Here is a 144,179-nt window from a genome sequence, read left to right on the forward strand (position 1 = left end):
AATTTCACCTCTAATTCCCAATACAGAATTCATCATTACTTCCTGTATAAGATTCCAATTTACACAAATATCATAAAAATTACCACGTACTGTAACCTGCATAGTTATGTTGCCTTAGTAATCAGTACGCCCCTTAGCCTCAGATTTATGTGTGGATAAGCTCTGAGTTTGCTCCACCATTCAATAAATGTTGAATGAAAAACTTCTATAAGATGTATTCCTTGTACCTTTGTTCTAAGAATTATCTCCAAAATTCTTAGCAGTTTTTTTTTTGGGGGGGGGTGGGAGGGGAGAAAGAAAGAAAGAGAGAGAGAAAAGCCATTAACTTTTGGAAGTAGACCTGTCCTTGCCACTTACAAGCTCTGTGCCATATACAAGCTTTTATAACATTGCTAAGCTTATGGGTTCTTTTTTTTTTTTTTGATGTATGAATGAGAGAGTTCATTGCTTCATGTGTGATAAATATTTAGAATAAGGCTGACCCCAACAGTAAGCTCCATAAGTGGCATCTATTACCATTATCTACAAAACTTAACACATTACACAGAGCGTCAAGTGATCTAAAGGATGCCTTCCAATTTTCAGTCTGAATTTTTGCATAAAATCTATTATTTTTTTAAATTTACAAAGTTGCAAACCTGACTAAAAAAAGAAAAACAAGCAAAACTTAGTATGGTTAACAGATTGTTTTATTATTTTCTACAGCATTTAAAAAGTAGAATATATTATAATACTTTGTTAAAAATAAATCTTTAAGCAGCTTTTGAAGGTTACTGGAAAACACAATTTCCATGTAAAAGCAATATTTTTCAAACTAAAATCAGTTTGTATTGTTTATACAATTTAGAGTAGCAAGCTATGATTTGTTAAGAATCTGAGCAATGTACATATTCTTGCATTTCCAAGAAATAAAAAACTAACAAGCACCAGAAGTCACCAAGTTAACACTGATTCCTCTCTGGTCCCACTGTGTGATGGAGAGTAAGAGGAAAAACAACAAAAAATTACATTTACTTAAGGTATCCTCCAAAGGCATTTTGATAAAGTTATTAATTTTCTGAAGAGCAGAAATAGATTATAATAGTTAAGGCTCAAGATTATGCATTCATAATAAAATACAATTATCAATATGTAAATGACATTGAGTGTCATACAACATATTTAAAGCTTGACATTTCTTTTTGAATCCTTTTATGAGTTTGTAGGCACATTGAAATCAGTTTTCACATGAATGGAGTAACTGTCAGTCATTTACATGGATGTGAATGACTATGCTATCATGAGTAAGTCAAAAAACAATTATTTGTGACCAACTTTAAAAAATATTTTCAATAGTAAACACTAATGGTTAGGATTTTAAAGTTTCTCAAATATAAAACACTTTATAGAATATGAAATAAACCCCAAAAAGACTTGAAAAGAAATGAGCAGTTAGAAAGTAATCTGCATACACTAATGTTATAAAAAAAAGTTACACTTTTGTCTTCTAACTCAGATCTCATAGTTTAAATGTTCATTTTCTTTCTTTACATTATGAATACATGAAGTACAGAGAAAAGTACTTTGAAGTGGCTACAGTTTCCAATTAAGGGCCAAGACACTGAAAATCCCTAGACAAACTGGTGTTTTTCAGTCTTTCTAATTTGTGTTATAACATGAATTTGCCAGTTCTTACAGTGTTGAATTATGTTCTGTCAATGTTGCATTATGGGTAAATGATAAACATATATCGGTTTCACAGTAAGCCAAAATTTGAATCTACTAACATTTTTCTATTATTTTAAAAATGTGTACTTTTCAAAACAGTATTAATGTGAAGAAAATGAGGAAAGTACAGGCCATAACTATAGCTTCCTTGATGCTTCTTGTTCTATGAATCCACCTTGTTGAAGATGTGGAGCCCAAGAACAGTATAGCAACATTAGCTCTCACAAACAGAAAAAGAAAAAAAAAAAGAAAAGAAACAAATAAAAAAATAGGGCTTCAACCATTCGTTCACAAATGTAATTTTAATCAGCCCACAGATCTCTGTGTTTAAATGCCAAGGCACTTTCTAAAGAACTGCATTCTCTGTCCCTCATTTGTGTTGGCATTAGTGTAGACAAGTTTATGACTTGTGGCCTGTAGCATTTCTCTATTTCATGTTAAGAAGGTACTCATTTATTTGTAACTAAGTCTTAATGGTGATGACTTGAAACCCTTTAATTAGACATATACAAGGAAGTTTTTTTTGCACTCCCCTCCTCCACAACAGGCACACACCAGAGAAGCACTGTCAAATGGAAAATTTAATCAACTTTAACTAACTGAAACAATATTAAAGCCTTGTCTTTCCTGATAGATTGGTTAGTCTAAACATACAGGGGTGAAAAAGTGAATTTGGCAAGAAGAATTGTGAATACAAGCTTAACGTACATGAGTTGTTAACAATTGATCATTATCTCTACTCTCTGATCTTTGCTTTGATTTCTTAAACATTTAACATTTAGAAGATATATGAAGAAAGGAAAAGTGATAGCAGGGATTAGATCTGGCTTTGAATAGTTGACTTTTCCTTAGCTTTTTCAAAGTAGATACCTTCACTAGAAGCCTCAACATTACTGTCACCATCAATTTTATGAACATCTGATGGATTTTTGTCATTTTGCCTCAAGCGATAGCTTTTATAAGCACGCTGAATGATGGTTGCTGAGACTGCCTCTTGTTTTCGTTTCAGAGTAGTTGCAATTGGTTCATATGTGATTTTAAAAGGATTGGCTAACATAAACCCTGACTCTATCTCTGAAAGGACTTTCTCCATCTTCACGTCTTTTCCCATAACTCTTTTTGTGAGAGCAAGTAAGATGTCAAGGCAATGAATTCTGTCTCCAACAGCCATGGGAAGATCCATAGCAATGAGTTGGCCCTTGTTTGGTTTTGCCATGCAAAGAGGAGGATCAAGAGCAGCTGCGAGATCTGACAGCTTGCTAGAGTCTATGTACTGGGTACTGTCAGGATCAAACCTCTTCCATACCTGAAAGAATTTCCTAAAATCAACTTCGCTCAAGGTCCTGGCTTTTTTCTTAGAGGCAATACTTAAAAACTCCATGATCACTACAATATACATATTAACAATGATCAGCCATGATATGAGGATGTAACTGACGAAATAGAAAATCCCAACAGAAGGGTTGCCACAATCTCCTCTAACCTGTGTCCCAGGGTTAATTTTATCAGGATCACAATCAGACCATTTACTGTTGAAAATTGCATTGAGCATCCCATCCCAACCAGCAAATATTGTAACTTGAAAAAGACAGAGCATACTGCTACCAAAGGTTTCAAAGTTGAACATGTCATCAATTCCAGCTTCTTTTTTAACATAAGCAAAGTTGTACATTCCAAAGATGGCATAGATGAACATGACTAGGAAGATGAGAAGACCAATGTTCAACAATGCTGGGAGGGACAGCATCAAAGGAAGGATTAGATTACGGAACACCTGTGGTCCTTGCCCAAGACGCAGAATGTGAATGACTCGAGAGAGAAGTATCAGTTGCACAAGTGAAGGAGGCACAACGTAGTATCCTATTGTCAGAGGCACCATTAGTCCTTTGTTTGGGAAAAGAAAAAAGAGATAAGAAAATTGCCTAAATACAATTGTATTTATAGGAATGTAAATTATTTTGCACTTAATTTTTCTATATTTTCCTAATCCTTTATTAATCACTCCCTTTTAGCAGCGCATTGAAAGTTTGGACTAGCTAAATACTAACTGATCAGGGCATCTAGCAAAAGTTAGAAGAGAATTCTCTGCACTATCATTTAAGAGGATTATATAACAAGTACTTCTGAAATCATAGATGACTTGAATCTATAATTTAGGATGGTAGTCACAATTATTTTCTGATTGCTGTTGAATTAAAAAATTTACTTCAAACTATATTGACTGCTTTACAAAAGTATCATACAAATATACAAAGGTATATTATATGATTGCTAATTTCAAAGATTTTATAATTTAGTAAATAATGATAGATATTTTTAATGTGTATATATGGATATATAAATGTATATAAAATATATAATGCAAGGTAGAAAGACTTAACTTATAAATATAATTACAAACATGTCTGATGTTCAGTCACTACTATAGATTATAATTTACCATAATTTATTTGCTTCACAAATAGTATTTGAGTGCCAGAAGCTTTAAACATGAATTAAATAAATGTTTCTTTAGAACTTAAGGATGGTTCTTCTGGAGTTGGGAAGGTGGTATAAGGGAGAATCCCGTGAAGCATCTAAACAAGACCATAATTTACTGACAGAGAGTATCATGCTTCACATGTCTACTAAACTTAGTCACTGCTAAGATGACATTCTTCATAGCATTCTATTCTATCCCTACCCTCCATACTGCTTTAGTGAATCTTCCACTCTAACCAAATTTCCCATTTCTCCTTAATCTTCTAAATGCTCTCATTATTTAAGAGGTATCCTCATTTAATGGTAAACAAATTCTCAACATGCTTACCACTAAATTTTTAAACTCTTTTTCTTATCTAAAATCTGACTGTACCTGATGACATTATTTCCTGTGCAATATTTTGACACCCAGGCAGCTCATTCTCCCCTACTTTATGTTTCTCAGGGAAGAAAGATGGAGAAAGTATCTATTTTCCCAGTAAGAAATAGAGAATAGGAATCATATCATGCTATTAGTTCCCATTATTTTTATTAAAAGATAAATTTCTGACACTTTGTGGATCATTCTACTCAGCTATACTACTTCCTACTATTCCTCGTCTCTGTGATCCACTCTTTCCTCCTCACTTAAATTCATTAGAGGCTTCAATAATCAGCTTATTTTCTCTCGTTTGACCTCAACATTTATCATCAACAACCTGTTCAAAAGCCAGCCTTTTTGTCTTTGACCTTTTTAATTTTAATAATTTTATTATTTTAATAGTTACAGTCCACATTCTTGACCCAGGATACTGGGGCTTTAAATTCAAACAACTTTCTCTCTGGCTGCCATTTTTTCCCTGCTTTCATCTCCCTGAGTAAGTAATTCTCACTTTAGCTATATAATTCCCCTGTGTTCTTCCTATCATGTACTTTTCTACTAAGCTTCTTCTTTGCTTTATTTTTTTTCTTTTCATTCTTTTTAAGAAGTTTGATTTCCCAAGTTTTTTTTATTTTTCCTCAGTAGTCAGTGGCATTACTTTACTTATCAACCAAATGAGTGAATTTTCTTGAAGCACATTCAGGCAGATGGTTTCTCTACATTTTCCAGTACTAAATCCATAGAATAGTGCTTCACACAATAAACTCTTAAATACTGACCTTACTTTTGTGGAACTTACATCATGGTATGCATGGTATGCAGCAAACAAAAGAAGTTTCTTTCTGCTTAATATTTTTGCCTTATCTGATTTCTTATCTCTGCCTTATCTGATTGTTTCTATTTAAATTTCACTAGTTATTCAATGCTTTTTCTGACCTCCATTTACTGGGTAGGGATCCCTCCTCTGCTTCCTTTATCTTCTCCTAATAGCATAATATTAAAATGTATTGTCAGTTACTTGTAGTCTTTAATGATTATATACTATGTGACCACAGGAGTAATGCTTCTCTTGTTTACTTCTGTATTCTTTGCATACAGCACAATATCCATTTACAAAGAGGATAATTAAATCTATTTGTTAAATAAGAATGAGATTACTAAAATAAAAGAGAAGTAGTGACAAATTCATAAAACTTAAAATTCTAGTGTTGAAATTTTGTAAACAGTTTTTGAACCGTAGAGAAAAAAGGAATAATAGTGAGCTTGAAAGTTGCATCATTCTAAGACATAAAGATTCTTCTAATGTCAACCTTGAGTATGTTACATGCTAAATGGATAATCAAGCATTTATCAGTGGTTTGTGACATAAAGTCTAAGCTATTAGTTCAGGAAATATATTTTTAACATTTTATATCTTTCAGGTATGTGCACACACATATATGGATGCAAAAATGAGGGCATTCTTGTTGAAAATAAAAAAGTCCCCACTTGTTTGCCCCTTAAGAGACTATACTTTGAGAAACTATAATAGTTTGACTCTTAAATGCTATTACCAATGAAAATATGACCAAACAAAATATTACCTGTAATGGAGAAAATTACCACCATAAAATCAAAAATGTTCCATATAATGGTAAAATAGTAACAACGGAATGAGATGAGCTTCAGTATACATTCGCCACTATACAGTGTAACAAAAATTAATTCAAACCAGAAGACTGCAATGTCCATTTGGAGACTTTGTTCATCACTTTGTATCATAATGGTTATTTCTTGGAAACAGATAAGAACCATGATGATGACATTAAAAACTGGATGTGTTACCAAATCAAAAATGAAGCCTTGGAACTTGTTCTGTGGGTAAAGAAAATAATTGTAATAGTTTTATTAAAAGGTATATATTAGCACACATAGTCTTACTCTTATTTATTTATTTATTTTGGTGTTGCGGATCAAACCTGGCATATGCTAAGCAAGTGCTCTACCACTCAGCTAAAAAGTCAACCCATACATTCAATCTTTAGATTCTACAAGCTTCCTCCCAAAATAGGTGAATAAGTAAGGCTCTAAGCTTTTAACAAACTATAAATACAATATATAGTCAAGACAATACACGAAAAAAATGATCATTTGTCAATGAACATATTTTTATAATTTTTTTATAAATGTTATCAAAAACATTTGTTAAAACTTTCATTTATTAAAGAGAATAAAGAAAGGAAACTTTTTTTGAAGATTCAAAAAAATTTAGATGTTTTCTTACTTTTGGGCGAGGTACTGGTATTGGAGCATCTTCGTACATCAGCCTCTTCAGTGCACGGTATTGTTTTTTCTGTTTCACTGTTATAAAAATATTTGAGCCTCCCTGGTACAAATTAAAGAAGAAAAACATTAAAATCATGTTTAACACAAATAGTTCCTTATATTAATATGTATTTTAGAAAAGGTGGCAATTATTGACTTAATTCTTTACAAAAATCTTGTTTGAAGATGTTTGACTTTCTATACAAAAATCCATATCAGATACAAGTGCTATTCGCTGGTAGTGGGTTATATTCAGCAATCTTTTGGAACACTTTCCTATGTGTAATCAACCCTGTTTTCACTTATCAGTCTTCCAAAGTATTCCTCTTTTTAGAGAGGGACAAATGAGAAATGGGATATCTGGAAAGGTTTAGTAGGGAGAATTTAACTCAATGGGTAAAGACAAAGTTTAAACAAATAGAGATACACAAAATTGGTCAAATGTGTATGTTTCTATCCATACACTCTCTATTTTATAAACATTACTGGGAGACTTTTTCTTATTATTCCAAAATTACCTTGTGCTAAAATCTTCATAGCACTTTCTAGAACTGATGAATTTTTGTTTCTAGTACTAATTCTAGTATGCCATATAAAATATATCAAGTGGATGTTACATTAATCTAGCAATTAGAAATTGTTAAAGTCTTAAATCAGAATCTGGTCAGTTAAAACTGACAGGGGGACTGGCAGAGTGGCCCAAGTGGTAGAGCACCTGCCCAGCCAGTGTGAGACCCTCAGTTCAACCCACACTACTGAAAAAAACAAACAAACAAACAGAAAACTCTCACAAGGATCACTAACATGAAGCTTAAAGCAAGGAGCAAATCTTAGTATGTTATCCTAGTGGATTGAAGGCCTTAGTAAGGTGAAGCATGCAATCAAAACCATGTTTGGTCACTGAGCTCTCTGCGAAGCGCTGATTAGAGGAGTCCAAGAATGCTGTATTAGACTTTGCACATGGCTCCAGCCTGATAACATTATTGTAAATGGAATTTCAAAGTTTTTCTTTCTTTTGATTTTTTGGTAAGTCTTTCCTATTCTTGATAGAAAATAGAAAATAGGTCACTGGTAGGCCGCCTAATTGAACTTAGATGCCTTTTGAAGCCTTTACATTTGTGGAAGCTTTAAAGGAGTACTTCTACAGAATGGCACCAAACAGTGGTTGTTTAATTCTGTTTCTGAATTCTCTATCATTGATTCAAGCACTCCCGTTGAGGTCATTCAACTAGGATTTACGACTTTTTTCTATTTCTAGCAGAAAGAGTTACTCTAACTTAGAAATATGCCCATGCTGCCTATGACTGTGAAGAATTCAAAAATATTAGAGTAAAAGAGTATTTTGGGGTTGGGGGCAGGCATAGTGTCATACATATATACTGTCAGCACTTGGGAGGCCAAGGCAGGAGGAGCCTGAATTTGGGGCTAGCCTAGCCTATATAGTGAGACCCTGTCTTATAAAAAAGAAGGAAAGAGAAAAAAATAGAAAGGAAGGAAAGAAGGAAGAATTTTTGAAATCTTCATATACTGATTAGACACACCACAATATTATTCATTTATTTCTCAACATATCATTATTTATAAAACACACATACAGAAACATGAGTAATTTATAACTCACCTGAGCATATTTTGAATATTGAAAGCAAGGCAAGGTAACATTTTAGCGATGTTTCACAATGTGCTAGAGCATCAGTCATTATTTTATTAGATAAGTACCAAATAAAAATTAAGTTAGGCTAAATTTAAAGCCAGTTACTTGAAGCTGGGCATTTTAAGAAATGTGTCTGATTTTTAATGATATTTATTTATGAACAAAGAATATTTATACTTATCTTTACTTTGTGCTTGTTGAAATTAGCAATAATAGCACCAATCAGCATACTTAGAGGGAGAAATAATCCAAAGATAATAAAGCTGAGAAAGTAAAAATACACGTAGCGGTTGTTTTCCAAAGAGGGCTGCATATTTACCTAAAATTGAATTTAAAAATAAAAACAACATTGATATCAACTTTAAATAAATGTTTTATAAAACAATTTATGATTAGAAAATCCAATAATGCTATGTGAAGTAATGCTTTCTCTTTGCTCATTGATGAAAGAATGTCATTGCTTTATTTGGATTTTTAAAATCTCTTTCATTGATTTAATTATTGCTGCAGATGTGCTCATTTTCAAATAAGTCTTTTGGGCTTCAATCACTGTACATATTCTTAGAAAGATTTCATTGTCCATGAAATACTCAGTCTGAAATGTATTTAATCTTTATAAATTATTGCTTGTGTCCTGCACAAGTTGGAAAAATGACTCTTCTTGGACATTAACAATGCCTTTAGATTATATTGTACTTACACCAACGGAATCAATTGCTGAGTTCATAATAGAGATCCATCCATTAAATGTTGCCTGTGATAAATAAAAAGTAAAGTTCAATTGTTAATACAGTATAACATTTCTTACTGAGGCTTGCCACCCTACAAATATAGTATATAATTGAGGAATTCAACATTTTCATTGCTAGATTATCTATTAATTCTGTTACTTTATTTATGCCTAATAACAAAATATTTAAGGTAGTTTAAATAGAAAAAGAGAAAATAGGAGAATAGGTAGGTAAATGGTAAATAAATACACTGTCAAGGATCACAGTTCGTTGTAGCTCTTATGTCTGTGCTTTACTACATGATAAATAAGAGAGGAATGGCCAACTTCTTCAATCTACAAGATACTGTATCAAAAGTAGTAATTCCTCAAAGCAGTATTAAATGGAATAAAAATAGAAGTAACCCAAGTTGGGCCAAAAAACTGTAGTCTTATTATCTGAGCCTACCATAGTATATCCCATCACATCCCATTCTGTAACCAAACATACTAGTCATCCACATTCTGTCCTTTGTATTCAACCTAAATACAATGAACATAGAATTGATTTGTAAAAAGGTGAAAAAGTGTACTTACTACTTGAAGCAGAGAAAGGAAGCCATTTCCAACATTATCAAAGTTCATTTTTGCATTCTCCCATGGCATGGTTTCATTAGACAAAAGGTTTTCACATTCACTCTTATTCATAACTTCAAATACAGGAAACCTTTCTCCACTTGTTGGGTCGATGCATCCATAGAAAGTGCCAGCAAATAAGTGTACTCCGATGATGCTAAAAACCAGCCAGATCATAAGGCAGACCAGAAACACATTCAAGGTGGGCAAAGTCGTTTGTATCAATGCTCTCACAACCACCTGGCATATAAAAATATGTATATGCAAACTTTAGATAAGAAATATGAAACTATTTTAATTCCTGATCAAATTGAAAATTTTGATTTAACATTATACTGGAATGAAACAAAAAGGTCATACCTAAAGATTTAATAGTCCATGTGCAAGTACTGGATTAACTAAGTAGCAACTCGGTTTCAATAAAAATATGCATTAAAAGTCATGATATTTTCAAATTATTTATAGTAAAACATCATTAAGAGGCAACAGAGCCAAACAGTAAAAGTACCAGAATAAATCCTTATTTCACTGATTTAACATAAGCTTACTGAGTTTTTATAGGGGCAGAAATGGTCACAGTATAGGTACTTAAATTGTGTGCATATATGAAGATACTTAAAACTGTGTGTATGTATGACATTATCTAGAATGTATATAAAATAAGTGAAAATGGGCAGAGAACTGTCTTAAGGACTACAACCTTCCCTCCCCCAGCCATTACTAAATACTTATATTTTGCTTATACTTTATTATTTATATGTCATAGTTTTCTGTCCTTGATATTTTGACTCTAATTAGGCTTTTAATCACTTATATTTGAAACAAAGACATGCTTTTTGTTGATACTCTGCAGTTATTCTGAAAGATTCACTAATGCTTTTGCTGTAAAAAATACTGAATCCATCAGAAAAATCTACTTATTTGAGGACAAAAGCAGTGGATATGATTGACACAAGTATTTGTGTAGTAAAGAGCATCTATGACTTATTAGATACATAAAAGACTAATTTTTTAAGCATGTAACTCAACGATAAACAGTTTGTGTGGGAAAAATTTAACTACAGAACTTTCAGAGTAGATCTGACCTTGATCTAACCATGGTTATTATTTTTGTGATCTTATTACCTCATTGACATTCTAATGAGTATATGGCATTGAATGTTGTAGTGCTTACTTTCTGACAAAAGAGATGTTTTCTGTATAAAATCTTTTTCTGCTTTTCTCTAAGTCGTGGGTGGACAACTTCTTTTTGTAGCACTTTTTTCACCTATCAAAACTAATTAGGGAAATATTTTACCATCATCTCATAATTTATTAAAATGAAGCTTTTAAAATTTATTTTCACTTGAGTTGTGTGCATGTGTGTATGTGTGTATGTATGTGCTGAGGCCATTGTTGTGGTCTTAGAATATGAAGATTCACTATCACTAAACTGTATCCTTGCTGGAAATTTGGCTGTTTTGTCATTTAATCTTCACTCTTAGAGAACTCTTCAGTGACTTTCTCTTTCTCAACTTGTTTGTTTGAGTTTGTTTTGGTTTAAAAGCACTCTGTGATACTTAATGAAATCAGTTTTTTCAGTTAAGATATAAATTAAAATTGCTATTTTACATTTTTTTGTTTTAGATGTCTAATAATTAGAATTTTGCTATATTTGCAACATAATCAGAATATTTCTTTCCCAACCTCAGTAAATCAAATGCATTTGGGAAATAGATTGATCTGGAAAGTCCTGTGATAATGAGATATGCATAGATTCATATGAATTACAAAATATTACCAATCATAAAATTACTACATATATTGAAATAGAATTAATGTGCTTATTTAACGATACTTAAATATGATGTAAAGGTATTACTACAAAAATATTAAAATTTCTGAATTTTTTAATGCATGTATTTTAAGTAATTTATATTTCTTTTTGGATTTATAGTAATCACTCAAGTTTTGAGGTTAAAACTCCCTTTTTCATCAAGTGAAATTTTAAGTGTATGATTTCTTAAAAATAACAGCTTAATGTAATATATAAATTGTAAGCTACAAAAATAATACAGCTTAAAAATGAATAATTTTCTTATATGATCCTGCCATAGCATTGAATATGTGATATTAGGCAATAGCAATCAAATTAGACAGACTGATGTTAAATAATCTACATAAATTATAAACACAACTATATGATTTTGAAACGAAAAGTGTAATTGGATTTTTTCCCTCCATTTCTGCCTAACCAATCACTGTATGTTGACATAATTCTACTACTTGCGGTGATAATTGACTCCATTTGTTAAATTACGTTGAGTCATATGAGTTTTCCATTATACCTTCAAAAGACAATATTGGCCATTTGATATGGTTGAATGTATTCGTTTTCTGCACATTTGTCAGAAAAGGCTTTAAAATAGGAGTGAGGGAGAAAGGAAAATTAAGAATTAATAGTGTATGACACTTATTTATGCTCACCTAATTTTCAACAAAGGTGCTCAAAACATATGATGGAGAAAAGACAGCCTCTTCAACAAACGTTGCTGGGAAAACTGTTTGCCTGCAGAAAACTAAAACTAGATCCATGCCCATCACCCTGTATTAGTACCAACTCAAAGTGGATTAAGGACCTTAACATCAGACCTGAAACCTTGAAGCTAGTATAGGAAAGAGCAGGGACTATATTGGAAGCAGCAGGCATAGTCAAGGACTTCCTCACTAGAACACAGGCAGCTCAGCAACTAAGAGAAAGGATCATCAAATAGGACTACATGAAATTAAAAAACTTCTGCACAACAAAAGAAATGGTCTTTAAGTTGAAGAGGCCACCCACAGAATGGGAGAAAATCTTTGCTAGCTATACATCAGAAAAGGGACTGATAACCAGAATATACAGGGAACTCAAAAAACTAAACTCCCAAAAAAATCAATGACCCAATAAAGAGATGGGCAACTAAACTAAAGGAAGGATTTCTTCAAAGGAAGAAGTCCAAATGGCTAAAAACCACATCCCTGGCCATAAAAGAAATACAAATGTTGACGAGGATGCAGAGAAAAAGGAACCCTCATACACCGCTGGTGGGAATGTAAGGTAGTATAATCACTTTGGAAAACAATATGGAGGCTTCTTTAAAAACTAGAAATAGATCTGCCATATGATCTAGCATTCCCACTCCTAGGGACATAACTGAGAAGTGTGACTCAGGTTACTACAAAGGCATTTGCACACCCATGTTTATTGCAGCACTATTCACAATAGCCAAGTTATGGAAACAGCCAAGATGTCCCACTACTGACGAATGGATTAAGAAAATGTGGTATTTAAACACAATGGAATTTTATTCAGCCACAAAGAAGAATGAAATTTTGTCATTCACAAGTAAATGGATGGAACTGGAGAACATCATCTTAAGTGACTTTAGTCAGGCTCCTATGGGTCGCACTAAGGGGAGACAGTGCAGGAGAGATAGGGCAAGAGAAGGAAACCAAAAATTTTAATGTGGTTTGAATGAGCTCACTGAATAGGAATAAATACAGTAATCTTAAACTGGCAGAGGCCACTATGGGAAGAGGACTAGGGAGTAGTGAAGAGGTCTGGTAGAGATGAACCAATGTAGGTTGTATACATATATGCATGGAAACAGCACAAGGAATCTCCCTATATAGCTACCTTTATCTCAAACTAGCAAAAATGTCATGTTTTTCTTGTTATCTTTTATGTTTTCTTCTTCTACAAAATTGGAGAACAAGAGGCAGAAAAGGTTCTGCCTGGAGGAGGTGGGGGGGGGCGTTTCAAATAATGTACACACATGTAAGTAAATGCAAAACTGATACCTGTAAAGACTGTTCCTGGAATTGGGGTAGGGGAAATGAAAGAGAGCAGTGGAGGGGGGAAGAGAATTCAAATGTGATATATTTGATACATTGTAAGAACTTTTGCAAATATTCCAATGAGCCCCCACCCAGCACAACAATAATAAAAAATGTGTGAGATGTATGATGTTTTAATATAAGTAAAATTATTTTAAAATTTAAACTTTTCTTTCATTCAGTAAGTACTTAGTTTGTATATGTTCTTATACTTTAAAATGTTAATTAATTAAAGCTTCATTTTCTGATAGTTACATTTTTTGGGGGATACAAGTTACATTTTTTAAATGGAGATATTATCAATATTCATATATATCTATGTGGGTTAAAAAGATACCATTTTTGAAACTATATGTTGTCTCTCAATTAAGTTTTGTTCTGCTTATTTTTATTAGTTTTCATGTTCCATGAGCAATAAATACCTAAAATTGTAAAAAGCATAACCACCATACCTTTCCCCTCTTTTTATGAATTAGAATAAAAGGTTTTAGTCATATTGATAATGCTAAAGACATAGGTGAGAGTAACAAAACTTGTTAATTTGTAGAAATTTAGCAATCACAAATAAAAACTGAGACATTAGAAGTTTTTATCTTACCTTTATTCTTTCAAATTGAGATAGAACTCTAAGGGCCCGAAGGAATTTAATGGAAGTAAGTGGTTTTAGTTCTTCCTGAGTTTTTCCTATTAAGCTAAGACAAAACACCTACACATATTTAAAAAAAGAGTTAATATAACCATAATAATTGAAATAGTATGTAAAATGAACTTGATATTTATTATTATATGTTGCAGTCAATAAACTACTGATAAATCTTTGAAACATTTTAATGTATATTTAAAAATATCTTAGCAATGACAACAGAATATTATAAGAAAATCATTTTGTATTAAAATCATTTAAAAATTAAAATAAAATATTTTCAGGATAATGAAGAACTGTTATTGAAATAAAAATATATTTTAAATGTTTTGTGATCAATAATTGATATTTAAATCTTTTTAAATTTGAAATTAGATTAAGAATCAGTTTCATGATTAATTGCAATACCATAATGATAAGCAAAATATTCATTAAAGCAAGATTTGGAATATATTTATGCATTCACTTATATACAATTACAATTAGAAAATATACAGAATAGAGTTCAGAAGTCAGGCACCAAGAAGGATATGAATATCGTTAAATCAAAAGTATAAATTATAGAAAGTATAAAAATACATTGAAGTGACTTTTTTGGTAACAAAGTAGCAGTAAAGTTTATTAGGAAAGGAATTTAGTGTAATAAGATAAAAGTGGGAAAAAAGGAGAAACATTTCTTTTTCCCCATGCAGGAAATGGGAGTAGACATTCTTTGAAGTGATTTTTAAAGTAAATATATATATATGTATATATATCTATAAATATGTATATATATATAATTTAGGATTAATAAATACTAATTTTGATTAAGTAAGTTTGATGGAGTGCTGATTAACTTTTATTGTATCTTCATATTTTCTATATCTTCAAGTCAACATAGATGAACATGCTTTGCTTTTTTCTTCTATACTAAAGAGATGGACTTGAAGAGGGCTTTAAGGTGTGGAAGTCATTTATATAAGCATAGGGCATAGAGGGATGTGGACAAATAAAATGACTAGGACACGGGGAGGTGAGATTTAGCTATAGTGTGGTTTGACTGGTGTAGAAGGTTAATTTAGAAGACAGAGGTCTACTGTTGCAGGTCATTAATTACAGATTGAAGAGTGTTTTCCATCATTGTTTGTAGACTAGGTAGGTATTTGTTCATTCAACAAAAATTATTACTACTTACTATGTGAAAGGAATTGTTCAAGGCAGAGGGTTAGATAAGGGAGGGAAGCAAACTGTGAAAAAAAATCTGTTCTTATAGAATTTATCTTTTATTGAGAGAAGGCAAATAGCAAGCAAAACAAATGAATTAAGTGGATAATATTAGTAAGTGCTATAGTAATGAATAAATATAACCAAGGGAGTATTAGAGTGGCTGCAATTTTAAATAGCCAGTTTTTTACTTTAAAGGTTTCATTTCACCCCATGACATAAAAGCCAGCAAAATTCCAGGTGGAATAATAAGTGCAAAGACACTAGGATGGCTAGGTTGAGGAGATTCAAGAAGTCAGCTAGTAGATCAATGTATGAACTGGAAACACAGAAGGGAAGAAGCAAGAGACAAGATCAAATCATGTTGAGACTTATTGGTCTTTAATTATAAAGACTGTAACTTCTGCTCTGACTGAAATGGGGTATTTATTACAGGGTTCCAAGAGGAAAAGCAACATGAACTGACACCTTTTCTACAATGGTCACTCTAGTTGTTACATGGAGAATAAATGAAGATGTAAAGTGGCAGGAGCAGAGACACCAACTTAGAATAAATTGTAGTTTTCAAAACAAGAATTTATGATACTTGGAAACTGGTGAAAGTTATGTATGACATAACTTATTTATGACATAATAGTCATAAGTTATGTATGAATTGTGAATAGATTATTTAAATTTTAAGTTAATAGAATTGAAAAGTTTTAAGTTGTTAAATTTTTCAAGATATCGTGCTACAAGCTATTCTGTTACTAGTGGGTTCATAATTGACTTTTTGCACTAATCCAGGAGTGTAGCTTTGAGACATTTTAGAATGATACAATATAGACAGCTGTGAAACATTACAGATGAAGAATACTAGGATGTTGGTGACTAAAAATGTAAGAGAGAGGGAAAAAGGAGATACAAGTCATGAAGGGGTAAGAGTAAAGGTGACAGTAAATTAAAAGTAAATAGCTTTCAAGGTTTTTCTTTAAAATACGTACAATAACAACCATGAAATCCAGCTTGTACCAGCCATTGGAAAAATAAGCTTTAAAACCATATGCCATCCACTTTAGAAGCATTTCCAGAATAAAGATGTAAGTGAAGATCATGTCAGCATATTCTAACAAGATTTTAATAGTCTTTCGTTGATCAATGTATATATCTTCAAAAGCCTGTCAATAAAAAGTTTAAGGATTACCATACATGTAATTTCTAAAAACTCTAACATAGAAGGGAGTTAAATGCCATCTCAAATTAGAAAATATATATAACTAAAGGTAAAGAATGATATTTCATAATTTTGAAGAAGTCAATCTCACATAAATCTATATTCACAAAATAATATGTAATGAAAATATATTTTTAAAAAATAGAATTAAAAGATTTAAAAAATTTTGAGTCATAGTAGAATAATCTTATGTATTCTTTTTAAATTTTAACACAGCTTTTATTTAGTTTGATTACAGCATGAATTTTAGTTTTAAAAGAATGGTTTAAACCACAACAAAGGGTTTTTTTGTTTTGTTTTGTTTTTTGGCAGTACTAGGGCTTGAACTCAGGGCCTCATCCTTGCTAGGCAGGTGCTTTACCACTAGAGCCACTTCACCAACCTTTCATGCATTCTCTCTATAACTAATAACACAACAGACAAGAAAATTTCACTACACTAGAAAAGATATAGCATATAGACCCAAAAGAAATAAGATGGCATTATTACACCCAACACATCATATGACATAGACTTTTAAAACACATATTGAATACTGTAGATATTGTCATTGATTCTGGAGTTGTTCAGCAATATCACCTTCACTGACAGAATCTACCCATTCTACAGCAACTATGCATGTTGCCTCATAACACTGAAACTCTCTAGAGAATTGTTTCTGCCAAACAAAGGAAGTAGTATTTCCACTCCTGGAGGGACATTCTTAAAATGATATCTGACCAACAGAGTGATACAAACTGTTCACTCTAGGTGGATATCTGTGGTGTATTCTGGACTCCAGAGTTGCCCTGTAAGATCAAACTGAATCCAGTCCTGTTTCAGGACCATGAAGAAGCTTTCAATGAGGGAGCAGTCTTAACAAAAACCTCTTTAAAATCTACTTTCAACTCCCTCCTTGGATGCCAGTGGTATAAGTAGCGTCAAGTCTCTTCATAAAGTAATAGGGGAATTATTGACATTGTTAAGGAAGAAAAGGGAGTATACTCCAGAAGACCTTGTACATAGTTAGGTAGTAATATGTACTGGAAAAAAGTGCAAGAGTATGCCTAGGTATAAATCCTAAATAGGATGTTCCTTACCTTCCTATCACTGTTATAATAGATTATTTAAAAATTTGGTGTCTAAGAGCAAAAGAAATGCAAACTGTTGTAATTCCTGAAGTCAAATGTCTGCAATAAGTTTCACTGGTCTAAAGTCAAAGTGTATGGTGAGCTAATTCTTTTATAAGGAAGAAAGAAGAGGAGAGATTCCATTTCCTTTTACAGCTTTTAATGGCTGCCTACATTCCTTAGCTTGTGTCATCCTTCTCCATCTTCAAACTACCCCACTCCAACTTCTGCTTCCACCCTCACATCATCTTTTCTTGACTTGACTCCTGCATGTCTTTTGTAAGGATCATTGGGATTACTTGAGGTCCACTTGGAGAGCAAATAATAATCTCCTCATGTCAAGATCCTTCACTTAATCCTTCACTTAATTACATCCGCAATGACCTTTTTGCCATATAAGTTAGTACACACAAGTTCTGAGTACTATGGCTTGGACATATTTAGGGAACTTTATTCAGTCTACCACCAGCTAGATCAAAAGAGATTGAGAATAAAGTTGGGTAAGAGGGCAAGTATGTTGCAATGAAAGCACTCTCCAGTGCCTTTGGAATTAATGTCATGTTTGTCCAATATGTTGATGACATCATGCAAATCAGACCTTATCAACAAGAAATGAGAAGTTCTTTAGATGTTATGGAATGACATGCACTTTCTATCGATGTGAAAGAAGGATAAGGTTTGATGGTTCTCAGTCTGAAGGCAAAATTTCACATTGGACAATACTGATACAACCCATTTATTGGGTGACACCAATGACTTTTATTTTTTGGTAAGGCCTGGTGCAAGAAAATGTTCTAAAATAGGAGCCTACATTTCAATTAGCCTTCTTATTTGGACCATATGAAGATATCATGATACTGAAAGAATCTGTGATGGAGAAAGAAACTGTAGGCCATCTGGCAAGCCCACTTGGGTTATTTGTACTTTCCATTCCCTCATCTATAGGAAAAGTAGATTTAGATAGAGGTTTTTTTTTTTTCCTAGCACATTGGGGCATTGGGCATTATGAGACATAATCTTCTAAATTAGAGTTAAGATGCTGTCTGGTCAATTTTAGATTTCTCTAATAATAAAAGAACTGCCAGGCTAAGCAGGTATCATTGACCCTGATCACCCTGAGGAAGAGGTGTGATGTAACAAAATAGAAGGAGGAAAAAATACACAAGTAAATAATGGTTGAATCTATTTTTATGAAATTCAAAAATGGACAAAACTGATCTATGGTAGTTTAAGTCCACATACTGGAAATAATTGTGAGGGAACAGAGTACAGATTTGGAATTCTGGTAATGTTCTGCTTATAAATCCTAGTGACAGCAATACAGGTGCATTCACTTTGTGAATATCATACATGCTGGACATCCATAATGTGTAAAGAATACAGTGTACAGTATGCATGATAAATGCCAATCTAAAATTTACTTTAAAAGCACCCACAGTGCAAAGTCTGTTTCCCAACCATGACTTCATCTACTCTGTGCTAGGTCTCTGATCTTTAAACAAATGCCAACAAATTCACTGCACATTTAGTTATTTTTTCCTTGCCTATGTAAAATGCATCCATAGACTTTATTTATTTATTTTTATTTTTTTTAATTTTATTTTTTTCTTTTATTTTTTATTATTCATATGTGCATACAAGGCTTGGTTCATTTCTCCCCACTGCCCCCACCCCCTCCCTTACCACCCACTCCACCCCCTCCCTCTCCCCCCCACCCCCTCAATACCCAGCAGAAACTATTTTGCCCTTATTTCTAATTTTGTTGTAGAGAGAGTATAAGCAATAACAGGAAGGGACAAGGGTTTTTGCTGGTTGAGATAAGGATAGCTATACAGGGTATTGACTCACATTGATTTCCTGTGCGTGGGTGTTACCTTCTAGGTTAATTCTTTTTGATCTAACCTTTTCTCTAGTACCTGTTCCCCTTTTCCTATTGGCCTCAGTTGCTTTTAAGGTATCTGCTTTAGTTTCTCTGCGTTAAGGGCAACAAATGCTAGCTAATTTTTTAGGTGTCTTACCTATCCTCACCCCTCCCTTGTGTGCTCTCGCTTTTATCATGTGCTCATAGTCTAATCCCATTGTTGTGTTTGCCCTTGATCTAATGTCCACATATGAGGGAGAACATACGATTTTTGGTCTTTTGAGCCAGGCTAACCTCACTCAGAATGATGTTCTCCAATTCCATCCATTTACTAGCGAATGATAACATTTCATTCTTCTTCATGGCTGCATAAAATTCCATTGTGTATAGATACCACATTTTCTTAATCCATTCGTCAGTGGTGGGGCATCTTGGCTGTTTCCATAACTTGGCTATTGTGAATAGTGCCGCAATAAACATGGAGGTGCAGGTGCCTCTGGAGTAACCTATGTCACAGTCTTTTGGGTATATCCCCAAGAGTGGTATTGCTGGATCAAATGGTAGATCGATGCCATAGACTTTATAGTAGACCTTTTTGTTTCACTTCCCCATATCTTGGAATATTTAGCTGTTATATTGTAAAAGAAATTGCACAATATTCCACTGGGAGATTTTATTTAAGCAATTTCCTATCATGGACTCTTCCCCTGACTCAACCTTTGTTATTAGAAAACATTTTTCAGTGAGCAGTCTTGTAAATGCAGATAGTACTTGTGCAGATATTTGTAGGATAACGTCCCATAATTAAGATTGTTGAATTGAAAGGTAATTACATTTGTAGCTCAAAGGCCCTTATAAAGACATATAATATTTCCCTTTCCTTGTAGAATAGTTTCCTAGAGTACAAGCATAATACAACAATTTTGGATATTCAAATTATTAAGTTGTTTCATAAATAAAAATTCATTAAAATTAGAAGGATTGAGTATTTATTTTCATACCCTTTTCCCATTGTAATTCATACATTTTAAATTGTTATTTATTTAATTTTGATACTTAAATTTAATATTAAATATAATAGCAAGTGAATCATGCATAAGCAGATTTTCTAGGAAATTATAACATAAGGTTTCCAAAACTAAATCACAGAATCTAGTGTTATATTAAGTATTCTTAGAAAAATAATCTGGCAAGGTGACTTTCTGAATTAGCAGAATTATAATATATTTGTTCCCATAAAAGTATAATAAACCTGATAGCTCACTTACCAGAGTGCCTGTGCTAAGCAGAGTGACGAGACCAATGAAACACCGAAACCAATTGTTTTCTACTATCTTGCAGCAGGTTTTCCTTATGTTTTGCCAGATTTTTCCTTTCTGAGATTCTCTACTGATTTTACCAGGTGAAGATCTCTGTCCAAAACCTGTCAGAATGTAACTGTTAAGAATAAAAATCTAGAAAACTCATGAAAAATAAACATCTCAAACTATAATATATGCCTTAGCAACTACTTATTTAGTGATTCTAACTTAGGTGGTCCCTGATTTGTAAACATTTGATTTTTTACTCTGCTGTAGTTACTGTAATAACTGAGGAGAAAAAGAGAATCTTAACTTGTGGTTTGAAAGGAGTAGGAAGAAAGAAGCTGCAAAAAGCAGAGATGACTAAGAACATCCCTCCACCCTGCAGAACTATCTGAGAATACAATAAATCCCTCATTCTCACTAAAAAAACTACACACATGTGCAATTCTGAATTTTAACATAATGTCTCAAAAGTCACTCTCTACAGGTTCACTTGGCATAAGAAGCATTCCAATTTGAAAACATAAACACTTATAAGACATTAAGATTTATATATTAAGTCAATTAAATTGCTTTGATTCTAGCTCTTAGGTGGCATGAAAATGGGAATTTGCCTGAGACAATTAAGGAGATAGCCTGGATTATGGAGCACTGTTGGACAATTAGATGTTTATGTGGATGTACTCTGTCTTCCTGTCAAGAGTTAGCAAAAAGAAAATATGAAGCTTGATGAGGCAGCAGTTAAAGGTAAGAAAACAAAGAAGGGGATGCACATGGAGTTTAAAGTCAAAATATTTGAGGATCCAAGATGGCAACTAGGGCACAGAAGCAGACAGTGTGAGTTCTGTAAATAAACAATCTTGCTGAGACACTGGAGAGACACTTGGTGGAAATAAACCACTAAGAAGAATCAAAACTTTGGCACTCTGAACACCTAGCCCATACAAAGCTTCTGCATGGCATGTTACACAGAAAACAGGAGGGCTCCCGCACTGCCAGACACCAACTCCAAACCTGTTTGGGAGACATTTGGCAGACCAACAGATGAGCACCAAGCATCACATGGTATTCCCCCAGCCACCCTTGGGATAAACCAGCAGAGCCCACTGGGCACACTGACCCCATGCCCTGCAAAAAAAACAAAAACAAAAACAAAAAAACTGAACAATAAACAAGGAACTAAAAACACACAGCAGAGGGGGTGGAGTGCTATGAGCACACCAGAGAAGGGGGGAAGAGCAAGAGAAGCTGATCTCCAGGCAAACTTTCAGTAAACAAATGACTGGAAAGGCAGAAGGGCAGACAGCAGGCAGGTGATAAGTGCTGCCTGAAATAGGGCAAGTAGCAGTTCACAAAGCTCATCTCCTGAGCCAGTGAGCAACATCCAAAGTCAAATGACACTGCAAAGTTGAAAAACAATCAGCAAACCATCAACACATGCTGACAGCAGGAGGCTGGCTAATGGCTCACAGACCTTGCCCCAGACAAAGGGGATAAGACAAAGAAACAGTCCCCAGTAAACCAACACAGAGAAAACCCAACTGCAAAGCAGGACAGCTGGTGAGCTACAAAATTGATCTCTGGAACCTGAGTGAGGGGGTGCTGAGTAAGCAGCTGCCACTGAAATACAAAAGAAAAACTGGCGAGACTCCCCAGCCACCTGGCGAAACTAAGACAGAGCTTCTGCCTAAATATTCACACTAGGACTGGATGCTGAAGGAGTAACACCAGAACTACTAAGACCAAAATTCTATTGTTCCTGAACCTGGATTTTTTTGTATGTTTGTTTATTTGTTTGTTTTGTCTCTTGTTTTTTTGTGCTTGTTTGTTCATCTCTCCCCATTGATTTCTTTGATTTTTTTTTGTTTGTTTTGTTAGTTTTACAATTGTGAGTTAGCTAATACTAAATTGCACCCAGATCAAGGACAGAAATAGCATATATACACTAAGCTAAAAACCCAATACACCCACAAAACAAAATTAAACCAAGGGAAAGAAAACAGGTGACTGAAACCACCAACAGCCTATCAAGAACATAGTTACACAGTACTAAGTGGAGCGATGGGAAAACGAAAAAGGAGTGGAAACCATTCTCCCCCCAAAAATAATTTAATACAAGATCCAGAGGGAAATGAAGAAAATGGACACCCAGTTCCTGACTCCAACAAAACAAAGATAAACAATGTCAAGGAACCATATGATGCCCAGAAGAACACTCCCAAAGAAGAAATCCTGCAAGTAATCACTGAGAACTTTATGGAGATGTTACTAGACATGGCCAACAAAAATGTACAAGATGCACTCAAGAAATTCCAAGACACCCAAAAAAATAAAAAGGAATATGAAAAGACACAGAAACAAATAAACAAACTCATAGGAGCCCTAAATAAACACCAAAGTGAAACAGAGAACACTGTAATTAGAGAGATAATTGAATTAAAAATGAAAATTGACAATATTAAAGAGGAAGTGACCCATCAGATGGAAAGATCAGAAAAAAGAATGAAACAAAAATACAAAACACAATGGAAGGCCAGACTAGAACAAGTGGAAGACAGAATCTCAGAACTTGAAGATAAAATGGAAATTAAAGGAAAAAACCAAAGAGCTATTAGTCAAACAACTCAAGACCTGTGAAAGGAATATGCAAGAACTCACTGACTCCATCAAAAGACCAAACCTGAGAATTATGAGCATTGAAGAAGGAGAAGAGGTGCAAGCAAAAGGAATTTGTAATATATTCAACAAAATAATATCAGAAAATTTCCCAAATCTAGAGAGAACTATGCCCATTCAGTACAGGAAACTTCCAGGATACCAAACAGACTTGACCAAAATAGAACTACCCCACGACATATTATCATTAAAACAACAAGCACAGAGAATAGAGAAAGAATATTGAAGGCTGTAGGAGAGAAAAAAACCAAATAAGATACAAAGATAAACTTATTAAAATTACAGTGCATTTCTCAATGGAAAACTTAAAAGCAAGAAGGGCATGGAGTGAGGTATTCTGGGCACTGAATGAAAATAACTTCAACCCTAGGATACTCTATGAGGCAAAATTATCATTCAAAATAGATGGAGCAATAAAAGTCTTCCATGATAAGGAGAAACTAAAACAATATATGACAACCAAGCCACCACCACAAAAGATTTTCCAAGGAATTCTGCACACAGAAAATGAAAGCAATCAAAACCATGAGAGGACAGGCAGTACCAAACCACAGGAGAAGAAAAGAGAAGGAATCAGAGTAACATTGATTCAGTGGCACACAATCAAACCCTCAGACAACAAAAACAACTGAATGACAAGAATCACAACATACATATCAATACTAACACTGAATGTTAACACACTTAACTCTCCCATCAAAAGATGCTGTGGGCAAACTAGATCAAAAACACCAACTGGTGTTGGTGAGGGTGTGGGGAAAAAGGAACCCTTATACACTGCTGGTGGGAATGCAAGCTAGTGAAACTACTCTGGAAGACAATATGGAGGCTTCTTAAAAATCTAAACATAGATCTGTCATATAATCCAGCAATCCCAGTCCTAGGGATATACCCAAAGGAATGCGACTCAGGTTACTCCAGAGGCACCTGCACACCCATGTTTATTGCAGTGCTATTCACAATAGCCAAGTTATGGAAACAGCCAAGATGTCTCACTAATGATGAATGGATTAAGAAATGTGGTATTTATACACAATGGAATTTTACTCAGCCATGAAGAAGAGCAAAATCTTATCATTCGAAAGTAAATGGATGGAACTGGAGAACATCATTCTGAGAGAGGTTAGCCAGGCTCAGAAGACCAAAAATTATATGTTCTCCTTCCTATGAGGACTTTGAATCTAGGGCAAATGCAGCAGTGTTGTTGGACTTGGGTCACATGCTAAGGGGAGAGCACATATGGGAGGAATGGGGATAGATAGAAAACCCAAAACTTGTAAGTGTTTGATGTCCCCACTGCAGAGGAGCTAATGCAGTAACTTTAAAATGACAGAGGTCAATATAGGAAGGTGATTGGGAAGTAGTGAAGAGGTCAGGTAGAGATGGATCAATTCAGGTTGTAATATACTTGTGGAAGCAATGCTAGAAATCTCTCTGTATAGCTATCCTTATCTCAACTAGTAAAACCACTATGTCTTTCTTGTTATTGCTTATGTCTACTCTTCAACAAAATTGGAGAAAAGGGCAAAACAGGTTCTGTCTGAAAGTGAGGGGGGTGGGGGGGGAAGGAGGGAGCAGGGGCAGGGGGTGAAATGACCCAAACAATATATGCATACACGAATAAATGAATAAAAAGTAATGAGAGGTGAGGGAGCTACTAATATTAGCAGTAATAGTAAGTACCTATATGTGTGCAATCTTCTATGGCTTTCAATGTTTTAGTTGCTACTATTTCACCTTAATTTTCATAAGAACACTGTGAGGAAGACAGGATAGGTACAGTTCAAAATTTAGCCCAAATTTAGTTCTCTGTGTGTTTGTGTCTATTCTACTCCAGAAAGAGTTACAGTCAAATATCTCCATTTGGATGATTTCTGAATCTAATTTCAACTCTTTATCAATGACTGTGGTTAAGAGAATGATTTATCACAGGTAGACAGTAGAAAGTTGATCACTTGTTTATTAATTTATACAAAAAACAGTTTTCTGTATCTTATTTTTGCCAAAAAACTAAAATTTCTAGACTCCTTCAAGTTCTGGAGGAAGCAAATTCTACATTTGAGAAAATCACTCTGATATCCCAAGAACTTTGAAAGACTGGCCCCTCAGAAGGCAGCCCAGAATGGAAAGGGCTATGTAGCAATCATGACACAAACAGTCCTGCCACTTAGACCCCAGGACACACAGATGCTATGGGTTCACCAGCATCTGTGGTGGAAAAATACACCTTGTAGATTTTATGGCACCAGTATGAAAATCACAATGAGGAATCCTTGGATTCTAGAACATAAGCCTACCAACAGCAGTGGAAAATTAGAGACCTTCAAAATACACAGCTTTTGGCATACGGCTAGATATGGCTTAGATCTGAAATATGCCCCCAAAAGCTCATGTGTTAAAGGCAGTTGTTCAAAGGTGGAAACTTTTTGGAGGTGATTGGGTCATGAGGATCCTGACCTCATGAATGGATTAACCCATTTATGGATTCAGAGCTTAATTGGCTATTGCGAGGTGGTTGAAACTTTAGGAGGTTGAGCCTTGTTGGAGGAAGCAGGGCACCAGGCGTGTGCCCTTGGAAGGTATATTTTGTCCCTCACCCTTTCTTCTCTCCCTCTCTCTGCTTTCTGACTACCACGAAATAAGCAGTTTTACTCCAGCCATGTGCTGCCCACCCTGATGTCCTGGTTCACCACAGGGCCAGGAACAATGAAGCTAAGTGACCATGGACTGAAACCTCTGAAATTATGAACAAAAAGAAGTCTTTCTTATTTAAGTTGATTGTCTCAGCAACAGAAAGATGGGGTCCTTGGCCACAGAGCATCAAGTAACTGCTATCAGTACTTCCCAGTGAGGTGGACTCTGTCCAGACTCAGGACCAGCTGTAGCAGCAGGAGCTGCCACATGACCTTTCTCTTGAAAATTTTCATCCAGAAAAGAAGCCCATCAAAATGCTGATGGAACAGCTTCCAGAACTTTTACAGGGTTAGAGCAGCACAAGCAGTAAACTTTAATAGCAATTTTAGTGTGCCACCAGATCAACCCTTCATTTCAGACCAGAAGCACTCATTCCCCAGCTACCAGGAGGGGAAGTTCCCTCTAGATACTGCCCTCAGCTAAGGGAAGCCATCTCTCCCAATGTCATGCTCCCTTCACAGGGCAATTTGCATGCAATGACTATCAATACAGGGCTATAAAGGATCATTGCCCTTGGCCTACGGCCAATTTAGCTCCAGAGTTCCTATGGGCCACTCTATTGAGATAAAAAGTTCAAATATTCCATGTGAAAAAAAAAGTCAAAATATTTAATTTCAGAATATCTCTTATAGTCAAATTATACATATTTAATTTAAAAAGGACAAAATTTCTCCTTTGTCTTACACAATATATATCCTTGAGTTGAACCTGCTGAGAAGTCTTATTTTGAAGGTATAGAAATTTGATCACTTAGCAGTGATATTTTAATGACTTTTTGTTGATTTCAAATGCCCAAACCTGTAGTCATTTGTTAATCTTGTTAGGAAACCATTCAAATTATATGTCACTGTCACTGAGAGGTTATATATTATATATTTAGACTGTCAGACACCTGGAGCTGTATTCTGTACTTTTATTAATATTCATGCAAAATATATAAGTATGTCACCATTATGGTTTATTTTTCTATTGAAGTTATAGAATGTTTTAATACTAATTATTTTTAATATTAACTTCAATTCATGAGTTCTAAAAACATTTTACTCTAACATGTATCTGTAATACATGTTATATAATATATATTATAATATATTATGGATCATATACATATATATATATTCCAGTGCTGATTGAACTATACTATTTTGTATTTCTATGCCTAGATCATGATCAATTGTACTTTTCACAGTTACATAGTCACTAGTATAAAACTAAGTAAGAGCATTATATATATTACTTGATATTATTTATAGCATGAAAAATGCCTTCTGGAATCAACAATATCAATAAAATTCCACTGACATACCAATAGTTCTTTTCTGCATTAACTATATTAATCAATATCTCTGTAACACAAGTCAATGAACTATGAAGATAATGATATTAGTGACATTACTGTTGAGTGCTGTCTTTTTTGAACAGTACACAGCTGCACCCACACATATTCACATACACACACTAATAAATCTTTTTAACAACCTAATGATGTTTATCATTTTACAGATTGGGAAACAGAGTGAAAGTAAGTAAATAGCAGACTGCAAATTTATCTCAAGATTTTTGAGAAATTACTGCATTAGATTGTCTAAGAAACGGGCCCTTTTTCTCTTTCCTATCTTTTCCCAATGGTGACTTTCTTCCTGGCATCTACTATGTGCCTACCAGAATATAGGTATGCACACCCCACACACATGTTACTATGCATGCGACCCTTTGCAAAATTAGTAAACTCTTTAAGATTAAAAGTAAATCCAAAAGCATTATTTCGGTTAAGAGAAATTTAGTCTAATTTCAATAAAATTACCAGTTTTTCTCTTACCACTTTTAATATATCTTGACTTTTCATGTTCATAGACCATTTCTTCTTCTTCGGAGAGAGCAATATCAACTGTACTGCATTCAGATGAACTGGATGGTTTTATTTTCTAAAAAATATAGTCCCACAAAAAAAGTTGTATTAAAGTTTAATTTGCTCAATATCTAGGTTTATTTCATTTACAGAAATAATATTATCAAGTTTAAAAGACTTTAAGCCACTTCAATAATTGATATTGAAATGCATTGGTATAGGTTGAAGTTTTCAAAAAAATATTTTGAAATTAATTTAAATAAAAATAATTTTAGATTAAAATTGACATTTCATTATTAACGCTTTGCTCATAAAAGATATATAGGCTATCTCTTATTTATGAAAGGATTTGGGTTACACAGTTTCATAAGGCTATTCACAAGGGTCCCATGCATGGTACCATCTGACAAACCAGTACAGATCTGGGGGAAAGATGTTGCTGGAGAATTCAACTAGATGAGTTGTGGCAGAATGTCATTCTTTAATGCTAAGGATGAGTAGTTGATGATGGAATCAGGTTTTATTATAAAATCCAGTGCATACATTCTCGTGTTTGTCATCATTGGATGGTATGGCTGTGAATGTCATGAAGTGAATTGAAGGAAAGGAACAAGAACTAGGGCCCAGGACAGACCTTAGACAGTGACATGAACTATGTGGAAAAAGCAAGAATACAGAGATGAATGTTCTTTCTCACTCTGCTCTTGATTGAAGTTCAAGTTGACTAAGCCAAGGTGGTCATTGCTTTGTGAATGTGGTAATAATTCAAAGGATATAATTCATCTTTAATTAAAAATTTCAAATAATGCTTCATTTTACCTTATTTGAAAATGAATATGCAACATAATCTTTACAAATAAATCAAAATCCAAATTCTGAGTCACATATTTGGTAAATTATTTTATGTTTCGAAAAGGTGACCATGATATACATATTAAACATTATAAAAAAGTTACCAAACCTGATGTAAAGTTTCTTGATTTTATAGTATTATTTTATAATGTGTACATATATGTGCATATATGTAATAAGAGGCTGAGAGTGTAAATACGAAAAACAGTAAGTGTTGTATCTCTGAATTAAATCACTTGTAGTTTTTATGTTTCATTCTTTGTCCTTCTTAGATCAACACTTTAAATATTCATGGAGTAGTGAATCCAAAAAATGTCTGATGAATTAAATTAAGTGTAATTAAGCATATAAATAAACAAATAAATATTCTGTTAGTAGTTAACCAATCAAAAGACCAAATAAACATGCAGCATAAAGGAAAACTTCTGAAATTTCAGCACTTACAGTTATTTTATGTTACATCTTCCCTATGCATTTTTGTACTCCAGACTATCTAATGATATTGTCAAGAAGTTTCCAAGAATGTCCCAACATGATGGTCTGTGGTAAATAGCATTTTTCCCCAATATACTAGTCAAATTCTTCAGTAAAGACATAAATATGATGGATAGGAATTTCCCATTTTCTTATAATGGTTTTAATTAAAAGTTAATAAACCAGAGAATATTGGGGATGTTAAGGACTGAAACTCAGATGTCTTCAATAGGTGCTGGGAGTATTCTGAATAATTAAAACTCAATGTCATTACAAGTTCAATTTGAGAAGTTATTGTAGACACCACATGACAAATCAGAACAGGTCTGGGGAAAAAGGCAGTGCCAGAGAAATTGGAGAACTGGGGGTATCCTCTGTCCCTCCCTGAGCCTTTGGCTGATCTGAGATGATTCCCCAGTGTGTCCAAAGCCAGAAGCCCATAGTATAGACGTGCTTTCTGAAGCTATGGCTTCTTATAGAGCTACACCTTCTACTAAGTCATTGTTTTGTTTGCAAATGGAGACAGTAAGACTTTTCCAGTAGAATGTCTATTTTAGAATCTAAGCAACCAACAATATCTATCTTTTTAAAAATGTGACCCTGTCTTTTGTTTTTAATCCAGGGGTTTATAGAGCTTTCAACTATTCACAATTCTAACTATTGGTTTTTCTTTATTCTTTTATTGCAACTTAATTTGACATTCTAGAATTTTAGAAAGGAAGAAAGAATCTTTGCCCTGTTCTAACCCACACTCACATTTTGAAGAGGATAAAGCCAGGAAAGTGAGTGATCTTTCCTATCACATACATTGATTTTACAAACTCAAGTGTCTTCAGGATGTTATCCATTGCCCCAAACTGCCTGCTTATTAATTTATAGAATTTCAAAATTATGTCACTTAACATTTCTTAAGTGCTTACTATATAGTAGGCATTGTTCTTTGTAGTATTGAACTCTTCTTCTTACTCCTTTGATCCTCCCTAAGAAAAGCAACTTGATTCTCACTTACAAAAAAAGAAACAAAAACTTAGAAAATTTAAGTAATTTGACCATGACCATAAAATCAGGAGCTAGGAGCGGTGGAGCTAGATTGAATGAGTCATCTGACTCAAACTTCAGTATTCATTTAGTTCCTTATCAAGAAAACCATAAATCAACACTAAGCAATCAGAATGATAAACATCTTACCTCTTTGCTTTCTCTACCGCCTGACTTGCTGTGAATCTCCTTGTTGTTTAGATTTTCTATATAAGATTCTCCAGAAGCAATTGGTATGGTTTCTGAGACACTAGGACTGGGCATAAGTGATTGATTTTCATTTTCAGTCAGTGGGGTTTTCTCTGTGTCATTGCTTTTTTCCTTATCCTGGAGGAGATCTTGGGTGTTGCTCAGTTCAGAAAGAGTATGGTCAGAAATATTTTCTGTAATATATGTATCATTTGCACAGTCCATTGTTTCCTTTGGTAGATTTTGCTTTTTACATGATCCTTTAAGAAGCACATAGTTTATTCCTTTTTTAATCCTTAGCATTGCACGCTGGATATTTTTGTTTTCATTGTTCTTTTCAGTTGTTACATCCTTGTATGAGCTAAATGAACTCACCAATGCCACAAACAAATAAAGTATCTAAATGAAAAAGTAAAATGAGATTAAGTGTACCTTACTTTTTGTTTTATTTTAAAATTTAAAAATCCTCTAAAAAAACTGGCATTAGATTTGAAAACTAAGCATAAGAACTGCAATGCTCTTCAGTTCTTGTTCAGCTACAACATGTAGGGTTGTGTACTAATAGTTTGTTTTAAGCCAACAATGTCCTATGTAGCATATATTTCTCTTTTAGACATGAAAAATTCAAGTCTTTTGGATATCAAATATCAAAGAGACAAATATTAGACTAAATTATGTCTGATTCCAAAAACTTATTTTATCATTGAACCAGACTATTTTACTCAAGGTGAGAAAATAAATTGCACTTCAAGTAGCTGTCTACACTTCAGCCCTATCCTTGGAAGACTTGCAAGGATTCTGCAAATCAATGAGGAATGCTGGTGTGGGAACTATCCATGGTTCTGAAGACCACATCTTCTACTTCTTGAGTCATGTAGATTAATTTATTTTCTGTTGTGATAAATTTGGTCAAATAAGAAGCAGATGAATGATGAAGGAACCATTCCTAATAACTTTCTTTTAAACACATGAATAGCATATATTTTAGCCAATAATATCACTGAGAAATATGATCAAGGTTGTTCAGTTTGCAGACTCAGATTTTAATCTTGTTTGTAATTGTAGGATAGAGATATTTTTAGAATATATTACTGCAGATTTATAATTGTTATTCTATAACAACAACACTGGAGGATCTTCACCTTTCTTTAGACATTTGAAGTTTTGAAATTTTGATTTATTTTGTTTGACATTACTATAATTTTTTACATTTTATTTTTATTTTATACATATTATTTTCAAAGGGAAAAGCTGAAATTACATGCATTAGAATTAATTATATATATATATAAGCTTGCATATTTAAGCTTACATATATGTGTATATATATATGTAATATATATATATTCTGTATATATATGTAATAAACATTTTCCACCATATGTTTCTGATTTTTTTCACATATTGAGATCTATATTTAAAAATAACTGTGCTGGCTGTATTAATGTACAATAAAACATGGATGTTAACTGGTGTCTTGCACCTATAATCCTAGCTACTTGGGAGACTGAGATCATGAGGATTGTGGTTCTAGGCCACCCAAAGTAAAACCTTAGTGAGACCACATCTCAATCAATAGCTGCACACTGTAGTGGTATTGTCATCCTAATGATTACAGGAAGCAAAAAATAAAAGTATTGTGGTCCAGGCCAGCCTTGGCAAAAAGCCAGATCCTACCTGTAAAATAACCATGGCTCAAGCAGAAGAGCACCTGCCTAGCAAGTGCTGAAGCCTTGAGTTCAATCCCAAGTACTGCCCTCCCCTCTGACCAATATATATTGTTGCACATTTTTCCTCCTTTGTTTAAGTATTATGCACAGTACAAAGTAAGGAAACGGTGTTAGGGCAGAGTATCATGATTGTAGGCTTCATATGAGCAGGAATCATGCTTTCTTTTAATTAGATAACCACCATGGTGTTAGGAAAAATAGCTAATAAATGAATATTTGTGGAAAAACTAATTATAGAATATATAAAAGAATATATTTTCTGCTGGGATTTCGACAAGGAAAGTGTATGCTCTTCTAATTATGTTTTTATAAGATTTCTTATACATTAGACATACATATACACACATATATACATCCATAAAGAGTGAGAATGTTAAAAGGTTGAAATGAATTTAATCTTAAAAGTTCATCTGCCATATGATCCAACAATACAACTCCTAGGGATTAACCCAAAGGAATGCAACTCAGGTTATTACAAAGGCACCAGCACACCCATGTCTATTGCAGCACTATTCACAATAGCCAAGCTATGGAAACTACCAAGATGCTCTGCTGCTGACAAATGGATTAAGAAAATATGGTATTTATACACAATTAAATTTTATTCAGCCAAAAAGAAGAGTGAAATTTTGTCATTCACAAGTAAATGGATGGAACTGGAGAACATCATCTTAAGCAAAGTTTGCCAGGCTCAGAAGGCTAAATATCACATGTTCTCCCTCATAGGTGGATTATAGACCTAAAACAAATGCAGTAATATTATTGTACATGGGTCACATGCTAAGGGGAGAACAGGCATGAGAGAAATAGGGAAAGGGAAGGAAAGTTAAAACTTGAATGTGGTTGATGTACTCACTGTATAGGAGTGAATATAGTAACCTTAAACTGGCAGAGGCAACTATGGGAAGGGGAATAGGGAGTAGTGAAGAGGTCTGGTAGAGAAGAACCAATGTGGGTTGCAATACACATGTGCATGGAAGCAACACTAGGAATCTCTCTGTATAGCTATCTTTACCTCAAACTAGCAAAAATGCTGTGGTTTTCCTATTATCCTTTATGTTTTCTTTTCAACAAAATCTGAGACAAGAGGATGGAATAAGTTCTGCCTGGAACTGGGGGTGTGGTGGGGGGGATAGGGAGGTGAGGTGTGGTGGCCCAAACAATGTATATGCATGTGAGTAAATATAAAAACAATAAAATTTTAAAAAAGAAAGTTAAAAGAAGTTCAAAATGCACTAGAACTGTGGCATAAGTAGAGAACTTTATAACACTGCAAACTCCAAATTCTTTGTTCAGATATTATAAATTAAAATTAACTTCATCCTTGAGGATTAAAAAGGAAAAAAGGAGGCTTGTAAATGTCCAAGGTTATGAAGGATTGATTATATCTTCTAATTTTCTAATTTGAACACTAATTTTAAAAAAGAGAAGAAGCACAGATATTATAGGCTAAAGTAGCATTCTTCTACTCAAATTGTTGTAACTAGATTCAAAGGAAGGTCTTATTGTTTTTGTCATGAGATAAGAGGCAACAATAATGGCTATAAAACAAAATGTTTAAAAAGTTCTCCTGAAAACTTTGCTCTTTTCCTTCTCAAAGGTAGCCACACACACATATCAAAATCAAGTATAAAAGAGAAAGAAAATTCAAAACCTAGTTCAGTAATGTCTCATTGAGTGAAAATTGAGCTCCCATATAAAAATCAAGTATGAAAGAGAAAGAAAATTCAAAACCTAGTTCAGTAATGTCTTTCTGATTTGGAATCAAGAAATGAACATGTATTGGAATATGACATATATTGAGATATTTTTATTTTAATATTGTTTTAATTATTTCTTAACACATTTAATTTGATATATATGATATATAGAGAGAACCATATACATATTTGTTACCAAAAATTTTAAAGCAATTTAATTAATTTTATATTGTTTTCTGTTCTTTCCTTTTCAAATTTCTATCCTTTTTTTTGTTGTTGTTGTTGGTTTATGCAATAAGAACCATTTACTATAATTCTCTGGGTGGCAAATATCTAAATTATAGGTATACTTGGAAAAAATTGTGTCTGCAAGGAAATAAAACTTCTAAACCATACTAAATAATTAACAAAAATCTGTAGATCTGAGATTGAAATTTTCTACAATATAAAAAAATGAAATCAAACATTTATGAATTATTTATAGGGCATTAGGTGATTTCATTTAATTATAAGGACACTACAAAGCATGTGCTATTGTTATACTTATACTTCCATTAAGATTAGACAGAGTTAAAGACAGCACAAAGTACTTAATTAGAAGCTGATAGAATCATAATTTGAACCTATGTTTATTTGTATCTGAACTTTGTGCTTTATCCATAACTCAACATGACATAGAGCTATTTAAAAACACTTTAAATGTTGCTTTTGAATATGATTTTTAAAAGACTTCCTTCCACTTGAAGTTCAGAATCATTGCTGGAATTGTATTAGGGAAATAAGACAAAATTAAATAAAATAATGCAGAACACCTTCCTTTTATACCAATACACATTGGAGGTATAGAAGGTTAAAGAAACAACATCCTCATAACTTCTCCACTTCCATTTTTTTCCTCTTGTACTTACACCAGTCTTATTATTATAGTATCCCCCAGAAGGATGACTACTGACAGGAATAAAGTTTTAAGGATTTATAGACACAAGAAATACCATGCCAAACAATTGGAAATGGAAGTTCATGACTTGAAGTTTCCAATTAATTGTCACAAAAACTATAGAGTGGAAATCGTGTATTTTCCTCAGCATTTCTACTTCTTTGCTTTTGAGCTATGTTACTTCCCTCAAAAGCCAAAGCCCTTCCTTTTAGAGACTGAGATCCATATGTCATTTGAGAAATCACCCTTTTTCTCATTAATACTTTTATAATTTGATGTTTTCTAGCTGCAAGGGAGGGGTCTGAATGGTTTAACATAATAAATGTATTCCACACCCTGCACAAGAGACATTACTTCAGAAATAAGCATACAAATGAAATAATAGGAACAGTTTCCTATGGCTTCTAGAAGACAAATTATTCTATTTATTTGACATAAAATGAAAATATGAGGCCTTGAACTGCAGGAAACCATGTTGATAAAATAGAGTATAACAGCCAGGAGGGAATATAGAGAAGTAAAAACTGAGATGTACAAAGACTTTAATGATTCCAGTTGAACTTCTGCACCATAACCCAACTGGAGCAAAATCAATAGCTGATGGTTTTAGTTATGCATATTGATATATTAGCTCATTTGTTTAGCCACTTCGAATAAGTGATTTGTTTCACTGCAAGTTGAAAGCATACTAACAGCTATGAAAGTCAGAGGATATTAAAGTGCTTTTACATATTGGCCATTGTTCTAGACTTTATGATTTGGAGAAGAATCAGTGTCCCTTCCCTCATGGAACTAACAGTTTAATGAGGAAGATGGATAATTACATGAACAAATCAGCACAAAGCCAATGTGGGAACTGTAAAGCAGTATGATTCCCAAGATGAAATTAAAGCAATGAGGTAGAGCAGAGATGAGATCAAGTCTAACCTGTAGGTGTTTTTTTTTTTTTCATCTGGGGAAATACATTTGATCTTTATGACACATGAATAAAAAGAAAATATTAAGTCTTTTTTCCCATGACAATCATTTCCTTTTATAAACTACACCTTTTCCTGAGAAGCAGCAAAAACTCCTTATGAAATTCATGTAACACCAGATTATTAGGAAAGCTAAAAGTGAAAGCTTTCTCTCTCAGATAATGCATTACAGTTTTATAGACCAGTGTTTTATAATCTCTGCCACACTATTCAGTCAGATGAGAATTTAAAAAAATATTCTGATGACCAAGTCATGTTCGCATATCTGTAAAATCAGACTCTCTGGAAGTAGATCCAAGACATTAACGTATCATTAATAATTCCAATTCCCCAGGTAATTTCAGTGTGCAGGAAGTTTGACACCCAGTGTTATATTTAAGTGCTTCTTAAAACTTAATGGATACACAAATCACCTGGGAATACTGTTAGAATATAAAATATGCTTCCATATGTCTGAGATGGGGTCAGAAAGTCTGCGTTTCTAACCATCTACCACACGATACCATGCTACTTTGAGGTTATACACTAGGGCTATTCAGTGGAAATATGGTGATGTGATGGAAGACACACATGCAATTATAATGAAAGTATAAGTAAGTGTAAACAAAACAGCTGAAGTTAATTTTACTGATGTATTTTATTTAGCTAAGTGAACTTGAATAGAAGTATTATTATTTTAAATGCATTCAATATAATTCAAGGACATAACTTATGTTATATTCTAGATTAAGGTTCAAATCCAGTGCATATTTCATATTTACTGTACATCTCAAATCAGGCCACCCATATTTCACCTGGTAATAGCCACTTTCAGCTAGTGGTCACCATATTGACAGCCCAATAGAATACTGGATACCATGAATTCCCAACTTAAGAAAACCATTTCATCATATAGTTTTTTTTTTTCAAGAAAAAGTAAAAGCATGGAATACTTACCAATAAATTTCCAGTTAAAATGATCATCATGTAAAAAGAAATGCACAAGGATTGGCTTGATACCTCCATGCAGTCCCATAAGGTCTCTATCCACTCTCCACAGACAATTCGGAACACATTCAGGAAGGAGTGGAAGAAGTCGTTCATGTGCCAGCGTGGGAGTAGACAATCTTTGTCTATGTGGCAGACACAATCTTTGTAACTCTTACCAAATAGCTTTGTGCCAAACACAGCAGAAAAGAAAATGAACGTGAACAGCAGCAGGACCAGGTTTTTCAGGACCACCAATGATTTAATAAGATTCAGTATTAGAATCTCAAATGTTGGCCAATATTTCCCCAGCTTGAAAATTCGCAGCTAATAAAGCAATGTAAAAACAGTAAGAAAGACATAATTAAAAATCTGGTTAGTGTTTAAAAAAACATACATTCAAAATTTTTGATTATACACATACATACATAGACTTTAAAGTAATTTTGCTTTAACCATTGTTAGTACTAACTACTGAATATTTATTTTATAAGCATTCTTAATGCATCTCAAAATTCTATGAATTTGTATGCTAAATCTATACATATCTTTTTGTATGGATATTTTTGTAAATGTCCATTGAATATTATAATTACTACAGCCATATTTTTTAGTATTTGGGAGGATAAGTATCTATTCTTTGTCTTTGCTTTTCACAATGCATTGGATATTTTCCTACAGTATGATCTACAAAAAGCATTGAAAAACTTTTTTTCGAACTGAATTCACTAAAGATCCTTCTGAGTATTTGCATTTATCACAGACCAAATACAACATTCCAGGTCTATTCTAAATATTCCTTTCTTTTCACTAGATTTTTACTTGTACCTAATTACCTTAATAAAAAATATAGCACAGAATTACCTGAATATATTTTGATCACTATACCACAGTGGACATATAGTTACCTAAGACCCATACATAATTATTTTTTTGGTAGAAGTGGAATGTGCACTCAGGGCTTTGTGCTTGTTAGGCAGGTGTTCTACCACTTGAGCCACACTTTCAGAACATTTTATGCATTAGCTGTTTTTCAAGTAGAGTGTCAAGTTTTAGCCCAGGGATGGCTTCAGAGCATGATCCTATGGTTTCGTCTTCCACAACAGCCATTATGTGTCACCACACCTGACTTACTGAGATGAGGCCTCACTAACTTCTTTGCCCTGGCTAGTCTCAAACTGTGATCTTCCCAATCTCTGTCTCACAAGTACCTGGGATTATAGGTGTGAGCATCCCATACCTTGCCCCCATACATAATTTTAATATGCACTGTAGCTTCCCAGTGTTTTCTAGTATATATCTGGCTTTCTGGGCTCAAGACTTTACATTGATCCAAGTAAAATTTGATCATGTTAGATTCAGTTGTAGTCTTTAAAATATTTTGATATTATCTTTTAGCACATTTTCTGCTTTTAGCACATTTTCTGCTTTTGCCATTTTGTTTCATCCATAAATTTGGTGACTACATCCAGTATATATTTCTCTTCTTCACAAGAACAGTCCATGGCTGAAGATTTAAGACGAGGTTCTGAGGAAGCTGCACTCTAGAAACTAATCTGGATTCCTGCTACATTCTTCCAATCTGTCACCAGAATCTGATGATATATTGCTATTAAATGCTTAAGAGTTCATAAATACCATTCGAATATCTTTATGTCTTTGCTTAATTTTCTGATTCACATAACTTCCCTGACCTTATAGACCTGATAATATTCATAATAACTTTCTTCTGACTTTACTGCTTTTTTAAAATAAAAATTTCTACTCTATATTTAGAAATATTTACTTGATTTCAGTGTCCTAGTCACCACTGGCATTCCACTCCAGGGACCCTTTATTATCCTGCTTTTTCGAAAACGTATTCAGTTACCTTAGCCATGGTTTTTATAACTGCATATCAAATTTTCTGCATATTTGGCCTAATTTACTTTAATGTTTTGCTCAAATAACAGCATTGGAAATTGCTTACTCTCTCACTAAGTTCTTTATATATGAATTAATTTATCTAGTGGTGCTAATGTTCCAAGGCAACCACTTTATTTTCTAATTGTCCCATTTTATGTCTGAGGAAAATGAGAGAAACTTTAACAAAATAAAAATTAGATCTTGGGATTCTACTTACCATCCTGAATGATCGCAAAAGAGCCATTCCTTTAATATTTGCTAGATAAAGTTCTGCTAAACCAAGGAATACAATTGCACTATCAAAAATGTTCCATCCTACTTTGAAATACCCATATGGATGCATGGCAACTATTTTAAAAATCATTTCTGCTGTAAAAATTCCAATAAACACCTAAAAAAAACCCAAAACACATGGGTAAGAGTGATTCCAATAGCTATATCAGAAACTTCTTACACAGAAACTTTAACATAGAGTGTAAACTATTCCCTGTTGCATTCTTCACAGCTTTTCTTTCAAGATCTGGTTGCTTTTGAAGTCTGTATTACGACGACAGATTCATACATTTTATTTAAAACCTAGTGTAAGACATGTATACATGGAATCTGATTATTTTAAGTATTGAGGGGGGGAGCGGGAGGGGGTGGAGTGGGTGGTAAGGGAGGGGGTGGGGGCAGGGGGGAGAAATAAACCAAGCCTTGTATGCACATATGAATAATAAAAGAAAAATGAAAAAAAAAATAAAATAAAATAAAAGGGACCATTCTTAAAGAAAAGAATATTTGAGATTAAAACTATTTCCATTTTGACTAGGTCCTTCTGACATTATGGAGTATACATTAAAGTATTCAATTTTTAACCCATAACACAATAAAAAGTACATATGTAATCTAGGAAAAAACCCTAGGGTAAACTTAAGGAAACTTTTAGAAAAACTGTAATGGTAGAAATAACTAAGTTACTATTTTAATATCTAATAAACATATAATTTGAAACTGATAGCAGTTTCATTTGTATTTTCAAGCAACTAAATAACAAAAAATGTAAAGAAACTGAAACAATATACATTTATTTAAATGTGACTTGTTTTTAAACTCACTGAAGTCTTGTCTTTTGCATTATTATGTGAGAAAAGATAAATGAATGTCAAAAACACTTTGTCAGTGATAAGCTTGAAGTAATTTGTATGCATATATGAAAATGTCATAATGAAGCCAATTAAAATTTTTGTACAAAGGGAAACAAAAAATAGCAATAGATGGGGTGAACATGATCAAAATACGTTCTACATACGATAAGCTCCAATCTAGACAGAACAGACAGGCCAAGTACTGCTGCAGTCAGAACACAGAATTCAGAATTCAGGGGTCCCTGCTGTGGTCCCACCTCTGCCCTGCTCTTATGTATGAGCAATGCTACCAGACAGTGTGTATTTGGGAAGGAAGAAGCAGTAAATAATTTCCACTTAATTTCACTGACAAGCAGTTGGATAGGATCCAAAATTTTAAAAAGAGAATTTTAAACAAGAAGTGTAAAAATGGTAATATTTACAAGCTATGGTAGAGCATGAACACAAACCATTGTCCAATAATAATGCACTAATGCATATTGCAACATACTTAAATTATAAAATAAAACAATGGCAAAAATAATGGGAATATTTTCCCATAAGGAAAAGTTGACACTGAAAATTTTTTAAATGTACAATGAGTCTCTTACCAAGTTTCCAATGCTGAGAAGACTGCTGGTCTTCTTGCTCATTGGATAATGTTCCAAGGCCAAAAAAAGTATGTTTAAAATTATACATATCATAATAAAAAGATCAGCAAAGGGATCCGTTGTAATTCTATGGAAAAACTCTTTCAATTTTAACCAGCAAGGACAGCAATTCCAAATCAAAAGACTTCTAGTAAATTTATGCCAACATAATGGACATTTCTTCCTGGATTTTTTAAGTTCTGAAAGGAAAGAGAAAAAGTTAAACATCAGAAAGTGGGTGGGTGGGGAGAGGGACGGGCGGGAGGCAGCGGGGAGAAAGGGCCCAAACATTGTATGCACATATGAATAAGTGAATTTAAAAAAGATTTATCCCTAGATTTTCTTGTTTAATAATTATTTGGAAAAAAAAGGAAAGTTGTTTCAGTTCTAAATAACAGAAATTTTTGACATTTTCATGCAAAGGGAAGTATGAAACTAGACTTCTGCTTTGGAATTAGCAAACAAATATTCTATACTAATAAAAAGCAGAGTAAAGTTAATTTCCTCAATTTTGTTTATACTTGCTGAGTTAGACAAATGAATATTAGGTGAGCTATATATCAGAAGAAAAACAAAAATATCGCTCAAGAAAACCAATACAGAATATAGATGAGAACATTATGATTTTTAATTTCTAGATTTATGTGCCTCACAAAATAATGTTTTTCAATATTGTCCTTGATGAAAATTACTGGTCATGTTTTTAAAAAAGAGAAACAAATCTAGGAAGTGTCTTGAGACCCTTATAGAGGGGCAACACAGGGGTTAGGAGAAAGGACCTTTGTGCAATCAACAATCCAGATACAAATTTGTTTCCACCAGAACTGAAGTACTTAAGCTCCTGTGTGAACCAGAAGCTTCACTGATAACACAGTCAATTTACACACATTTTGTCTGTATGTATGATACATGGTGAAAATATACAAGAGCCACGGGAGATCACTTTTTACTGGAATAGGCATGTTGCTCATGTGGAGATGACTAGGACTATTCAGGATTTGTGGAGGAGACTCACAACTGAGCTCATGGCATATCCACGGGAGGGAGCTACAGAACTCTCACAGTGTACACTATAGTTAATTTTATGCTGTTGTGACAACACTGCATCTTTACAATTATTTACATTTCTCTCAATTGCAAATGGCACTACATAAGGTCTATGTTTTTATGCATATGTTTTGACAAGGTAAAGTTTTTATAATTGTATATGCTTCATGGCAATGAATAGATTACTATGTACATATGTTTTATGTATTCACAAAATACCTATTTTTTTCAATATATATAGGCTATACTATTCACCTCCATACTTTTTCAAATTGTCACAAATTTTCCAGTAAGTCTGCATAGAGTTGAACACACGGTTCAAAATTATTAATTCAAGAGTCAGCTGAATAGTTCAATTTCTATTTTTAGTCACAAGCTACATACTATAATGTTTTTAATGATAAAGAAAATTCCTTGATACTTTCCAATATTTAAAGCACTTGCTTTAGAAATTTTTATGTATTGTACATCCTAATATTCTCAATTTATTTCTTAAATTTAGATTATTCCTAAGATTGTGAAGAAATTCTAGGATATCTTTATGAATGATTCTTATGAATAACACCTTCCATAGTGAATATCTAAATATTATTTTTACTTTACTTTTTTTATCTCTAAGAGTAGTCTCTTCCAATACATCCAACGAGGTGTTCATGGAAGTTGGTGATCGTTTCTTCATTTCTATTTGTGTGGTTTTGGTCTGAAAAGAAATTTAATGAGTTTAATATTGGCATTTCTCCTGTATAAGACCAAGACTATCATGATAAGAAGGAATATCACTTCTATAAAAATGTTGGTTCTTACCTCCAAAAGCCTGCCTATGTTTCATCATTTGCTACTTACTTTCTACACTTTGGCAGTATTAAAGTAATTTAGGATTATCTGGAAAACAATGCTATAACTTGTATCCAATCAAGTTTTATACTGTGAGCTCAATTATAAAAGGAGCAAAGACCAGTGAATGATATTAGTAGTGTAGGACTATTCTGAAATGTCCACTAGGCAAACAGTGAATAATATTTTCCCAGCACCTTAATTTTTTTGCTTAAGTATATATTAACTTTATGACTGAAATTCTCTTGATAAAATAAAATAATCTGGATTTGTAATGATGAAGTAGTCTTGGAGCACATCAGTCAACGGAATGGATTTAAAAGTGTTTCCTTGGATACAACATTTATGATACCAAATGAATAGGACAGGCACAATTCCATAAAGAAATTATTTCTTTCTGTTTCTCTTGTCCCTTAAGTAAGGCTCTTATTCTCTCTGTTTTTCTCATCTTTTTAACCAGATTATGAAGAATTCTTGCATTGAAAATGTACTAAAAGTTCTAGCCTTTGACGTAGATATCTCAAGTTCTGTACATTCATGATAATCACAAGGACAGCCAACATGCTTCTAGCAATTGTGTGCAAAATTATATTCATAGTTGGACTCTAAGGACATGACAATGGGTGGATGATATGGCATGGTACTGACTCCTAAGTGTTTTACATTGGACACACACAAAGAATATTTGTATGTTTGTGAACTTTGGGTAAATAGTTAAGACTACCCTTCAGTGGTGCTATCCTGGGAGCTACTGCTGCCTTAGCACTGACAGAGTTAGTGTTTGAGGCAGATCAGTAACTCTGGTCTGCCATCACATCTGGTTGGCAATATCTGCTCTGGTTATATGAACTGGCATAGCAGATGTCAGGGAAATTACCATATTCATCTCACTGTGTAATGGATGGAATAAAATTGTTTTATCATTGGGCTACCAGTGAGTTCTACCCAATGTGGAAAAATCAGATGGCAGTCAGTATTGATAAAACTTGCTTTGGTAAATCCTTTATGAGATTAAATATGAGAATTCATGAGGATATATTGTGATTTGCACATAGTTGAAACAGAATTAACTTTATAGACTGTTTGCTGCTGTGATTATTTAAATTAGGTAAAATACAGTCAAAGATTTAAGAATTTTAGGTTGATGGACTTATCTACATTGGGACAATTATATGTGTTTGCTTTCTTTTGTTTCCTATAATTAGCCAGTAGATCTTTATATTTATTATATTATATTAATTAAATTTGATAAGGTACAAATATAGGAATTTCAAATATCCTGTTTAATATTCTAGCTAGCTCTACATTTGCTTCTTTTACGACTAAAACTTAATTTTCTCATATGAGATTTTGGGATGATTCCTATACCTCAAAGGGTGCTACAGGGACAATGTGAAATTTATATATAGCTATATATATATATATATATTTACACATATATACACACACATATATATGTATATACATACATACATATAACATTTAGTACTGGATCTGGCCCATAGCAAATAAAACACAAATGTCACATAACTATTATTATATTGTTATGAAATAATTTTCATCTAAATTGTGAATTTACTCAAAGAATTTTTCTATCAAAATCTAGTATTCTTAGTGGAGACTGAAGAGTGTAAGAGTTTGAGAAAAAGTGATCATTAATATGATGTATTATACTGGTATATTTCGATGACTTTATTAATATTTCTTTATGGCACCTTTTCAGATGTTTAATGTATTCTAAGCACTACAAAGTGTTTTACATGTGTTTATTTCATTTGAACTTCACAAAAATCTATCATACAGATATAGTAATTATATTCATTTTACAGATAAGGATGCTGAAGTTTATCAAAGTTAACAGACTTGGCAAATATCATACATTAACCAAGTGGCTACAGTGGACTAAAATCTATATTTATCTGATTGCCACATGTGCTTTTAGCCAACATGATCTACACTTTTTTATAATGTGAGAATTTGGAGTATTATACCACTTCCCTGCAATTTCAGTGTTGGAATTAGACTCTGACCAATTTTTAATCAGATTGTTACAGAGATAGCCTTAGTATGTTCCACTTTAAATTCTTCCCATGTTTTCTTATGTACAATGAAAAAAAAAAAGAAGAGGAATTTGTGAAATAGTTTTTGCTCCCATTTCCCAGAAAACTCTGCATGACAAAATGTTCTAGGATTCTTTTAAGAAAAGAAATTCCCCACAGTTGAAAGATTTTAATTAAACCAGGAAGGCTTTATGTGATCCAAATTAGCAAAGTGAAAGAAGATACTGGGAAATATCCAAGTTCTTTCATAATCAGAGCTAACAGAGCATTTCTTCTTGAGATAAGAGAAGTACTGTTATACTCTTGGATACATTTGTGTGTAGTCACAACCCCTTGAGATTCTGAAATGCCACTTCAAAACAAATTACACATTCAACGTAACATTCAGACCCTAATCATTCAATCTGAAGGACCCTGAACTCACTTATAGAGACAGAAAGCTTTTGTCATTTGTTTTCTTGTAACTTACTCATGAGTGATAATAGCCTCTTGTTATACATGTTTTCTTCATACACTCTATAATTGCTTCTTGTTCAATGGTATGCATGTTACTGATAGAAGTATCTACCAAGTCATTGGATATGATCCCACACCCTGTAATTCAAGTCCCATTTTTTGGTGCAATGACTTTCTACAGCTTCTTCACTGATGTTGACTTAGGGGAGTTAACCTTTACCCTGTTTTTTGACTCAGAAAGTGCCTTTGGTATTAATGAACCTCTCAGCCAGTCTTCCTACATATTCCGTGTATGTCGGTGTATGTTGGCCCTTTTCTTCCATCTCTTTTTATCCTGTTTATATGTAAGGATTCCCAGGTATGGCTCCTCTCTTAACTCACTTCTATCTTTCTCAATTTAGACTCTTTCCTCATCTATCAGAAAAATAGTTCAAGGAAGAGATGTGAGATTGCCTGCAAAACATAAGAAAGTACTTCTGGTTGCTACTCTCAGTGCTGTTATTCCTCTTAGCACACTGCCAGCACAATTTTAAAAATGGTTTTTCTAACTTTAATGTTACTTCTGTTAGTAATTTCAGATTCACAGACTGAAAGTTTTTATATGAGGTTGATAACCTGAAAAATATTCAAATACAATATTGAGGCAATTAAAAATCACAGTAAATCACAGCGATCAGTTTTTAATAAACATGGATTTAATTATTCCATGAAGAAATTGATTTTCTACATCAGATGAACTAGAAAGTAATGCAAGGCATCATTACTATACAGTTGCATACATTTTCCAAATCTGATGTGCTATCTGAAGCAAGATGGAATTAACAACTCATGCCTGTGTTAGGAGAAATCAAGTTTTAGAGACATAGCATACCCATGTTTATCAGCTTTATCAATGCAACCTTTGGAAAAAATTGTACCTATTGAATATGTAAACACATTGGTCACTATATTAAGAAACAGGCAACATATAGCAAAATGGAGTCCAGTTACTGAAATGAGTCTTGGACTGACCATGTACTACACACAAATAGAACCATCTATCAGATGCTTATCCTCCAACACCTGAGAAGACATCTCCAACGCAATTAGCTAAAAATCGTGAACTATTATATATTATACCTCAGCTCCTTCAATGCCTTCTTCATGTTCTTTTATGGTCTGTTGAGATTTTGTTTCAGTCATCTTAGTTTTTTTGGCAATTGTCTGCTTTTCTTTTTCAAAGGCCATAGTAAGTATTCCTAGGAATAAACTTGCCATATAAAAGGCAAACCAAAAACTGGCCACAACAAAAAATATCATGTGGATCTTTCCAGAAGCATAAAGGATCTAAGGAGAGGTAGAACACAGAAAAAAGAAAAAATGCAATTTTGTTATGAAAATAATTTGGTAATAAGTGGAATATAATAAAGACAGTTTAAGTGCTGGCAATACCTGAATAAATAAATGAAAATTTCTTCAACTTTAGACATATATGTAAGGCATAAATATATGCTAAACACCCAAGAAACAAAAATAGTAACTTAATTAGTTTGCTATAGCATTTGACTTTTATGCCTTCATTAGCAGAACAAACACTCTGAAGAAATAATCGTCTCTTAATAAGAAGCTACACAGTCTCGATATGGAAAAATCATTTACTTTTCAGAACAATCTTTGAATATGGGAAGTTCATTCAAGTCAGAGAATACTGTGTTTCTCTGATCACTAATTTTCAGAATTATGATTCCAACAAACTTTAAAGTCAAGTCTACACAAGAAGAATGGGCAAGTATATTTCAAAGCCTCTCAGTATACCTAATTTGGTGAAAGACCTTTAGATAAATCATATGAAAAAGTTATTTTGCTTGTATATGCACATATTTCTAAGTAGAAAATCACATAGGGAAAACATTGTTCACTGATCTGTCTTCACCCATTAAAGATATATGAGCAAAATTCAAAGAAATAAGTGAGAATTGCCTTGATTTTAAGCATCTATTTGAATTAAGAGAAGCATATTACCTATAGAAAATATTGCATGAGTGAATGAAGTTAAAAATGACTACAGAATAATAGGAAGTTCCAACAGTTAACCAGAAATAATTTTTACTAAGTTAAAATATATTTGTCTTTAAAGGTATTTTTAATAACACCTATTATACCAGTGACTTAGGTATTTAGGATTTGGTTAAATATTTTTACCACTGAGCTAAAGCTGTTTACAGTAATATAGTCAGCAGTCAGGATAGGCATTAAAGAGTGACCTGCAGGCCATTTACATTAATAAGCATTTATTATCTCAACCTGCATAACACATCTAGGTGGTATTTAATGCTATTTTCAATATACATAAGAAAAAGAAAAATCACATAGGTAAAGTCACACCCAAAGATCTTACACCTAGGAGGGAAAGCTCTTTCTACTATGCAATGCCAGTAGAGGGTAAAAGTGCATACATATTCATTTTTTGTTTGATTGTTGATTTGAGACAAGGTCTTGATATCCATCCCAGGCTGCCTTTCACCTTGCAATCCTCCTGCCTCAGCCACCTAAGTACTGGGATTACAAGTATAAGAATATATTCTTGTTAGCACAGAAACTATACAAATTCTGGTTTTTATCTTGATGAAATGAGGGATAATTATAGACCTTATTTCACTGAGATTTTATGATTATAAAATGGAAAAATGTACATGAAGATCTCAAGGTATACAATGAACGTTAGCAATACTGTAAACATGACTGTGTTCTATGACTGTTGGAGATGTTTTGTTTATTTGTTCACCCATGGTGTATCAAGGAATATTTGGATCAAATAAATATTAATGAGTGATTTGAAGACAATATTTTCCAAAACGTGAGCTGTATTGCTTGAGAATTGCCTAGCATAATCAGTTGAGTTTAGGGAAATGCTCAGAGTGAAATCCAGTTCAAATAAAAACTTAGAGAACAGAAATGAAGAAGATCTTGAATTGAATCCAACACCAGAACACTCCCAGATTTGTTTTCCATTTCACTGGTAGAGAGAAAGGATTATTTTTAAATCATTGAACATTTCTATGTGCTAGATGATGAGAACAGAAATATAAAATAAGAGAAAATACATCTTAGGTAGTTTATCTCCTATGGGGGAAATATTGAAAACGAGCAAATAAAAAAACACTTTCACTGAAAGCTTTAGAGTGTGCTGTAGGATTATAGCATAGAATGTTCCCAACTCTGAAAGGAGCTGGTGAAAAACTCAAAGAGAACTTTTGACCTTGAGGTCCGCTGAAAGGAAACTTTAATTTAGGCAGAGGATACAAAAATATATGGAAACAAGAAATTATGAGAAAAGCACACTTGGGAAACAGCAAGTCTTATACTCAAAGCAGAGAGTACACATTGGAATATGGTAAAAAAATAAATCTAGAGAAGTATGCAAGGACTAGATCTTAAAGGGCATTATGTGTCATGCATATAGACTTTGAACTTCATTCCATACAAAGCTGGAAACCATGAAGTATTTTTAGGAGGATAAAATAGCAGATTATATTAGAAATAAGAAGCTGTTGGTGTTGTGGAAGAACACTGAAAATTGTTTAAAAATTAAGAAATAGCAATTTAAATACTAAAATAATAAAAACATAGTTTACATAAAGAAATATATCACTTGTGATCACAAATACAAATGTACTACATGCTTGTTTGACCTATTTGATTTCCATTTAATAATATATTTGCAATTAGTATCTGTGCCTAAAATATATTATATTATGTTCTTATTCTTAATGACTTATATGAATACTCCTTCCAATTTATCTAGTTAATCAAAGTAAGTATAGTGTGCACATGCATTTTAAAGAGAATATTCTCTTATTGTGGAAGAATACAACTTAGCTTAACAAGGGATAATAGTGACACATAAACAAAGAAGAGAATGCTCTCCTTCAACTGTACATACCTGGGGAATTTTGAGTAATTTATTTTTATCTAATATTTTTGAACTAACCATCCTGCTTTGACTATAACATTGTATCTTCTGTGGGGGATAGAACTTCTCCCTGAAGAAAAACTGAATCTCCATTTTAGTGAGTATTATACATTTCTAAGAAACTATCATAGATATAATTAATTATGAAAGAAGACTCTCAGAACTTGGATTTTTAAACCTTTTATCATAACTGGAACATTACTTAATTATTAAAAGGGATGAGAAGATATAGAAGAATCACAAAACAGGACATCATACATGTTCAATGAATAATCATTTAATATGTGGTGATCTCATTCTTTTTTTCAAAATGTCTTGACTAAAGAATTAGCCTAGAAATGCTTTTTAGTTATATAAAATGTGGAACTATCACAAGCTATGGACTAAGAAACTGAGCTCTAACAGTTAAACATTTTATAAATTTGGGGCAGTTACTCAATCTACTATATGAATCTTAGTGTCTCATATTAAAAAAAACAGGTCTACAAATGGCCTTCAACTTAAGATGGGGTTTTGTCACCATGAGATTATCATTATAAGTTGAAAATATTATGAATTGAGAATGCATTTAGTACACCTAACTTACCAAGCATTGTAGCTTAGCAACACAGAGTATACTGGGAGTATTGGTTATTTCCCCTCCTGATTGTGTGCCTGGTGAGAGCTACAACTGCCGTTGCCCAGTATGAAGAGAAAGTGTCTTACTGCCTACTGATAGCCAGGAGAAAGATCAAAACTCAAAATGTTAAGTGTAATTTCTATTGAATTCATATCACTTTGGTACCACTTGCAAACTGAAAAATCTTAGGTGGAACCATTTTTAAGTCAGGGAGAGTCTGCAGATTGATCTTAAAGAATTGCTGTAAAGATTAAGTAATTTATCATCACAACCTTGGCATGGCAGCCAATGTGTAGTTTGACATTCAATGATTATAATTCTCTTTTTTCTGTCTTCAACTTCTTCCCCACATAAAAATTTAATAATTTGTATTACATTTGATTACTGTCTTAGAAGGGAGGGCAAGGATGGCAGTTCAGTTCAGTGCAGATTCTCTCTGTTCTTACCTGGTGATAAAGTGCTTCAGGGTAGTCCTGGGTCATTAATCGAAATAGGGCAAAGAAAGACCAGCCAAAGTTGTCAAAATTTGTGAATCCACGATCAGGGTTTATGCCCTCTTTTGCACACACATATCCTTCAGGACATTGACTAAAGAAGACCAGGAAAAGAAAAACTTTAAGCATTTGGTCAATTCCTAATACAGAATGTCTGTTCATGCATAATAAAGGTCTTCTCTTTGCAGAGGGTAATTGGGTATTCTTTCCAGAAATTTGTGTTCAAAACTTTGCAAAGTGAGACAGATTTTAAGTCCATACACCTGATCAGTATTAATTATGCTAAAATAAAAAAAGGCTCTCAAAAAATTGTCTTTGCAAAGCCTCTTTTGGCATTACTTATTTATTTTAATTGAAGGAATTATATGTATTTATTATGTACAACATGTTTAGAAATATGTATACATTTTGGAATGACTAAATTGAGCTAATTAATATGTACATATCTTTTTGTGGTAAAAACACTTAAAAAATCTATCATTCTTAGCATTTTTCAAGAATGCAGTATATTGCTATTAACTATCATTTCACTATTCAAAATCAAATCGGAGGGTTTGGAAATGCAGTTCAATGGTAGTAGTGTTTGACTAGTATGAGTGAGGGCCTGAAGTGGGAAATATTTGACTGTCATCACAAAAGTTGAAAATAGTCATGTGAGAAAAGAATATCGATAAAAATAAAACTACAAGGTTAAGGATTTAATTTTCAAATGATCTTACCTCAAACCTCTAGATCCCATTATTTAAGGGTGAGAAAACATCACTTCAATAATTGATAAGCAGTACTTGCACTTGAGGAGAAAGACTCAATTAAATATTTATGTCTTTTCCTTTAAGGGAGTCCTAATTTTTTTTTATCTACTTAGGGGTTTGAGTGATGCGGTGGATTATTACATAGTGGCCTAATAAATCATGCTCTCCTCTACTCAAGCCTCTGAGAGTAGTTCCCTCCCCTGTTATTTTGGGTTCAGTCATGTCGTGAATTTTAGACATTTGTTAATGGAAGCACAGTTTTAAAAAGCACTTGTGCAGTAAAGCTTTAAATTGCTGAGCTGCAGAATTTGATGAAGTGAATTTTTGCTCTTTTTTAAGCCATTAACTTTTGGGGTAGTTTTCCATACTGTGAAGAATGACAGGTTTAGGCGAAACATTGCATGACCTTTCTTCTTGCCTTGAAATATATCATTGTGCACTGAAGATTTATAACTAGATACCTTCAAAATACATTTCTGGTCATATTTGAGTTAGGGATATACATAAAAAGATTGAGCTGAAGTGAGATGTTACAGATCCAATGAGATGGACTTACATGTTGGATCTGAGAATAGAATGGAAGGCCAGTAGAAGATGGGGAAAATCATTTGTGCTAAGTAAATGATAAAATGTCTAAATCACCTGAATTGAGCTAAACTATACAACTTATGGTCCTTCTCCCTATATGCCTTTTAATAATCTAGACAGAGTCTAAGAAAGAACTGAGCCTAGGGATGGATGTCAAGTCATCCCAATTAAGCAAAGCAACACATGGCAATTACATCCATTTCACACTACTGAGAAGTACCCTATTTCTACTTTTTAATTTGCTCCATCTGAAACTACAGGATAATAAAACCTGAAAGCTTTGTTATCTCAATAAATAATTATAAATACTGTTTCTAAGAAAATCAATTTTATTAATATAAATTATAGCCATGAAAGATATACAAAATGAAAATAAGTGAAAAAAAATTATGTTCTCTCTTCTTTAAAAGTTTACAACCAAAGAATGGATTTATATTCTTTCTTGGTAATTCTCACACTGAAAAAACGAAGATCAAATCACTGTTAAAGTCTTACCTCTGCACTTTACTAATTTCTTAACCTTGATTAAATCATTTTATTAATCTATAATTTGCTTTTCTGTAAAATTTTATCAATGCTTTTGGCAAATGATTAGGTTAGAGAATGGGACCTCATGAATGTGATTAATGACATTACAGAAAAGTCCCAAGAAAGCCCCTTCTCTCACGTGTGCAGCAAAAAAACACCAACTATGAGCCAAAAGGCAGACCAAACCAAAAACAAATTTGCTGGTACCTGAATCTGAACTTTTCAGCGTCCCAGACTGTGTGAAATAAATTTTTGCTTTTTAAAAGCCACAGAGTCTACGGAATTTTGTTTCATACCTCCCAAACAAAGACTGCTTGGCATTATTTGACGATAAAATGAGATAATGTGATCAACTGGGACCAGCAGCAAAAGTAATAATGATTCAATGAGTACTATCGATGGATGATACTGACTTGGTAGGTGGAAACAACACCACTTACCCAGCATCTGTTCTGTTACCACAAAGAAGAGCATCTCTGTCGCCTTCCAAGTAGTAAAAGTTTTCTGTTTCTGAAAACAGGAAAGAAAAAATGTTCTATATTTAGCCTTGAATTAGTGATGGGAAATCCATTAAGAATATAAACATTACTCTCTGCATCTGAGAATAAAGAAGCAAAACTTGGCCTTTTTTACCGATCATCTGATGTACATTCCAAAAGGCCTTTGCAAATCCAGATGATTCACTGCCTTCAAATTGACAAGGCTCAACACAGAAAGAGAAAAATCCTTTTTTAAACTAAAGTGCAGGAAAAATGAACAAAACAGCCAGGTAAGACTAGACATCTCAAGGAAAAATTCCCAAGACTTAATTGTTTGAAAGTGGAGGACCACCTTCCAAGGTATATTCCTAAAGATCAATCCAAACAAGAAGGCTAGATTCCTTTGTCTCTAGGTTTAATTTACAGTCTCTCCCTAACTCTAAGCTGAGTCTTCTCCATTGAGCATTTAATGACATCTATTTGATCTGGTGTCACCTAATTTCAACCATAGCCCTTGGTAAGATAAGTCATAGTCCACAAAATTTATCCAGATATCCTAATATGCTGACAATAAAAATGTAATCAAAATGAACATTTATAGATACAGGAAATGTGGTTGGGAACATGCTTGTTTTTAAGTCATAAATGGTTAAGAACCATTCATCAAATTTTTCAATGGGAATCAAAAAACAAATGAAATTTGACATTAGTAGCATTGTAACATTCCAAGTGTTCTTCAGCATGCAAAGACTATGACATGGCAATTAGGGTAAAGATGTTTTACAAATATAATATTTTTCATTTTTCATTTGAGGAAATTTAAATTAATATAGTTGGATGACTTGTAGAGTGGTAATATTTTTAAATGATTTAAAAATAACCAGCAGCAATACTGAATATTTTTAAAGTAATAAACATATCTTTCTTTCACCATCAAAGAAACCAATGAAGTATGACATAGACAATACTAAGTTAAACATTTCACATAGCATGTACTAATAATTTTGTATTATATCATAATATTATGCAATAAACCAAAGAGTAAAAATTTTTAAGATTTCTTTTAGCACTTCAAAAAACCAAAGAGTAAAATTTGTTAAGGTTTGTTTTAGAAGTAATTAAATGCAAAATATAAGTAAAATTAATGTTAGAGAGGCTATATAAGACTTATCAATATATTATTTTTGTCAGCTGAAAAATAGGATTTTGTTTTTCTTAAATATTGTCAGAAAATATCCTTTAATTTTAGTGAGAGAGGAAAATCCAATAAGTTCTTGTCGCGCAGTGACAAGGGACAGGTTTTAATTGCAGAAAGAGCTTGTGTAGATTTCCAGTTTTACCATCTAGTAGTTATAACTCCTGGAACAGTACTTAATTTGTCAGTATTCCCATGTGAGTGTATGCAATAGGGTAGGGGTTACTCTGCCTCTTATGAATAAGTATGATGAAGACATGAGATTAGACATGTGAACCACTTGTGCATATGTGATGTATAAGCAATGCTTATTTTACATTACTATTTTATGATTAAAATTTTTATTATTAACTGAAATCCAACAACAGTAAGACTTTCTATAGTCAAGGCATTTTTACTTTTAAGGTGATCTGTAAAGCTTTAATGAGTAAGGTTAAGATTATATTTTAAATAAACAACTTTATTGAAGAAAGATGCTATTATAAGGATAATACTTTAAGCTCTCTCTGATGAAACTGAAAATAAGACTTGTAATTTTTTAAATGGCAACTTTTTCAGAATTTAGATTTTTCCTAATTCTGAAAATTGTTAACTTTGCTGATCTTAATTAAAAAACACTAAATTAAACTAGTACTTGAGCATGGTTCTAGCTAAAGTTTGCTGTGAAGCTGAGTGTTCATTTCTGTGAGACCGCTCTGCCTTTAGGAGGTTTTCATTTTCAACATAGATGGCAAGTGATTCTTACCTCGAACATAATATGGGTTTCCAGTTCTGTTGTGCTGAGTTTCATTTTCATGTTCCTGGGGCCATCGCAAACATTTGTGCTTCAAGTTTCCCATGAAAAGTCCCATCCCAATTGCAGAAAATATGCTCAGAGAAAATACGGTTAAGGTAATGGCACCAAAAAGCTTCTTCACGCAATGGATCAGGGTCTCTACAAGGGAGTTCAAACCTGGAAAGAGAAAGGTGTGTTTTTGATAAAATAGAAATCTTAGCAAACCAGCCTTTGCAGCAAAACTCTCCCATGGGTAAATGCATACTTCATTGAAATCAGCAGATCTGTGTTTTATAATCTAATTCTTGTCATCTAGTCTATCAAATAAAGTAAATAAAAGTCAAAATTTGAGGTTTCTTAAATTTATTGTTGCTAATTTGTAACACCCAGAGAAATAATTCAGACCCAGTGTTTAAAATTAGGTTTTTGTTTGTTTCTCTTTACTATATAAAGAAAAGTTTTTCTGTATTGGATATTGCTAGTCATAGCAACCACCAGTGTTGACACACACAAGCACAATGTGCAGATATAAATCAAAATGGGTTGAAAAGGTATAATAACAAGAAATAATTTGAAATTGCAGTATTCTGTACTTTTTTTAATTATAAGAATTCAATTTTTGAAGCTATATAAATAGAACTTGTGACAAAATTTTAATGATTAATAATGAGAATGATACAACTATGATATAGGTAAAGTGTATTTATATCACAATTCTTACTAATTGAGAAATCAAGCTTATAGCTGGTTTTATTTAAAGATATTCCTTTTTCTAATTATTAAGTATACATGATAAATTCTGAAAATACAAAAAACAAAAACCAAAAATACTTCTTGGTTGTACTTCTTGGTACAACATTGGTACTTCTTGGTACAATACTTCCTTATTGTACTTTTTCTTAGTTGAAGCTGGTACTATTATTTTGATATAAAAACTTCCCTTCCTTCCTCTCCCCTTTTTTCCTTTCTTCATTCATTCCTCCTTCTCTTTTTCCCTTGATCTCTTCTTACTTGTTGGTCTATCCAGCTTAATGATGTATAAGAAAATACAGTTGCTATCTGAGCTGATATTAAGCAGGTTATTGACATTTCTGTCTCTGTTTTATTAACTTTAAAATGAGGATAATACCTATTTCGTTTGTTATCATTGGAGTTGAAAAATCTATTCTTTTTTTTTTTTACTTATTTTTTAAAGAAAGGGTTTCACTATGTTGTTAAGTTGGTCTCAAATTTCTGGACTTATGCAATCTGCCTGTCCCTTGCCTCCCCAGAAGCTGGACTACAAAGTGCATGGCACATAATTTGGCAATCATCTTATTTTTTGATATCTGTATTTCCCATAAAATTTACTATATTTTTCTCTAATGTTTTAGATAAAATATTGCTTCTTTGAGCACTTATGTCAAATTTTAGATACTATTTTGAACCAACATGTAAATCTCTACATAAAAATATAAGACTGAGGGCTGGGTTATATTTTAGTGAAGTGTGCTTGCCTGGCATGCCCAAGATCCTGGGCTCCATTCTCAGAATCACAAAAATTAGAAATGGAAAATAGAAAACTGTATTTACACTAGCTGCACCATATAAGATAAGTACATAACCATTTTTACTTACTCACGTTTCTCTCTTCCCACTTTTCAGTTTTTACTACTATACTTTAGGACTTTTGACTTAGTTATAATTGTTAAATTATAATGTTTTTCATAACATTCAATCTATCATGATTTATTAGACTAAAGGAACATTCAAATCTTTTACAAGGGCTTTGTTTTTTAATTTTTATTTTATTCATATGTGCATACAATGTTTGGGTCCTTTCTCCCCCCTTCCTCCCACTCCCTCCATTACTCCTGCCCTGCTCCCTCCCTTACTTCCCCTTACAAGGGCTTTTCTGAAAGATTAAATCCATGCAAACTGAGAGAGGACTCAGATGAAATGCCTGACTTAAAGGGGAAGGGGCTCCTAACTATAACAGGGTGTTATCATTTGGGAATATAGGTGGACCAAGGCTGACTGATCCATTAATTCATCTGAGTTCATTTAGATTTTAATGAAAATGACCACAATTTTATAATGTCAGCATCTGTTTCAAAGTTTTCTCAGAGAACGTGTCTCTAGTTAGGAATAATCTATTAGTGTCTACATGGTAACCACTGATTTATGATAAGTGCATTTGCTGCACAACCCACTAATAGCAACTTAGTATTTATTTCCTGTTGCAGTGGTTCCAGAGTTCATTGTGATCAGTTTCGAGATTAAATCTTTGTGATACTGGACATTTTAATTCTCATATTTTTCCAGAAATTATTCAGGAAAGATAAATGTGTAAAAGTTCAGAACTTTTACATGAATGAGAATATTTTCTGTTGACTTCAAATATGAATGACAGACAGGCATAGAACTGCAATGTTATGACCTCTCCATCCACACTCCACTGAAGCTCTGAAATTCCACTGCCTCCTGATGGGTGATATCAAGAGGTCTAAGGATCACCTTTCTACAGTGTCTGTTTCTCTGCTTTCTTGTTCATAGGGTTTTCATAGTACTTTCATTCTCTAACACTCTAAATTTATAAAATTTTATAAGATCTCTACATGTATCCGTTGCTATTATTTTTCTAGTGAGTCCTTTCCATTTGTAAGGGTTTCCTCCAGTTAAGAAAATTAAACATTCCAATGCATTTAAAAATAATTTGTCATTGATATTTATTCTGGCCTCTTTTGCAGGATAGCTAATTATCCATAAAATGGAACTTGGTTTTCTCTCCACCAATCCACTTCATTTTCAATTAATACAGAATTTCTCTAGTCTTTGTTTACAAAGTGGTTTAGTTTGATGCACTGATAACACTACCATTTGATATTCACCTAAGATATTGCAATTTATATTACTTTCCATCTTAAACTTACTTGTATTTGTCTATTTTAGTATTTAGTTTTCATCTTCTGCATACTTTTGGGACTACAAAATACATAATTTTTTTTGCTTGCTCTTATCCTAATGCACATCTGTTTAAAAAACAGTAGTACTTTCACTCTTTTATATAATATACTTCTCTTTCTAAACTGTAAAAATATTTTCATATTATAGTCCATATTGCTGGTATGTGTCTTGTTCATTCTCCCTTGAAATAAAGAGCAAGAGGTCTCTACCAGACTGCTCCCAAACCCTAGTGGGTGTATCTGCTTATATTAACTTATATTAATGGAGTGTCTTTTATAAGCTTTACCTCTGATCTTAACATGAAGATTAAAGAGATGCAATTTTATGTCTTCAAAGTTTCAGAAAGTGGAAAAGGAATGGAACTTTGGATATTCTTATCAGAGTGATTCTGCTTTGATACTTTACTAAATTTGGTGAAGCTACCATGCCACAAACCATTTACATCAAGCACATTTATTGAGATGTAATTCAGAAATGCTATAATTCATTTTCTTAATGTATAAAATTCATTGTCTTAAAAATATTCACAGGGAGTTTGGATCCAAGATGGCGACTAGAGGGAGGAAGCAGATAGTGTGAGCACCGTAGAGCAAAAATCTTGGTGAGATGCTGGAGCCACATTTGGCAGGAAAAACCACCAAGAAGAGGCAAAACTATGACACCCCAAACCCCCAGACCTCACAAAGTTTTTCCATGCCACATTACAGTGAGAAATCAGGAGAGATCATGTGCCACCAGATGCCGGCTCCTAACCTGCCTGGGAGATGCAGACCAATAGGTGAGACAACGACCGAGCTACTACTCAAATACCTACACCAGGACTGGATGCTGAAGGAGTAACATCAGAACTACTAAGACTGAAACTTCATTGCACCTGACCTGAGATTTTTTTTCACTCTTCTTTTTTTCTCTTTCTCTCTAAATCCTTGTTTAGTTCACTGTTGATTAGTATACCATCTCTCCCTGTTAATTTGTCTCTTTATTTTTTTTCTTTTTTCTTTTCTTTCTTTGCCTTCTTTTTCCTCTTACTCTTCCATTTTAGATTTCATTACTTTTACTATTGTAAGCTAGCTAATACTAAATTACACACAGCACAGGGAAAGTAACAGCACCAAGAGAAATGATGGGAAGATGGAAAAAGAATGGAAACCATTCTCCCCCAATAATAAATTAGTACAGGAACCAGAGGGAAATGAAGAAAATGGATACCCAGATACAGACTCCAACAAAACAAAGAGAAACTATACCAAGGAACCCAAAGAAGCCCACAAGAAAATTCTGAAAGAAGAAATCCTGCAAGTAATCAATGAGAATTTCATAGAGATGACACTAGACATGGTCAACCAACATGTATAGGAGACACTGAAGAAATTCCAAGACAACAACAAAAAAAGAATATGAGAAAGCACAAGAACAAATAAAAGAAACCATAGAAACCCTAAATAAACACCAAAGTGAAATAAAGAATACCATATATCTAGAGATAAGTGAATAAAGGATGAAAATTGATAATATTAAAGAGGAAGTGACCCATGACATGGAAAAACCTCAGAAAAAAGAATGAAACAGAAATGCAAAACAAAATGGAAGGCCTCTCCAGCATACTAGAACAAGCAGGAGACAGAATCTCAGAACTTGAAGATGAAATGATAATAAAAGGAAAAACTGAGGAACTACTAATCAGCCAACTCAAGACCTGTGAAAGGAATATGCGAGAACTCACCAACTCCATCAAAAGACCAAACCTGAGAATCATGGGTATTGAAGAAGGAGTAGAGGTGCAAGCAAAAGGAATTTGTAATATATTCAACAAAATAATAACAGAAAATTTCCCAAATCTAGAGAAAGTTATGCCCGTTCAGGTACAGGAAGCATCCAGGACACCAAACAGACTTGATGAAAATAGAACTACCCCACAACATATTATCATTAAAACAACAAACACAGAGAACAAAGAATATTGAAGGCTGTAAGAGAGAAAAAACAAATAACATACAAAGGTAAACCCATCAAAATCACAGCAGATTTCTCAATGGAAACCTTAAAAGCAAGAAGAGCATGGAGTGAGGTCTTCCAGGCACTGAATGAAAATAACTTCAACCTTGGATACTCTACCTAGCAAAATTATCTTTCAAAATAGATGGAACAATAAAAGTCTTCCATGATAAGCAGAAACTAAAACAATATATGACCACCAAGCTACCACTTCAAAAGATTCTTCAAGGAATTCTGCACACAGAAAGTGAAAGCAAACAAAACCATGAAAGGGCAGGCAGTACCAAACCACAGGAGAAGAAAAGGCAAGACAGTAGAGAGTAACATTGATTCAGCGGCACACAATCAAACCCTTAAACAACAAAGACAAGTAAATGACAGGAATCACCACATACCTATCAATACTAACACTGAATGTTAATGGTCTTAATTTCCCCATCAAGAGACACTGCTTGACAAACTGGATTAAAAAGGAAGATCCAACAATCTGTTGCTTATAGGAGACCCATCTCATTGACAGACACAAGCACAGGCTTAGGGTGAAAAGCTGGAAGAAGATTTACCAAGCCAATGGTCCTGAAAACAGGCAGGAGTAGCAATACTTATCTCAGACAAAGAGACTTCAAACCTACATTGATCAAAAGAGATAAAGAAGGACACTCCATACTAATAAAAGGGGAAATACACCAAAAGGAAATAACAATTATCAACTTACACGGACCTAACGTCAATGCACCCAATTTCATTAAACATACTCTGAATGACATAATAACATATATAAACTCCAAAACAGTAGTAGTGGGAGACTTTAATATCCCCTATCACCAATAGATAGGTCATCCAAACAAAAAATCAATAAAGAAATCCTAGATCTAAATCATACCATAGATCAAATGGACCTAGCCGATGTCCACAGAATATCTCATCCAACTTCTGCACAATATACATTCTTCTTGGCAGCCCACAGAACCTTCTCCAAAATTGATCATATCTTATAACATAAAGCAAGCCTCAGCAAATATAAGAAAATAGAAATAATACCATTATTCTTTCTGATCACTAGAACTCAACAAAAAAAATATGCAAACAGTTGGAAGCTGAACAACACATTGCTCAATGATCAATGGATCATTGTTGAAATAAAGGAGGAAATTAAAACATTTCTGGAAGTTAATGAAAATGAAAACACAACCTACCGGAACCTAAGGGACACAGCAAAAGCAGTCCTGAGAGGAAAGTTTATAGCCATGAGTGCATATATTAAAAGGACAGAAAGATCTCAAATCAATGACATAATGCTGCATCTCAAACTCCTAGAAAAACAAGAACAAGCAAATACCAAAACAAACAGAAGGAGAGAAATAATAAAAATAAGAGCTGAAATCAATAAAATAGAAACACAAAAAAGCATACAAAGAATTAATGAAACAAAAAGTTGGTTTTTTGAAAAAATAAACAAGATTGACAGACCACTGGCAAACCTGACTAAAATGAGGAGAGAAAAAACCAAATCAATAAAATCAGACATGCAAAAGGGGAGATAACAACAAACACCATGGAAATGCTGGAAATCATCAGAGACTACTTTGAGAACCTATATTCTAATAAATTTGAAAATCTTAAAGAAGTGGACAGATTTATAGGTACTTATGACCATCCAAAATTGAACCAAGAGGACATCAATCATCTGAATAGATCTATAACACAAAATGAAATTGAAGCAGCAATAAAGAGTCTCCCCCAAAAAAAGTTCAGGACCTGACAGATTCTCTGCTGAATTCTATCAGACCTTTAAAAAAGAACTAATAACAACTTTCCTTAAACTGTTCCATGAAATAGAAAGGGAAGGAGAACTGCCTAATACATTGTATGAAGCCAGTATTACACTCATCCCAAAACCAGGCAAAGACACCTCCAAAAAGGAGAACTATAGGCCAATCTCTTTAATAAACATCAATGCAAAAACCCTTAATAAAATAATGGCAAACTGAATCCAACAACATATCAGAAAGATCATTCACCATACCAAGTCGGCTTCATCCCTAGAATACAGGGGTAGTTCAACATACTCAAGCCAATAAATGTAATACAGCACATTAATAGAAGCAAAGAAAAAAAACAATTGATCATCTCAATGGGTGCAGAAAAAGCCTTTGATAAGATCCAACACCTTTTCATGATAAAAGCTCTAAGAAAACTAGGAATAGAAGGAAAGTAGCTCAACATTATAAAAACTATATATGACAAACCTACAGCCAGCATTATACTTAACAGAGAAAAACTGAAACCATTCCCTCTAAAATCAGGAACTAGACAAGGATGCCCACTATCTCCACTCCTATTCAACATAGTACTGGAATTCTTAGTCAGAGAAATTAGGCAAGAAGAATAAATAAAAAAGAATACAAATAGGTAAAGAAACTGTCAAAATATCCCTATTTGCAGACAATATGATCTTATACCTTAAAGACCCAAAAAACTCTATCCAAAAACTCCTAGACACCATTAACAGCTACAGCAGGATATTAAATCAACTTACAAAAATCATTAGCTTTTCTATACACTAATAATGAAGAAATTGAGAAAGAATATATGAAAACAATTCCACTTACAATAGCCTCAAAAAAAATCAAATACCTAGGAGTAAACTTAAGAAAGGATGTGAATGACCTCTACAAGGAAAACTACAAACCCCTGAAGAAAGAGATCAAGGAAGACTACAGAAGATGGAAAGATCTCTCATGCTCATGGATTGGTAGAACCAACATAGTAAGAATGGCTATACTACCAAAAGATATCTACATGTTTAATGCAATTCCCATCAAAATCCCAATGATATTCATCAAAGACATTGAAAAATCTACCCCAAAATTCATTTGGAAACACAAGAGAGCGTGAATAGCCAAGGCAATACTCAGCAAAAAGAGCAATGCTGGAGGTATCACAATACCCGACTTCAAACTATATTACAAAACAATAGCAATAAAAACAGCAGGGTACTGGCACAAAAACAGACATGAAGATCAGCGGAACAGAATAGAGGACCGGGATATGAATCCACACAGCTATACCCACCTTATTTTTGACAAAGGCGCTAAAAATATACGATGGAGAAAAGACAGCCTCTTCAACAAATGTTGTTGGGAAAAGTGGTTAACCATCTGCAAAAAACTGAAACTAGATCCATGTTTATTACGCTGTACTAGTATCAACTCAAAATGGATCAAGGACCTTAATATCAGACCCCAAACTCTAAAGTTGATGCAGGAAAGAGTAGGAAACACTTTGGAAGCAATAGGTATAGCCAAGGGCTTCCTCAATAGAATCCCAGTAGCTCAGCAACTAAGAGAAAGGATGGACAAATGGGACTGCATTAAATTTAAAAGCTTCAGCACAACAAAAGAAATGGTCTCTAAAATGAAAAGCCCACCCACAGAGTGGGAGAAAATATTTGCCAGCTGTACATCAGACAAAGGACTGATAACCAGAATATATAGGGAATTCAAAAAACTAAACTCTTCCAAAGTTAATGAACCAATAAAGAAATGGGCAACTGAACTAAACAGAACGTTTTCAAAAGAAGCAATTCAAAGGGCTAAAAGATACATGAAAAAATGCTCACCATCTCTAACCATAAAGGAAATGCAAATCAAAACCACACTAAGATTCCACCTCACCCCCATTAAAATAGCCTTCAATAGAAACACCACCAACAACAGGTGTTGGTGAGGATGTGGAGAAAAAGGAACCCTTGTACACTGCTGGTAGGAATGCAAACTAATAAAATTTGGAGACTTCTTAAAAATCTAAACATAGATCTGCCATATGATCCAGTAATCCCACTCCTGGGGATATACCCAAAGAAATGTGACACAGGTTACTCCAGAGGCACCTGCACACCCATGTTTATTGCAGCACTATTCACAATAGCCAAGTTATGGAAATAACCAAGATGCCCCACTAATGATGAATGGATTAAGAAAATGTGGTATTTATACACAATGGAATTCTATTCAGCCATGAAGAAGAACGAAATTTTATCATTCACAAGTAAATGGATGGAACTGGAGACATCATTCTGAGCGAGGTTAGCCAGGCTCAAAAGACCAAAAATTGTATGTCCTCCCTCATATACGGACTTTAGATGTAGGGCAAATACAGCAGTGTGATTGGACTTTGGTCACAAGATAAGGTGAGAGCACACATGGGAGGTAGGCGGATAGGTAAGAAACCCAAAAAACATGATAGTATTTGATGTCCTCAATGCATAGGAACTAATGCAGAAACTTTAAAGTGAAAGAGGCCAATAGGAGAAGGGGATCAGGAACTAGAGAAAAGGTCAATTTGAGAAGAATCAACTTAGAATGTTACACATTTGTACATGCAAGCAATGCTAGGAATCTCCCTGTAGAGCTATGCTTATCTCAACTAGCAAAACTGCTTTGTCTTTTTTCTTATTATTTATATTCTCTCTTCAACAAAATTAGAGATAAGGGCAGAACAGTTTCTGCCTGGAAGTGAGGCGGTAGGGGGGTAGAGGGAGGGAGTGAGGGGTAGAGGGAGGGGGCAGAAGATAGGTGGGAGAAATGGCCCAAACATTGTATGCACTTATGAATAAATGAAAAAAAAATTCACAGGTTATGAATCTTCAATCTGTTTGTTGTACTCAGTCTGGAGTCCAAGTACACGATTGTCTTATTCCCATCATTCTTCATAGTATCCCATGTCATGAAAGTTGCCTATAGACCTCATCTTCGGTATCATTACACTCATCCTTCTTCATATAATAATTTCAGGACACTTCTGTCTCGCAGTAGCCAAAAATTCTAAAGGAAGTTGTTCTGATTTGCTTTTTATTGGCTGTACAGAGGTTTGAACTCACAGCCTCACCACACTTGCAAGGCAGGCACTCTAGTACTGGGAGTCACATCCGCACACTATCAGATTGTTTTTATCCATTCAGAATAACAAGTTAGGAGGTATTGGTGAGCTTCTATGTGGCTATGTTCAGGATGGAAGCTGTAAACTAGTACTCAACATCCCTCATTATTATGCTCACAGCTCTCTTCTCTGTTTGTGAAAGACCTTCCTGAACTTTGTGGAACATGGACTGCATCCTATCCAGTCTCTGAAGACAAAGGGGAGTTTATCTTATTTTATATTACTTTGTTTATTCCAACTGATTTCTTGATCCAATGATGAAAACCAGGAGACAGACTAGACATCTTTGGGAAATTGTGTAAGCTTATATTTAATACAACTGTATAAAAATATAGAATGTATGATGTAAAAGTAAAATAAAAGTATAGTTCATTAACCTATATTTCAGTACCATACCTAATGTACCCAACCAACACAATATAAATAACAGTCAAATGTAGTTTTTCTTTCCTTTCCTGTAGTGGCAAATAAACTTGAAGGGCAGATATCTCAAAATTTCCAAAGTGGAAACACTGCTAAAAATAACATTTTCTCTGAGCAACAACAGGTTCAAATGAGTACACAGAAACACATAAAACAACAAGGAAAAGAAATTTATTGCCATTTCTTACCTTGGTTTAAAGGAATAATTTTCAAAATTCTCAGAGTTCTTACAGTTTTAAACATTGGACTGGAATTTAGAAGTGAATACCTTATTATAAGCCTGTCAAAATAAATTAAAATAATTTAGGAGTCATATTCAATTAATTCTACTTACCTTTGACTTTCTATGCTGTTTGAAAATTGTTTTTAAATATTTTATATCCAAGGATTTTTTCCTTGGTCACTTTATCCTATTTTGCAAATATTTTGTTATTGATCGGAAGACAAAAATTGCTACAGATCAAGGTGACTTGGTAAATATCCATCTATGAACTTAAATTATGAGAGTTTATAACAGTTTGACAGTGAATATTCTAAATTGCATATCAAATATAATACATTATATTCATAAACATTTTTCTTATTGCTGAAGAGAATATAAGAAGAGCTAGTAGCTGTGTTTTTATGAAGAATGAGATTCATCCTAGGTATTTAAAACTCCAATGTTTGTGGCAATGATGACTCTGATGATGGGGAAGAGTGATGACTATATATTAGGTAAGAACATCCATGGGGCCAGATTGCCTGTGCAGAAATGTAAGAGCCACCATTTACTAGCTGTGTGACAGGAGAAATTTATCTATTTTTTTTTTTGCAATAATTTCTTCAATTTTAAGGTGGGGTGATATTTTGAATTCAGAGGCTCTTCATGGGGTTAAATGGGATAATACATGTAAAGCGTGTAAGGTTAGCTTAGTTAGCTAAGTGTTAGCTTGCAGCAACAAGAACAGAAATATTAGAAGTTAGCATAGACAGTAATTCTTTTGGCAGCACTGAGCTTTGAACTATGGGCCTCATGCTTGCTAGGCAGGTGCTCTACCATTTGATCCACAAGCCCAGCTCTTTTTGCTTTAGTTACTGTTGTGAGATAGGGTCTCATGTTTTTCCCTGGTTGTCCAGGACCACAGGTCACAGTACTTGGCACTTACCTAATATTATTTGATTGCTTACAATTGGCAAACACTGCCTATACTCTTTATAAGGATCATTGGGTTTTTTTGTTTGTTTGTTTTTGCAGTACTGGAGTTTGAACTCAGGGCCTAACCCTTGCTAGGCAGATGCTCTACCACTTGAGCCACTCTGTCAACCCAGTATTACTGTTTTTTAAATGAGAAAAAACTATAAATAGAATATCTTTAAAAATGGTTTTTAATGGAATTTGATGTCACTAATCATTTCCACATGTATAAAACAGAATAAAAGCACTGAAAAAGTAGTCATGAAATAATTAGAATTGTACTTAACACTACAGAAAACGTGTGTTTAAAATACCTTATTCTGGTATTCATTATATTTACTGATCTCAAGCTGTGTAGCTAAATGAGGACTAAGAATTTTAAAAAATTACTTAAAATGGACATATCCAGTCCTACATTCAGTCAAGATAGAAAACATCCCATTCATTTTATCCATGTCTCATATTTTGAAGTCTAGTTCATCAACAGCTGACCAAGGGAATCATCATGACTACAACTTCTGAAATGTTCTTTAATCTTAAAGTTTTTCCCAGCAGAAAACACATTGTAGATGATTTTTAAAATAAAACACACTTCCTTCATAGAAGATGAAGATGTTCACAACTTCAAGAAATACTTACTCAAATGAAGTTACACTGAAATCGAGCCAATTCCATAGATCTCCAAGGAAAGAAAAAGGTCCTGCCCAGACACCTCTTGCAATAATTTTCACAAGTATTTCAAATGTATAAATTCCAAGCAAAGTATTCCTACAGAAAAAAATTTCACATAAATATTAAAAGTGATATTAATACATTGTCAATGCAGAAATACTATGTCTATGATAAATATATGGTATTTAAAGATAAGTTAACAGAAAGATAAAAACATTATCTGTTTGGTAGGCTAAAAACAACCAATCATCAATCAAGCAGACAATATTGTAAGCAGCAAGGGCCCCATGAATCTCAGCACAGAACTTCAGATATGGCTTTTAGAATGCCTATGCCTTGTACTATTAGCCATGAAATTTGAAATTTGACTACCATTTTCTTTCAACAAGTCCTGGTTCAGAAGTGAACACCTTTAAAAATATTATTTATTTAGGTAAAAGATAAAAATATCAAATAACAAATTTACTCCATGTGGGAATTTATACAATAATTAAGAGAAATATGTTAAGTTCTAATTAATTATACTATAAACACACAAGGAATTTTTGGTGAATAAGTATTATTGTTACCTCCCAAAGTCAACTAATTTTAAGAAAAGACTTAAAGGTCAAGAGGTAACTTCAAGAAAATCTTCTTCCCTAGAAAATTTAATGGGCTTTTCCATCATTGTAGTCTCAAGCAAATGTGACCATTCATATTACTCAGGAAAGAGAAGAAAAGTAAAATAGAAAAGTAACAGTTTCTTAATGAATGGAAAGGAATAAAATTCATTTGAAGTATGAAGAAGTCAGGTGTGGGGTTGCAATAGTAGAGACCCGAGACACTGAAATATTTACTAATCATTAATAATTAAGTCTGAAATAAAACACCACTTGTAGGTAACATGACCTACAAATATAGCTGAAGACTCAAATATTTTTATGACGTTAACATACTCTAATGAGAAATAGATATATTTAAACATTTAACTAAGTGTAGGGCATGATGGAGACTGAGGCAGGAGGATCAAAAGTTTGAGGACAGCCTTGGCAACTAATGAGACCATGATTCAAAAGTATCTAACTAAGAATAATGAAAGGACAGGAAAAACCTTAAGTTAATAAAGTGACATGTATTCATGCTTTATTTGGAAAATTCAATTGTGGTGTATATATAAATACTACCTTGTATACCACAAATATACCGTTATGTGTAAAATGTAAATATTAAATTGTATTATTTATATATGTAACACACTATATAATGTTATTAAATAACACAAAATGTTAAAAACTAAAGTATGATTGTAGATGATATTATGGATAATAAATTTACATAACTTACTCTATTGCTAGTACCCATTCTGGTGGATTGTTCAAGGTCATAAGTATGCAATCAATGAGGACACTGACTAAAATTAACAGTCGGAAAATGGTAGGTTACAGTCAAGGAAAAATGGACAATAAATAACATCAGAAAGGTCTACTTCTATAACTTACATTTGTATACACATGGGATGAAATATTTTCAGAAATGTTGAAAATACATATTATCCTTATTGAAAAACAGTGAAGATGACTGTTAATTTTTGCTACTATACTACTATCATGAATATTGGAAAATACATTTTATATGTATTTTAAAACATGGAATCATTAATGCAGCACCATCCAGATTTCAATACAAGCTGAAATGAGATAAAAATAAGATAGTGAAATTTCTGCAGTAATAGTTGAGTAATGAGCAGTTGGATTTGGCATCTGTGGTTCACACAGTAAACAAGTTCACAGAAAAGGATATGGATGCACCAAAACCTTGATAGTTGTTCTTCTAATGGGGCTGAAAGGAGACAAGGTACAGAAGATGGAATATGCATTCAATCTGAAGATTGTTCTCTCTTTATTCAATACCATGAAAGTCTGTGAGGAAACAAAATCAAGTGAAATTAAAGCACTGAACTATAACATCAACTACACAACATACTGCCAATGATTCAGACAGTCTTGATGCTGTTATACTTTTCTTGTTTTGATATATTTCACAGGCTAAGTCAAATGAAAGATTTTTACTGTTTTTACTCATATTTATACTTATCTGTCTACTATTATTGTTTAGTTTTGTCAGTGTTATCACCAAGAAAGTCATTTTCCATATGCCATATCAGTTTCACCACAGAGCTAACATAATAAGAACACTACATTCAATGGCACATAGACATGCATTTAAATCTACCACATGTGCCACACTACAGAATTTTAATGAATGTAAAACATTTTGCATTTAGTTTTCCTTTAGAACAATTCAACATACTGAAATACTATACTAATAATTAATTAGTAATTATGTATAAAATAAACCCAATTTATTTGGTATTACTAACATAAATCTACCTAAACCAGAAATTTATGTAATATAACCCAAGATGTTGGGATAGTAAAGTATTAAAATCTTAACAAGGTCTGGTGTGGTGGCACACACCTGTAATCCCAACTACTTGGGAGAAAGATATTAGAGGGTTGCTAGATCAAGGACAGTTCAGGCAAGGTTAGAGAGACCCTATCTCAAAAACAAAGTCCACAAACAAAAGGACCTGGGGTATAGCTTAAGTGGTAGAGCTCTTGCATAGCATGTTTGAGGTCCTGGGTTCAATCCCCAGTACTCCAAGAAATAAAATCTTAAGATTTTATCCTTTTGGAGGAACTAGAAATATTCTCAAACTAAAATTGATTTATATATCTATATATTGTATATGCTTTTGGATGTACATGCATATTTTTATATTCATGTATGTTTACATATTCTTTGAAAATGTGAGTACATGTTTTTATATGTCCATTCAGAAAAAGTATTCATTGTGGGGTATGCACAAATATTTTACAAATAGTAAATATTCTAAAGGTTATAGGATAAAATGTGTATTTTATAATTAAACAGTTTATAATATGATGAGATAAAATCTACTATAATATGCAATAATATATGTAAATATAATCTATTATATATTAGTCTATTATATGTTATATAATAATATTGAGATGACTATATTGGTCTTCATATTTGTGGATACATATAGAAAAAGAAATTACTTCGTGCAAACGTACTCATTAACATTTTATGAATACATGTTCTAAATGGACACTGTGTTGTGCTACGATTCTCAATTAAACACTTTTCAACATGCAACCTATGGTTGCTTTGGTCTATTACAGTTACTTTCTATCTTTCCATCTTTAATGCACAGAAAACAAAAGTGCCAAGGAAAATAAATGTGATCATTTAAAGTGTACTTGCATATTATTTTCCAGAACAATTTCAGGCTTCATATAGGATGTAGAATATGTGCAATCAAACAATTTGCTAAGGAATGAATAATTTCAGATATAATAATTTCATAATTTAAAGGCTGAAATTTTTCTATTAACTCTATAATTATTTATTTCTATGCTATCTTTGACAGAATAGACCAAATGCAACTCAAATGTTTACATAACATGATTAAAAGCAGTACATTGTACACAAAGTTATCTTTGTCATTTTACCCCACTGTTTCATGGCAACTAGACCACAAGTAACTGTGGGCCTCACATTACATGTCAAAATTCTTGGTTTTGTCTTCAATAACAAACCTACCTTTGCTTACTATGTCTGTATATACAGTGGATTACTCAGAACACTATGTTATAGCTAGTGCCAAGGCTATTGTTCTTTATCAATTATTATGACTTAAGCATGCTGAGACTTTAACTTTACACTTTAAAATTTTCTCAAGATTATGCAGCTGAGAGCTTGCTCCATGGCATATGCCTGTAACTGCAGCTACTTGAGAAGTGAAGATAGGAAGATCACTGTCCAATGTCAACCCAGGCAAAAAGTGAGAGGCCCTATCTAAAAACTAGCTTAAGCTAAAAGGGCTGCAGTGCAGCTCAAGTGGCAGAGCATTTGCCTAGTAAGCACAAAACCCTGAGTTCAATCCCCAGTACCATAAAAAAAATTATACAGTTGATAATCTTTTTACCATGAAAGGTATTCCAACAACAACAAAAAAGGTATTCCAAAGTTGCAACTATACCAAAACAAAATCACTTTTCTTTTCTCCAGAGACTTTGTTTAGATTTGATTTCATCTATTAGAAAATACTACTGAATATTATACAAAAATATAAAATTACATTTGTCCACTCTAGGGCTAATCCTCATCTCCCTTAAACTTAATCTACTTTATATTTGCTTCATTTTTCTCAGTGGCAATACCATTTTTTCAAGATGAAAACCTTGACTCTATCTCTCTCCAATTTCATATTTCTGATCCTATCTCTTTCAATTTAGAAATTGACCAGATTAACTTTATTTAAATGTCATATCCATCAATCATTCCTTTGATCATGACGTTAAATCCATGGTGATATCTTCATTGTTTCATCTCCTCTCCCACAATCTGCAACATAGTAACTTTCCAGTTATTGCATCATTCTTTCTTTTCCCATTCTAGAATCAGTCTCTGCTCTTGCTTGTTCAAAGTAGGTCCTCTCTTGATATTAAAATATGAAGTGGTCTTCAAGATCTAACTCAAATTTTATTTTCTCAATGAGTAGTTCACTAGTCCACTCAAATCTCTGCCTTTTCTAAACAACATTATTCTCATACTTAGTATTTTGTGCTTGTTCTGGGACTGCACATATATTAATATGTGCCTCAAATATTTCTGGAGATGAATGTATGAATGAGTAAAAATGATAAAAAATATAGTTGTATTGACTTTTTAAATTTCTGAATAAGCTTATCAAGTTGACTATTTTAAATTATTGGGCATATCCTAGACATTTTATGATTACTTTAAAATTGATAACCACAAATCATTAACTACTGTGCTTCCATAAAGCAAGTAGTATATATTAAGGAATACAAGTACATATATTAACAAGTAAGGTAACCAAAATAAATTACCCAATCAGATAAGATATCAAGTGTGATAAAAATCTCAAATGTGTGTTTCTAAAATATCTTATACAATAGCTCTTTTCTATTGTTCATTCTTCTTTTTGTATCTTATCTCAAGATCTAGACATTTTTGAACATCTGGAAATAAAGTTATAAAATATAGTTACAACTTCAATTAATTCTCACATTTTTCTTCACATAGTAGTATGGGTCAACATCGTCCAAGGGCTCTGACACCATTCCTCGAGAAAGGTTTCCATAAATAAATGGAAGCTCTTTGCCAGCTTTCAAGTCAGGGTTTGGTTTTAAATCTTCCTCTTCATGTTCCTCTTTGTGCTTTTTAGCAATATGCTGTTTTATGAGTTCAAGAGAATCTCTAGTGAAAGGGACAAGGTCCTTTGATTCTGGGGAAGCCGACATTTCCAATTTTGTGCCTGTAATAAATTAATTTTCTTCAGTTTTGTATAAAAGTTGGATATACTAAAATATTAAATTTATAAACACATAGGATAGTACAAAATAGAAACCAGCAAACTGAATAAGTACATTTAAACTACACATTCTTGAATTTTGTAGAAATCTAAGTTGTTGAGTTTTACTGTACTTAATCTTATATTTCATTAATAATTTTCTAAATTACTCAACCTAATTCATTTACTTATCCCTTGAATGCTCTTTATTTTACTAAAATCTTCCTCTCAACTTCTCCACTCTAATAAGAGTTCTAAGATTGTTAGTGAATTTTTTTTCTGGTCAAATTGAGTTATTTCATATGAGCCATATATAACAATTGACTTTTGCTTTCTTTCATAAACAATCTTCATTATTCCTTGGCTCCACACTTTTTCAGTATTTTTGTATTTATGATTATTACTTCCTTTGACTTTTAGTATGTCTCAGTTTTTAGCAGTGTTGAGAATCATATCCAAAGTTTCACACATGCTGACCCAGCACTTTACCTACTGAGCTATACACCCAGAAGTATTGATCAAATAATTTTAACTATCACAACCTTTAAAGTTCTGTTTTTTCTCCTTTGTTATATTCATGTTTTTAACAAATGTACAGATAGTTTTAATTTCTGTCTCCCTACAGGCATTTGCCAAGTATATTTCTCAGAACACTCTCTTCCTTCAGATGTCTGGATGATAATGTCACCAATGTCAGCAACTTAACTGGTATTAACTAAAATCATTGTCTTTCCCCATACCTACAATCACTCTTTAACATTTAATCAGTATCAAAGGAACTCACATAAATTCATTACTGTGAAAATTACTCAAAAAATTTTCTCTCTACACAGCTTAATTTTTTTCAGATAGTTTTCCACTATATATGTAAGTTTTCCTTTATGTATCTTGAATACTATCCATTTATATATTCAACTGTAAGTGGTCATCTTTGTATAATAGTTAAGGCAGAAAAGAAGCAAGTGGAACAGTATTGTTTCCAAGTATTTGAATGATTGTCATGTGGAAGAAAAATTAGTCTTTTATATTATTCAGAAGTAATGAACTATATACAATCAATGTGTTGATGCCTAATAATGAAGAATTTTCTAAGCAGGAGTCAAGAAATTGAATAGGTTGATTTGGGCATTAGACAATTCTCTTAATTAGCAGCATAAAACATGGACTTGTCTACAGTTGGGCGGGAAGATGGTAATGGATCCAAGTATTGATAATGTCAGTACTTTGTTATTTTGGATCCTTCTAGTGTTAAGATCTTTGGGTTGAATTAGTTGTATATTCTTAAAGTTTGAAGTAAAATATTAGCTAAACTAAATTATGCTACAGTGAATTAACCAAATCAAAGGCCATATTTCTTTTTAGACTACAATGAAAAATACTTTTTGAGATGGAGTCTCACTATGTTGCCCAGGCTAGGCTTGAACTCTCAATCTTCTCACCTCAGTCTGCAGAGTATCTGGGATTATAGGGATGAGCCACCACATCTGACCTAAAAGTAATTCTTATATTTGTTGTTTTTAGAGACCTATTAAGATAGCTAACAAACACTGCTAAGTTTATGTATGTTAAGAATATTGTTCTTAAAAGTAGACACAAAGGAAGGTTTCAAATTTATTGCAAAGTTCTCTCCCTAATGGAAATAGTCTAGATACCTTTCATTGAAACCTCAAGGTGCGATTTGATAGCTTTGCTTCTTATTGCTTATTCCAAATATAATCTTTTACTTTTTCTTTTACCACTCTTTAGCACAATAATCTTTGACTCTTCATTTTGTTACTAACTATGGGACCTCAATAACATCTTCCTTGTCTTGCTTTCGCATATAAAATTTTGAATCCTTCATATATCTCAAAATGATGTAAAGATTAAATCAGACAATACAGAATCCGTGGACCACAGTACTGGCTTCGTCAGTACTTATTTTCTTTCCAACTGAGTCTCTTATCCCAGGTGACACTTTTACTGATAATTTTGATGTTGAATGAAACTACCCTGACTGTCAACTAGAAGAATGAATTAATAGCAGGTATTTGTCTCCTATGGCATTGCAAAGCAATTCAAGCATTTATCAAACGGAACCGGCATGCATCTGACTTTTAGATGGCTGAGTGCAGACTGTAAATTATTAATCATTAAATCATAATTCAGTAAAAGCATTCCTGCGGGGAGTTTATATAATATCATGCAGGCACTATGCTTTCTGGCAAGCTATCTTAATACAGCACTAAAGCACAGAAAACATAGAAAGATTAATAGTTAATCTGTCCATTAGACTGTCTTTCTAAAAAATGTAATAGCTAAAGTAAGCTTTTGGCAAAAATTATACCACATTCGATTTGGTCTTTCCAGTATTTCCAGTTGAACCAATATTTTTATTTTAATGTTATTGTTGATTCAAGTGGAAAGCATTTCTCATGGATATCAATTGAAAATTGAAGAACCAGCAGAAGTATGGAATGAATCCCATAAAAAATTACCCTCAAATTTCAATTTGAATATGACAAAATTTACCAAAATATTCTAGCAATTATAATTATTGCCACTCTTACTGTCTGACTACCATTTCTGAAGCCTCAAAGCAGATGTTTCAAATTATGTTATCTCATTTTCTCACATATTGTCCTTGTGATTTCTATTGTATAGATGAGGAGACGGAGCTTGATTAGTGTCACAACTTCATCATTGTAAAGCTGGTTAGGTGATGGACATAAATGTCAACCCAGTTGTGTTTAAATATAAATTTTAACACCTTTAAAATACTCCACAAAAAGCTTACAAATTAAATTTTTATGTAGCATAAACAATTGATATTCCAAGGGCTACTTCAGAAAAATCCAAAACTTAGCCACTAGCTTGAATCACTGAATAGTTGACAGGTTAATGTCAGGTGAGAGTGTCTGGAATTTTATTTATGCAAATAATGACAAAATAAAATATTTCCATTTTGTAAAATTGAAGATAAATAAGCATATGGGATATTAATTTAATGAGGACAAGATACTTCTTATCATGGGAAACAAGTATCTAGATTTAGGAAACTTGTTATTGTCTGAAACATGAAAAGAGAAACCCTGCACTAGAAAAAAAAATGAAAGAGTGAGCCAGGTAACCCAGAGAATAACTTAATCTAGACTCATATGCATCTCAGAAGTGCTGACATGACCTTTGTCAAGACAATTAAATGCACCAGGTCAAGATTTTGAATTTGTATTGAAGAACAGAAGGAAAGGGAGGGCAATGGATGGAATCTTTATTTTTGCCTCATCAGATGTTTCAACAACTTCAGCAGTTTCAGAGGCAGTAGTAACAATGGAACCAGTGGCAGTGTCCACTGCTTTGAGACTGAGGTATATTAAAGTATATGGAACTGGTTTTGCTATTTGATAGTGGGTCTTAGACTATTTAAAGCTGGGTTTTAATCTATTGTGTAGTTTTGACTTCCTATGTTGCTTTTGTCACTGTCATTAAATATAATCTGAAGCATTAGAATAATATAGAATCTACACAAAAATTCAGTAGTTTATTTAAAATTAGAGTGGAAAACTGAGATCATTCAGTAACTGATACAAGATTATTGGTGGAAAATACTTTTTACTTTAGTATTTTTACACTTAGGATGGCTATTTTCTTTCTGTAGATCATTTTAAATCAGTTTTAGTCCCCAGTACCTACTTTTCACTTTTCCTTGACACAATTTCCATAGAAGATTTGGACTATGAGGTACAGCTCAAACAGATTTGGTTTTACTTCTTCTACAGCATTTTGATGTTTAAACATTCTCTACCTTCTGGTTATACTGACAGTGAGGGTTTTATGTAATATTATTTGTTTTTTCTTTTGCACCGTACTGTTTGTGAGCATATGTGGGAAAATACAGAATTGTGGAGTTACTATTATTCTTGGCACCATACAATTCTTGCAGTCCAAATAAATTTCTAGATGGCTCAATTACATAAATGCAAAATAATATCTAAACATGATAAAAGAAACAATGTCTTATAAAATCCATTTGAAAATTTATGTATAATAATTTAAAATGAAAATACTAGCTGAACAAAGCAAAGTGCTGACTAGGAAAAGAAGAGACATCTTTCATTTTTAAAACATCCTAGTAGTTTTTTTAGTTGTAACTATGAATACAGACAAAATTTTTATAGTTATATAAATATAAATAAACATCCAGATATAATACCTGGATTACAGAGAGTGTGCAATATGGAAAAAATATTAGCTAAAAGGTTGGGAAAGGGGAACAAAATGGCTTGTATTTTGGGGGTTTGAAGCACATCAGAAACATCCCAAAGCACAAATTCAGAATGCACTTGTAAACATGAACATGAAGGTTAACAAGAGAATTAATGTATATACATTAATTATATATGCACATACACATTTCATACATGCATCTGACTATGCATATGTGAAGTATATACATGCATAGTATATGGTTATAGTTTAAACCAGGAGATAAAAATGATTATTTGTAGTTGCAGTATGATTGCAATTCTTTATAAAATGATCTGAAGGGCAATCCATTTCATAGCACCTACTTATCATTTAACATTTTTTGTGATTTTAAAAACCAATCCAGAAAGCAAGATTTTTATGTATTATTATTAATTCATGTTTTAAGTAATATAGGTTAAATATTAGTAAAATATATCATAGTCAGAATAATGAACGCATTTAAGTAAAAATTATATATATATAGAAGGAAATTGTGATAAGAATGACCACAGAACAGGTTCTGCTGGAAGGGAGGGGGTGGAGGGAGAGGGTAGGGGCAGGGGCAGAAGGGAGAAATGAGCCAAACAATGTATGCACATGTGAACAAATTAATAATAATAATAATAATAATAATAAAAGACCAATGACTTCTCATTCATTGTGAATGGTTTCCATTCACAAAATGGAAACCACGGACAGAGTAATGCTATCTTTAAGATGTAGCAAGAAAAGGAAATGTAAAACTAAAATTCTATGTACAGTGAAAATATTCTTTAAGAATGAAGACAAAACAAAGATAGATTCAGATGTCTTAGATAGAAATTTAGATGCTTAAGATGGAATGAAGAAATGAGAAATCATAAACAGATGAAAAATATTAAAAGTGTAAGACATAAATACCAAAATCTGGAAACAATCTATCAAGAGGAAAATAGGTTAAAAATTAATTGTGGTGCTTTTATAGAGTTTAAACAACAGAACACAATTCAGCAATAAAAATGAATGAACTACTGTACACCTAATAATGAGTCTCAACTCACATCACCCACTCACATCACCGTGGGTGAAAGATGCCTTTCACCAAAAATTAAACTTCATGACTGAAGTTATATGGAGTGTTAGAATAGACAGAAGTAATCTCTAATTGCAGAGGGAGAATTGACTGGGATAGCATGATGTTCTTTTCTAGAGTGATGGTAACCGTCAACATTCTATAAGGAGTTTGAAACACACATTGTATATCCTTGTCAAAACATGAAAGCATTTGATGTCCCCACTACAGAGGAACTAATACAGAAACCTTAAAGCGACAGAGGTCAATATGAGAAGGGGATCAGGAACTAGTGAAAAGGTCAGTTAGAGATGAATCAACTTGGGATGTAACACATTTGTACATGGAAGCAATGCTAGGAACCTCTCTGTATAGCTACCCTTAACTCAACTAGCAAAAACGTTTCATTTTTCTTAGTATTGCTTATGTTTTCTCTTCAAAAAAATTAGAGATAAGGACAGAACAGATTCTACCTGGAAGCAAGAGGGAATGGAGGGTACGGGAGAGAAATGACCCAATCTATGCACATGTGAATAAACGAATTAAAAAAATTGATAGGCTTATACCCTTAAAATTTGTGCATTTTGCTTTGGTTAAAAATTTACAAAACACATATTACATTCTAGCTAATTATATGGATTATAAAGCTTTTATGTGTCAGATACATGGTTGTTTGCAAATTATTTTGAAAGCCATGAAGAATAAGAATTAGATTATTAGAGGAATATAAGGATGGAGAGATACATGATAAAATCCAGACAAAATGCTCATTGAAACTAGGTATAGAATATACAGGTATTGACAGAATATTTCTGCCAACTTTCCTATATATTTGGAATATTTTATCATAAATATTGGGAGAATTTAATTCTGAAGCTCAATTATCTGGATTCAAATCTAGGCTTTCCTTTACCTATGGCCTTAGGAAGGCACTTAACCTCCCCATGCCTCAGTCTCTTCAACTATAAAGTAGGAATAATAAGAGTACCAGCATCCTAAAGTAATATTAGCATGGAATAACTGAAGAAGTATAAGGGATCTAGAATAATTTGTCAAATGCTACATACTCAGTAAATATTACTATTGAAAATATGCTAAAGCACAATATTTTTACATTTAAACATCTTTTACATTGGAAATAGTTACCTTATACCCTGGAATTTATAAAAAGAGTATATAGAATACAGTTTAATTTCTTACTGCTAAAACTAAATAATAAAAAAAAACAATTATGATGATCATCTACAATACAGTGACATTCTTGAACACTTTTCAAAACTGAATCAACTCTACTTTCAACATTTTTTTCTGCTTGATTTATATCCTTTTAATCAGACTCTAAGATTTTTTTCTTACTAATTTTAAGTTTGTCTCATCTTTTCTTTTGCAATCATCTCTAACTTGACATATGTTTGAACACAGTAATAATAGGCTGTGAAAGGCAGTCCAAGGTGTCTGATAAATAAATCAACCATGCTATAAAAGTTTTTGCTGTTTAGAAACCTCCACCCTTTTAGCCCCACCCTCACCCTATGTGGAGTTATTTTCTTGTCTTAAGGCACAGCTTGAAGGGATGAGATTGATGGAAAATGACTCCTAGATAAAATCAATACAGTATAGCATACTTCTCTCTAGGTTCCCAGATTTCAGTCAGGTTTAGAAGTTAATATGTCTTTTTCTTGTAAGTATAACCCAAAATCTGTCACAATTATTCATAAAGGATTTCAAGTCCAAAATGTAGGAGTATTTTATATGGGAAGACTGAAAGGTAGCCAGTTCAACAGAGCTAACATCTGTTAGGAAACAGGCATATCTGGAAGAAGACCAGCTCTGGTCTCCAAAATTGACTCTTGCTTGGGCAACTTGCTGCATAACAAGTTGATATTCTGGCATCAGTTTTTGGAGAGCTATCACTTTCTTTATTCTAACCCTTTTTCATGCCCCAGTGAGACTGTTTTTCTTTTTTCCAATTTAAATGACTTTTGATTTTATCTTTGATTCTTTGAAATTATGTTTTGCCCATAATGCAGCAGATTTTGACTGAGGCACCTCAATATATTGCCGTGTCCTGCGAACCAGTTTTGCTGCTTCTTTTCCTAACCCCTCTCTGACTCTATGGACAGATACATTATTGGAATGAGTAATCTTGTGAAATGTTGTAAATAAGCATTTCTGTCTATACTATAATCATGTTCACCAATTTCTTTCATTATATATTTTAACATTTGACTTCAGATACATTAGAGTGAACTTCCATTTTTTTAAAAAGACTGTCCTTGTTTTTTGATATATTCTGTGTGGCAATAAGTTAAACTATGGCTCACAAGCACACATATACATATATATATTTATCGATTGACACATAAAACTTATACATATTTATGAGATACATATAATGTTTGGATTCATGTACACAATGAGTAGTATGTTTTTGACAGTCATTTGTGAAACACATTAAACACAAAGCACATTATCAGAGAGCAGCACTACAATTATTAATAAGATAAAGTCACTAAATTTAAGAACAATGGGAAACAGACTTGTAAGTAAATTAGAGTCAACTCTTACTTTGTTAATCTCTGAAATGTTTAAAGCTTCAAGAGGAAGCTAAAGTAAGATTATTCCAAACAATTTTGGACCTAGATTGTATAGTTTGTAAAATTGTATAGTAGTCTGAGAATAATTAATACCTGTCTTCTTGAGAGAGGGAGCAGTCCAGACATTTACCTTCAGAATGCCACAGTCAATGGACATAATAGAGTTAGAAGTCCACAAAGATTGATAGATAACTAGTTATATCTCCCTATGTGTATCTGACTGCAAATATACAAGAGCAATGTGTGTTCAAAGAGCTTAGTGGCAGTCAACATCATGAAGGGATGCAAATAGTGTGAATGAGATCCTTTTGAGGTCTCCTGCCTTACTAAAAAATGCCTTCATGACAATGATAATGGCCATAGTAAAGGAGTTTGCCAAGAACAGAAAATAGATCTGGCTCTGCCTTAAATATTCCTATTTGAATCTTCCAAGACATCAAAGGTATTTGGTTCCCTACCCTTGACCCTGTGAAAGTAGTCTAGTCCTACATTGTAAACATTCAATTTCCCTTATTTCTCCAGATGTTCTGAAAACTTCCACTGATTATGAAATCATCCCTAAGGATTTGATAATTATCCCCTTTCATCCTATTAATATGAGCATGTTGAAAAGGAGCTGGGATTGCCCTAGAATTCTATGTCTAGTGATCCAAGTCTGTTGTATGCTTCACAAAAATTCCTGGACAGTGGCCATATTAGGAATCAACAAGTGAAAGAAAAGTATCCTCTGTCACTTCCCAGAATACACTGAGGTTCTGTCAGGCACCCAGACTCTATACTTGCCCTTGAGTTCGACGTCTTTGATACAACTGACTCCCCTGAAATGAAAGACCTGGCTTCAATGTCTGTTAGAAAAATTTCCAGAACTGGATCTATCTCCGAAGCCCATAAGAACACCTCAGAACCAGCTGATCTATATGGGCATCATATTCATCTGTGTTTAGACTCTGGATTTCCTTGAACATTCAGTTGCTCACATTCTCAGCAGTAGAACTGAGCTTACAGGTTCACAAACCAAACCCTACATAAGTGACTACCCAAGAGTTTGGAACTGGTTCCTTTATAAGGCTAGCCATAAACATCTAATACCTGGTTCTCTAGAGGCTGGTCTGTTAGCTTGACATGGACATGAAACCTTCAGCAATGTACCAGACACTGGGAAGGTGACCAGATATGACAGTGTTAAATCTGGCTGAAGATCACAAAGATTGAAGACTCAGATTACAAAAAATATTACAGAATCAACAACCTTACACTGAGAGGTACAAAATTCCTTTCTGTAAAGCTTATGAGAACCATACGAGATCTCGACTATATTAGAAATCTCCTGGGGACAGCAGTGAAAATCTAAGAGCCAGTGTTCCAACCTAAGACAACTTTCACATATCACAGGTTGCTACTCCTCAAGATGAATCTCATGCAGTCTTCCAGACAGAAATGCCTTTGGTGATAACCGCATATCACCCAATCATCTTCACAATTCAAGCAGACACAACATTACATTTCTTTGTTTTGTTTTGTTTTTTTTCTCATTAGGCATCCTGAGTGTGAAGGATGAAGCATAAACCAGAGTTGCTGAGACAAATTCCTGCTTAACAACATATCTTCTCAGAACATTTTCTTTCCTTTTTCTTCTCTGGGGATCTACTTTCCTTCAGTTCTCCAGTTTTCCTCATTTTGCAATTGTCTGAAAAAAAAACTTACTATCTTGGTATGCTGAAAACAGAGGCACTAGTATAATTTAGCTCTGAAGTTTGAAATCAGAGAAACACAACTGGGAAATTCACCTTATCCCATGGCTACCATGGGATACCAAGAAAACAATGCTATCTTTTTTCCTTTTTCTCTTTCCTTTTTTCCCTTATGTATTCAATCTTATCTTTAAGTAGTGTGACCAAAAGTCTCAAATTCTGAGGACAGTTAGGGCATATTGTTGAGAACAAACTATTAATGACATCCCCTTTCCACTTCAAAGCATCCTAAGTTGGATGATGAATTACACATGCACTCAATGAACCCATGCTAGGCTGTTCTAAACTCAGGGAACAACTTAGGGAATAGCCTGCTTCGATAGCACTCCATCAGCTTGTGCAGCTGCCTCCTCTTAGAGATAAAAAAGGGCAGAGGAAAAAAGGAGTCTCAAAAATAAATGTTTTTCTTCTTTCTTGCTTCCATTCCTAATTGTTTTTTCTATATTTCATTTTAATGCCCAGAACAGAGAAAGCCTGTCAGTAATGCAGACAGGCTATCCAGAAAAATTCTCCATGTATAAAAGGTGTCCACCCAGGGTAGTCACAATGTCTTTCTACTCATTTTTTTCCCTTTCTTAGGTAATTCAAACTACAATGTCTAAACAATCAACCTATATGCTTTCTTGGAACTGAATTTGAGCCTAAGGAAAAGAAAACAAATATTAGATTAACTTTGACAAAGAGAAATGTGAAGTTGTGATAGATACTGTGTGTCTACATATACATATACGCATCACTAATGCATCTCCAAAAAATTAGGTTAGGCAATAAGGATGTAGCTCATAGAACAAGATAATATAAATGAAGAAGGAAGGAAAACAAAACAAAATTTTATGATAGTGGATCCATCGCATAAAGATAACATCCCATACTCCAATCATGCTGATGGGGAGTTCATTGAGAAAACAAGTGCTCTCAGTCGTTTTCCAATTATCTTGTTTAGTCATGTTTTCTATCAGACATGGAAAGTACACCAACCCTGTTGAACCAATACATTTCAAATAATTGTAAAAAAAAAGTAATAATACGTCTAATAAAGTAAGTTAGGACTAGAAGATCTGACCTGCATAAGTGAAGGATACAGAGGAAATGTAATCATTAAATAGCATCTATATTGGTGAGGATGTAGGAACCATAGCTGCTGACCCAACTGAATGACCCAATTCAAACTGCCATCTTCACTGGTTGGGCTTACTACACTGCACTTAGTAGACATATTATGGCTTTTATTTCACTTTTGTTACATTCCACAATGACTCACAAAGAAATTCTCTGATGCAGAGTCTTGTCTTTTAAACATTTATGTCTAGAGTACTTTTTCTTCACAGCATTTGGAACTCAAACATGGCTTTTCTCTCTTTTACATGAGAATACAAAAATAAAATCACTGACTTCCGGGAAGCAGAAGCCTACGAGGAAATATGATTGAAACTAACAAATTTCTGAAAGGTATGGAATGAAATTAGCATAATCAATTATTTTAATAGTAAAAGCTTATGGAAAGATGATTGAGACTCATCTCAGTGAATGTGGCCTTTTAAGGCTGGCATATGTAGATAATGGGCACCATGAAACAGTTCAGAAAACAATATAAAAAAGGATATTAGGATTTTGTTGTTTAGGTCAACTTGTCAATAAGTTCTTAATACCATTTTATGTAGTCTGGCCTAGCAATTAAGCTGCCTTATGAAAATTCTTGCAAAAAGTTGAGCTGTCACATTTGCAAATATGTTTATCACAAGACACTTTTAGAGACAAAGTCTCTGCCAGAAGAGGCTGCGACTATAAATTCCAGTCCTTAATAAAGAAGAATGGTCTGTGCTCATAAGGATTCATCAAATCAATTACTAAATGAAAATGTAAAGATGAGAGCAATTTGCTTCATTGAGCAAATTTACTCATTTGAGTAAAATTTTAAAATATTTTTTACTGATAACAGTATATGTTTCATTATGTAAAACATGCTATACCTATCCTGGAGTGGCTAAATCAAGTTAGTTAAAAATCTATTAGCTTACCTGGTTATTTTTGTGGTAATATAATATTCACTTTACATCTTTTAAAAATAAAATACAATGTCATTAACTATCATCACATTGCTGTACAATAGATCTCTTGAAATTTATTATTCTTATGTAACTTTAATTATGTGTTGTTTGATCAATATCTCCCTATCCCTACCCTCTGGTAACTGTTAACTTCTTTATTTGATTACTTCTTGACTTCTCTTTGCTTCTTTATTATGGTTATGTACCCAGAGTTATGTGTGGCATGTATGCGTAACATCTCCCTCCCTCCTCTTGAAGTACGTAGCTGATTATATCTATGGAAAAGGATTAAATAAAAATATTATACACTTTAATGTAACTCACATTATGTATACATTGCTAAAGACTAGCAACTGAAAGGTCACACACTGAAGTTTTGAGAATAAAGAATAGCTGTCCTGAAATGACATCAATCCACCTGGAATTTTGTAACCATCTGTGAGAACAGCTATTCTTTAAGTTCCTCTTGGTGTTTGTTCAGTTCACTTGGTTTACTGCTTTGGGATGATTTTTCCCCTTGGATTACTTACTTTCAGTTTGAAATTGATTATCTGATGCCTCAGGTAAACAGTTTATCTAGCCTGACCTAATTGACTTTTGCCACTTTGTCCTGCACTTAGAGTTTTGCTGCAGATGTGCTCTGCTCTCAGGTTAACCCATTTTCACTTCAGGTCCTACTTTTCAGCATCTCCACTAATTGGGGTCTCAATTTCCTCACTCTGATAATTTCAGCCAACTTATTCCTAGAATATGTCATCTTGAAGAACAAACTATAAATATTCAACTTTCTCAAAAACATAAGCATGCACTGACATTTTATAGTTTGTCTTCAACTGATAAATAATTTTGTGTATTTTGGGGTGCAATGTGATGTTGACATATACTATGTCTGTATATGTTTTGATAAACATATATAGTAATATGGTTTGTGAAATGGTTGAATCAAGCTAATTAGCATGTCTATCACCTCATATACTTATCATTTCTTTATAGTGAGAATATTCAAAATGTACCTTTTTAGTAATTTTGACATGTACACTACATTATTGTTAGCTAGAGTTTAGTAATATGCTGTGCAATAGATCACTAAAACTTTCTTCCTGTCCAGCTAAAACCTTGTACACATTGACCAGCATCATCTCTTTTCCCCTGTCCAGTTCCCCCCTCCGGCCTGCACTTAGAGTTTTGCTGGGTTAACCACCTCTCTACCCTCTACTGCTGTGAGTTGAACTATTTTAGATTCCAAATATAAGGGAGATCATGCAGCACAGTCTTTCCCTGTACCCATGGGTTCTACAGCTGCAGATTCAAAAGGCTGTAGACCAAAATACTCAACAAAAATCTGCATCTGAACTGAACAAGTACAGACATTTTCTTTCCATTGTTCTATAAATAATATGGTATGACAACTATTTTCACGCATTTACCTTGTATTATGTATTGTCAGGAATCTAGAGGCTATTTGAAGTATTTGGGAGGATGTGAGTAGGTTAGGTGCAAATATTATGACTTTTATATAAGACATCTGAGCACCTGCAGATTTTGGCATCCATAAGGATCAGAGAACCAATCTTCTATGGATACCAATGGATGACTACATTTGTTTTTCTAAATTTCTAAATTTCATTTAGAATAATGTCCTCAAGATTCATTCATGTTGCCACAAATAGTATATATCTAAAGGAACTAAAATCAGATTTTGAAGAGATTATCAGCACTGCCATATTTATTGCACCATTATTTGCAGTAGCCAAGATACAGAAGCAACCTAAGTGATCATCAACAATTGTGTGGATAAAGAAAATGTTGTATACATACACAATGATATACTATTCAGCCTTTAAAAAATGGAAGTTCTGTCATATGCACTGACATTTTATTTTGACTATAATTTTAAAGAATTTTAATCCAGGTTTTCCTCTGAAGTAAAAATTCTAGGTAAATAGTCTAGTAAACAAATGAGTGCCAGCAAAAATCCAAAGGCACAGGTTTCATCTTTTCCCAAATATAAAAAATCCTTTTGAGAACTAAATCCCACTGAAAATTTCACAAATTTAGATTCTAAGGTGGCTTATTAAAATAACCAGGAGATGAGCTCTTTGCAGGTGTCTTCTTTCTGGGAAAGAGGGGCACAGGTCACAGTCATTCAGAGTGGTATAGTCAACTTACATGACAGGAAGAGATATAAGACAAAGTCTTGCCATTGGCACCTGATCTCAAAATCGATTACAAGAATGAGTTCAAGGAAAGTTCAGTACAAATTTGAATGCCTAAAGGGTTGCACAGGGCATTAAGTCCCTGAGGAAGATGGGGTCTCACCAGGGTGAACTTTTATCACTGCCTAGACAATGGATGTCAGTTAGGGTTCAGGAGCATGAAGGAAAGTTGCCTTGCTTTTAGTATGTCCGCTTAGCTTCTCTCTGAAAACTTCATGGTGAGCATAATGAAAAGGTTCATGTTGTAATTGTTAGTCTACCAAAACAAACATGTTGAGCAAAAACTAGAATCCTTTCAGATCTAACTTTTCTTATTAACTCTAGTCATACCCTTGACCAGAAGAATCTGGCCAGAAGCCATTTATGATCTCAAAACGGAGGAATGTATTTTTGTCCCAGCTAGAGAAATACGAAGGAGATTCTGTTATGAATGGCCCTTGTATACTAGCCCAAAACCCTAAGACCTTTTGGGCTGCAGTTTTAGATCTCACTGGATCTAAGAAATACTTAATTTTCTTAAATTCCAGAATTAGCACATTTACTGGAACCTTGGAGATTTTTAAGAACTGGCTATTTGCTTTTGCTCTGAGTCTGTTTGGTTTTCCAGGATTCTCTCTGACCCCCAAAACTACTCTAGTTTTTCAAATGTGACACGAAACATAATAGGCACCCATCCCCTTCTCAGATTATAGAGCAACTAGAGCAGAGCTTTGAAACATATTGGAGTAAGCAAGAGCTAGTTTTTAATCTCACTTTAAACTGGGGGAAAAATGACCAGACTAGGGCTCTTCTTGGAGAGAAAAGAGAAAACATGGACCAGAGCCAAAGTTATAGCCTATAAACAGGTTCTTAGACCATTCACACTCTGGGAAAATTCAGAGACTGAGAGACTGGTGGACTATAGCCCACCCTAGCATATACACCAGAAACGGTGGAAGATTCCACTTGGCAAAACATATTCAGACAGGAAACACGCCATCTGATGTTTCAGTTTAAAACTAAATATCCTATCCTATTTGTAACTCCCACTAGTGGGGCCCTAGCTTCAGCTTTTCTGTCAAGATCTTAGACACTCATATAGTCAATTTGATCCCCGACTCACCTCAATTAGAGCTGTCCACACAGCTAGTTATTTTCTACCCATTCCAGTTTAAGTCAGTTCAAGTATAAATATTGCATGGACAATAGAGGTATCTATTTCCTTAGGGATAGTATGATGCAATATAACAATATGGGACCTGGTTTACATATAAAAAAGCAATGATTGAAGAAATGTATGGAAATTATGATCTTATCTGGGTCAACAGACATGCATCAGCTGAAAAATACCCCTAGAAGCTATCAGATGAAAATATTCTCTTCAACTTCAAAAGTTCCATCATTAAATATTGCAGAGATCAGCCATCACATAGCTAGTATCAATTAGCCCTCACTAGCAGCAGAGAAGAGGACCAAGGCAGTGGATAATGAGATTTATTTCCATAAGTTACTCTATGTGATGATGGGTGACTTTGCATTGCTGATAGCCAGGAGGGGTGAGTAAGAGTTTCAGATGTTCTTCTCAAACTGACCAATATTGATGGTATTAATTAGTGGCGATAAAGGACTCAGGCTCCCATAAATCAAGAATATCCCTTTTATACTAATGCTTCCATCATAAGCATTGAAGAAAGTTTAAAATATTAGGTAGAAGGTGATGGGTATTCTGTAGCGAGCTTTCTCTCACTCCTGTTACTACTGAAGCTAACTGGCTTAGCTGGGGGTGACGGGAGATGCAGAAAGGACAAAGGATAGAGGACAAAGCTGGGGTCAGGTGTGTAGGGCACTCAGATGGAAAGGCACAGCAGCCTTGTTGCTTTTTTACTTCTCTTTATTCTGCTTCTTTTCTCTTCTATTCTTTAAGGCTTTGCTTCTAACGTCTTTCTTGAAAACCTTGCTTCTAAAGTCTTCTTTTCTGTTCTTTCAAGCCTCTTTCCTTAGACTCATACTGTCCCATTTTTCGCTAAGCTTTTCTTCAGCATAATCTCTCTTAGAGTCTTTTCCCTCAGACTTGTACTGCCCCATGTTCCCTTTAAAGTCTCAGTGCTCAGACTTGCAGACAAACAACAGCCACATCTAAAAACTGCATTAGCATAACTCTTAAAGTCTTGGTCCTTAGACTTGCGCTGTCCCATGTTCTCTTTAGCTTTCTTAGAGCCTCGGTGCTCAGACATGCACTGTCCCATGTTTCCTGTAGTCTCTAGCATAACTCAGCAGCCCACCAGCAGCATCATTTTTGCAAGTAGCCCACCAATCAATCCATCCCCCATCAAAAACCCCTCCATCAAAAAACCCTGCATCCTCCTTTAGAGAGTCTTTTGTATCCAGTGGTAAACAAGGAGGTGGAGCAACAGTTCTTGGGGAGGGGTGTGACATTTAATAAGAGAAACTTCCATTCCTACTTCTCTAAGGTAAATGATTTAGGAAAAGCAGCTGTGCTGTATCTTGCACTCTTCTGCGACTGGGGTCATGCCAAACTCAGCCTGCCGGTTATTGGGCATAGTTAGGTCTGAGTGTATTACCTAAGCAAGGGATTTGGCAAAATACTGTTTTCATTTCTAGTATGCTTAGACTTGCATCAACACACTTGAACAAAACCAATGAGACTCTATCTCTATTACCCTATCAATTCCTCTTCCACATGAGACTGGGGACAGACTACTCAGCTCATAAGTATTTCCTCTAGTTCTTCAGATGAGACTGCTACATAGCAGCACTAGGTATAGAGGCTGAACCTGTCATCTGAATTCTGCTAATCCCCTTTCCACAGCCTATGCCAAATTTCAGGGATTTTGACTATCACCTTAAACACATTCATGGGGAAACAAAGGGAGGGGGGCTCACTGTACCTCTTCCCAGAGTGCAAGATTTTAATGAATCTCTGCCATCCAAAGTATTTATATGTAAACTTTGATTCTCCTATATTAATTAATGGATCAAATAAATTCAACAGTATCCAATATACTTGATGGTTTCATCCACAGGAAGTAGTATCACATTTAAACCAAAACTTAAAGGTAAAACCTGAAAAAATACAAAGCATATGTAGAGAATATTCAAAGTTGCTTAATATAAGTGACTGCCAAAAGTTCATCCTTCTGCCAGGATGGAGGCTTACAGGTTAGAAGATGATTTAAATTGTGTAAGTGGCAAGGGATGGATTTGAATTTTACTTCCTCTAGTTGGTCTGGAGAGTCCTGTCAAAAGACAGTTTCTTCTAATGTACTAGAATTTGAACAAGAGCTATAACAATGAAGTTGATAAAAACACAGAGTCATTCCTTATGCCAGCAATAGTTATTCAAAATTTTACTTTTATAAAACCCGTTATGTAATCTCTATCCACTAGACTTTAGCAGGACTTTTTTGGTGTCATTTACAATTCAGAAAAATAAAGCTTAATCTTGTAACATAATTTGCTTCATTTGCACAAAAACAGAAGTCAAGTTTTACAATACTGAATATCAAATATTTCTTTATTGACCTTCCAGTGCAATCATGGATTAGCTAGAAAACTTAATTAAATTATCTTTATAGACCTTACCTTCCTTACCTGTAAGAGAAGCAGCTGGATTATAGTACCTTTAATTGGGCTAGTCAAGGCAGGTATAGGTCCAGGAATCTGTTTATTATAAAGCCCAGTTTCTTTCTACTTCAACATAAATCATTTTCCTGAAATACCCACAAAAGGACCACCCAACCGGCTTTCTATTTCAAGGTATTTTCTTGGCCAGTACCAACTTGACTCATTGAAGATGGTCCATCCGTAGGTAACTCCACATGGATTCAGCATTTGTCCTGCTTTTTCCAATGTCCTAAATATTGGTGGTAACATGCAGCCTAAGTCACATCATCACTTCTAAAAGAAATACAATTCTGGAGAAGGTATGCATTTCATAAGCTAAACAATTCAACAAAGAAATAAAACATAAGACAAACCCCTGTCAACACAAACAATATGAAATTGCCCAGGTGTTTAAACTAAGCACACCATTTCCAGTCATAGTTCTGCCTCTACTTTTATACTGATGGCTGATAAGTGAAAAACACCAACTAGAGATTGGAGTCCTCAGACGCATAATCCAACTTGTATAACCTTACCTTCCATCTGTACTGTCACTGTGGCATGTAATAGAAAAGTCATTGCCATAGGGCTTCTAGAGATTTTACACTAACGGAGGAACTTGGTTTCAGAGGCTTACCTGGTGGAATGAGATAATAAGCCATACATATAGTGCAGACCAAACACCCACCACTCTTGGAATAGCTAGCTCTCTTAATTCATGTTCAGTCTGAATCTCTGTGCTCCTGCTGGAAACTCTAAGGGTGTGTGTGGGATGAGGTAGGTAGGGGTGATGGGAAAGACTGGCAGCAGCCAGCAGTTATTACCATTCTGAGACTGGACACTATAGCAAGACAAATGTACTTACTTGCTACCAAGTGACAGGTCTCCAGCGGTCCCTGAGGGAACCCCGAGAAGCAAGGCTCCTTAGAGCCCTTCCCTCCTCCTGGGCTTCTGCTTCTTCACTGGTCTCTGGTTGTCTGAGCTCTGATTGCTTAGGAGGTGTTGTTATGCTGATGTCTGCCTTCACCAACTGCTGCCACCTAGCCACAATGCTTGGCAGTAGGCTGGTCCCAGTGAACTGTGAGGTAGAAATCCAGTCACTGGTATGGTTCCCTAGCCTCTGACCCAGAGACCCTTCCAGCCAGATACTGTGGAGCTGCGCCTGCTCGGAAGCTGTTTTTGTCTCCTTCGCCCTCCTCCCTCCCTTGTCTCAGCCTCTACTCTCTCCCCGCCCTCATCTCCAGGACAGTGTGTGGGCGGGTGATGTTGACAGAGCTGGCTGCGGAGGTAATAGCCACACAGCGGTGGCTCTTCTCTTCCAGCTGTGGGGAAAGGAGACAGCAAGAGGAGGTGATGAAGAGGGCCAGTGGGACCAGCACCTGGAGAATAAGACAAAATGAGGAATTAGAGAAAAGCCTGAAAGATGAGCAGGATGCAGACAAATTGTGTGTTTGTGTGCAGGGGAGGAAGTATGTGTAAAGGGGAAAGAAGAGTGGCCTGGGGTGGGGGCAGTAAACTGAGGTTATCTCCAGTTTTTCTTTTTCCTCTCTCTGTCCTGGTCTAGCTACCCCAACACAGCATGCAGGGCAGATTGTCAGCCTGCAGCATACAAATCAGGACTTTGCTGTAGTTAGTGTGTGATGTTTTTGTTGTTTGTAAATGTGTAGCTTTTGAGGAGAGAATTGGTTGAAACTACTATAACCCTGCCATATACTTCTTTCCTATTCTGGTGATTTGAAACATGGTACAGAGCAAAAATTAATTCCTGTTCTAGAAAGCTGTAGTACTTCAGTGTAGTTTGGGGCTACATAGGAAAGAGGTATTAGATCTTTCTTCCCAGGTGGAGTATGGAAAACTTTTGCACACTATAGAACATTCATTTTGCAACTCGTTCTTGTCATTTTGCCCAAAATTTCATCCACATATGTCTCTGAACGACAGCATTTTAAAGAATTTAACCCTGTGACATTATCACACCTAAAAAAAAGAATTCTTTTGCAGTGTCAAATATCCATTTGATTTCTTTTTAACACACAATGTATGGACAACCAGTTTCTCTTCCACCCACTTTGTAGTAACAATGAAAGTACATTTTCTGGTGCATGGTCCCTTGTAGCAATCTGACATACTTACCCACTAAAATTCTGCCCAATTTTTAGTATATTCAAACATAATATATACTTATCAAGCTTAATAAAATCAAACATTTTAAAGCTAAAATATTTGAAATGAATAAAAATAAGCAGTGCTTTACATATTATGCAATGAACAATCAACTGATCCCAAAGTTGTGCAAACCAGTAATGTGAACAAGAGCAAATAGAAAGGAAACCAGTGGTGCTGAGTTTAATTCTGAATTGAACATATTTTGCTGTCATTCTAGCACAAACATTTTGGCCACACTGTTAGATAATATGCTAGGTTAGGGTCTGAAATATTTTTTCAATTTTTGTGCTACTAAAATGATCCAAATGACGAATGGATTAAGAAAATGTGGTATCTATACACAATGGAATTTTATGCAGCCATGAAGAAGAACGAAATGTTATCATTCGCTGGTAAATGGATGGAATTGGAGAACATCATTCTGAGTGAGGTTAGCCTGGCCCAAAAGACCAAAAATCGTATGTTCTCCCTCATATGTGGACATTAGATCAAGGGCAAACACAACAATGGGATTGGACTACGAGCACATGATAAAAGCGAGAGCACAGAAGGGAGGGGTGAGGATAGGTAAGACACCTAAAAAATTAGCTAGCATTTGTTGCCCTTAATGCAGAGAAACTAAAGCAGATACCCTAAAAGCAACTGAGGCCAATAGGAAAAGGGGACCAGGAACTAGAGAAAAGGTTAGATCAAAAAGAATTAACCTAGAAGGTAACACCCACGCACAGGAAATCAATGTGCATCAACTCCCTGTATAGCTATCCTTATCTCAACCAGCAGTAACCCTTGTTCCTTCCTATTATTGCTTGTACTCTCTCTACAACAAAATTAGAAATAAGGGCAAAATAGTTTCTGCTGGGTATTGAGGGGGTGGAGGGGAGAGGAAGGGGGCGGGGTGGGTGGTAAGGGAGGGGGTGGGGGCAGGGGGGAGAAATGAACCAAGCCTTGTATGCACATATGAATAATAAAAGAAAAAGAAAAAAAAAAGAAGAACCTTTTCCATTGATTTTCTCACTAGACAGATGTGTGTGGTGGGTGGTGTCTGTTTTCCATACTTCTTCCTTGTGAACCTTACAATTATATTTTCTAAGCTGTGTTTTCTTCCCATATAGTCAAAAAGTAGAAGCTCTAGATCTGCATGCTGTGATTGTCATGAGAAACTCGCTGTCTCACACTGCACTTGAACTGGATAACCTCCAGGAGACGGTACTTTTCTTACAGTCTATTTAATGGAGTTTCTTTATTCTAACTTAGAGAGATCCATATCAGGTGTGTGGGTGGGTCTGGTGTTCTTATTTTTGATTCACATCACCACATCCAGGATTGGAGAAATCTTGTGTTAAAACAATTCTCCTTAAAACATAATGAAATCAGAGCTCATCCTTTGAAAATGTGCCCTTTAGCTGTGTCATCCTATTCTTCTGAGAATAATCATGTGACTTTATGGACACTCCATTTATTAAGAATTCATATGGTAGTTGACAGTTTTCCCCTCTATCCAAACTCTTGCTGTCACTCTTAACAACCTTCTCATCTATTTGGCTGCCAATAACAATTTAGAAGAAGTATCCAACAGCCTTATTTCTCATTTTGTCCCCAATAGATTATCCTTTTCTCCATACCACCTCAGCCTTAATTCATAAACTCACACTTTGAAATTTGTCATAGTAACTGTTTTTCTTTTCTTTATAGCATCTATCTGCCATGTCAGCTATCTATTCCTTATGTGTTATTTTCTACCATGGTCCACTAGAATGCATAGTGCACAGTAGCTGGAAAGCATTTATTCCCTTCTATACAGTAGTACTTTTAATGGAAGTTGTAATATAGCAAGCACGGAGTGAATTTGCTGAAGGAATGATCACCAAGACTGAGCTAATCTACTAGTGCTTTTTGAAAGGAGGTAGTGATTCATCATCAGAACAGACTGTATACAGCCCAGGTAATATGGAGGGCATAGAATTTTCCACTGATCTTATGCATATTTACTTTACCACTTCTGTAATATATGAGTAGGAAAATTTCCACAGGCTGCAGAAGTGTGATACAGAGCAAAGGACTGTCTGAAAAGAAAAAGTAAGAGTACAAAAGGCCAGTCCTGTCTATGAGCAATGTCAAGACCTCAGAGAAATAAAGTACTGAGAAGCAAAAAGCAACTTTCTTTTTTTTTTTTTTTGCAATAGGCATTCTAACTGGTAGAAGGTGATTCTTATTGTGGTATTATTAAGAAATGAATGATAAAAATGTTGGCAAAGATATGGAGAAAAGGGAACATTGGTACAATGTTGACTAGAATATAAATTAGTGTATTCATTTTGAAAGGAGTATAGAAGTTCCTCAAAAAACTAAAAAATAGTGCTACTCATATAATCTAGCAATCTTACTTCTAGGTATATATTAAAGGGATTGAAATTGGTGTATAGATGGGATATATGAGCTCCCATATTTAACTCAGCATTACTCACAATAGATAAGAAATGGAATTAATCTATATGTCCCTACTTGATCAATGTATAAAGAAAATGCAGTACAGACACACAATGAAATATTATGTAGCCTTTAAAAATAAGGAAATTTAAAAACAGAAGGAAATTATGTCATTCACAGCAACATGGATGAACTGTAGAACATTTGTTAAGTGAAATAAGCTAGGCACAGAATGACAAATATTGCACAATTTCATTCATATGTGGAAGCTAAAAACCCCATAGATGCAGAAAGTAGAAAGGTGGTTCCCAAAGGGGGGCAGGGAGCAGAGGGAAGATGCTAGTCAAAGATTGCAGGGACTCAGTTAGAGTAGAGGAATATGTTTTCATAACCTATTGCCCTGCATGGCAACCCAGTTAATAACAATGTATAGTGAGGTGATAAGCTAATTTCTGATTGAATTGTTATACAATGCGTGCATTGATCAAAATACCACATTGGACTTCATAAAGATACCCAATTATTATTTACCAGTTACAAATAAAGTACAAAATGAAAAGAAGTGGTTTTCTAGTGTTTTCAAAAGGTGGATGCTACAGCCTCACACACTCTGCCTTGACAAAAGGAACTTATTCTAGCAAACTCTGTTTCAACCACATAGATCTTTGGAGCAGTACTTTGTCTTGTAGCCTGAATAAATAGGAGCTGTTATTCCAACCTCAAAGATGTTAATGGTAGGAGTGTAGATGAATATTTTCCTTATACTTATAGAATAGTAAGAAATACAATCTGTTTTTGGTAGTCAAAACCTAGGTCTACAATTCTGAAGGATGAGTAAAATATAAATCAAATTATAGACATATGCCTTTCTGAGAATTTGAATTTCATGATGTTTTCTTATTTCAGTATTGGGAATTGAACTAAGGGCCTTACAAATGCTAGGCAAGTGCTCTTCAACTGATTTACAACTCCTAGTCAAGGATTTTATGATTTTTTTTGTTTTTTGACAGCACTGGGATTTGAACTCAGGGCCTCACACTTGCTAGGCAGGCACACTTACCACTTCAACACTCCACCAGTCCTTTTTTGTTATGGGTTTTCTCAAGATAGGATCTTGCAAACTATATGCCCAGGGCTAGCTTTGAAGCTCAATCCTCCTGATCTCTAGGTAGGAATATACCTAGAGAACTAGAATTACAAGCATGAGCCATAAGACTTCACATTTTCTTTTACAAATGCTAATTGATTTTCTAAGTGTCATATGTAATATCACTGGAAAATACTTGTTTTTATCTTTATATATTCAAACAAAGACAATGCTATAAAGCCTAAATCAATCCCTTATCATTATTTCTATGTGTTTAGCACTCTGTGTGATTCTCTTTATGCATTTGAATTCCTTGAAATTTCTCCAAGAAAATCTTGTCACAGTCTTCAATCCTACCCATGTTCCAGATCCTATAAGAATTTTTACCTGATCAGTGAATAAAATTGTTAAAAGCTATGTGAAAAAACACAAAGGAAGAAAAAAAAACAGCTTATATCTTAGGGATTCTCAGAAATGGAAGAATGAGCCATTGTTAGGAAAAGCCACTTGAACACCTCTACAAAAAAATTAGGCAAAACCTTTTTTTTTTTTTTTTGCTTGAGAAAAGTAGTGATTCTTTTTTTTTATTCATTTATTCACATGTACATATATTGTTTGGGTCATTTCTCCCTCCTGCCTCTACTCCCACCCTCTCCCTCCCACTCCTCTCCCTTCCAGGCTGAACCTGTTCTGTTCTTTTCTCCAGTTCCATTGAACAGTAGAAATAAACAATAATAAGAAAGACATAACATTTTTGCCAGTTATTATTTGTACATGAAAGCCTAGCATTGCTTTCATGTACAAATGTGTAAAACCCTTTTAGAGCATTAATTATCAGCTGACAAATTTCTACATTGGTTCCAACTCCACAGAACTCCTGGGTATATACATAAACACATTGCCCCAGCTTAGTTTTCTAAACATCTTCCAAATATAAACATAGTTAACAAAGAATATCAGAAAAATGCATATTAAATATTAAAAATCATAAGAAAAGTACATCAAATATCTCATTGAGAAAATGTGTATGCATATGGCATAAGTTGAACTGTCTTATGTCTATATTTATTTCATAACATTGTTTTGGTCCCAGGAATCAGACTACAAAAATCACAGTCATATCTGGAGTTTATGTTCAAAATGTTCCTGACCATAAGACACTCCATCTGTAGTTTCATGTTCAACAGTGAGCTACGAAGTAATTTCCAGACAGGCTTGGAAGAGCTCAGAATATTTTCAAGTTAAAAGAAAAAGAAAACATAATAACAAAATTGAAATTTGTTGTAATTTTTGTGGGAGTCCCATTTTTACTTATATACATAACTGTGAAATAGTCAAAATATTAATGTCATGTGCAAAAGCAGATTTGACTGCTGTAGTAAAAAATGAAAATATTATTAGTGATTTATACACAATAGTTGAAGTTTGTTTCTCTCACTCTTACTAGTCCAGGTATAAGCAGTCCAGGGATACAAACTACTAAGGAATTGTGCTCTTTACATCCTGCTGGTTTGCCATCTCTAGTGAATGATCCTTCTTTGCATGATTCATGATTGTTTACTAACACATTTATATTCCCAGACAGGGGCATTGACAAAGCAGATTGATTTTCATATTCTGGAGTTCATATCATGTTCACTGGAACATAAATACATAGATCATAAGTACAACTGGTTTCAAGGAAGGTTACATAAGGGCAATTTTTTCTAGTACTTATTTAGCAAGCTAAAAATAAAGGTTTCTAAGGTAACAATACATTTTAGGGATGCCACAACTTCTGGCATGTCATATCTGAATCTGCAGTTGGCCTTCTATTTAGAATGGATGCCCCAACCAAGGACAAAGTTAGGAAAAGTGCTTTGACTTCTAAAGACTTAAGAACTTCTAAAAGCATAGTTAAATTTATCAAAAAGCATCGTTCCTAAGACAGTTATCAGGCAAGTAATTCTGACTGAATACTGTAGTAATAGAATCTAGCTAATTCCCTCAAATCAGTAGGTTTCCCAGTTACAATATTTCTTTCATATCTACCACTTTGTTTCTGATTTGCTAAAAACATACTAGCTGAAAATTTTTTCTCACACACTTTCATTTCTTAAGCTTTTCAAGGCAAAGAATACAAAACTCCAAAATTCCTACTTACATCTTCTGTGAGACTATGAAACTTCTGTAGCATCAAAACACAATATATAAAGTAGACTGTACATAGACAAATAAAAAATGATTTAGTAAAGAAAGCGAAATCTAACTTAACTGTCTATAAAAACTGATACTGAAGTCAGGCATGGTGGTCCATATCTGTAATTCCAGCTACTTAGGAAGCAGAGACAGGAGGATGGTGATTCAAGGTTAGCCCAGGCAAAAAGTTAGTGACATCCTATCTGCAAAAACAAGCTGGGTATGGAGGTATGCACCTATAATCCCAACTACTCCGGAGGCCAAGGTTGGAAGCTTGAGGTTGATGTCCAACTTGGACAAAAGCATGAGAACCTATCTAAAAAGCCAAATTACAGCAAAAAGAACTGGGGATGTGCCTCAAGTAGCAGAGTGATTGCCTGGCAAGTTTGAGGCCTTGAATTCAAACCCTACTATAGCCAAAACAACAGTGATACTGGTGAGAATCAAGTTAATTCTCTCCGCAGACAGCTAGAGTATGTCAGGCCTTGAAGAGACCTGGTAATGGTACAAATGGGCAAACCTGGATTCTGAAAACAGAAAATTCTCTGAAAATCTTTAAGCTACCAGAAGTCCAAATCCAACCCAACCTGTTAACAATCCTCTGCCTCAACTTAAAATGAGAAGCATATTCTCTAGAGAATTTTCACCATAAAGTCTTTGAAATTTGGAATATTAAAGACAGAGGAGGAAGAAATCACGTGATAGACTGAAAACAAGGATCATTTAAAAAGCTTATATTATAAATAATGACACTCCTCTCCTTGGTCCAATTATTTCCTATAGTCAATACCCAAAATTCTGGTTGTCACATTTTATATTTCAGAAGGAAAATTCTAAGATTTTTCTCTGATACACCTGACCTATCCCACAAGGCAGACGTACTGACAGTGGCATTTTATGTACTCAACGAGAAAGTTAATTCATGACTTAGAACATTCCAGAATAAAGATTTCCAGTCTACAAGATTTTCTTCCCCAACCCTCAAACACAAGCAAATGCACAGAAAATTGGTTTCCTACTGATCACCAAACAAGAATCACTGGTCACTTGATAAATGCCTTCAGCGTGGCAAAGAGGAATGGAAACAACCATATTGGAAGAAGCAACTCAGTGGAGGTAGAAACAGCAAGGCACTGAAGAAAATAATATAATATAATATAATTATTGTAAGAAATGAGAGATATATCCACAGAACAGAAAGTGGCTATCTCTTTCAAAGAAACAGTATAGACAAATATTACATGATCTCATTTACATGTGGAATGTAAAAACATCTACTGCATAGAAGCTGAGAATGGGATGGTTGTTGCCAAGGACTGGATTGTGGGGGAAAGGGATGACTTTTTGGAGATGCTGATTAAAGCATACAACATTTCAGTTATAAGATGCTATTGTTTGGCTATAGTTTGTCCCCCAAAGGTTCATGTGTCAGAAGTCTGACCCTTCCCGTGTGGCAGTGTGAAGTAGTGATGGGATACTTAGGAGCTGGGACCTTCCATTTAGGAGGAGGTAATTAGGTCATAGGGGTGCCATGTTCAGAAGGGATTAATGCCAGTCTCTCTTAAGTGGGTTAAGTCTCACAGGACTGGTTTAGTTACTATATTAGTGGGCTGTGAAAAAATGACCATTCCCCTCCCCGTATGGTCTCTTTGTGCATATTTGTTTCCCCTTCCTCTTCTCCACCATGTTGTAAAGCTGCCAGCTGGTCTTTGTCAGATGCTGGCAACATGGTATTTGGCCTTTCCAGCAAAGAATCATGAATCAAATAAATCTTTTTTTCCTTATAAGGCAATCAGCCAAGTTATTTTATCACAGTAACTCAAAATGGACTAAAACATAAAAGATGAATAAATTCTGGGAATCTAATGCTAACTGCAGTGCTCTCTATAGTAAATAATGATTTATTACTGAGCTGAAATTAGTTAAGAGAGTAGATCTTAAGTGTCCTCACTCCCCCCCACCCCAGAGTAGCTGTGTAATGAATGTGCTGATTAATTTGATGTGGCAATCATTATACAATGTATACATATGTCAGTCAACACATTGTACTCTTCAAATATATAAAATTTTTAGTTGATAATTATATCTCAATAAGGCTGGGAAGAAAACTAAGGAACAAATATGAAAGAATCTTAATTTATGATAGCTTGTTATTTTTCTTATTAAGTGGTTTGAGAATGTAATTACAGTAATCACCAAAAGTGAATGGGGGAAAAGGCGGGGAGAAGATAGATGGCTACTTTTACAATAGAGTAATCTGATAATTCTACCTCAGTCAGGTGATCAATTTCAGTAAATCATGTTGATATTGCATACTCTTGATACATGATATAAAGAAAATGCTGCCTTCCCCTTGTGGTATTTCTCCCCGAATCCAGATCCCCAGAATAATCATGAGAAAAACATCAGACAAATGCTAATAGAGGAACAACCTAAAATTATACCCAATCCAATATGAGAAAATACAAATGATTTTAAGTTTTCAAATTAAATTTCTCAAAACTTTGCTTTGTATGCACTTTAAAATATCTCTTATACATTCTTGCTCAAGAAGTTATTAGAAAATATGTTATATCCAAAGAGGAAGCAAAACAAAAAAAGTTCTTGGGGGTGTAACTCCCAAGAAAGCTTGTCTAACATGCAAGAGGCATGAAGTTCAACCCACAGCATTGCAAGAACAAACAAATAAACAAAAAGTTTCTGAGACCCAATAAACAGGGTTTCAACACATGAGAAATGCAAAGAGTCATTTCCTAACGAAGGGAAGGGATGTTCTAGATGCATAACTCTTCTTGAGAGCACCCAGTTCAGACTGTAGCTAGAGAAACAGGTATATTACTGGAAAGTTGAAAGCGTGAGAATTAGAAGTCAAAAAGTCAGACATTTTAGAAGTTTTTCAAATACTAACTCTAAGAAAAGCAAATGTGTATGTAAGGAAAGAAATATGATGACAGCAGCAAATTCCTAATTATGAATATAACCGAAGTGGATTTAACCTGATCATGGAGCTACAGTGGCAGGATGTTTACATGGAAAGCAGTAAAAGAGAGCTAAATGTTCATTTTCCATATTCTAAATGTTGCAGACAATATCTCAAATTCATGAGGTGTGAGAGATTAGCATTCATATATTATTTGTAAATTTGGTAGGAAATTGTAAATGAAATAGCTAAAGTAATTTAAAGGGAAATTACAGATGCAATAACGAAAGAAATTTAAAGGATTGGTTATTAGAAAAATAATTCAGGAAGATTGGAGGGGTTGGTATAGGTCTTATATGGCTAATTTTTAAAATTGTGTTTATAAACAAAATTTTAAAAAATTAAAATGATCTGGGCTCATGCCTATAATCCTAGTACTCAGAAGCCAGAGATCAAGAGGATTGCAGCTCGAAACCAGCCCAGGCAAGCAGTTCTTGAGACCTTATCTTGAAAAAAGACCCATCACAAAAACAGGCTGGTGGAGTGGCTCAGGATGTAGGCCATGAATTCAAACCCTAGTACTGAAAAACTAATTAATTAATTAATTAAAGATTAAGTTAATTAAAATGAAGTTAATATATAATTTTCCAGGAAGTTATCACACCAATAAAAATGCCCTACTTCTCACCCCAACTCCTATCTCTTTAATTGACTTGAAGAAAAAATAAACTTGGAGTATTTCACAGAACAACTACTCAAGCAATGACTTTCTTTTTTTTCTTTTATTCATCTGTGCATACAATGTTTGGGCCACTTCTCCCCCCTTCCCCTGCCCCCTCCCTTAACCACCCCACCACCCCTCTCTCTCCCCCACCCTCTCGCTTCCAGGCAGAAACTATTTTGCCCTCACATCTAATTTCATTGAAGAGAGAGTATAAGCAATAATAGGAAGGAACAAGGGTTTTTGTTAGTTGAGATAAGGATAGCTATATAGGGAGTTGACTCACATTGACTTCCTGTGCATGTGTGTTACCTTCTAAGTTAATTCTTCTTGAACTAACCTTTTCTCTAGTTCCTGGTCCCTTTCTCCTACTGGCCTCTGTCGCTTTAAAGTATCTGCATTAATTTCTCTGTGTTGAGGGCAACAAATGGTATCTAGTTTTTTGGGTGTCTTACCTGTCCTTATACTTCCCTTGTGTGCTCTCGCTTTTATCATGTGATCAAACTCCAATCCCCTTGTTGTGTTTGCCCTTTATCTAATGTCCACATATGAGGGAGAACATACGATTTTTGGTCTTTTGGGCCAGGCTAACCTCACTCAGAATAATGTTCTCCAGTTCCATCCATTTACCTGTGAATGATAACATTTCATTCTTCATGGCTGCATAAAATTCCATTGTGTATAAATGCCACATTTTCTTAATCCATTCGTCAGTAGTGGGGCATCTTGGCTGTTTCCATAACTTGGCTATTGTGAATAGTGCTGCAATAACATGGATGTACAGGTGCCTCTGGAGAAACCTGAGTCACATTCTTTTGGGTATATCCCCAAGAGTGGTATTGCTGGATCATATGGTAGATCTATGTTTAGATTTTAAGGAGCCTCCAAATTTTTTTCCAGAGTGGTTGTACTAGTTTACATTCCTACCAGCAGTGTAAGAGGGTTCCTTTTTCCCCCATCCTCACCAACACCTGTTGTTAGTGGTGTTGCTAATGATGGCTATTCTAACAGGGGTGAGGGGATTTCTTAAGAGATGGTATCCCTCTCTTTTCATTTGATCAGGAATGAAGGGAATTTCCAGAAAAGAACAAGAGATATTTAACTGGTTTCTTGTTAAGTGAATATTGAATTAGTAACTATAAGCTAAGAAATTCTTCTTCATCTTCTTTTCAGACTCTACCCCTAAATTCAGTAAAACCATTCAGGCCGACTGTGTTTGTTAACAAATCTCTCACGGAAGTGATTGCATGCATCCAAAAAAACAATAGAATTATCCTTTAGGACTCCTCCCTCAACATTGCAGCTGACAGATGGAATGAATCTTGAATGAATCAATAGTCAACTTGGACTAAAACACTCTAGGAGGAGCATAGAATCTCAGTTCGCACAGCAAAAATCAGCAGGGGTAAAAAGTTGGGTGTCTAAATCCATCATACAGAAATGTTTATAAGCAAAGAACAAATTAGATTTGTTTCCTCAGTGTATTATACAAATGCAGAAAGAAATAGCAGTACACCTAATTGTGAGTCAGCTACTCTAACAGTATCTCAAGCCATTTTTGTCTCCTCTGTATTTTCCCTCAATTATTTAGCCTTCATTTACTAAAATCCTGGAGGAATCCTTTGTGCCTTTTACTAGCCCAGTTATGGATTTTCACATAACTTAATGTAATTAAGCTGTTGGTTTGTTTCATGTATATCTTGCTCCCAGAATATAATATGGAAGGAGTCCGAGAACCCTGTCTTTTCTTACCAGTATGTCTCAGTGTCTTGGAAATTAGAATGTATCTTTGTTTTGAAGGATGGACTATATGATTGAAGAGCTAAAATTATGAGCACTGGATATTGAAAAATTATTGTATTTATTGTCATTAGTAAAACAAGATAATGTAATTATGTCCAGTATCACTGGGAAGACCAAATAAGGTCATTAATGTAAGGCTGTTTGATATGGTAATTATTTAATAAATGCTATAGCTTATTATTACTGGGTTTATTGCAGGACAATAGACACAATAATAGAAAAAGTAATTTCCAAACATCTAATTTAGAGTAAAGTCAATATGAACCTTAAAGGAAATAGTACCACATTAGAATTAAACAGGCTTCCTAGAAATGGTAACTGCTTATTACGAAGTACAATGAGGACTTGGACATGCTGGAGAATGGTGGAAAATAAATTATTCATACAAGTAGAAAAGTAAAGTAAGGGTCCCAAATGTACTATTTGAGAATATTTTAAAACCATTAAAATTATACTGAATTTAGGTCTTTCTTTCCATAGTTCTGGTCTTGGTAAAGGAAGCCTATGTAAAAACATAAAATAGTTTACATGTACTTTATTAACACATGCTTGTAAATTAATTTATAATATGCATTTCTAAATATATTCTCTAAAATGTTATATATTGTTTTCCAGATGCAATTTTCTATATAGAGACTACATTTAGCAAAAATGTGTGAAGAAATCTTGGGTGAAATCAAGAAGAAATATAAATCTCTGCAAAGAATATTGCAAGATTTCTTGAACTGATTACTCAGGACTTCTCTCTACCTATCTGCTTTGCTTTCTTTTGATGAAGAAGGCTTTGACTGAGGCTTTTGTCATCTGTCCTAAGATTTTCTTCTGTCTATCTTCCTGATTCCTTTCCTTACCTGCTGCCTTTGGCACCTTTTAGTTTTCCCTTTATTCTTTATTTCCAAATTCTTCCTTTTTACTAGCCTACAGATAAGTGATTCACTATATTTACAGAAAAAGACTCAACTGTAAAAACTTAGAAATTTTTGTATTTAGTCTGATACTCATGTATCTTGTGTCATGTATCTTCTTAAAGGAGACAATGTAGTAAAACAAAATCTGCCTTCTTGTGGGTTCTGATCCTCTCTTCTCAACCACTTCATTCAATGAATAGCTTGTGTGTGATGTTTCTGCTTTCACACCATTCACTTTTTAATTGTCCTCTGGAATTTGCTTTAGGCTCTTTCTCTCCCATTGAAATACTCTTATCAGGCTCATCAATTAGAGCATCTTACACAAATAAAATATCTTTCAGAGGGCACAAAGGTAACCATTGATGTTACCATATCAGTTTATCTTTCCTTTAGTTTTTATTTCCACAAAAAAATTTCACGAAGTTTAAACTACAAAAAATTAAAATTAGGAATGATTCTATGCTAATTAATTGATGTTATATACTGTCGTTTCATTTTCTTAAAATCATCCCCCCCTCACATCCCAGGAAACTCATTACATCCTGTTAAGATACTGGGAACTAAGGAGACACTGTATAAAGTTATGACAGTAGATCCCCTGAGTGACAAGTGTTGTTGTATTATTTCCTTGTGGTATTATTTCCTCTTTGAAACTTTTTCTTTGTGTTTGCTGACATCACACTTTTCTGGCTCAAATTTTCTGGCACATTTTCTCAAGAGATTTGGTTTTATTCTAGCTCTTTCTGTGGTTCAGTGCTATCCAAAAGAACTTTTTTCAGTGCTGGAAATGTTCCACATCTGCCTAACAGAGTAGACACTAGCCAAATGTATCCATTAAGTATTTGCAATATAACTATGAAAATGAAATTGTTCTATTTTAACTGCCTGTGAATTGTGAATAATTATATTAATATTATTATTATTTAAGATGGTGGTTTTGCTATGTTGCCTAGGATGGTCTCATACTCCTGGACTAAAATGTTTCTCTTTCAGTCTCCTGAGTATCTGGGACTACAGATGTGTACCACTGTGCCCTTCTGAACAGTATGTTGTGAAGAATCCTCCACATTTTCACCAATGATCCGCATATAATGGACATTTGGTAAATACAACTGACTGAAAATTCCAAATTAAGTTTTTCTTTATACCGAGAATTTAAGTAACAGCATATTTTAAACAAGAAAATACCCTACTGCCCTCTGGTGTTCAAACTCAACCTTCTATGCTGGTCAGTCAACCTGTCACTTCCATACACACAAGTTTTATGCTTTTTCATATTCATGGTAGGATGCTGTGCATAGTTTTGGTGCAGAAATCACACCTGTTTTCATTCTAGCCATGAATTTGGTGATATTAGTAATTGTATTCAATATGTTTCTTATTCAATGGATAGACGTGAAATAATTCCAGTCTAAAATTAAGAGTTGATAGAAAAAGAGTGAGAAAGGAAGTTAATCTGATTAAACTATAATATATACATGTGTGAAATGTGGCAAAACCCCATTTAATGATCAATACACATTTAAATTTTTAAGTACTGGAAGGCAAAGCAGGTCCTTTCCAGTGATGGGTACCAGAGGGAAGGAGGAGTATAAACAGAGAGGGTGAAGGAGGGTAAATATAGTTGATGTATGGTTGATGTCACTGTGTGTGACAATAGAGCAATGAAGCCTATTGAAATTATTCTGAGAATGACAGAATGAGGGAGAATGAAAGGGGGAGAATCTAGTTAAGTTCCATTATAAGCACATATGTAAATGTCACAATGAAACCTCCTTTACAACTAATATATGTTAATAAAAATGTAAGATAGTTTATTTCTGCTGTTTTTCTCCCCTTCTTTCTATTCCTTACTACTTTCCTCTTCTCTGGGTTCTCTGATCTATCTCCATAGCTATCATCTATCTATCTATCTATCTATATCTATCTATGTATCTACCTATCTATCTATCTCTACATGTGTATATATACACATATATGTAATTGGCCTACATGATTATGAGTCTGAGCCATCTCAAGATCTGTAGCCAGTGAATTAGAGACTTAGAGAAGATGGTGATATAGTTTCAGTACGGATTCAAGTCTGAAGGGGAAGATCAATGTCTCAGCTCCAAGATACTCAGCTTTTCAAAAGGACTTCTTCCTTATTCAGCTTTTGATAAACTAGCTCATGGTCACTTACACTGGGGAGAGCAATATACTTTACTTATTCTGTAGATTCAAATGTTAGCCTTCTCCAGAAACACCTTCAAGGACACACTAAGAATAATGTTTATACAAATATTTGGGCACCATGTGGCTCAAGCCATTCAACATATAATATTAGACATCATGCTAATTTTATATATATACATATATGTATACCCATGAAAATTTGAAAGGACATATATTTATTTAGCTTGCCTTTTCCCCCTCCTTCCAAACTATAATAAGGAAAAGCAAAAATCAAATATGATTGGACATTCCATGCTGACAATGTTCTTAGCACTGTTTCACTCCTTATATAATTGAAGATATATTTCATAAGGGACATTAAGATAACAGAATGACAATGATCTGCTCTACATCAGGCTTTTTCCTTTCCCAATGGAAAGCAGAGAGGGAGTTTTCATTGGTAATATTATACAAAAATTAATATTATTCACAAATATATATTAAGCATCTACTATGTGCAATATATTGTTTTAGGTACAAGGAAGACAAATTCTATAGTTTAAAAGAAGATATAGATAAATAAGTTGGACTTGTAGTGCAATGTGATGGAACATTAAAAGAACAAATGGAGGATTTAAAAAATTCTCATCGGAAGTGATGCCTAAGCTCTGACCAACACAGGGATTTCAATCAAAAACCTGTAACAGTTGATTTGGTTATATTTGTAAGAAATTTTACCATGAGGCATCAGAGCAAGGGGCTTATGTTACTAGAAACCATGTTTCCATAGAAATCAGAATCAATGTTGAAAGAAAAAGCAAAACAAAAAAGAATTACTATACTCTTTCTCTTCCAGATCCAATGCTCAAGCCTCACGTAACACAGTCATAGGGAAAGGTAAAGAAAGAGAGAGAAGTAAGTTGTCAGGATGGACATCAGATGGGTTAAAAACTACTTCAGTAAAAAATTATATCACTAAAGTGCTTCAGGGAAAGAATCACATTTTGAAATTCCAGAAAGACTTTTGGAAATTAATATGAAATCAATGCTCAAAACTATATTTTAATAAGCTAATTTGTTTTGGGAACTCAGAATGTAAAAAACTCTGATACACTTTGGGAGGGAGTAATAAAAGAAAATACCATTTTCTAAGAAAAAAAGAAGAGCATATTGAAATACATAATTAGACACAAGTTCCAGATGTTATTTAAAAAAAACTTGCTATATAAAATTATATTTTGTATTTTACTTATAATTGAGAACTTATCTTCTGAGACAACTACAATTGCAGTTTTAAAATTTCTACAAATGCTGTAATTGTGGCAAAAAGAAACTTTCTAAATATAATCAATTGCAATTGCTTTTTGGCTTCCACACTTGAAGTCGTTGAGAATAACTGTCAGTGTTTGTAAGGTACAAAAATTAGTCTTGCTGTAATGGTAATGATTTTCAATAGTTCAAGAGCAGGGAAGAAAAACTGAAAAATGCATTTAGAGGGTGAAGATAATGTAAGAAATAAATTACTGCTCTAACAGCTTCTGAGTCTCAGGGACCTTGAGACCAGAAAGTTTGTAATTGACTGAGAACTCACAGTTGTATCTGGAGCACAATGACATCATTTTACTTAAAATTGGTTGCTTAAAAATATTATGTATAGTTTTAAATTTTTATTGATAACATTGTATATGATGCACATTTCAGTTCAAATTCAAACTTACAGTAGTCATCCATTTCTTGGAGTGTTAATTATTTATTGAAATCAGAGGCTTAATGGAATATTGAGTAACGCAGTATATTGCACTCTCAAAGAATTGTTTGCTTGGAAATAGCCTAAATTCTTTTCCATCTAGTTCTTCATTCCTTATCCATCTAAGATCTAATAAGTGTTCACTTGTTTTAAAACTTCAAAGAATCCTGAATTGCTCATATGGATCCCAGTTCTTTGGGGGCAATTCAGCTCATGTTCCTTTGACATTTAGCACAACTGAACAAAGATGCTTGTAATTAAGGAACTCAAGCCTTTCTCATTTGTTGGGAAGTAACTAGATCATAACAAATAGGACTCTGACCTCTGGAACAAGGCAGAATACCTTATCTTTTTAACTATTACATCTCTAATAATGCATAATAAAATATGGCTAACATGATCATTCAGAAGATTCTTAAGAGAGAAATGAATTTATTAGAGGGCAGCACACAAGGAGGAAAAGGATTGCAAATATGGAGCTTTGGCTTGACATTGTCATTACAGAAAGCATTTATGAGTGCATGTTATCTGGATCATAAGAAAAACAGATTATCATCCTAACATAAGTAGTAAATTCAGGTAGACTATTCAAGATCCATCTTCCTAATCTCTAGAGAAAAATCTTTAGATTCTATGCTAAACAGTCTTCAAACTTCCATTAGTCTTTAAAAAGCCTGAAGAACTTATTGAAAATCTATACTACATATGGAGTCAAATCCAGGGATTTAAATTTTAACCACAACCCAGAAGAGAAGTTTAGACACAGTATGATGTCATGCTAGTTTGGTAAGGATCATTAATGTAACAATGGAATAATTTTGTACAGCTTTGTAGCAAGGGCAACTTTTGGTTGATCTCTCTGAATACTTCCCCAGAAACTATGTGACTAATGCATTGCAAATAGTCCAAACCAGGAAGATGTTGAGTGGGAGTTTATTCTGGTTACCTGTAGACTCCCATGCCTCATTGGTCAAAGTTTTTCCCCAAGGAAGACTGACTTTCCCTCACTCCAAATGTCTCATTTGACTCTTTCAGTTCCAGTCAGTGAAGCCAAATTCTTACATTATTGCATAGAAGTTTCTCTTGTGTGTAGGGGTGGGAGAAGCAAGGGTCACAAAATACATTTAGCAGGTGAAGATAATGTAAGAAACTGCTCTAATGATTTTAGATTCTCAGGGACATTGAGAGTAGAAAGTTTGTGATTAACTGAGAATTCACAGTGGCATTAGGTCATTCTGCAACAGTTGAAACAAAGACTACATGAAGTTGGTAGATGAACACAACTGGTACCAAAGAATAGATCTAAGAAAGACAGTTGAGGCCTGTCTTTGAGGTATTTGCTTGCTGGCAGTTGGAGGAGATAGCTTCTTCATTCTGTGCCCTCCCTCCCTCACATGCTGCCTCTTGCATCACTGTCCTGTCTAGCACCAGGCAAACCAAGCATCCTGCTTGGGATTTCTCCATTTACTCAGAAGACTGCCCATCGCCTCTTCCAAATATTCACTTTTCCTAATGTAACTGCTTTGACCATGCATTGACATCTTCTTAGAATCTTATACCAAAAGTCTGAAGAATGTAATACTCCTCCAAGGCGCACTGGGACTACAGAGTATATAGTGTTGTAAAGCAACTCCTTCCAAGCCTTCCTAAGAGCCGAGAGTGGCAAGTTAAATCTGAATCCATTCTCTAAACACAATTAAATGGAGTTGCTAAAAGGAAATATCCCTTTCTATGGCAATAATAATTTCCAGCATCACTGCAACTTAGATAGAAAAGAAGTGTTAAAACAACTTGTAAAACCAATTAGTGTATCGATCATTTTTTATTTCTTATTTCTAACCATCACTCTCTATTCTCCCTGATTTTTGAACTTATTTTACAGTGAATATGCTTTTGCAAACACTTAAAAGGAATTCAGCCTTAGTCATCACATCAAGTTTCATAATGTCTGAAAAGTACACTGTACTCTAAAAAATTAATGAGTATTTATAAGTGGTAAAAAAGTATGAAACAAATCTGTGCTTGAGTAAAACTATTTTTATTAATATGCTTAGAATTTCTAGATATGATTTATTTTCTAAAAGACAGATTACCTGGTGTATTAATGTGGTAGGCTCTGCTAGGATGGGTGAAGGTATGTCTTAAATATTACAAATGAAGCCGTATGAGATTTCCAAAAAAAAAAAATATCAGGGAGTCAGTCTAACTATTCTTAAGTACCAAATTTAAAAATCAGCAAATAATTTTATTCACTAATAAGGCAACACTGTAGAAATATTGACTATATTTCTAGGTTTAGCAGGCAAAATTTGGATATATGAGTATATCTGGCATAACTTATTTTTATATCCTTTGAAACACGGTCTTGCTATGTATCACAAGCAGACCTCAAATTTACAATTCTCCTTTCTCAGTCTCCTGAGTGCTGGGATTATAGGTTGTGCCACCATATCCACCTAGCTCTACTATTGCCACATTAGAGACTTTCCAAATCACCTGTCTTTTCTAGACCAATTCTTTGGTCCTAGTTGCTGTTCAACTTTAAGTGTCTCTGCTCCAATTGTTGCAGAATGTCCTAATTCCACATTTTTGTGACTCTTGTTCCTCCCACTACTACACACTAGAGAAAAATGCCACTAAGTAGTACAAGAATTTGGCTTCACTGACTGGAACTGAAACAGTCAGATAAGATATCTGGAAGTGAAGGAAAGTTGGTCTTCCATAGGAAAAACTTTGACAAATGAGCTATGGGACTCCATAGGTAACAAGAACAAACTCAAAAATCTCCTGGTTTGGACTATTTGCAATACAATAGATCCACATGATAAAGCAAAACTCACCCTTGCTACAAAGCTATGGATACCTCAGTCTTGCACTCCCCTATATCTGTTCTCCTATCTTTTATAGAAGTCAGAACCTGAAGCTAAACTTTACTTGCTTGTGCTTTCCTGGTGTCCTCCAACTTGTTCCCGTGGGGTTGCAATCATCAGTAAAAATCAGGCACATTAAGCTTTTATTTCAGGTCCTGTTTTTTATGTATTCTTGCCTAAGACAATGTGGCTGGCTAGTTTAATATTTAAAGATATGATTTCAGTCCTAATGTAAGCTTCAATGGATGCAGGAGTTTGTTCAATATCTAGTAGATGAAGCATAAAAAAACTATATAGAAATAAACTTCAAAGAAGAATCCTGAGTTAGAGAAATCAGAAACTGATCCAATAGGGAAATTTGTATGGCCAGCATGGTGTCCTTGAGGCTGCCTAAGTATTATCAGGGGGAGATTCAGAACTGTAGTTAACAGGATCCCTAACTTGGGGTTAGGAAGCATTTTGAATTCAATGGAAAGTAACTCATGATAATATACCCAATGATGCTGGGAAAATCAAGAAGCAAAATAGGAAAATGGCTCAGAATTCAGTTGAGAGGATGTTTTTGCCAGGAAAAAGACAAACTGCTTTACTAATACCTTATCATCTTTGAGCAATCATGGTGTGCTCTCCTTTCTATATATTGTTTTTAATTTACTAACATTTTCCTAAGAGTTTTTGTGCCTATGATCATGAGATACACTGACATATAATTTGTACTTTTAAAAATATCCTTGTTTGATATTGTATTCATGGTTATGATGACCTCATAAAAGAGTTCAAGTGATTTTATATTTTATTCAATTTCTTTGGTAGGTATAGAAATATTTATGTTGTCCATTGGTTCCCATGAAAGATTTGGAAATTTTCATTTTAAAGAACTTTGTCCATTTTACCTAAATGTTTAACTTACTGAAATAAAGTTGTCTGTTACACTATTATCATTTTTTACTTGCAGAATATGAAGCCATGTCTCATTATTAAATTCTTAGTCAAGTGCTCTACTACATAAGCCATGACCCCAATCTATTTTGCTTTAGTTTGTTTTTCAGATAGGGTCTCACAGTTTTACCCAGGGCTGGTATTGGATTGTGATCCTACCACCTCCACACTCTCCCCATGTTTACCCCCCTCTCCAGTGTAGCTGGAATTAAAGTAAGCACTACACTCCAGGCTTGTTTTATAGATAAGTATCCTGTAACATTTTGGCCTGCAATTCTTCTATCTCTGCCTTTACATGGTATTAAATTCTTAATTTGATTAACAATTAATAAAAGCTTTCCTATTAGAATTAAATTTATTTTCTATTCATTGTGCCCCTTATCTTTATTATTTATTTTCTTCTTTTTATTTGTGTTTTATTTGCTAATATTTTCATAGCTTCTTGAGATGAACTATTTAATTATGTTTAGGCTTTCTTCTTTATTAAAATATGCACTCAAGTCTAAAATTTCACTTAGCGCTCATTAGCTGTGTTGTACATGTTCCTGTTTGTTTTATTTCCACTTTCATTTAACTCAAAATATCATCTTATTTCTTTAAAATTTGTTTACACAATATACTAATCTATTGTTTAATTTCTAAACAGTTGGATATTTTTCTTTTTTCTCATTGTGTACTATCATCTTACTTTCATTTTCGTCAAAGAAATATTCTGAGTAATTTCCAAACCTTTGGTTTCATGGCCCAAAATGGACTAACCTTGAGAGAAATATATATTCTATTGTTGCTGGGTAGAATTATCTTTGTGTCAGATCATTTTAAATAATGATAGTGCTCAAATATTTTATATTCTTTTTATTTTATTTTACTTTTCATTTTTTTTTTGTTGTGCTGGGTGTGGGTACATTATAGCATTTACAAAGGTTCTTACAATGTATCAGATACATCAAACTTGAATTCCCCCCCTCCGCTTCTCTCCTCCATCCCCTCTCCCCTGATTCTGGAACAGTTTTAATGGGTATCATTTTTGCATTTACATACTTGTGTATGTATTCTTTGCATGATGTTCATCCTCCTACCCCTCTCCTCACCACCTCCCCTCCACTGGTGCCAGCTGCCCACCCCCACACCTTGGATTGAACCTGTTCCCCCCTCCTGTTCTCCAATTTTGTAGAAGAAAAAACATAATAGGTAAAACAAGAAACATGACATTCTGCCAGTTTGAGCTAAAGATAGCTACACTGGGAGTTTCCTTGTGTTGTTCCCATGCATATATGTATTATAGCTCCAATTAATTCACCTCTTCCAGTCTTCTTTACTTCTCCCTACTCCCTAGCCCTCTTCCCAGTTTAAAATTTCTATATTCATTCCTGTACAGTGAAAACATCAACCTCATTCAAGTTTTTGATTTCCTTCCCTTGCCCTCTCCCTTCCTTGCACAGCCTCCCCTTAGTGTGATCCGTCACATAATATTGCTGCATTTGTTTTAGGTCTACAATCTACATGAGAGAGAGAACATGTGGGCTTTGCCCTTCTGAGCCTGGCTAACTTCACATAAGATGATATTTTCCAATCCCATCCATTTACCTGTGAATGACAAAATATCGTTCTTCTTTGTGGCTGAATAAAATTCTTCTTTGTGGCTAAATAAAATTCTATTGTGAATAAATATTACATTTTCTTAATCCATTCATCAGCAATGGGGCATCTTGGCTGTTTCCATAGCTTGACTATTGTGAATAGTGCTGCAATAAACATGGGCATGCAGGTGCCTTTGTTGCAACCTGACTTACATTCCTTTAGGTATATCCCTGGAGTGATATTACTGGATTGTATGGCAGATTTATTTCTTGTTTTATAAGAAGCCTCCATATTGTTTTCTATACTAGTTGTACTAGCTTACATTCCTACCAGCAGTGTATGAGGATTCCTTTATTCCCTCATTTTTGCCAACATTTGTTGTTGGTGGTGTTCTCGTTCTCTATTCTAACAGGAGTGAGATGGACTCTTAGTGTGGTTTTGATTTGCATTGCCTTTATGGCCAGGGATGGTGAGCATTTTTTCCTATGTTTTAGCCATTTGGACTTCTTCCTTTGAAAAAGTTCTGTTCAGTTTAGTTGCCCATGTTTTTGGGGTTTTTTTCTGAAGTTTAGTTTTTGTGCTCACTATATATTCTGGTTATCAGTTCTGTGTCTGATGTACATCTAGCTAAGATTTTCTCTAAATCTGTGGATGGCCTCTTTAATTTAGAGACCATTTCTTTTGTTGTGAAGATGCTATTTAATTTCATGTAGTCCCATTTGTTGATCCTTTCTCTTAGTTCCTGAGCCACTTGTGCTCTACTGAGGAAGCCCTTGCCTATGCCTATTGCTTCCAGTGTATTCCTTGCTTTTTCTTGTATTAGCATCAAGGTTTCGGGTCTGATATTAAGGTCCTTAACCCACTTTGAGTTGATACTTGTACAGGGTGACAAACATGGATCTAGTTTCAGTTTTCTGCAGGCAGATATCTAGTTTTCTCAGCAACATTTGTTGAAGAGACTGTCTTTTCTTCATCACATTGTTTTTGTCATCTTTGTCAAAAAATAGGTGGGCTAGATTCATATCTGCATCTTTTTGTCCATTGCACTGGCCTTCATACCTGTTTTTGTGCCAGTAACATGCTGCTTTTATTGCTATGGTTCTGTAGTTTAGTTTGAAGTGAAGTATTGTGATACCTCCAGCATTGTACTTTTGCTCAGTATTGTCTTGGCTCTTTGCAGTCTTTTGTATTTCCAGATGAATTTTAGGGTAGATTTCTCAATTGTTGTGATGAATCACATGGGGATTTTGATGGGAATTGCATTGAACATGTAGATTACTTCTGGTAATATAGCCACTTTTACTATGTTGATTCTGCCAATCCATAAGAATGGGAGATCTTTCCATCTTCTGCAATCTTCAATTTCTTTCTTCAGTGGCTTGTAGTTTTCCTTGTAGAGGTTATTTACAACTTTTGTTAATGTTATTCCCAGGTATTTGATTTTTTTGAGACTATTGTAACTGGAATTGTTTTCCTATATTCTTTCTCAGTCTGTTCATTGTTGATATGTAGAAAGGCTACTGATTTTCATAATTTGATTTTGTATCCTGCTAAGGCTGTTTATGGTGTCTAGGAATTTTTTGGATTTTTTAGGTGTAAGATCATGTCATCTGCAAATAGGAGTAGTTTGACTTCATCTTTACCTATTTGTATTCTTTGTATTTCTTTTTCTTGCCTTATTGCTCTGGCTAGGAATTTCAAGACTATGTTGAATAGAAGTGAAGAGAGTAGGCTTCCTTGTCTTGTTCCTGACTTTAGTGGAAATGGTTTCAGTTTTTCCCTATTAAGTATGATGTTTGCTATAGGTTTGTCATATATAGCCTTTATAGTGTTGAGGTACATTCCTTCCATTCCTAGTTTCATCAGAGCTTATATAATGAAATGGTGTTGAATCTTATCAATGGCTTTTTCTGCAGCTATTGAGATGATAAGGTGGTTTTTGTCTTTGCTTCTGTTAATATGCTACATTACATTTAATGACTTTTGTATGTTGAACCATCCATGCATCCCTGCAATGAAGTCAACTTGATCATGGTGAATGATCTTTCTGATATATTGTTGGACTCAGTTTGCCATTATTTTATTGAGGATTTTTGTATCAATGTTCATTAAGTACATTGACCTGTAGTTATCTTCTTTGTTTGTGTCCTTGTTCAGTTTTGGGATGAGTGTAATGTTGGCTTCATAGAATGAAGTGTTTCATCCCTTTCTATTTTGTGGAAAAGTTTAAGAAGTATTGGTATTAGTTCTTCTTTAAATGTCTGGTAGTATTCAGCAGGGGATCCATCAGGTCCTGGACTTTTCTTTTTGGGGAGACTTTTTATTGCTGATTCAATTTCATTGCATGTTACAGATCTGTTTAGGTGATTAATATCCTCTTGGTTCAATTTTGGATGGTTATAAGTATCTAGAAATTTGTCCATTTTGTCAAGATTTTCCAATTTATTTGAATATAGGTTCTCAAAGTAGGCCCTGATGATTCCCTGGATTTCCTTGGTGTTTGTTGTTATCACACCTTTTTCTGTTTCTGATTTTAGTGATTAGGTTCTTTTTCCTCTTCATTTTAGTAAGATTTGCCAGGGGCTTGCCAATCTTGTTTATTTCTCCAAAGAACCAGCTTTTTGTTTCATTGATCCTTTGCATGGTTTTTTTAGGTCTCTATATTGTTGATTTTGACCCTTATTTTTATTATTTCTGTCTTTCTACTTGCTTTGGGTTTAGCTTGTTTGTGTTTTTCTAAGATTTTGACATGTAACATTAGGTTGTTTATTTGAGATCTTTCTGTGTTTTAAATGTATGTACTCATGGCTATAAACTTTCCTCTTAGGACACAACTGGCTTTCCTGCATCCCATAGATTCTGATAGGTTGTGTTTTCATTTTCATTAAATTCTAGGAACTTTTTTTATTTCCTCCCTTATTTCTTCTGTGACCCACAGATTGTTGAGCAATATATTATTCAGCCTCTAAGTGAGCATTTTCTGCTGCTGCTTTTGTTGTTGAGTTCCAGTTTTATTGCATTGTGATCAGACAGCATACAGGGGGTTATTTCATTTTTCTTATATTTGTTGAGACTTACTTTGTGCCCTAAGATATGATCTAGTTCAGAGAAAGTTGTATGAGCTGCTGAGAAGAATGTATATTGTGCTGTTACTGGATGGAACATGTGTCAGTTCCATTAGGTCTATGGTGCTATCTAGTTGTAAGATTTCTTTGTTGATTTTTTCCTCTGGATGACCTATCTATTGTTGATAAAAGGGTATTAAAGTCTCCCACTACCATTTTGTTAGGGTCTGTATGTAGTTTTAAGTCCTTTAGTATATGTTTAATGAAGTTGGGTTCACTGACATTGGGTGCATATAAGCTAATAATTGTTATTTCATTTTGATATATGGCTCTTTTTATTAGTATGAAGTGACCTTCTTCATCTCTTTTGAATAATTTAAGTTTGAAGTCCATTTTATCTGATACAAGTATTGCTACTCCTGCCTGTTTTTAGGGGCCATTAGCCTGGTTAATTAACTTCTATCCTTTCATTCTAACCCAGTGTTTGTTTCTGTCAGTAAGATGGGTCTCTAGTAAACAGAAGACTGTCAGGTATTCCTTTTTAACCCAGTTTACCAAATGGTGTCTTTTGATGTGAGAGTTGAGTCCATTAACATTCAGTGTTAGTATTGAGAGTTAGGTAGTGATTCCTGCCACTTAGTTGTATTTATTGTTTAAGGATTTGATGTATGCAGCTATTTCAGTGCTACTCTCTGAGTACTTGTCTGTTCATTTCATGAAGTTTAATAATTCCAATCCTTACATGGTTATGTTTGTTTTCATCTTTTGTGTGTAAGATTCCTTTTAGAATTTTCTGTTTGGGTGGCTTGGTGGTCATATATTGTTTTAGTTTTTATTTATCCTGGAAGACTTTTATTCCTCCATCAATTTTGAATGATAGTTTTGCTGGGTAGAGTATCCTAAGACTGAAATTGTTTTCTTCTAGTGTTTGAAATACCTTATTCTATGCTGTTCTTGCTTTTAAGGTTGCAGTTGAGATGTCTGCTGTTATTTTAATGGGTTTACCTTTATATATTGTTTTTTTTCTTTCTTATAGCCTTCAATATTCTTTCTCTGTTCTCTGTGCTAGCGGAAAGGTTCTTCTATTTTGGTCAAGCCTGTTTGGTGTCCTGAAGGCTTCCTGTACCTGAATGGACAACTCTTTCTCAAGATTTGGGAAATTTTTTGCTATTATTTTCTTGAATATACTTTGTATCCCTTTTGTTTTCACCTTTTCTCTTTCTTTGATGCCCATGATTTGCAGGTTTGGCCTTTTGAGGAAGTTGCTGAGTTCTTTAGTATTCCTTTAGTAGTTTTTGAGTCTTCTGTTTAAGAGTGCTTCTGTTTTTTCTTTAATATTTATTTTATCTTCAAGTCCTGAGATTCTGTTTTTCACTTCTTCTAGTCTGCTGGAGTGGCTTTCTCCTGTATTTTTTATTTGATTTAAGGAACTTTTTATTTCCAGGGTTTCTGTTTGACTCTTTTCTGGGGTTTTCCATATCTTTGCTAAATTCCTCTTTCATATCTTGTGTTGTGTTATTTACTTCATATATCTCTTTTTTATAGACTCCTTTGTTTGACTTTGGAGTTTGTTAAAGTCCTCTCTGAGTTCATTTAGTTGTTTTATTTGTGGTGTCTTGATATTTCTTTTTGTTGTTGTTGTTTGTTTTGTGATACTGGGGTTTGAACTCAGGGCCTCCTGCTTGCTAGGCAGGTGTTCTACCACTTGAGCCTCTCCACCAGTCCTTGATATTTCTTGAGTACATTCTGTACTTTCTGGTTAATTGTGTCTTGTATCTTCTCCATGAGTTTCTCAGTGATATCATCCATAATTTCCTCTTTGAGAAATTTTTTTTGTGGGTGTCACTGAGCTTATTGGTGATAGCTATCCTTATTCTGTTGGGGTCAGGAACTAGGTATTCATTTTCTTTATTTCCCATTAAATCCTCTATTGAATTATTGGTCTTTTAGGGGATAGGATTTCCTGGACTCCTTCTTCTCCCCATGCTTTTATGATGTACTTGGTTTCTATGTTGTTGAGTGACTAATTGGGGATTTTTTATCACCTGTTATCTTCCCCTTGACTCAATTACTGTGCTATTATTGGCTTAGTCATTAGCTAGGTTAATGTGCTATTTCTGTTCCCTTACTAGGCAGTATAAATTAGCAATAACAAATTCACTGATTCAATAGCAGACCAGTTATTTACAAACTATGTAGTGATCCCCTTGGTGATATTATCTATAAGTCATGGAGATTGGGGTGATAACAGTTGTTTTTGGTAGGGATGGATACTGAAGTATTGGAAGAGTTGATGCTGGAGGAAGTGGCAGGAATAGGGGAGGGGGAGGTGTGAGAGGGGTAGGGGTTCTAGGGTACTAGTTCAGTCATTGTGGAAGAGGGTGCTATTATAGGGGTTGCCAAACAATACAAAGGATGGAGTAATGTGTGAAGTTTATATAACAGGTTATTCAGTAGGTTTTTGAGAATGTCAAAGAAGTGGGGGGAGTGGGAGGGGAAGGAGAGGAAGGCAAGGAGGAGAAAGGAAGAGGGAGAAGATGGAAAGAGATGAGAAAGAAAAAAACTGGGGTAGAGAAACGAAAGTGGGGCAATAGAGGGCTGAGTGTGTTAGTGTTAGGACAGAATGGAGACGGGAGTTAGGTAACAGTAAGATGGAAGAAAATAAAAGTTAAAATTCAAAATAAAAAAAAATGAAATAAAAGTAAAGTAAAATAAAAATTTAAAAAGTATATATATATATATATTTAAAAGTATATAATGAATATTCTGGGCTCTTTCATCTGATTTCAGGTGGAGGTGGTGATGCTTTTATCTTTTATAGGGGATTTGGCCAAGATTGTACCTTCTTAAGGTTGGTATGTTGGGTTGCATGGCAATGAGTGTTGTTCTTCCCTATCAGACAGTTTTGGGGGTGCTCAGTTCTGGTGTTTCGGCTTTTGCTTCCTTAGTAGTGTGAAGCCTCTGGAGCAGGCAGGTTCTTAGAAGTGGTCCTGTGACCAACCCTGTGAGGGGTTGATAAATGAGCAGTCACCAGTCACCAGCCCCTTCCACTCACAGGGCAAGTCTATGAGTTAGAAATGAGGTTTTCTCTTTGTGAGATTTCAGTTTCAGCTTGCTCCTGGTTTCCCAAGGCAGTGCAATGCCTGGCTTTCCCCACAGGGGCTGCTGAGCTGCCCCACCCCCACAAAGGCCTTTTCAGCTCTGCATTCTGCCTTTTCCCCAAGGCATAGAAGAAATATTCCCTCTGTGTATTTGGCCACCAGTTTTGTCCAGAGGGCATGCAATTGGCTCCCCAGCTGTGCTAGAATATGTGGATGCCACTCAAACAGTGTGTTGCACTCACCTGGCAGGTTAGCCATTTTTTTGGTTGAAAATGGATCAGCTATAGGACAGCTCAGGCAGGTAGCAGACAGAAGTTTTGTGTCCGTTTGTGTTTGGTGGGTCCAGGTCTTCCCAGATGCTTTCAGCAGCTCTCTTTCTGTGTTTCTCTTCATTGTGTTATTGTTGGAGAGGTTGCAGACCTCTCCAATAGGTGGGGTCTGTAAAATGGAGAGAGATATGAGCAAGTGGGCAGCAGTCAGAGGTTCTGTGTCCGCTCGAATTATGGTGGATCCAGATACTCCCAGATGCTTGCAGGTCTCTGCCATTCTCTGATTGTGTTTTAGCTTTACTGACCCAGGTAGGAGGGAAAAAAATAAAAGGAAAAAAGTGGCAGATTGGCTAGGGCTCTCTGACCCTGTTCCCACATGTTCCCAACCAGCTAACAGACAGCGGTGCTGACAGTGGCTGTCTGACCCTGTGTCATGCTGTTATTCACTTTAAAAAATTAGTTTAAGAGTCAGTCAAAAGTACTGTGTACCCCCTCTGCAATGGTGGTACCTTGATTGGCAGAAAAAGCAAACTGATCCTTGCTGGCATGAAAATCTGAAGTAATTGTTTAAAATCATGCGGGTCAAGGTCCCAGGACCCATCAGCTATCCATCACCTTGATTTTCCTACTGTATTTTTATCTCTGTCTCCTTTTATTAGTGAGTTATCAAAAGAAATATGGCAAAATAGCCTAGTATGTACGATAATGGATTTGAACATTTTTATTTAATTTTGTCAATATTTGCTTTCCTTTTTTGAAGCTGTATTTCTGACATATAAAGACATAATATTGTCATACTTTCTAAATTTTAAACCTTTTATTATTATGAAATGTAATTTTCACTTCAAGTGACCCTTCTTGCTGTAGTTTTTTGTGTGGTTCTGGTTTTTTTATTTGCATTTGAGTGGGGTTGGACTGGAGTTTGAACTCAATACTTCATCTTTGCAAAGCAGGCTTACTACTGCTTGAGCTATACCTCTAGTCTTGTTTGTGATTTTAGTGAAGCTACCAATTCCTTCTTTAGTTAATGAAGGGAAAACCCTTTTGTATTCCTTTACTTTTATACTTTCCTTTATTTAAGGTGTTTATTGTAATCAGAAAGTAAACTTATTTGCATCCTGACTGAAAATCTTCATATCTTAATGTTATCACCAGTGTATTTGGATGTAGATTAGCTTTTACTTTTTTCCTTCTTTCCTTTTGTTCCTGATTCCCTTTTTTTGTTTGTTTGTTTGTTTGTTTGTTTTTCAGTACTGGGGTTTCAACTCAGGGCCTACACTTTGAGCCATTCCTCCAGCCCTCTTTTGATAAGTTTTTTTGAGATAGGGTATACTGAATTATTTGCCTATGCTGACTTCAAACTGCAGTCCTCCTGATGTCTGTCTCCTGTGTAGCTAGAATTACAGGTGTCATTGGAGCTCATCCTGATTAATGAATTAATTTAAAGTATTTCTATTTCCCCTAAATTTAATATGTTGTTACTACTGTTTTAAATAATTAATATTTATTTTTATATACTAATATATTTACAAAACATATTTAGATGTACTAACATAGTTACACACTTCAAAAATTTTGGTCATTAAGTAAATATACAAGAACTGGAAGTAAATTATAACTCTAATAATAATTTGTTGTTTACAATAAATTTAACTCAAGAAAGTAATAGCTCAAAACAACTTCAGTCATGTAGAATTAAGGGATTAGTATATTCAAAAGTATAAACAAATAACAAAATGCAAAACAAAATTTAAGGCATTATAGATTTCATTAAACAAATAGTATTAAACCTGGGTTATAGAGAATATGCTATATGGGAGAAATACCAGCTAAAATATTAGGAAAGGGAAACATAATGACTGGTATTTTGGAGGCTTCATGTATGTCTGAAGCATACCAAGTCAGAAATTCAGAGAGTAATTGTAAATGTGGACCTGAAGGTTAATGAGAGAATTAATGTATTCTCATTATTTATATATGTACATACACATTTCATATATGCATATGCCTATGTATATACATTCGCACATGTGAAGTACATACAGGCATAGTATATGGTTACAGCTGAAACCAAAAGATAAAAAGGTTCATTTGTATTTTTAGCATGAGTGTAATTCTTTATAAAATGATCTGAAGGGCAACCCATTTCATAGCACCTACCTATCATTTAACATTTTGTGATTTAAAAAACTAATTTAGAAAGCAAGATTTTTATGCATTACTATTCATACATTTTAAGTCATATGGGTTAAATATTAGTAAAAGAAATTGTAGTCAAAATATTGAACACATTTAAGTAAAAATTATATGTATGTAGAAAGAAATTATGGTAAAAATGATCAATGGATTCTTATTTGATAAAATGGACACCATGAGACAGTATAGCTTTCTTTAAGATACAGAAAGAAAAGGAAATATAAAATTACTCTTCAAGAATGAAGACAAAATAAAGAGACAGTCAGATGTTTCAGATGGAAATTAGATGTTTAAGATGGAATGAAGAAAATGAGAGATCATAAATGCATGGAGAATATTAAAAGTATATGGCATAATTACCAAAATCTGGAAGGAATTTATCAAGAGCAAAATAGATTAAATAAAAGTTGTGGGCTTTTTATAGAATTTATACAAGAGTGCTATTCAGAAATAAAAATAAATACAACTAATAATGAGTCCCAAATATCACTGTGAATGAAAGACACCTTTCACCAAACATTACAAACTTCATGGCTGAAGTTATATGTAGCTCTAGAACAGACAGAAGTAATCTCCAGGAGCAGAGAGAGAATTGATTGAGATAGCATAATACTCTTTTCTGGAGTGATAATAACTGTCAACATTCTGTAAGGAATATTAAGCACATGGGTGCATACCCTTGTCAAAGCTAATAGGCTGATACCTTAGGATTTGGACATTTTATTTGGTTTACTTTTAAAAACCATTAACACATATCACATTCTAGCTAATCATATGAATTACAAAGTATTTATACATTGCTGTTTGCAAGTTATTTTGCATATTATTTTGAAGGTAAAATAATAACAATTATTTTGAAGACTAAGTATTGATAGATGATTGGAGGAATACAAGCATGGAGAGATAAATGATAAAAGCCAGACATAATGCTCATTGAAACTGTAGGTGTTGAATATACAAGTGTTGACTGAATATTTCTGCTGAGTTTTCTAAATATTTAAAATATTTTGTCATAACTATTGGGAAGACTTTAATTCTGTAATTAGATTGCATTCAAATATAGGCTTTCCTTCAACCTGTTGTGATCTTAGGAAGGTACTTAACCTCTCTATGCTTCAGTTTCTTTATAAAGTGGGAATAATAAGGATACAGGTATCCTAGAGTAATATTAGCATGGAATGAGCTAAGAAATATGAGGCATCTAGAACAATGCCTGTCAAGAACTACATAGTCAGTAAGTATTACTATTGCAAATATGTTAAAGCACTATATTTTTACATTTAACCATCTTTAAAAATTGAAATAACTGCCTTACATCCTGGAGTTTATAAAATGAACAGAATGCAGTTTTATTTTTACTGATAACCATAAATATTAAAAATAGTGACACATTATGGTGATCATCTGAAATACAGTCACATTCTTGAACAGTTTTCAAAAATCAATCAGCAATGATGTTTTACACTTTCTTCTGCTTTATATGTATCTATTATAATCAGATTTTAAGATTTTATTCTTACTATTTTCAAGTTGTTTGCTTCTGTTTCCTGTTCTGCAATCATTTCTAACTTGCTACTTGTTTGAACACAATAATAATGGTCTGTGAAAAGCAATGAAAAAAATCAACCATGCTATAAAAATTTTGATTGTTTAGAAACCTCCACCCTGTTATCTCCATCCTCACCCTACGTGCAGTTATTTTCTTAGTTTAAGATACAGCTTTAAGGGTGAGATTGATGGATGATGACATCTAGGCAAAATCTATACAGTATAGCACACTTCTCTTTAGGTTCCCAGATCTCAGTCAGGTTTAGAAGTTGATATTTCTTTTAATTGTAAGTATAACCCAAATGTATCACAATTATTCATAAATGACTTGAAGTACAAAAGGTAGAACTATTTTTGCATGACAAGACTGAAAGGTAGTCAGTTCAACAGAGACAGCATCTGTTAGGAAACAATCATGGACTTCTGGTAGTAGACCAACTGTGGTCTCCAAAATTGTCTCTTGCTTAGCTCACTAGCTGAATAACAAGTTGGTATTTTTGCATTAGTTTTTGGATAGCTATCACTTTCTCTATTCCAACTCTTTTCCTTGTCCTTTGATACTGATTTACTCTTTTCCAATTTAAATGACTTTTGATTTTATGTTTGATGCCTTGAAATTTTATTTTTTCCATAATGCACCAGATTTTGACTGAAGTACCTAAATACATTGGCTTGTCCTAGAAGTAACCTATCCTGAGCACCAGTTTTGCTGGCTCCAGATTTCCAGATTGTTTAGTTCTATCCTTCCTTACCTCCCTTTTCCTAATCCCTTTCTGACTCCTTGGAACATATATTAGAATTGGTAATCTTGTTAAATGTTGTAAGTAAGCACATCTGTCTATAATATAATTATATTCACCTGTTTCTTATCATCACTTATTTTAACATTTTAATTTCAGATACTTTAAAGTGAACTTCAAGTTTTAAAAAGATTGTCCTTCATTTTGATATACTCTGTATGGCAATAAGTTTATGATTTTGTATACATATGTGTGGGAAACCCTCAGGGCCACCAGAACCTCTTGGAAAAGAGCAGGGTCACTGTAGCCTTTGTGCAACAGCCCTAAGAGAGATAAGAAGGCACAGAGAGCTTTCTGTGAACTTCCTGTTCTCTCTCTCTGTGGAACAGGGAACACCCAGTTCTGTTTCTGGGCTCATAGCCATAGCAACGTGACAGCCAATCTTAGTACAGAGGCCAAGGGAGAACTGGGACCTGCCACATACTCCCTCCTGTTTTCTGCACTACTTAAATATTCCTTTCAGAAAATCAACTGCACCATTGCTGACCAGCACTTCCTTGTGTTCATGTCGTTATGTGCCAAGCATTCCCCCCAAAACCAGAGGACCCCCAACTGCAGCTGGTCTGTGGTAAATTGGCGCCCAACGTGGGGCCCTTCTGAATGTCTTGGCAGTACCATAAGTTGGGGAACAAAATGGGAAATGCTCAAAGTTCAGAGCATAGACATTTCCCACAGCTACTTTGCTGTTTATTAAAAAGCAAAGGAATATCTTATACCCAGGGACAAATTGAAGATTTTATAGAGACAGTTATCCAATTTAATTCTTGGTTTTCTGAGAATGGAACTTTAGACCCTGATAGCTGGAAGCAGATAGGAGAAAATGTATAGAGAGCTCAATAAAGAGTGGAAAATATTCCTATCCATTTTTTGGCATGTGGTCCTCTATTCATTATTACTTGGGACCTTTAGTGGATCCTTCTAAAGAGGCTCCTGAATCAAGTCTTCTGGAGGACAATAAAGAGGAGGAAAAGCCTCCCTCACAAAAACTTGTAAAATTTAAGTTTTCCTCTATGGAGGATTCTGCACCACCTTATGCTAGTCTTTACCCATCTTTGGCTCCATTTAAGGCTGTCCCTCAAACAGGTACCATTACTAAAAAAGGGACAAAATGGGGAGAATAAAATAAGGAAGTCTCTCTAGAAAACACTTTCAGACAGCTATTATTGGAGGAAGGAAATGATGACCCTTCTCCTCCATCTTTGGCTCCTTTGCCTTAGGGGAACCCTCTGGCCTTTCCAGTCATCCTGGGGCCTCAGGGACAATGACAGAATGAACCCATTTCTCTTGAAGTGCTAAGATGGTTTAGAGATTTGGTTAGGGAAAATGGAACTACTGGCCCATACCCTTACTCTGTTGGAACATCTGAGTCAAGAAATTTGTACACCATGGGACTACAAACAATTAGCTCAAGCTTGTCTTAGCCCTGGTGATTTCCTTATATGGAAAACAAAAAATTATGATGAAAATGATGAACAAAGGCAAAGAAATAAGAATGCAGGCATGCCCCTAATGGAGGATCAACTACAAGGAGTAGGACAATATGCTGATGTCCAACAACAGATGCTTGGTATGTCCCAATATTTTGATCAGGTGAGATTATGTGCAAAAAAGAGCTTGGAGCAGCTTCCTGACTCCAGTAAGGAAGCTACTGAAGGATTTCTAAATCTAAAACAAAAGGCCAATGAACCATGGGATGAATTCTTGGCCCAGGTAAAATGTGCTATAAGTCGCAAAGTTCAACATGCAGATGCACAAAGTTTCTTGGTCCATCAAATTACATATGTGGGGGCTACCAAAGAATGTAAACAAGCTATCAGACCGTTAAAGAATGGAAATCTTTCTAATTGGGTTTATGCTACCCAGGATATTGGCACTCAATCATATATGGCCACCACTCTTGCAGCCACCATAATTTCCTCAAAAGGAGCCACCTCCCCCACTCAGAGACCATGTTTTGGGTGTGGACAATCAGGACACTGGAAAAGAGATTGCCCACAAAGAAAAAAGAGCTCTCCACCAAAAGGGAATCCTTTTAAAAATGTGTCCACCGTGCAATAAAGGCTATCATTGGGCTAAAGACTGTATATCTAAATATCATGCCAATGGGAGACCTTTAAATGGGACTGGGGGCAACCTTCAACCCCACTCTAAGAAGGAACAATTTCCTGTATCCAGTGGGAAAATTCCCAGAGTTCAGGATTTGATTTCCTGGTCTTAGAGGTATTGACCATCTCCCTAGGTAATACACCAGTCCCAGTGACATTTCCATAACTCTAGAGAGGAATTAACAGGAATAATCATGGGAAATGAAAAATATCTTCTTCAAGGATTTACTGTGCATCTTTATTATACTATGTTAAAATCCCAGTCTTTAACAATAGTCTATGTTTCTAATTCTAAACAATGGATAGGATTAAAGAAGGCTGCCAAGATTGAAATATTTTTGCCTTTGTCATCAGAGACCTCTCCTCAAGTGTATTTGACTCAACCCAGTTTAGATCAAAGGCCCTTAGTTTATCTATATTTGGGGAATAACTTTTAGTGGTCTTCTAGACACAAGAGCAGATCAGAGTATTATTCCTCAATCATTATGGCCTAAACATTGGGGCACAAAAAGGGTAACCACAGTGCAAGGAGTAGGGGGACCACAATTGGCCAAAGTTAGTGCAGAAGTACTCAAATGGAAAGATAAAAAAGGCAATTCAGGGACTTTCCAACCTTTTATAATTTCAGGATTACAATTATGCTTACAGGGAAGAGACATTATGCAATTCACTGTACACATCCTGCACCTGACTAAAGACATTCTTGACCTGCAGGCTGCCCATCTCTCTACTATCTCCCTGGACTCCATGAAGAGTTGGCTAGACAAATTTATCCTAGTCATTGGTTCAATTTTGGACTTCAGGGACTAATAAGGATGAGTGGACTCATGCTTCTGGGTCTACTTAGTATTATATGGCTAAAAAGACTAATCACTTGAGAAAATAACTGCTGCAAAAAAAATTTCTAAACACTCTTTTCATAAAAAATAAAAAAGGGGGAGATGTGGGAAACCCTCAGGATCCCCAGAACCTCTTGGAAAAGAGTGGGTTCTCTGTAGCTTTTGTGCAACAGCCCTAAGAGAGATAAGTCCCACAGGGCTTTCTGCGAACTTCCTGTTCTCTCTCTCTGTGGAACAGGGAACACTCAGTTCTGCTTCTGGGATCATAGCTATAGCAACGTGATGGCTGATCCTAGTACAAAGGCCAAGGGAAAACTGGGACTGCCACATACTCCTTCCTGTTTTTCTGCACTGCTTTTCAGAAAATAAACTGTGCCATTGCTGCCCCGCACTTCCTTGTGTTCATGTCGTTATTTGCCGCACGTTCCCCCAAGACCAGATGACCCCCCAGCTGCAGCTGGTCTGGGGTACATATGTGTATGTGTGTATTCATATATTGATTGACAAATAATATTTGTAAATTTTTATGTGATAAAATATGATGCTTTGATTCATGTGTACAATGAGTGTTGTGCTTTTTTTACATTCATTTGTGGAACATATGCTTATTTAATACAAAGCACATTATCAGATAGCAGCAATAAAATTGTTAATAAAATAAGGTCACTGAATTTAAGAACAATGAGAGACAGACTTGTAAATAAATTAGAGTCAACTCTCACCTTGTTAATCTCTGAAAATATTTAAAGCTTCAAGAAAAAGTGAAACTAAAATTATCCCAAACACTTTCAGACCTGGATATAGGCTGCCAAATTTTCTATTAGTCTGAGAACAATTAATGTGTCTCCTTGATGGAGGAAACAGTCCAGACATTAAGTTTCAGAATGACACAGTCAATGAACATAATAGAGTTAGAAGTCTGAAAAGATTGACAGATAACAAAATTAAATCTTACTACCTGCACTTGAGTGCAAATTTACAAGAGCAATGAGTGTCAGAAGAGCTTAGTTAAATGGATGGAACTGAAGAACATCATGTTAACTGAGGTAAACCAGGCTCAGAAAGTCAAAGATCACGTTTTCCCTCGTATGTGTAGGCTAGCTCTATAAGTTCAATGGTTATATATATATATATATATGTACATATATATATATATGTACATATATATATATAGAGAGAGAGAGAGATAGTGAGAGAGAAAATAAAATTGTATTAGTGAGTCTGTCTGAGGGGAATAGGGAGGCAGGAGAGGGAAAGAAAGTGTTAGACAATTAAAAACATTGAAATAGCACATCTATATATGAATATCATATCATATACTATACTATTCTATACTGTAAGCTATTGAATATTAGGGGAGCATAGTGACAGAGAAAGAATAAGTAATGGGGGGTTAATATGATTAAAGCATGATATATACAGGTCTGAAGAACCAAGGCAAAACCCCATTAAACCATCAATATACACTTTAAAAATGAAGGGTAAGAGGGTAAAATAGGGTCTTTTCTGGAGGTGGGTACCAATGGGAGCAGGTGGGCTTAAGGAAAAGATGAATGAGGGTGAATAAGGTGGATGTATTTTGTATTCATATATGAAAATAGAAATATGAAATTTGTTGAAATTTTTCTAAGGGGGAAGAAGAAAGAAGAGAGAGAACAATGGAGGGGGTAAATCTAAGCTATATCATCAGTACATATGCAAATATCACAATATATCAGTGTATTCTCCTGTACAACTATTACATGCTAATAAAATTTTTATGCAACTATTATATGCTAATAAAATAGCATATAAAAATAGCTTTAAAAAAGAGCTTAGTGGCCGTCAACATCATGAAGAGATGCAAGTCAGAGGAAATGAGATCCTTTAAAGGGTCTCCTGCCTGACTAAGAAATTCTATCATGACAATGATAATATCAGTAGAAAGGGAGTTTACCAAGAATACAAAATAAAGCTGGTTCTGCCTTAAGTATTCTTATTTGAATCTTCCAAGACAACAAAAGTCTTTGGTTCCTAACCAGTGAACCTGGGAAAGTGGTCTAATCCAACATTGTAAACACTAATTTCCCTTATTTCTCCAAATGTTCTCAAAACTTCTACTGATTGTGAAATCATCCCTTAGGATTTCTGAATTATCTCTTGTTATCCCAAAAAATAAGCAAGTTGAAGTGAAATCAGCATTGTCTTAGAATTCTATGTCTAATGATTCTATTTGTTAGATCCTTCACCACAAATTCCTGGCCAGTGGCCACATTAGGAATCAACAAGTGAAATAAAAGTACCCTGTGTTACTTTCAAGAATAAAAAGGAGGCTCTGTAAGGCATCTAGAATCTATAACTTGCCCTTGATCTCGAGGTCCTTGATACTATTGACTCCCCTGAGTCAAAAAATTTCCAGAACTGGATGTATGTCTGGAGCCCATAAGAACCCCTCAGAACCAGGTGACCTACTTGACGGTCAATTCATTTCTGTTTAGACTGGATTTTTTTGACCCTTCAGTTGCTCAGGTTCTCAGCAGTTGAACCAAGCTTATAGGTCCACAAACCAAACCCTATATATGTGATTACACAAGAGTTTGAACTGGTTGCTTTATAAGGATAGCCATAAACCTCTAATACTTGGTTCTGTTAGAGGAAGGCTCTGTAAGCTTGACATGGACATGAAACCTTAAGCAATGTACCAGACACTGAAAGGGTGACTATATGTGACAGATGTTACATATGCCTTCATATCATAAATCCTGAAGCCTGAAATGATTAAAAAAAAAAAAGTGAGAGGATCAACAACCTTATACCAAGATCTACAAAACTCCTCTCAGTATAGTTGATGTGAACCATACTAGTTCTTGAGTCTAAATTTGAAATCTTCTGGGGCTAACAGTGAAAATCTAGGAGCCAGTGCTCCAACCCAGGCATCTTCCAAATATCATGGGTTGCAGACCCTCAAGATGAATCTGATGCAGTATCTACTCAATCATTTTCACAAAGCAAGCAGACACATCATTACATTTCTTAGATTGTTTTGTCGGGTTTTTTTCTCATTATATATTCTGAGTATGAGAGATGAAGCATAAACCAGGGTTGCTGAGACAAATTCCTTCTTAACAACATCCCTTCTCAGAAGATTCACATTCCTTTCACCTCTCTGGGGCCTACTTTCCTTCGGTTCTCCAGTTTTCTTCATTTTCCAGGGGCCTGTTTAAAAATGACCTAACCATCTTGGTATGTAGATCACAGAGGTACTGGTGCAACTTGGCTTTGAAGTTTGAAATCAGAGAAATGCAACTGAGAAATTCATCTTATCCCATTGCTACCATGGGATAGCAAGAAAACAAATCTATCCTTTTCCTTTTTCTCTTTCTTTTCTTCCTGTATGCATTCAATCTTATCTTTAAGTAGTGTGACCAAAACCCCCAAATTGCTGGGGACAGTTAGGGGGTATGCCTGTTGTTGAGAACAAACTATTAATGATGTCCCTTTCCTCTACAAAATATTCCAAGTTGGATGATGAATTACACATCCACTCAATCAATGAGCCTATGCTAGGCCGTTCTGAACTGAGCTGGCAGGGAATAGCCTGCTTCAATAGCACTAGTGCACTAGTGCAGGTGCCTCCTCTTAAGAGATAAAAAAGGGCATGGGAAAAAAGGGGTCAGAAGTCAATTTTTTTTCTTCTTTCTTGCTTCCATTCCTAACTGTTTTTCCTATACTTCATTGTGATGCCCAGAGGAGAGCCTATCAATAATGCAGACAGACTATGCAGAAAAATTGAGGTGACCACACAAAGCACAGCCTCTATATCAATTGTTTTCTGTTTTAGGGAATTGAGACTACAGTATCTGAATAATCAATTTACATGCTTTATTGGACTGAATTAGAGTCTAGGGAAAAGAAAATAATTATTAGATTAGCTTTGACAAAGAGAAATGTGAAGTTGTGATAGATACTGTGTGTCTCCATATACATATACATATCACTAATGTGTCTCCAAAAAATTAGGTTAGGAGATAAGGATGTAGCTCATAGAGTAAGATAATATAAATGAATAATGAAGAAAAATGAAACAAAATTATATTACAGTAGATCCATGAGTAAAGATAATATTCCAAACACCAATTTAATCCTGACATGGAATGCATAGAAAAACAACTTCTTTCAGTAGTTTTCCAACTATTTTGAATTAATTGTTTTCTATAAGACATGGACAATACACCAATGCCATTCAAGTAATTGTAAAAAGAAAAAGTAATGATAATATGTCCTGTAAAATATGCTAACTTGGGACTAGAATATATGATCTGCATTAGTGAAAGGTACAGAGGAAATGCAATCATTAAACAGCATTTATATTTTTGAGGCTGTAGAAACTAACAGTGCTGAGCAATTTAGCTATTGAATGACCAATTTAGATTGACCTCTTTGTTGGTTGGGGCTGATTCACGGCACTTAGTAGACATATTATGGCTTTTATTTCATCTTTGTTACATTCTATGATGACTTACAGTTAAATTCTCTGATGCAGAGCCTTTTCTCTTAAAGATCTATGACTAGAATCTGTTTTCTCCACAGCATTTAGAACTCAAATAATACTTGACACACTTTGTTTTTTTCTTTTATGTGAGGATGCGAAAATATAATCATTGACTTCCAGGAAGCAGAAACCTATAAGGAAAGATGATGGAAACTAACGAAATTCTGAAAGGTATGGATCAAATAAGCATAATCAATTTAAAGGTATTGTAGACTTGACTAATAAAATTAGCTGGAAACCCAATAAAATAAATGAACTATCTTCAAGGCTAAAAACAAAAAGAAGAAAGAAAAGGTACGATAAAATTCAAATAAGTATTTTCAATTTCAGAGTTATAAGCAGTGTGCTGTGTGCTGGGAATGTAGCTCAATTGTAAATGCTTGCCAAGCATTTGCCACATCCTGGGTTTGATCCCAGCATTGCAAAATAAAAAGTTGCTTGCAAAAAGTATAAACAGTATTAAGGATTATGCATTTGATATTACAGATGAATTAAGCAAAAACATAAAATCTGAGTAGAGCAAAAATGAAAGAAGGTATAAAAAATATATTAAAAATTTTCCACTAGTGATAGAAAACAGGCATAGAAGATTATAAGGGAGGCTTTAACATACATTTAGAGAACAAGTAATTCTATTTTAAAATATTATTGTTAGCATATATTAGATGTATAGGGTGACTTCATTGTGACATTACCTATGTGCTTACAAAGTAATTTGCTTAGCTTCATCTCCTCCACCATTCTCCTTCATCTTCTTGTTCCCTACTTAAAATAATTACAGGTTTCATTGCTCTATTTTCATACAAGTATGTAAAGTATATCAACCATTTTCATGCCCTCCTACCCTCTCTCACTAGTAACCACTTCCTAACAGAGCCTGTTTACATTCCTGTCCTCCATATTTTAAGTGCATATTCACTGTTCAAAGGGTTTTGTCATGGTATTTCACTCATGAATATATTGTACTTTTATCAGATTAACCTTCTCTTTTACTTTCCCTTACCCTTTCCTCCCCTAGCTCCTATAATTCAACAACTTTCAATACATTTCATTATGTCATTTTCCTACAAAGATGCAGTGTATTTCAATAGTATTCATTCTCTATTATTCTGTTTTCCTTTTCCTTTTCTCCTTAGTTCATTCAAACAGTCCCACTATGATAGAGATAGAGAGCAAGTAATTTTTATACAGAATGAAAAAGAATAGAAAAAGAAAGGTATATTCTTAATTTATTCTCCAATGAAACACATGTAAACAATAATGCATGCACATGCATATATTATATACATATAATTCATATATATCCATTATATGTAATATATATGCATTATATATATATACACATAATGTTCATACCAGGAAAGCAGCATGAGGTAATATTAGAAAAATATGAACAAAGCCCTCTATTACAATTCAGAGAGAAAAAAGTTATTATTTACTTGCCACTTAATAAAACTGATATTCAATTCTATTCAAAGCTGAAGAATAGTATGCAATAGCTACTTCATTTGAAATACTAAATTAACATCTTATTTGCTAGAAATATACTTTCAGTTAAACACAAGTCAAGGATGTGCCATCTGACTTGCTGACAAGCATTCTTCCACTTCAGCAATGCACCAGCCCTTTTGGCTGCAGCTATTTTTCAGATATGATTTTGCTTTTGTGTGGTGCTAGACTCAATTATCTGTAATTTAAAAAGGAATAAAAATATTAATATTAAATTTGAATATTAAAATAATATTAAAATTTGAATTCACTAGCCAATTGTGATTAAACAACCCAGGGAAAATGGTACTGACTTTGAAAAAGAGGTGATAAATTTAAGTTTTAATGTGATTTTGTACTAAGAATATTAATTATAGAAAATCAAAGCACTTATTATAAAGTAAGATGATATGTTACAGTAATTGGATTGAATATTGACATAAAATTAGTAACTTTCCTATAAATTAGAATCAGAAAAAATGAAAGATGCAACCAATTTGAATGACAATGAAAATAATTAAGAAAATTCCAACAAAATGTATAAGCTCAAATAACAATGTTGATAAAATAGTATCATAATTATATAAATACTAAATTAGCAGATGTTACTAATCTTTTCAGATAATGACTCAGTATAGTAAAAATATCATAAACATACTTACCCTTTCAAAATCAATGCTCAAATCTTATATTACATAAGAAGAATCTGAACACATTTTAAAATAAGTGTGCTTATCATAAGATTGTATGGGAAAATAAACATGAAAGAACAGCTAAGGAAGTCTTACTGAAGGGAGAATACAATATCTACCACAAAAATATGTAAAATTATAGTAATTCTGACCACTAACCTCAGAGTTCATTAGTTTTCTCTATTTTTTTTCTATTTTCAATTTAATTAATTTTGTATAACTATGTCATTTTTATTTAATTTATATAGGCTCTAATTTTCATTATTTCCTTCCTTCTCTTAGTTTTGAATTTAGTGTGTTGTTTTTCTTGTTCCTTAAATTGTAAAGATAGGTTATTGATTTGAAATCTTTCTTGTTTTTTAATGTAAATATAAAGCCTCTGTATTTTAAATACATTAATTTACTCCAAATTGTTTTATTCAGACAGTGTAATTCCAATCAAAATCTCTACAAATAATTTCTAATTGAAAAGCCAGTTTTGAACGTATATGGTAATGTAAATAACTAAAAACATTGAAAATAATAATCTTGACAGGAAAGAATGTGATTGAAGGATTTATTCTATTAGACATGGAGACTTATAAGGATGTGAACTGGCATGAATATATCCAAATTAAACAATGTATCAGAACAGAAAGCTCCCATGATGTTGATGCATAATGGTCTATGATGAAAGTGATATAAAAATGTTGAAGGTAAGAATGGTTTATTCAATTAACATTGTTGGGTTAATGATATGGGGAAAAATGAATCTTGACTTTATACCATACACACACACAAAAGTGCATAGGTATGTAAACATAAACACAAAAGTCATAAGTTAAAATAAAAAATATGGGAGGTGTTCTAATAACATTTTGTTTATAATATTGATGTAGTAAGTAGGACAGAATAGCACTGATCTAAAGAAGAAGATATATAAATTGAACTCTACTAATATTTATGAGTTTCTTTATCAAAAGAAACCACTAAGCAAGTGAAAGCATAGGACTATAGAAAGGGAGAAGGTATTTTCAACCCACATACCCAGCAAAGAATTCATATTTATGATATTTAAAACTTCATATAATTCATTAACAAAAAGGCAGACAACCATTACAAGCAAACAGCTTAAATAATAATTTCATAAAATGCATAAATTGCCAGTACATATGAGAAAAGTTGTTAACTTTCATTTGCCATTAGGGAAATTGAAATTAAAACTACACTAAGAAACCAGAACAATAGGAAAATAAGTAAAGAACTGACAATAGCAGCAGATGGTGATAATATGGTATTTCATTTGTTAGTGTTGTTGAAATTTGTAAAATCACCTTGAAAAATTGCTTTGCAGTATCTGCTAAAGGGTTAACATTTTCATGCCTATGACGCAGTAAATGGATTCTTTGGAATATACCTAATGGATATGTAAGTACCCCAAAAGATATATTCCTACTAGTCCAAAAGAAGAAAAATCAACTGAAAAGGGATAAAAAAACTTAATGTAAGACCTGAAAATTTGAAACCAGTATGGGGAACACCTCGAAATACAGACATAGGCAATGATTTTCTGAATGGCACTCCCATAACTTAGGAAATTATAGCAAGAATTGATAAATGAGGTTTCTTCAAACTAAGCTTCTGCACAGCAAAGGAAATAATAAACAGCGTGAAGAGACAACCTACAGAGTTGGAGAAAATCTGCTAGCCATTCTCTGACAGAGGATTAATATCCAGAATACAAGAAGAACACAAAAAGTTGAAAACCAAAAGAACAAGTGAATAAAACAAATAAATGGGCAAATAAACTAAACAAACAGTTCTTAAGAGAAGAAATGCAAATGACCAATAATTACTATGAAAAAAATGTTCAACATCTTTAGCTATCAGGAAAATGCAAATCAAAACTGCATTGAGATTTCCATTACCCCAGGCAAAATGTCTATCATAAAGCAAACAAACAATAAATGTTGGTGAGGATATGGGGTGGTGTAGAGAACTCTTATACATTGCTGGTGGTAATGCAAACTAGTCCAGTCCTATGGATATCAGTACAGAAGTTCCTCAAAAAATTAAACATATAATCCTGCTACACCACTGCTGGATATATACCCAAATGATTCAAAGTCAGCATACATACAATAAAGATACCTGCATTATCCACAATAGCCAGTCACATAATGAACCCAGGTGGCCATGAAAGGATGAGTGTATAGATATCTATGCATACATACACATTAGAGTATTATTCAGCCAAAGAGAACAAAATTGTCTGCAGAAAGCTGGGCTCATGGTGGGGGTTGGCTGTGGAGCCAGTGTGGCTGTGGGCCTTACACAAGAGACACCCTTGGCTGGGGACTGGCACTCCTCACTGCCAGAGTCACATTTAGATTCAAAGGGCAATCTCTTGCTCTATGTTAGAAGAGTAAGAAACAAGAGGTGAAGATTCACAATGTATTTGCCTGGATTTTAATTCAACTATTTGCTAGCAAAATTTTCTGTTGTCACAGAAACCAGGAACTTTTCAGGATTTGAGATGACCTTGAGAAAGTTGATTCAGTTTTCTATCCATTAATATTCTCACCTGAAGTTCTGAAAATCACATGAATTCAACAACTAAGAAAAAAATTTTAATGTATATCTCATGTAAATGAGATGCCTCTGTAGAAAATGGACTTCTGTTTTAAAAGAAAAAGCTATGAAAATTTGGGGCACATTGCTTTTTACTATGCTTTTATTCACTGCCAAAGCCTGTAATTTAGAAAAGCATTTTGTGTTTTATGTTTTAGAAAAATTTAAGTAAGAAAATAAAAAAAAATTAACTACTGTACTCATAAAAAGAACAAAGAGTAATAAAGAGATTGAATATGTCAAAGTACATATTACACATGTATGGAAGTGTCCTGATTAAACCCTTTACCATGTACCCTGTCATATATTCCAATAAAGCATTATAAAATTATCATGTAGTTTGCAGGATATGGATGGAGTTGGAAATCATCATGTTAAATTAAATAAGTCAGAATTAGAAAAAAGTACTAAATGTTTTCTCTCATATATGGAATGTAAAGAAAAAATAAAGACATGAAAGTAGAAGAGGGACTGTTACTGAGATCAAGATGTAATGGGAAGGGAGAAGCTTGGAGAAAAGGGAAAAAGAGAATAATGGGATGAATATGATTAAAGTACAATATTTGCATGTATGAAAATGTTACAACAAAACCCAATATTTTGAATAAATAATACACAGTAAAAAAGTAGAAACACTCAAATGTCTACCACAGGAAGAGTGGATACATAAATTATAGTATATTCAAATCACTGATGCATACAATATGGAGAAATCTCTAATACTGAATTAAAGAAGATAATTTCAAAAGGTACATACTTTAGAATTTTATTTCTATCCAGTAAAGCAATAACTCAAGCAAAACTCTGTTAGTGTAGTCAGAACAGTGGTTTCTTTGTGGAAGGTGCTAAAGAAGAGATTTCTTGGGTACTGGTTATTTTCTACATTTTGATCTGCATGTTGGTATTATATTCAGGTGAATATTCATTGAAATCTACACTTACATATTATTCTTCTATAGATATGTTAATATATATGTTCTGTTAATATATATTAAAATTTAATATATGTTAAATAAAACTTCTGTAAGTCTTCTAGACAGAGGAATCAATCCACTCATGTTCATAGCATAGTCCTCATGTGTCTAATTAGGCACTTGTAAAGGTATATTGACTTGTGCCACTATACTCAGTACACTTATTATTTAATTATTCTTTCTTCATGGAAGGTTCTGTGAAGTACAATGGCATGCATTCCTACACACAGAATTACCAATACATTTCTTCAGTCTATTGCAGAAAACATCCCCTAATATATTTGAATTCTATAGCAGGAGCCAAGACTCCAGAGAGTCAGCCTCAAGCAGCAGGGCAGCTTATGGTTTCAAATCCATCCAGGAATGTCTAACATCAACCTCTTTGTAGTCAAGAAAATTCTGTAGCATTTGAGAAATTGTTTTCCCATGATGGTTGGGCTGAAAATACTGTTTAGTTCACAATTTTGTAGAGAAGATTCCTTGGTTTCCCCTATTCAATGAGAACAAACAAAAACGGGAAAACATTACCCAGAAAATTTTAATGTCTTTTATCCTGACATTTTCCCCTAAATCACAATGCAAGTCTGGTCAACTTGTAAGCCTTTCAAATGTAAATTTCAATATCATATATTCATAGGTAATTAGTATGCTTGGCTCAATTGTAGGGGGATTATTTCAATCTTAAGTAAACTCTACATTCACTTTAAAGATACATTTGTTTTTAAAAAGAAAATCCAAAACCAATTAATGCTCCTCTCTGGACTCCCCAGGAATATAGCTGTTTTCCATACAACAAATTAACTTAGACCAGAAACCTAACAGCTATCTGCAATATTTCCTTCTCCTGATGTTCATATCTATCTCATCATTACTTATAGAACCTATTGATTTCACTCTTATGAAGCCCTCAAGTCTATATACGCATGCATAGTTATAGAATCACTACCTTACTATTCTGTTTTCACAGTACTAACAAAACAGCCTCCTGCTGATATGTCTGCAAACCTACTTCTATTCTCACCTTAATTCCTTTTCATTTGAGGAAAACTCTTCTCAGAATATGAAATTACATAAACTCATTTGTCCTATAAAGACCAAAATCCTTGATAAAACTTATATGACCTTCATTGTCTGGCATATTGCTAATCCTCTAGTTTCCTTTCCTTCTAAGACCCACCTCACTGAATGGATCCTAGTCACATTCCTTCCTTTAGTTCTTAACACAAGTTATCCCACCTCACATAATCATCCTTCAGATCCCATGGAAACCTTTATTGATCATCCCAAATAGATCAAACTCCTCTACTTTTATAATTATAGCAGCTTTCACACTAATAATTTGAAAAATATGTGGCCAATTACTCATTTGATGTCTTTACTATCTCAAACAAAGATGCAATACAGGTAAGAGTTTCACAGTTCTCAAACATCTAGAGCAGCAGAATATAACTCATAGTTTTAGCTCACTAGTAATTTGATGGATGAATGAATAAGAAATGATTATCTATCTACTTTGAAATAAATAAAGGTGGGAGACCAAGATGGCAGATATCCCAAGGTGCCAGCCTGTTTGCTGCAAACCTGTTTTTCTTTTCTTCCTGGTTTTTTTTTTTTTTTTTTTTTGGCTTCTTTTTTTTCTCACTGACAAAAACACAAGCATAGAGAACTGTGGAAAGAATTCCGCAAGCATCTGAGACGTCCTGGACCCACTGTAATTAACGGACACATATCTGGGATTGCTCTCTGTCTGAGCCATCCTGGAGCTGATGCAATTCCACCAAGTGTAACTGCAACCCAGCCTGGTGAGTGTGACATATCATCTGCTCTAGAAGGAACCACATATTCCAGCACAGCTGGTAGATAGATTACACAAACACACACAAACACACCCGCCAACAAGTCTGCTGGCCTAATAAATGGAGGGAAAGTTTTACCTCTGTCTAGAAGGTGTGGGGCGGAATGCTGAGCTAATCCAGCTTGTGAGAAGAAGGCCCAGCTGCAGTCCTGTGAAAACAAAACATTCCACCACCTTGGAGAAACTGGTAGTGAGGTAAAACTGACAGATTTCCAAGACAAAAGAGGTAGACCAAAAAGCTCAATTCTAGCTCCCAGTCCCAAATCTGGCAACAGCTCACATACCAGCTCCCTGTAGGACTGTTTTGGAGAACCTACCTATACCAGATGGTGCATCCAATCAAGGAAAGCCTGGGTTCAAACACCCTGAGCAGAACCCCTCAAAGCTGTCCAATAGGGAGGAACAACATTCAACACCAATATTACAACCATCTAACAACTAAGCTAGTCAGAGCATAGAAATTAAGTCAAGGGAATGATAACAAGTGATTAAAACCCCCAACTAATCAATCAACAATACATGAGCAAAGCACAAATAGAAACATGGGGAGAAAAAGAAGACAGGGGAATATGATTCCTCAAAAGACTTACAACATCATAGAGGATTTGGTGGAAAGTGAAGGGGATGAATCCCCTTGCTGACATCATAAGAATGATAATAAGAATGTTCAATGAGTTTAAAGAAATGCTTAAGTAGGACATACAAAAACAACTCAAAAGAACATGGATAAAAAAATTCGAGAAGACAGAAACAGCTAAATGAACTCAAAGAGGATTTCAACTAACTCTGAAATGAAATTAAGGAGATTATTGAAACAAGAGATAAATGAAATAAGAGGACAGCACAAAATATGAAAGAGGGGTTTAACAAAGATATGGAAAGTCTCAGAAAAAAACCAATCTAACAGAAATCCTGGAAACAAAAGATTCCTTAAGTCAAATAAAAAATACAGTTGAAAGCCAGTCCAGCAGACTGGAATAAATGGAAGACAGAATTCCAGACTCAAAGACAAAATAGATATTAAAAAAAAAAAAAGAGCCTTAGACAAAAGACTCAAGCCCTGGGAAGAGAATATGCAAGAACTCTGTTACTCATTAAAAGATCAAACCTGTAAATCATGGGCATCAAAGAAGGAAAAGAGGTGCAAGTCAAAAGTATAGGCAATATATTTGACAAAATAATAGTAGAAAATTTCCCAAATCTCAAGAAAGAGATGCCCATTGAAGTACCAGAAGCCTCCAGGACACCAAACAAACATAACCAAAACAGAGCCCCTCCATGGCATATTATAGTTAAAACAATTAACAAAGAACAAGGAAAGAATATTGAAGGCTGTTAAGAGAAAAATCAAATAACATACAAAGGTAAACACATCAAAATAACAGAAACTTTAAAAATAAGAAGAGCATGGAGCAAAGTATTTTGATCACTGAAATAAAATAATTTCAGTCCTAGGATACTCTACCCAGTAAAGGTATCATTCAAAATTGAAGAAGGATTAAAAACCTTCCATGATAAACAGAAAGAATAAAATACATCACCACTAAACCACTACTACAGAAGATTCTAACAGGAATCCTACACACAGAAGATGAAAACAAACATAGCTATAAAAGGATGGGAATTATTAAACCTCAAGAGAAGAGCAGATAAGTAATATTAGAAGTAGCATAAAATTAGTTGCACACATACAAACTCCTACACAACAAAATCAACTAAATGGCAGGAATCCTACATACCTCTCAATATTAACACTCAGTGTTAATGAACTTAACTCCCCCATCAAAAGGCACCAATTGGAAAACTGGATTAAAAAGGAAGACCCAGCAAACTGGATTAACAAGAAACCCACCTTATAGGCAGAAACAAACATTGCCCTAGGGTGAAAGGGTGGGAAAAGATTTACCAAGCTAATGGCTCCCTAAAATAGGCAGGAGTAGCAAAACTCACATCAGATAAAGCAGACTTCATACCTATATTAGTCAGAAAAGGCAAAGAAGGTCACTTCATGCAAATAAAAGAAGCAATACATCAAGAGGAAATAACAATTGTTAACTTATATGTACCCAATGTTGGTGTGCCCAACTTCATTAAACAGACACTATTGGACTTAACAACACAAATAGACCCCAACACAGTGGGTGGGAGATCTCAGTACTCCTTTGTCACCAATACATAGGAAATCCAGACCAAAAAATCAACAAAGGAACTCTAGAATTGAATGATACCATAGATAAATGGATCTGACAGATGTCTTCAGAGTATTCCATCCTGTAATATACACAATATACATTTCTCAGCAGTCCATGAAACTTTCTCCATAATAGACCATATTTTAGGTCACAAAGTAATTCTTAGCAAATACAAGAAAATTGAAATAACTTCTTGCATACTGTCTGATCACAATGCAATAAAACTAGAAATTAATAACAAAACAAATAGCAAAAAATACTCAAACACCTGGAAATCGAACAACAGATCGCTCCATGATCAATGGGTCATTAAAAAAATAAGGTAGGTAATCAAAAATTCCTGGAACTTAATGAGAATGTAAGAACAACATATCAGAACCAATGGAATACCACAAAGGCAGTCCTAAGGAGAAAGTTTATAGATATGAGTGCACATATTAAAAACAGAGAAATATCTCTAATAAACAACTGAATTCTGCATCTCAGACTCCTAGAAAAACAAGAACAAGCTAAACCTAAAACTAGCAGAAAAAGAGAAAAAACAAAAATAAGGGCCAAAATCAACAGAGATTAAAAAAAAAATACAAAGAATCAATGAAACAAAAAGCTTATTATTTGAAAAGATAAATAAAATTGACAAACCCCTGGCAAATCTGATTAACATGAAGAGGGAAATGATTGAAATTAATAATTAGAACTGAAAAAAGGGAGATAACAACAAACACCAAGAAAATCCAGGGCATTATTAGGGAGTACTTTTAAAATCTATACTCAAATACATTGGAAAATGCACAAATTAGAAATGGACAAATTCAAATAAATTGGAAAATGGACAAATTTCTAGACACATATGACCATCCAAAACTGAACTAAGAGAATATTAGTCACTCAAACAGATCTATAGCAAGCAATGAAATTGAAAAAGCAATAGTCACCCCAACAAGGAAAAAGTCCAGGACTTGACAAACTCACTGTTGAATTCTACCAGACATTTAAAGAACTAATACCAACATTCATCTAACTTTTCCACAGAATAGAAAGTGAATGAACACTGCCAAGCTCATTCTACAAAGCCAGTACTATCCTCATCTCAAAACCAAACAAGGACACAACAAAAAAGAGAATTACAGGCTAATCTTTTTAATGAACACAGATGCAAAAATTCTCAATAAAATACTGGCAAAGTGAATTCACACAATATCAAAAAGATCATAAACCATGATTAAGTTAGTTTCATCCTAGAGATGCAGGGATGGTCAAATATATGAAAATCATTAAATGTAATATAGCATATTAACAGAAGCAAAGATAAAGACCACATGGTCATCTCAATAGATACAGAAAAAGCCTTTGACAAAATTAAAAATCCATTCATGACAAAAGCTCTTATAAAACCAGTAGTAAGAGAAATGTACTTCAACATAATAAAGGCTATATATGACAAGCCTATAACAAACATTCTACTAAATGGGGAAAAACTGAAGCCATTTCCTCAAAAGTGAGGAACAATTTAAGGGTGCCCACTCTCCCCACTCTTATTCAACACAGTCTTAGAATGTCTAGCAAGAGCAATAAGATGGAGGGAAATAAAAGAAATACAAATTGAACAGTAAGTATTCAAACTACCCCTCTTTGCAGATGACATGATCTTATGGCGAAAGACCTGAAAAACCACCAAAAATCTCCTAGACACCATAAACAGCTTCAGCAAAGTAGCAGGATACAAAATCAAATTACAAAAATCAGTAGCCTTTCTATAATGAACAGACTGAGAAAAAATATAGGAAAATAATTCCATTCACAGTAGCCTCAAAAAAATCAAATACCTAAGAGTGAACTTAACAAAGGATGTGAAAGACCGCTATAAAGAAAACTATAAAACATTAAAGAAAGAAATCAAAGAAGACTACAGAGGATGTAAAGATCTCCCATGCTCATGGATTGGTAGAATCAATATTGTGAAAGTGGCTATACTACCAAAAGTAATCTGCATGTTCAATACTATTCTCATCAAAATTTTAATGACATTCATCACTGAGATTAAAAATCAATCATAAATTTCATTTGGAAGCACAAAAGACTGAATATAGCTAAGCCAATACTGAGCAAAAAGAATGCTAGAGGTATCACAATACCCAAGTTCAAACTTTACTACAGAGCCATAGCAATAAAAACAGCATGATGCTGGCACAAAACCAGATATGAAGACCAGAGAAACAGAATAGAAGACCCAGATATGAATCTATGCAGCTATGTCTACCTGATTTTTGAAAAAGGTGCCACGAACATACCATGGAGAAATGAAACCCTGTTCAATAAATGTTGCTGAGAAAACTGGATATCTGCCTGCAGATAACTGAAACTAGATCCATGTCTTTCATCCTGTACAAGTATCAACTCAAAGTGGATTAAGGACATTAATCTAAGACTTCAAAACTTGAAGCTAGTAAAGGAAAGAGCAGGGAATACACTGGAACCAATAAGAATAGGCAAGGACTTCCTAGATAGAACTCAAATGGCTCAGCAACTAAAAGAAAGGATTGACAAATTGGACTACATGAAATTAAAAAGCTTCTGCAAAACAAAAACAATGGTCTCTAAATTAAAAAGGCTGTCCACAGAATGGGAGAAAATTTTTGCCAACAATACATCTGACATCTGACAAGTTATTAATAACTACAAAATACAGGGAGCTCAAAAACCTAAAGTCCAAAAAAATTCAGTGACCCAGTGAAGAAATGGGCAAATGAACTTCCTTTTTCAAAGGAAGAAGTCTAAATGGCTTAACAACCATGAAGACATGCTCAACGTCCCT

At 34.2% G+C, this 144,179-nt stretch overlaps 1 protein-coding gene across 3 annotated transcripts; it reads right to left on the reverse strand.

Moving 5' to 3' along the window:
* Positions 1 to 671: 671 nt before the first annotated feature.
* Scn7a (sodium voltage-gated channel alpha subunit 7) lies at positions 672 to 90,807 on the reverse strand. Of its 3 annotated transcripts, XM_020156907.2 has the most exons (25): positions 90,464 to 90,807; positions 71,822 to 72,069; positions 68,499 to 68,617; positions 68,043 to 68,132; positions 66,687 to 66,815; positions 65,059 to 65,150; positions 54,536 to 54,742; positions 52,557 to 52,626; positions 50,201 to 50,342; positions 46,303 to 46,509; positions 42,437 to 42,533; positions 40,748 to 40,986; positions 39,248 to 39,421; positions 37,096 to 37,452; positions 30,777 to 31,214; positions 28,233 to 28,338; positions 21,008 to 21,162; positions 16,540 to 16,713; positions 14,309 to 14,416; positions 9,814 to 10,092; positions 9,208 to 9,261; positions 8,689 to 8,826; positions 6,813 to 6,917; positions 6,133 to 6,403; positions 672 to 3,591 (listed from the first exon to the last, which is right to left on the reverse strand). In XM_020156907.2, the coding sequence occupies exons 2-25, from the start codon at positions 72,053 to 72,055 to the stop codon at positions 2,525 to 2,527; spliced, it is 5,052 nt and encodes a 1,683-aa protein (XP_020012496.2). In that variant the 5' UTR covers positions 72,056 to 72,069; positions 90,464 to 90,807; the 3' UTR covers positions 672 to 2,524. The 3 variants fall into 3 exon arrangements, with proteins under 3 accessions (XP_020012496.2, XP_073927118.1, XP_073927119.1); XM_074071017.1 differs by lacking the exon at positions 71,822 to 72,069; XM_074071018.1 differs by lacking the exons at positions 68,043 to 68,132; positions 68,499 to 68,617; positions 71,822 to 72,069; positions 90,464 to 90,807 and adding an exon at positions 68,198 to 68,421.
* Between the last annotated feature and the right edge of the window lie 53,372 nt (positions 90,808 to 144,179).

The sequence above is a fragment of the Castor canadensis genome, chromosome 4, assembly GCF_047511655.1.
Source record: "Castor canadensis chromosome 4, mCasCan1.hap1v2, whole genome shotgun sequence".
NCBI classification, from domain to species: domain Eukaryota; kingdom Metazoa; phylum Chordata; class Mammalia; order Rodentia; family Castoridae; genus Castor; species Castor canadensis.

Coding starts and splice junctions, on each gene's coding strand:
- Scn7a (XM_020156907.2), bottom strand. CDS start 72,055: ATGTCGGCTTCCCCAGAATCAAAGGACCTTGTCCCTTTCACTAGAGAT. Junction 39,422..40,747: donor TTCTCAGCATTGGAAACTTG/GTAAGAGACTCA, acceptor GGTTTTTTTTAG/GTGTTTATTGGAATTTTTAC. Junction 14,417..16,539: donor TGGATTTCATGGTTGTTATT/GTACGTATTTTA, acceptor AAATATGTGTAG/GTGTTTTGTCTTAGCTTAAT.